At 40.2% G+C, this 128,226-nt stretch overlaps 4 protein-coding genes across 9 annotated transcripts; 2 read left to right on the plus strand and 2 right to left on the minus strand.

Annotated features, from left to right (window-relative positions):
• Positions 1-3,503: 3,503 nt before the first annotated feature.
• On the minus strand, positions 3,504-10,818 carry LOC136676047 (galanin receptor type 1-like). The gene is made up of 3 exons (XM_066652900.1): positions 10,186-10,818; positions 9,161-9,226; positions 3,504-3,824 (listed from the first exon to the last, which is right to left on the minus strand). The coding sequence occupies exons 1-3, from the start codon at positions 10,816-10,818 to the stop codon at positions 3,504-3,506; spliced, it is 1,020 nt and encodes a 339-aa protein (XP_066508997.1).
• An 11,805-nt stretch (positions 10,819-22,623) lies between these two features.
• Positions 22,624-53,674, plus strand: LOC136675741 (myelin basic protein-like). Of its 3 annotated transcripts, none has more exons than XM_066652476.1 (5): positions 22,625-22,716; positions 35,008-35,066; positions 40,285-40,348; positions 48,872-48,889; positions 53,442-53,674. In XM_066652476.1, the coding sequence occupies exons 2-5, from the start codon at positions 35,022-35,024 to the stop codon at positions 53,672-53,674; spliced, it is 360 nt and encodes a 119-aa protein (XP_066508573.1). In that variant the 5' UTR covers positions 22,625-22,716; positions 35,008-35,021. The 3 variants fall into 3 exon arrangements, with proteins under 3 accessions (XP_066508576.1, XP_066508573.1, XP_066508575.1); XM_066652478.1 differs by lacking the exon at positions 22,625-22,716 and adding an exon at positions 22,997-23,190; XM_066652479.1 differs by lacking the exon at positions 48,872-48,889 and having other exon boundaries at positions 22,624-22,716.
• LOC136675739 (myelin basic protein-like) lies at positions 53,661-70,838 on the plus strand. Of its 4 annotated transcripts, XM_066652474.1 has the most exons (7): positions 53,661-53,915; positions 64,307-64,411; positions 64,791-64,817; positions 65,326-65,355; positions 67,108-67,194; positions 67,779-67,801; positions 69,837-70,837. In XM_066652474.1, the coding sequence occupies exons 1-6, from the start codon at positions 53,796-53,798 to the stop codon at positions 67,779-67,781; spliced, it is 372 nt and encodes a 123-aa protein (XP_066508571.1). In that variant the 5' UTR covers positions 53,661-53,795; the 3' UTR covers positions 67,782-67,801; positions 69,837-70,837. The 4 variants fall into 4 exon arrangements, with proteins under 4 accessions (XP_066508571.1, XP_066508569.1, XP_066508572.1 ...); XM_066652472.1 differs by lacking the exon at positions 67,779-67,801 and having other exon boundaries at positions 53,782-53,915; positions 69,837-70,838; XM_066652475.1 differs by lacking the exon at positions 65,326-65,355 and having other exon boundaries at positions 53,782-53,915; positions 69,837-70,838.
• Positions 70,839-72,425: 1,587 nt separating this feature from the next.
• LOC136675333 (zinc finger protein 236-like) lies at positions 72,426-118,903 on the minus strand. Its single transcript, XM_066651820.1, has 32 exons — positions 118,849-118,903; positions 115,434-115,561; positions 114,955-115,119; positions 114,381-114,559; positions 114,044-114,174; positions 111,780-111,952; positions 109,774-109,902; positions 109,029-109,199; positions 106,551-106,743; positions 105,857-106,129; positions 104,864-105,067; positions 103,894-104,026; positions 102,985-103,245; positions 101,910-102,247; positions 100,406-100,492; positions 98,717-98,847; positions 95,956-96,053; positions 94,084-94,235; positions 93,690-93,872; positions 92,910-93,201; positions 92,715-92,818; positions 91,917-92,330; positions 90,726-90,871; positions 90,399-90,621; positions 89,484-89,651; positions 87,752-87,886; positions 86,891-87,030; positions 86,662-86,730; positions 86,171-86,356; positions 78,431-78,560; positions 77,956-78,129; positions 72,426-74,798 (listed from the first exon to the last, which is right to left on the minus strand). The coding sequence occupies exons 1-32, from the start codon at positions 118,898-118,900 to the stop codon at positions 74,656-74,658; spliced, it is 5,505 nt and encodes a 1,834-aa protein (XP_066507917.1). The 5' UTR covers positions 118,901-118,903; the 3' UTR covers positions 72,426-74,655.
• Positions 118,904-128,226: the final 9,323 nt, after the last annotated feature.

The raw sequence follows: 128,226 nt of genomic DNA on the forward strand, positions 1-128,226 counted from the left end.
ATAATATAAATACAGAGTAATATAACCTCAGCATTAAAAGGTTAATAGGTTAAAAGGTCTAATCTAGTCCTAGTTTGTTAGCATAACTACGTTATAGATGACATTTAGGGTTCTTTGATGAGAGCTTTGCTCCGAGTTAAGTTGGAGCTGAGATCTCTAAAAAGTGTCATCTATTCATTTTTGTATTAATGCCATATTTAAATATATATATCATATAGTGTGTCCACTAATTTCATGCTTCATTATATTTCACTTACGGTTTCATAACTGCTCAATGTTGTGAATGCTGACTTAATGGGTTTCTAAATTACACTTTCTTCACCACTTGGGGTTCAATAAAAACCCACATGCTCAAAATAACCCAAATGATAAATTATTTAAATTTATATACGAGACGTACTACATTCACCAAGTAGAATCAATTAGAACTCATTCATAAGAGATCATGTTTTGAAAAAAAAACATGAAAAATGAAACAGCTAATCTCCAATATTTGTTGTTTAATAGAATAAATAAAGTGGTACCAACATGAAAATTTTGGGTTGCTACAATCACCAATAATAACCTCTTTCTGGAACAATTTGCTTTTTCATCTGGATTAAAAATGCTGATAGAAAAGCCATGTTCAAACAGTGAAATAAATCAGAGTAGAATCAGAGTTTTCTGTGTGCGACCAGATCGCTCACCACAGTAGAAATGATGCACAAAGCTTTCTGTACTATTGGAAGGTCTGTGTTTTTATTTTCTGAGTGAGTGCAAGAGTTTAGATTAGTAAGAGCTTATACCTGTTTTGTTAAATCTGAATAATAATGATGTTCTGCTTTGTTACACCACATTAATTACATATCAGATACATGCACAACACCAGTGACACTTAATTTACACCGAAACATAGATGAAACAGCAGAAATGTTTCTCAGGCCACTGCAGAAAGGGTTAAACACTTATTGAGATAAATACATATATCAACAAGCAATGTTCTATTTACTATTTTTTACACAGCTGAAATTCATTCTAATTCCTAAGCAAAGACATTTTCAACAGTATGTGTAGGAAACATTAGGGATCTTGAAAGGGGGACTTTTATTTTAGTAATCTGCTGCCAAATGACTATGGATATGCGTTGCATATACAGTTATCCCTCTGTATCCACAGGGAATTGTTTCCAGGACCCCCTTCAGATACCGAATTATACAGATGCTCAAGTCCCACACATGCTCCTGTAAAGTGTAAATCATCTGTAGATTACTTAAAATCCCTAATACCATGGAGTTTCTACGGAAATAGTGCGCACAACACAAAGAGTGAAAAAATGTGCGAAATTGCGGGAGGCAGCAGGGATTCCACATTATTTTTTGGGCCAAAAATTCAAGTTTTTTATTCCCCTTTTTGTATTTTTTTAAATGAGATTGAATCTGTCGTTGTGGAACCGGCAGACAGTAGACAGTAGGATCAACTCTACCATCGCTGGTATGTTTGCCTGCTTGGTTGATTAACTGAACAACAATATCTCCACAAATTAGTTAAAATAACCAGCATAAATATTTGTAACATTTCTACCAAGACAACTTTACTTCTTTTATGAACTTTAACTGAGATCTTGTGAGATCCTGGGACTGTTTCACAAAATCCACACAAGCTCTCTGTTTTGTACCCAGTGAAATGTTAAAGAAACTGTAAACTTTATACAGAAGGATGGCAAAAGAAAATCCAGTGGATTACAACCTTTTGAAGCCTAGATTTAGGTTTAGGTTTAGGTTTAGATTTAAGGTCATGGTTATTTTGATTATTTAGGCCATTGTTGCACTGGTTTAGGTGACTTTATTCATATGTATGGAATAGCACACTTTCCCACTGGATAAATCTTAAAGCACTTAAATAAAAAAGCAAATACAGAAAAAAAAAGGTCTAAAACAAATGTTTAGTAACAGGTAACAATCTCATATTCTTATAACAATCTCAGAAAAATAATGATTTTTTATGGACTATCAAAAGATATTTTACTTCACAAGATGTAATTTTTTGAAGTCAAGAATAATCAAAAGTTATTTGTCTTCATAACAAAGGAAAGGCAGTCAGTAGCCAGCAAAATTAAATCATAATGGAAAAAAAATACAACAAAATAAAAATAAAGCAGCTTATCTGTAAATACAGTGGCTCAATGAACATGTTTTAATCAGGCACATAATTAGCATGTCTTTATAATTTTCCTCTAATGAAACCTGTAATAAATAAATAAGGCACAAAAAACACCATTCATGCACAGTGTCATCTGCATTCAAATAAATACACACTGTCACTGGGGCAAAACCTCCAAACCTCAGCTTTCCGCGAGAGGTTATAGTAAAAGATTTTATTCCAAGTTAATTCTTTTGGGACATTTTTTATTGATCTATTTCTCATAACATTTCAAAACAATGTAACTGCTGATTTCAATTTGATACGTCAAAAATTGAGAGGTTTTGTGTCCTACAGAGACAACATGCAGTAAGTGATAAATTTGAATGCAATTTACATTTTACAACCACACACACACACACACAAAAAAGCTACAAAAAGTGCAAACATATGTTCAAATGTTTATGGAGGGGCTTCCAGACCTTGCTCTAGTGCATTACATCTCGAATATATCGCCGCTGTCCAATTAAAAACCTGTATCTCCCAAAATAGCAAGGGAGAAACCATCTTAACTTTCAATGGGAGTCAATGTAAAACGATTTCATTACAAGTAATTTTGGAGCATTTCTATTGGCCCATTCATTATGACAGCTGCTGTGTTCAAATGATGTAGTAAATTAAAAATTCACAAAAATGGACATGCGTGTTTTTAATCGCACAGCGGTGATATGTAGGGTTTTATCCAGGTTTACTGCAATAATTAAAGAGGAATAAACTATATTTAAAATTTCTCACAAATATTACATTTGATATAAGGGGAGTTATACCAAATTTTTAAATATTCTTCCAAATTAAAGAACAGATCTAATCACAGACATTCAGAGTCAGGTGTAAAGCTAAATGCTGCATTCCAGTGGCACTCTGTGGTGTCAGAACTGCTTTCAGTAACTAGACATTTGAAGCAATATATACCTTTAAAAGACCTTTTTTTTTCAGAGGGTTCTTACAGAAACTCAGAAGAACTGTCAAAATCAACTGTTTCCGATTACTGCATATGTCTGTGAGCCATGATTCTTATACCATCCAAATCATTGTAGATCATTCTGACTTGATTTACAACTACATTCATGAACATAGAAATCTGTAATAATACTGTGATTTCCCCTCAAGGTGCTTTGTGATGAAATGTCTTGGGAAAATTGTGAAAATTGTGTAAGTGCATTTATTTTTTTTATCATAACCACAATATAATCTTTTTAAAAATCCCAAATAAAATGAAAGAAAAAGAAGGACATGTTTTTTTGGGGAAAAGACAGTAGCATCATGATGGGATTATTTCAGTTTAATCTCCAGGTTTATTCGTGTCCTATTCTTCCAGAAATAAGTCAGACATTAGTGCAGTTAGTGGAGGGTGGGGTCTCGGCTTTACTGCGCACCTCTTTGATGTCATTAAGCGGTGAGTCGCTGTTGCTTATCTGGCACTTGAACACCTGCTTGTAGGCCTTCCGAAAGTTCTCAGACAGGAAGGCATAGATGATGGGATTGACGGAGGAATTGCTGTAGGCGAGGCAGTGGGCCACCACCCGAAAAATAAACGAGGCTTGGTTTAAAGGGAAAGAACCGAACTCCACCCAGAGATGAACCACATGGTGAGGGAGCCAGGAGAGACAGAACACCACCACCACCACCAACACTGTCTGAGCTGTCTGTGGGAAAACACGGTGGGACACAGTTAGAGAAATGCACTGTACGCACACCTTATCACAGATCATTCTGATATGAATGGTATTTATTGTGAGTTTGTTCCTCTATCTTGCAGTAACTGCTTCATCATGGCTGAAAAGGCTTTAGACGATATTTTGGAACAGTATTCTGTGGATTTGATGGCAGCCACGAGAGCGTTAGTTAGATGAGTTCTTGATTTTATGATTAGTTCTGGATCCAGAAGACACTTGGTGGAGCTTCTTCACTTTAGAGAAAAGAATTGTCAAATGCAAGGGGAATATATTTCTCTCACACACACACTTGCAGACAGTTGGCATGGTGAATTAGGCTCATGTGCAATTGCATCCAATTCTATTGGCAACACCTTATTATAAGGATTATAACAAGTCTGTATATAGGTGCAGCTTAAATTAACTGATCAACTCATGGTCTCGGTTATAGTGTTTGTTGTTTCAAAATGAAGCAGTTGTTTTCAGTAGGTCAGAGATCTGAACCGGACTCTTTTTCTAATGAGTTGTGCTGTTGTAATCCATGCGGAATATGAATTGGTCTTGTCCCAATTCATATATACCCCTTTATACCCATAATTCTTTGTAGTAAGACAAGACCATATATAAACTAATATAATCTAATACATACTCTAAGCATTTTTCCTGAGCTTATAGTCACCAAGTTCAATGCCAAGCATGGGCTAAAGAGATAAAAAGCTCTCCATTTTGAGCTGTGGACCAGTAGAACTGTGTTCGCTGGACTGATGGAGCACCTTGGGATTTAGAGTGCCATAACTAATCATCCAACATCAGTAATTGACTTCACTAATGAGCCTGTGAAGTCTGAACACCATTAAACCTTCACAGAAATGTTCACAGCAATATAACATCTGTTGTAAAGCCTTCCCAGAAGGTTAGATACTGTTACTGCAGCAAAGAGGAGCAAACTCTTGATTAATACCCTTCATTTGTAGAACAGATGTATAAGAGAGTTGAAAAATGGATGATGGACTACAATTGGAAATGTGTAAATTGGATTTCAGCTGCTTTAACAGGTCGTAAGAGTGAGTGATAACGAGCGTGTGAGGACTGTGTGTTTGTCTTGGAGGATTTAACTGGATTGATTTAGTTCAAATGACATGAGGCTGAGCTGAGCTGAACTATGCTCAAGGCAAAGAGACTGTTCTCTGTGTGATTAATGAGGGATCAGGGTAAGTGTGGTGAAGTGGATGAGAAAAAAATAGAAGAGTACACAATAAAAAACGGAACTCCACTGAGAACAAACCTGTTCAAATCAGCTGTGAACATCAGCTCATGAATGGCTTCAACTACACACAGCCACACAACTCAACTACACACAGCTAAACTACAGACCACTCAACTGCACACAGCCACACAACTCAACTGCACACAGCTAAACTACACACCACTCAACTACACACAGCCACACAACTCAACTGCACACAGCTAAACTACAGACCACTCAACTACACACAGCCACACAACTCAACTGCACACAGCTAAACTACACACCACTCAACTACACACAGCCACACAACTCAACTGCACACAGCTAAACTACAGACCACTCAACTGCACACAGCCACACAACTCAACTGCACACAGCTAAACTACACACCACTCAACTACACACAGCCACACAACTCAACTACACACAGCTTAACTACAGACCACTCAACTGCACACAGCCACACAACTCAACTGCACACAGCTAAACTACACACCACTCAACTACACACAGCCACACAACTCAACTACACACAGCTAAACTACAGACCACTCAACTACACACAGCCACACAACTCAACTGCACACAGCTAAACTACACACCACTCAACTACACACAGCCACACAACTCAACTACACACAGCTAAACTACACACCACTCAACTACACACAGCCACACAACTCAACTACACACAGCTAAACTACAGACCACTCAACTGCACACAGCCACACAACTCAACTGCACACAGCTAAACTACACACCACTCAACTACACACAGCCACACAACTCAACTACACACAGCTAAACTACAGACCACTCAACTGCACACAGCCACACAACTCAACTGCACACAGCTAAACTACACACCACTCAACTACACACAGCCACACAACTCAACTACACACAACTCAAATACACAACTCAACTACACACTGCCACACAACTCAACTACACACAGCCACATAACTCAACTATACACACAGTCACACAACTCAACTACACACAGCCACACCATTCATCTACACACAATTCAACTACACAGCCACACCACTCAACTAAACAAAACTCAACTACACACAGTCACACAACTCAACTACACACAACTCAACTACACACAGTCACACAACTCAACTACACACTGCCACACCACTCAACTACACACAACTACACACAATTCAACTACACACAGCCACACAACTCAACTACACACAGCTACACAACTCAACTACACACTGCCACACAACTCAAAAACACACAGCCACACAACTCAACTACACACAGTCACACAACTCAACTACAAACAGCCACACAACTCAACTACACACAATTCAACTACACACAGCCACACAACTCAACTACACACAGTCACACAACTCAACTACAAACAGCCACACAACTCAACTACACACAATTCAACTACACACAGCCACACAACACACAATTCAACTACACACAGCCACACAATTCAACTACACAAAACTCAACTACACACAGCCACACAACTCAACTACACCAAACTCAACTAAACACAACTATGGCATAATGTGAATGATTGTCTGCCAGTGAAGTAATCCTTTTTCTCTAGGAACAGATTTAATAGTCATAGTAATCACTCAGAAATCTAATTATGATAAATATATTGACTATATTTAAGATGATTTCACTTAATAAGAGAGAGAGAAAACTCAAGCATGGTTTCAGTTATGATAATGGAAGGATAAAAAGGCAGGAGTTTAAGATCTCTCTCTCTCTCTCTCTCCTCGGTTCATCATATTCGCTAAATATAAACCCTCTAAAAACTGATATACTCAGTGTTCACACCTTCTCCCAATTAAGGGCAAAAGTTTGTGGACACTTGTTCATTCAATAATGCTTAATAATAATAATAATAATAATTATAATAAGCACTGATCAGGAGTTTGTTCTTTTTTACTACACTAAGAGTCTCTACTCTTCTATGAAGTCTTTAAGGCTTTACAATAGGAATATTGCTGCAAGGATTTTTTGGCATTCAGCCACAAAAATTAGTGAGGTCAGGTGCTGATGTTGGAGAATTAGATCTTTATAAGAAACACCACTCCAGCTGCAGTCCAAAAAGTATTTGTAGGAGCTCTGTCACTCAAGCCGTGTTTGTGTGTGTGTGTGTCTTTCAGAACATTAACGCTTAGGTAAGTGTTTTTGCTGCAGGATTTTGTTTGACACATTATAAATTCCACAGAAGCTCAGCAACTATTGTTTACACATTCTTACAAACACATCCTTCTGAAACCTTGTAAGTTATTTGGCTCTTTTGTGCATTTTTATGTATTCCTTATATATTTAGTTAAAATCCCTTCTTTTTTCTTTGAGATTTTACACAGAGCTAAACTGCTGATGGAGCTGATAAACACAGCCAAAATCAAGTGTCCAATCATCTCTAGCTGAATTGTTATTAAAATAAATCCTGGAACATGCTCCTAATAATGGGTTAAATCTAATTGTACTAATCCCAAGCAAACTGTGCCCATGTAAATTGATGAATCACTTGTGATTTAATCAAATGCCAAGCCAAAAACGGCTTGTGTTGGCAATAAATATGTTAAATCATATATTAAAATGTAATTCTGCTCAGAAAATTAGACACAGTTTCAGTGAAAAGTGTTGAATAATATCTTACTGAAGTCATTATTTTAAAAATGGCCTTCAGTGATAACTAAGTACCTACTAAAAGTGTCAAACAGTTCTGATGAATGTATTGGATGGAGCTCCATCACTTCAGAGAACACAGTTGCACTGAACCACAACCATATACTGGTGGGCTTTATCCACCTCTAGCCAATGCTTTGTATTCAGCATGGTGTAATTACACTTTTAAAACTAAAGGTGCTACAAAGGCCCTGTGAAGGACTGGCGTCCCCTCCAGGGCGTATTCCCGCCTTGCGCCCGATGATTCCAGGTAGGCTCTGGACCCTCCGCGACCCTAAATTGGATAAGGGTTACAGATAATGGATGGATGGATGGTGCTACAAAGTGTTCTTTTGTATCTGTTGGTTTCATGAAGAACCATGTTTGTTTAAGAGATGTGTGAGCATGAAGAACAATTTTTATATGATTTAAAAGAAATACATTGCTTGATGTAAATGTTCTTTACCAATATAAAATTTGTTGACAAATCTGGTTCATTATGGGATCAAAAGTGGTTCTTCTGTGGCATCGCTCAAGAACCCTTTGTAGCACCTGTATTTTTAAAAGTGTGTGAGGTCATGGGCAGTTATTCCAGACCACTGCATACATTTTTTTTCTCCCTGTGTCCACAATGCAAGCAGTTTGAAGCAGCTGAATTCCATGTCTGTCAGTATCAACTCTCCTGCTATTCCCAGTATTTCCCTTTCTCCCCTTATTTTACACTTCTCTTCTGCTGTCTTCCTGTTTAACCTTTCCCCATAAATCTCCTGTATTTTAAAGCTTCCTAAAAATGTTTTTATATTCCCCTCTGGTAAAGCAGGTGGCAATATGTAGAAAATTAGCTGTAATAAACCAGTTTGTAAATTCTATGTAGCAGGTTAGCAGCATGAGTAAATGTGGGATTTGTGAAAATACACATTAATTAAATACACATTAACACAGTGTTTACAACGGTCCTGTTTCTGCAGAGTTACATGCAGCTGTACATGAGCCTAAGGTCAGCATTCCCAATGAGGCTCGGTGGAAATGTGATCTCTGGAGCAATGGAGGGCTGTACCTTTGAGATGATGCTGATTTTGAGAGGACCCAGAACTAATAATGTAACACCAGTAACAGGCCCCACTGAATATTATGTGGCTCAGTGCAATCAAATCACCAGAGCCATGTTCCAACATCTAGTGTAAAGTCTTCCCCAGTAAACAGAAAGTGTTTGGGAATAAAAATCTTTATTAATGCTGTGCATTGCATAAAAAAATGTTGGCTGATATATTGGACAGTGTGTCCACAGACGTCTGCCATATTTGCAGATTTCAGACAGCTTGCAGTGCTATAATACCCATAAACAAAGAGCATTTCTCTTTGAATAATTAAAAGATGAATCACATTTGACATGATTGTTGGGTTGGAGACATACCTTCCTTTTAGAAGCCTCAGATTTTTTTGACATGTTTTTGAGCTTTTTGCGCAAATGATTTAAGACCTGCAAAACAGGGAAAGAAATCACATTTTAAGCTTGAAACAGCCTGTATAATGTGATAATGCTGAATTCACACACACACACACACACACACACACACACACACACACACACACACACATGCATGCACACACAGTGGCCACTATTTTTAGAAACCCCTGCAAACCACACAGTACATGATACATACCCACATGTATATGTCGGTACTGGTACGTTTTACAATAATTAAGACAGATTTGCTTACGCAGTGTGTGGACACCTATTATTTTCCTTTTTTTGTGCACTGCATTTGAGCCACCATTTGGAAATGTGTACACACTGTCCCTCTTTCATCAAAGGTCACCAGATCTGATTGTAAATTGAGAGCATGCAATTTTCACCGTCCAATTTGATATTCATCAGCTTCATTGTTGGTGTATCTTTGTGAGCTGACATCAGTCTGGGATGAGTGCAAGTAAATTTGAATGAAACAGTTAGAAATGCGAAAAAGTTTGATTTGAATTAAGTTAAAAATATCAACATAATGGCAATCTAATATTATATTTATAGGTACACCGGAATAAAAATAACATCATATAATCGCATGACAAAATCAAATCATACTACCATTGAAAATCAGTAAGCAGACAGTGCAGTCTTTGCTCAGTGTCAAACTCCGTCTACAAGTACAACCATTGGCTCATGAGCCTCTGAATTCTATTGTTTTATTGGGCTACTACCCAGTCTTCTTCATGTGCTTAGTGAAGATGGTATGCAAAATTGTTCATTCAAACTGAGCTTGAGTTCATGCACAAAACTAATACATCAGCTGTGTCATGTTAAAATGTTTTCATGGGCACCGAGGCAGTGTCATATAGGTGATTTCAGGTGCATGTGAGATGCATGTAAATGTAACTATATCATATTAAAGACTGATTTTATGTGATACATGCAAGGTACATATCCATCTGTGTGGCACTCACCCTGGCATAACAGAAGGAGATGAGCAGCAGCGGCAGTACGTATCCAAACACGAACGTACACACCACGTACGCCTTCCTGTGATGCGCCTGTGGCCAGTACTCCCAGCAGTAGGTGGCATTGTCCTCGCGCTCAATGATGCGCTGGTGGTAGGCAACGGGCGAGGCCATAGCGAGGGACAGCAGCCAAATAAGGAGGACTGCCAGAACGGCGTTCCGGGCCACACGGACAGATGAGGAGCTCCTGGCTCGCACGATAGCCACGTAGCGGTCCACGGACATGGCAGAGAGGGTAAAGATGCTGACGAGCATGGACACAGTGAAGAAGTAGTGTACAAACTTGCAGGCAAACCCACCCAGGACCCAGGTGGGCAGCACATACACAGTGGCTTGGAAGGGCACGCAGAAGAGCAAGTAAGACAGGTCTGCCACGCTCAAGTTCAGGATGAAGATGTTGGTGGTGCTCCGGGCTCGGCCCGGGCGGGTCCGGGCTAGGACTGTGATCACCACCGCATTCCCCAGCACACCCAGCATGAAGATCAGTGCAAACACCAACAGCGTTGCCACATTCTCAGCACCCATCTCAAGAGACAGCTGAGCATCTGGTGCATTAGACTCATTTACAGAAGAGTTCATCATTACCAGGGATTAGTTCTCAACAATAAGACTCAATCTATGGTCTGATCTATGAATGTGTGAAGAATGTGCTTTCATAAAAGTGCCGGCAATGTGTTTGAAATGAACACTGGGTTTACTGATGCTGTGTGTAACCCCGCCCTAACTGTGTGTAGCCCTGCCCTTTAATTGCACAAAGCCCCACCCTCAAGCCATCAAGCTTCTGCCTCATTTACAGCAATGGAGTCCATTGTGGTAAAAGCTAACTGCACACTGTTGGACCACTAGCTGTTGACAGCCACACCTTCTAACCACATGTAGTCTGCCCTCTAATGCACACAGCCTTTATTATTAATTCCATAAAGTCCTGTCAGTTAACAGCACGCAGTCTCACCCACTAAATGCTCCCCACTCCCCTCCAAGACACCATTAAATAACGGTGTACAAGTTCAAGACAAACCTCACTTTCAAAATTCACTTTTAATTTGCTAAGGCTGCAGCTTGTTAAGCAAAAACGTACACAGTATCAGTACATAGCCCTGCCACTAACTTCTCATAATTCCTTGTCAAAATTAGCACTCAGAGGAACATACTTATTTGATTAACTAATGCTGCAATTATCTGTGTGGTCCCCACCCTCTAACTGAACAGAAACCCTCTCACTAACTGAATAATGGAAACAACTGAGCCGTCAACAGGTAAAACACAAAGGAAAATGAAGGCTAAATAACTGATCATAAATAATAATAATAAAAAGAAAATCTTTCCAACAGAAATATATAAACGAGTCTGTTTCCTCTGGTTTAAATGAAGATATTTAAGCACAGACTGAAGGTTCTGTCTAGTTTCTGTGTCTGTGTTAAAGGAAGTCTCTCGGAAACATGTCTGTAAACCTGTTCCATAAAGAGGCCACTCTGAGCTGCTCAAGAATTTGTAAATAGAGCAGAACATCTACTCAGCTGCTGGTCTAGTAAACCTTAATGTTTATGCATAAGGAAAATAAGCTGCACTCGCATTGCTCCATGCACACACCCCTTCACTCAGGACAAAATGAGTAAATGTGTCTTTCCAAAACAGCCATCCTTAAAGTACAGTGGTAGCAGCTCAATAGCTACAACTACTGAGGATGTAGTACTAGGAAAAGTAGCTGAAACAGCTGCCATCATGGAGATGTGAAAATGTGAAAGCAGAATGTGATTAAATGCTATTCCAAGTAAAATGGAACTGAGTTAAAATATGTTCCTTTACTCATTAATAACAATAAAACATTTACAAATCCTCATAGTTTGTTAACTGTTAATTTAGTGGTGTATGCATACTCGGGTCAGTTGTAAATAGTCACTACCCACCTCTATAGCCCACAAACTGCACCTTTAATCTCGTGCACCAGTTTCAAAAAGAGCAAGGGAGCAGAAAGCGTCCGGTTTACGCGTAAAAAAATAAATAAAACCTTTTCACAACCTCGTGCTGCTCATTTCATCATCCTGCTGGACGCACGCGCTCCTTTTGTGACTTTCAGTCACGAGCATACTCCCGCTTGTGTGTTTGTGTGGTGTGGAACGGTCCTCGCGCGTCCGTGGTGATCCAGGGTCTCTGTGTGCGCGCGTCCGATCAGTCCGCACCCTACTTATAGTCCCACCAATGCGACACGTCACCACACACACACACACACACACACACACGCATGGTGGGGGCTTAAGCTTACCTTAAAATGTAATGTTGTGGGAACCATCTTCTTGTCCTCACAGGGAAGACACGTCCCCACAATGTGAGTAATGTTAGTGTATACACAGGTTTTATCTTCATTATATATCCACACACACACACACACACACACACTCAGAGGGAGAGAGAGAATTGTTTTTATAGACATGTGGATGATTTAAGTGAAACAGGATGGAGCCTGGGTGGAAAGATGGTGCTACAGCTAATGTTGATGCTGTTGGATGAGAGTATGTGAGGAGTGTGGTGTGTTTCTCTTACGTCAGAACAGTGAAATTGCGCTCTGTAAAACATGTTTTTGTAAAGATACATGTTTTGTATCTCCATATCTCTTATGATATGAAAATCCAGATAAAAGAAGCAGGGAAATTCATTGTTTTTCTTGTTAATGATCTGAAATTAACTGAAAGTCTAACAGCAGATTCTTTAAAAATACAAATAAAAAGTGTCCGTCTTTTTCCTTTTTCTGAAACATGGATGTTTACTTGCTGTTTAGGCTCTTATACTTATACCTTTTGTCTCTTGTTCTCACTTTTAACAGAGCTGCTGGGCAGCAGGATGGATTTGGAACCTCACTTTGGAATAATTTGAGACATGACTCTGAGGAAGACCCTTTTGGCCACAAGGAGATTTCGTGCTAAAACATTTGTGGGGTTTTGTGCTGCTCTCTTATTATCACCACATGCTGGTGCTCTAAGCATTCGTGTTTTGCTGCCTCTGATATTCCAACCAAGACTGTGTGAGCTAGGTGTTGCTGGATCGGTGCTAGACTGGTTTAAGTCATATTTAACAGATTGTAAGCGATTTGTCGGTCTCTCTTTGCATCATTTCTCCTCCACTGTCACCGAAGGGGTACCACAGATGTCAGTGCTTGGCCCTAATATGTTTCATTATTTACATGCTCCTGTGTGGTCAGATCATACCCTCATTTAATCTGGTCTTGTCTGACCAAATCTGTCATTAACCCCCCTCTTAGTAATCTTGAATTGTGTCTCTCAGAAATTACATACTGTATGAATTACAACATAAATCTAAACAGTGGCAAGACTGAACTAATCATCACTGGCTATAAATCTGTACCATTTCAGTTGTTGATATCTCTGACACTACTTTAAAACTTTATTCACACGTCAGCTCACTTGTTAAAACGGTTTTCTTTCACCTCCACAGGAGAGCTCAGATGTGAACATCTCTCTCTCAGTGTGCTGATGAGACTCTTACGCACTAGCTCTCTTTATTACTGCAACTGCCTTCGAGCAGGCATGAGCTCCTCTATTTTACATAAATGGCAAATGATTCAAAACTCATTTCTAAGTTCAGTCTTCACTCACACCTGCTCACATCATGACATTATAGCTGTTCTCCAAAGTCTTCATCGGCAGCTTATAAATGACCACGTTCCATACAAAATTACTCAGCTCTGATACGAAGCTCTTAATCATGCAGGTGGATGTGTATGAGTTGTGAGGTAAATAAATAAAAAAATAAATATTCTGACCCTGTGTTGTTTCTCTTATTAATCTATTTGAAGTGTTTTTATGAAAATAAATTGTCAAAATGATATCAGGTGAGAAATGCAACATCATGGTTTAGGATAAACATCTGGATGAGGAAAGACAGCCCCCACAGAGCAGGACATTGGGTTCTGTTCGTGAGCAGAGAAGAGGAAAAGCCATTATTTTGGTGCTGTTTTTATTTCATTATATTTTATTATATCTTATTTAGTTAAAAATACACCACAACAAAAATTCTAGAAAATATTGGATGATTTGATGTGATATTTTATTTAAATATGCTACAGTAGTTTGCTAGAGAGCTTTGTTTCAGTGTGTGTGTGTGTGTGTGCGTGAAAATACATATCCAATCCGATATTTTAATGAGAACCATTGACTGGATTTAAGATTATTACGCTTGCTAAAAGACCACTTTCTACACTGTGATCATACCTTTCACCTGGGCTCACCTGTCCAGGTACAAACAGGTCAGATTTGTGTCTCTTTGCCTTCACCTGTTTTACCCAGAGTCCACTCGAATGACCCCAGGCTTCACTCAACTTAATGAGCACCTGTGTGATTGGCATCACGGAGCTGATGGAACAGATAAGCAGGTAATGTCATCTCCTTGCAGCAGCAGGAGCTGGGGATTCAGCTCAGAACACAGTGAAGCGTATATGTGTTTGGACAGTACTATGTTTTTCTGGTTTTGTCTTGATTCCTTCAGTTCATCTCAATTGTTTTTTATAATGTTTATCCAAAAATGTTGCTGAATTTTCTCCCCAATAATGAATCATAACCAGTTCCTCCCATCAGTAAATACTCTTTGATCGCACTGTGCCACCGTCCTCAGGAGGATGGGGGCTAGCATGTGCTTCCTAAAACACAAGGCAAACCCACCACTTATTTTTGAATACAATGCCACTGAACAGCTTAAGGCACCAGAGGAGAATGCAAACTGCCTACATCTTTCACACCAGCTGAGCACCATGAGCACAGAGACAGGGAAAGGGAGGGCTATCTGATCCATCCGTATTGGAAGGCCAAACGTACATTGCTGAAAGTACATTATGAGACTGAAAGAAAATGTTCCACAGCTCTTGGTTCTCTACAACTGTAATTTACATTTACCTTCACTCTAACTAAGGGGTCCTTTCCCAAACCATGAATACACATCTCCAGACATTTATTCCTCTTACATTAAGACTATTATCCCTTTAGTCCAAACACATTCATTCAGACAAGACACGATTGATGTCTAAAGTTTGCTTCAGTTCAGCAGAAGAGCAAGATAGTAAACACAAAAACATAATTAGGAATTAAAAATGAAGGACTAAGGGCAAGTTGATAACAAAGCAGATTATTCACTGAGAACTGGAAGTGGAATTAGTATTAAACAAGACATGATACTCTCTGCTGTCCATGAGCCTAAAATCACATTGTCCAAAGCCTAAAATCCACCAGAACCCCCCGCTCTTCACCTGTTAATGCCATCAAATCCTCACAGCAAATGTTCCAACATTTTTTGTTATGTCTTCCCAGAAGAGCAGAGAGTGTTTCTGCAGCACAGAAGAGCAAAGTCTTGATTAATGCCATCAATTTGAAAAGCTAGACGAGCATGTGTCCAAATATATTTGGCCATATAGTGTTTTAATAGGTTTAGAATTTGTAAACCTAATTTCAACTACCCACAAAGCCTTGGGGGCACTCTGGGCGCCATAGCAACCAGGGAGTTTGAAACTGTATCATCTGCTTATCAGAGAGAGAGAGAGAGAGAGAGATCAGGGTTTTTCTCTTTGTCATGTTCCATAATTGATGTTTTTGTTCCTGCTTACAATGCCCTTCTGTCACATTTAGATTTATAAGCACCCAAACACAGCCTCTGGTTTTATAATGCTTCATTGCTTTATAATATTTTATAATGTGCTCTAACAATGTAATGCTTTATAGAGCTCCAATAATGGGGTTTCACTCGCAGAAGGGTTTCTTTCTCATTAAAGTGAATGGAGACTGTCCTAAAATAATTATTTTCACATATAAATTCACAAGGACCGAGGTGTGCATTAAAGGTGATTGTAAGAAAAAAAACAACACTTTTTATAAAATTTAGATGCTGCTCTCCAGTCAGTTTTCCCTCGAAACCAGTCTGATGTGTTTACGAAGCACCAGTATCTGTAAATCAGTCAAAAGTCAAAGTCTCTCTCTCTAGACAAAGCACAAACAAACCAAGATGAGAATGTTGCTCTATTCCTGGTCCACAGGTGGATAATATTGACATTTTTGCTGTTTCGGTGGAAATGTCTCCAAACTCTGAAGACGGCTAACTTCATTAGCGACAGTGCTACAAAACTAAACAACTCGAGTTACAAAAGAGTTTCTGTGGTAATAAAACTTCAGTTAAACTTCAGCCATGTACGAACGGTTGTAATTTTCCCCTCAAATACACGGTTCCACCTTAAAAGACAATTAGCTTCTGAGTGTAAACAGCCAGCGAGAACTGTGATTACCCACAAATATAGACATTCCCTTTAAATTGGCTATCACTCATTTCATACAGTTGTTTTCATAGATCCCATATCTTATGTTTGTTCTTCACTCATTCATTCATTCATCTTCTTTAACCACTTCATCATGATGAGGGCCACAGTGCATCCTGGGTGCAAGGCAAAAACACACACTGGATAGGGCACTATTTTTCTTGCAGAACATAGTGATTATGTGAGATCAATCTTTAGAGAAGCTCTTGATTAACTTGAAATAAAGACACTTAAAGGTGCAATGTGTAAGTTTTAGTGACATCTAGTGACGATGTTGCATATTGCAACCAAATTAGTAGCCCTCCCTCACCTCTTGCTTTCCAAGCTGCCACTGCAACATAAAAACATCAAAGGCTCTATCCAGAGCCATTGTTTTGTTTGGTCGTTCTGGACTATAGAATCATGAGGCACGACATGGGCACCCATCTCTGTTGGAAGAGGACCCGGTCCCTATGTAGAAATGACAGGCTTGTTCTTGTTCATAGTCACAGCTTATTTTACACAAATGAAAGCAGTTTTGTATACTCTATTCACTTTCTGCTAATCAATACCCCACTAATGTTTAAACACCTTTAAAGCCAAACTCAGGATTACAACAAGCTTTATCATGACGTTACACACCACTCTCTATCTCCTGTAACTGAACAGATTGTCTTCTCTTTAACTTTTTCAACACAGACTTTCAGAACAGGTTTAAAAAGAAGTATGAGAAACTATTTTTCTTCCTTAACCGTTATTTAAAACACATACTAAACTCAGGCACTGCCCCTAACAATACAAAAGCATTTCATTTTATTTATATTTGTCTTACAAGTCTCCACAGCAAAGTTTTAACCAAACACAGACCTTCATGTTTTCTCTGTAAGGCAAAAACCTCAACGTGTACCTAGAAAAATAAGTACATTTGTATAAAAAAAATATATTTTTTGTGAAGGTTTTGTTGTGAAAAAATCATCAGCAGTAGACACCAGAAAAAATACACTACTACTATTGTCTGTTTATTAGGTTTCCACAGGGTGACTGTCTGTGAGGAGTGTGGTGTGTTCTCCCTGTGTCTGCGTGGGTTTCCTCCGGGTGACTGTCTGTGAGGAGTGTGGTGTGTTCTCCCTGTGTCTGCGTGGGATTCCTCCGGGTGACTGTCTGTGAGGAGTGTGGTGTGTTCTCCCTGTGTCTGTGTGGGTTTCGTCCGGGTGACTGTCTGTGAGGAGTGTGGTGTGTTCTCCCTGTGTCTGCGTGGGTTTCCTCCGGGTGACTGTCTGTGAGGAGTGTGGTGTGTTCTCCCTGTGTCTGCGTAGGTTTCCTCCGGGTGACTGTCTGTGAGGAGTGTGGTGTGTTCTCCCTGTGTCTGCGTAGGTTTCCTCCGGGTGACTGTCTGTGAGGAGTGTGGTGTGTTCTCCCTGTGTCTGCGTAGGTTTCCTCCGGGTGACTGTCTGTGAGGAGTGTGGTGTGTTCTCCCTGTGTCTGCGTAGGTTTCCTCCAGGTGACTGTCTGTGAGGAGTGTGGTGTGTTCTCCCTGTGTCTGCGTGGGTTTCTCTCACGCTCCAAAAACACATGTTGGTAGGTGGATTGGAGACTCAAAAGTGTCCATAGGTGTGAGTGTGTGAGTGAATGTGTGAGTGTGTGTCGCCCTGTGAAGGACTGGTGCCGTCAACAAGGTGGGTACCCGCCTTGCACCCAGTGATTCCGGGTAAGCTCCAGACCCACCGCGACCCTCAACTTGATAAGGTTTACAGACAATAAATGAATGAATATATCTTGTTTTGCTTGTAGTGTCCAGTAGGATGGTGACCAAAGTCAAGAAAAAAAGTGCCTTAAATATCTGAAATGTGAGTGCTGACATCACATCATGTAATAACCCCTGGGTTCTCATTCCATACCCAAAATGATCTCACCATTAATATGGTCACAATATTTATAATACCGATATTGTATTCCTCTACTGTTTAGTACCTCAGAGACTGTGTGGAGCTGTTTTTTCATATGAATAAAACATTGTTATTCTTTTAAAAGCATTGTTAAAAGCGTGTATGTTCCTGTTCTGCTCCATTATCCTTGATCTCTGCAGCAGAAAATCATTACCACAGTTCCCCCATGCCACTTCAGCCCACCGCTGCTTTGTTAATGTCCATAGTGTGTGTATATGTGTGTGTGTTTAAAATTTTATTATCTAGAGTTTCAACACAGTACATTATTCTTTAGTTCAGAGTTCAGTTAAATTTGTCACTGATAAATTGTTATTTACTAACAGTACCAATCTGACCGGTCCAGGCATGACCTCCATAAGACCTCTGAAGATGTCCTGCGGTGCCTGGAACCAATTCGCTAGCAGCAGTTACTTCAAGTCCTATAAATTGCGAGGTGGAACCTCCTTGGATCTGACTTGTTGTTCCAGCACATCCTATAGATGCTGCACTGGATTGAGATCTAGGGATTTTGGAGCTAAATCAGTAAATCAACTTCTTCACGTTGTCATTGACCTCAAAATATTCCTGAATGATCTTTTGCCAGGGCATTATTTTATTAAATAATATTGCCGTTAGGGGGTGACAGGGTGGTGCTGCAGGTAGTGTACCTGTCACACCGTTCCAGTGTCTTGGGGTTGTGGGCTCGAGCCCTGCTTCGGGTGACTGTCTGTGAGGAGGTTTTTTTTGGTGTGTTCTCCCTGTGTCGCCGTGGGTTTCCTCCGGTGCTGTTCCTCTGGACTGGTGCCCCCTCCAGGGTGTGTTCCCATCTTGCGCCCTGTGACTTCGGGTAGGCTCCGGACCCTAATTTGAATAAGCGCTTGTGAATAAATGAATGAATATATTTGCAGAGTAAGTCCTCTGGGTTTACATTTACACTACATTTGACTGTCTTTTCTTTTCTTTTTTTTTTTTTTTTGATAATTCCACAATCATTTTTTCACACAATTTGCACATTACCTGCATGAAACAATATTCAATATTGTTGAATATTCTAACAATATTCTTACAGACATTTATAGAGCAGATATGTATGTGTAACAACAACAGGATTTACTGAACATTACGTAGAGTTGTGTGTGTGTTTAAGAGATATGTGAGATAAGAGAGAGAGAGAGAGAGAGAGAGAGAGAGAGAGAGAGAGAGAGAGAGAGAGAGAGAGATTTGAGTGTGTAGGTCAGATAATTTCACAACTATTTCTTCCTGGATTCCTGGATTTTGTTTCAGCACGACTTCAGTTTTTATTACTTCATTTATGTCTGTGTTGAAATGCAGCTGTAGGGGGTTTAGGTGTGTAATGTTTGCTGATTCACTTTTGTATGCACCACTTTGTCTCGTTGTGCTTTTGACTCTGAGAGTCACTGTCTCTTACTGCGTCACTGACTTGACTCATTGGTAAAAATGCATATGGGGTACATAGGACATTAATGCATTCACAGACTCTGCTCTTCTGTGAAGGGTTTACAACAGCTGTTGGAACATTGTTTTCAGGATTTGATGGCATGAAATTAACTGAGGTCTGGTACTGATCTTCCCTCCAGAGTGTCCCTTTCTTCATGAACTAAATACAGTTTTCTTGTGAAAATTATACTGGATTTCAGATTTAAAAAGCTTTGATTTAAGGTGATGTACTATACCCCTTTTTCTACAAATGAACACAGTTCTCAGGGGTCTTAAAGGTTCAAGCACCACTGCACTGTTCTCCCCTTTTAAAACAGCCCTGTTCGGAAAGCCCTGATCCTTTAATTGGTAATGAGCCACTCCTCTGCATCCACCTACCCACCAAGTGCACATTGAGTTTTTCATCATAAGTGCCTTGCTGTAAATTCTACCTCTTACTACACATGCATTATTCACACAACGGAAAGTCACAGATTCTATAATTAGTGTTTTCTCCATCTAGAGGACACTAGTTTTCCTGCTGAGCTGAGAGATTGAATTGCTCATGGTGGGCAGTAAGGCCTGGTTTTCTGGGCTCTGTTGCCATTGTTATATAATGACTTCAATCATTATTATGTTTAGAGATTTACAGTACCAATATAATTTACAATAAAATTATATAAAATATACTAATATATACTAATATAACGGTGGCACAGCAGGAAGTGTCTCTGTCACACAGCTCCAGGGTGACTGTCTGTGATGAATGTGGTGTTTTCTCACTGTGTCTGCGTGGGTTTCCTCCGGGTGACTGTCTGTGGGGAGTGTGGTGTGTTCTCACTGTGTCTGCGTGGGTTTCCTCCGGGTGACTGTCTGTGGGGAATGTGGTGTGTTCTCACTGTGTCTGCGTGGGTTTCCTCCGGGTGACTGTCTGTGGGGAGTGTGGTGTGTTCTCACTGTGTCTGCGTGGGTTTCCTCCGGGTGACTGTCTGTGGGGAATGTGGTGTGTTCTCACTGTGTCTGCGTGGGTTTCCTCCGGGTGACTGTCTGTGATGAATGTGGTGTGTTCTCCCTGTGTCTGCGTGGGTTTCCTCCAGGTGACTGTCTGTGAGGAATGTGGTGTGTTCTCACTGTGTCTGCGTGGGTTTCCTCCGGGTGACTGTCTGTGAGGAATGTGGTGTGTTCTCACTGTGTCTGCGTGGGTTTCCTCCGGGTGACTGTCTGTGAGGAGTGTGGTGTGTTCTCCCTGTGTCTGTGTGGGTTTCCTCCAGGTGACTGCCTGTGAGGAGTGTGGTGTGTTCTCTCTATTTCTGTGTGGGTTTCCTCCAGGTGACTGTCTGTGAGGAGTGTGGTGTGTTCTCCCTGTGTCTGTGTGGGTTTCCTCCAGGTGACTGCCTGTGAGGAGTGTGGTGTGTTCTCTCTATTTCTGTGTGGGTTTCCTCCAGGTGACTGTCTGTGAGGAGTGTGGTGTGTTCTCCCTGTGTCTGTGTGGGTTTCCTCCAGGTGACTGCCTGTGAGGAGTGTGGTGTGTTCTCTCTATTTCTGTGTGGGTTTCCTCCAGGTGACTGTCTGTGAGGAGTGTGGTGTCTTCTCCCTGTGTGGGTTTCCTGCGGGTGCTCCGGTTTCCTCCCACAGTCAAAAAACACACATTGGTAGGAGGATTGGAGACTCAAAAGGGCCCAGAGCAGGGTTCTACATCTTTTAAGGTGGACTGGTATGTTTCATTAATATGCTGTTTAGTTCTGAAGCACTTTCACTCAGCGATTTCTTTCTCTCAAATTTGGAATCAGTTCCTCCTTAAGTAACAGCAAAGATAAGTCAAGAAGGTTTTCTCCAGTGACTTTATCCAAACAGAGGTTTGTGCTAGAGTTTCAACGTCACCACAATCCATAGGGCGCCTTTTTTGGGAAGTGGAATGATGTGAGAAGTTTTCCAGACTGTAGGGACAGTATGTGTGTCTAATGACTGCTGGAAAATGGGCTGCTACACTGGGGCCGTTTACTCTCCGTATGTATGTATGTCTTTACAATAAATTATCTTGTCAGGACCAGCAGCTTTGTGTGCAGTTGTCTGAAGATCTTTAGCTACCGGTCCCACTGAGATACCACCCCATACTCAGGCATCTCTCTGTCTTCAGCTCCTCTCTGCATCTAGCGGAGCTCCTTACGAATCCAAACCTGGGGGAAAAACAGGCGTTTCATTTATTTACAGATGCCAACTCATGACTAGTCACTGTCCCAGCTGTCTCCTGTGATCCTATATGTGCTTCTGATTTTACCTCTCAGTTCTGTCTTTTCTCTGCAGCTTCACTTCATCCTTTTTTTTTTTTTTGTTCCTTTAGGTTCCTTCAGTTTGTTTCGTGATGATTAAAGTCAGGATTGGGGTAAGATAAAGACCAGGGTGAGAATTAGGATCAGGTTTAAGTGTCGTGGTAATGGTTAAAGTAATAAAGATTAGGATTAGGGTAAGTGTTAGGATTTGGGTTTAGAGGATGGTCTCGATGGTTTAGAGTGTGTTGTGTTTCTCAGATGTTCTTTACCTGTTTACCATGTTTATGTAGAACGTCTCGTGCACGTCACAGGGCACACTCTCTCTCTCTCTCTCACAGACACACACACACACACACACACACACACACAGACACAGTGCTGATAACGACGGCGCGTGTTCTGACTCGCGCTCGAGAGCCCCACCCCTCAAAAACATCTACTACCTAAAGCAGGAAGCAAAACACATATTTCACACAGACGTCGTACACACACACACACACACACGCACGCACGAGACGGTGAGAAGGATCAGGAGCGGAACGTCCGCGCGCTCACGGTACGTATAAACAACGACAACAATAATACTTCATCACTAATATATCACTGTTTACTGACACGTAGAGCAAAGAGCGCGCTCAGAACGATGCACGTGAACATAGTGGTAATAATAATACTAATAACAATAATAATAACACACGGTCTGCGCTGTAGAGTGCTGCTGGGGTCTATCCCGAGCACTGTGTTTTTCTCTTGCTCTTATTTCTTGTTTCTCACAACCATTTATCGGTTATATCCACGGTATCGATCGGATTGGTTGGTGCATGCAGCTGATTGGCTCGTGGCCGGAACAAACAAGCTCGAGACCAGCCTCGAGCCCGTGCTTGGCATTAAGTCCTAGTTTAGATGATTTTTTAGGTCGTGCTGTGGTTGTGTTTTGCTGGAGATGCTTCGGGATCCTTCTGCTTTTCACCGAGAACAAAAACAGTGCAGCAGCAGTGTCTCAACTTCCGGCTGCTGCAAGGCCTTTGGGGTTCGACCACATCCACACAGTTCTCTCTATCTGTGTGTGTGTGTGTGTGTGTATGTATGTGTGTGTGTATGTGTATGTGTGTGTGTTTGGGAAGCGCACATGGGTGATACTGAGAGTTAAAACAGCAGGTTGATGTGAAAATACTCAGGAAAGTAGAACTATTTGACTTGAGTAAATCTCTCTCTCTCTCTCTCTCTTTCAAGATGTAGAGTAGCTTTATTGGCATGATTGTTATAAGAACAAAATATTGCCAAAGCATTCCAGCAAGAAAAATATAACAAATAGTGAATGAAGGTAATTATTTAAACAAAATCTTTTTGGCAGAATTTGCAAAAAAAACATATATACATATGCTTTATCTCTCTCTCTCTCTCTCTGTGTGTGTGTGTGTGTGTGTGTTGTTGTGTGTAATGGTGGCAGACAAGTTTCCACAGTGCTATATCAAGCTGTGCATAGAACCCCATGCTTCAATAACATCACTTTATTGTGGTAAAACACTGACTGCAATAAAAGACTGCGTATGGTGAGGTCAGTGGAACTTCTCAAAACATCCAGCTTCTATCATCTATCGATCACCGAACTAAAATAAGAAGCTAGCTAATGCTCCAAAGTGAGTGGTGTGACACAGTCATGGAGCAACAACACACCATCTCATCTCTCTCACACACACACACACACACACACACAAAGAAAAGAATAGTAAACATCACATAAACAAAATAAAAAGGGTCCAGGACAAGAGCTGTAAGCCACAGCAAAAAAGAAAAAAAAAATCAAACTCAAAAAGGATAGTTTTGAGCCAAATTAAAAAAGAAGTGAGCAGCTACTTACGTCTGATTTTTTTTTTTGCCTTTTAATAGTAAAATAAGCCAGCTTTTATAATGTGAAAAAAAACATTGTTATTGTTATCAGCACCTCCCTCAGTTTCGACTCTGCTATGAGCGCAGATGACATCACTCCATACCAGAGTATGACAGCAAGTTACTGTATACAAATCAACGAGCCAGTGCTGCACTCATACCAGAGGATAGTGTCTACTAGCAATTTTTGATGCATTGGTCGCTGCACTGTGGTTATTGGAGATAAACCCCTCACCAGAGCCCCACCCCTCATCTAAATTTCCCCCTGTAACACCATCCTACGTCATAGCAAAGTTCAGTCAGAGGTGGGATAGTTGAATCTCAGGGCTGTAGTTGCCCATTGAAAATACAAAACAGTAGGCGATGAGTACAATATCGTATATAGACACAATGTTTACATAAAAATGTAACACTTTCTATTTAAATAAAATAGAACCAGTGTGTCCTTGAATCAATTGTCTGCATTTATATTAATGCAAATGTTATAAACCCTATGACTGCTTTCAAAACATGTTTCAGAAAACGTGGTAAATAGAAAACTGTTGCAAGAAAATTGAAAAATCTGGCCACCTTTGGACTAATGCCAAAGGTCTTTTCTATTTATCTCCCTCTTGTTAAGTCAGCACTCACTTAAAAAAACTTTAACTGTTTGAGCCAGAAGTGTTTAAAAAAATCAATAAATTGGAAAAGAGAATGGATTGAATTACTGAATTAGCTGAAGCTACAAACCCTGTTCGCCCAAGAAGCCGAGCTTGTTTTTAGTAAAATGGCATAACAATTTTTTTTGTCATTCTCTTGAGCATATATTTAAATGAAACACGTGCAGAAAATGTTTCCAACGGCTGTCACTCACCAACGTGATTTTATTTTGTAAATATAAACAAACTTGTATGTTTTGGACAGAGGCATGTATAATTGTGTGCTTCATTTTCCTTTTAAATTCCAAGCTGTAATCTTTTGGGAACTGAGAAAACACACGTTTGAAGTTTCTTTTTGAAGAGAAGTGTTATTTCTTTGCCAATTCTTACCTGGTACAAGACTTCAGGTGTTCAACAGTCTGTGTAGCTAGTGTTTCATTCTCCTCTTTGTGATTCAGTACAGGAGACAGATCTGAACAGCAAGCAGGCCAGTAAATCACATGCATGTGTCTTTGAAACCAGTCTGTTGTAGCATGTACAGAATGAGGCTGGGCTTTTTCTTGCTGAAATAACCATGGACTTCCCAGAAAGAGTGGTCGTCTTGATGACAGCATTTAGCCATTTCACATATGTCCTGACGTTTTCGTGGCATTTTCATAACCAATTTATACCTCCACATCAGTGGTGCACACACATAATGCAAGTCACCTATGCAGTGTGAAACGATGTACGTCATACATCATGAGAGATGTTGGTTCTGCTCCTTTCGATGATAGCTCTGGTATTGTCTCTTTCATGTATGGCACACATAACTAGATGTCTGTCTATGCAGAATAAAAGCTGACGTGTACTCTGATCACAGCACATTTTTCAGATATGTTTCAGACCACCTGAGATAAAATGTGGCCCAGCAACAGAGAATGGGTAAATGTTGCCCAAACCTGTGAAAAGCTGTGTGAAGCTAATTTAGATTTGGAATGAGGTTGGCTTTTATTAGAAAGGAAATTCATCCTGAAGCATGGCTCCAAATAACAAACAAATAACAATAACAAGTAATAAACTATCAAGTTGTAAAGAAAAGAAATACAAACCACCCAAATAATGCACTCAACTAAGCTGGCAGTAAGAATGAGGACCTGCAACAGAAGCTTGATTGGAATTACAAACAGGATTTTGAATTGCTTTTTAATAATACAATATATTTTATATTAATTTGTTATTAGGTTTTATGTGTAATTATATTTTACAATTAATTCCAACATGTGATTAGAGTGGTGCTTCTACAGCTAAACAGGAGCTCTGAGGTTTACTTTGAGTTGTGTTTGCATGTCTGGGTTGGGCTTTTGTAATCTTTCTCTCTATGTTTGTGTGTGTGTGTTGAGTGTGTGAGTGAAAAAGCCTGTAATCATTAATCAGGGACGATAGCATAGGCTAGGCTAATTCACACCTGTGCAGGTACACTTCCTGATGTGGTATGACTAAGCATGTGTGTGTAAGAATGTGTGTTGAGAAGGGTGTGGTTGACAAATGAGGAGAAATCTCCCTTCTCCTGGAATTATTAATGTAGTGGTCTACTGCTTTAATGATATACATTATACATTCACCAGTCAGCCAGAGGAAGTACACCACTGACAGATGAAGTGGATAATGTAGATTGTTTGGTTGCAGCAGTATCTTCCAGGGGGAGGGATAATAGGCAGCAAACGAACAGTCAGCTCTTAAATTAGTAGCTGTGTCCCAATTGCACGCTTACTAGTAATTCTAATAAATAGTGCACTTCACAGATAATAAAACTAATAACATTTAGGGTTGGTTTCCCAGACAGGGGTTAAGCCTAGTCCTGGACTACACAGCTTTTTTTATTGTGATTTTTACATTGAAAGAAGGATTTATTCAAGGGGTCTATTCCACAAAGAAGGATTTCTCAGTTAGCCAGCTAACTTAAGCCCAAAGTCAAGCCTGTCTGATAGGACCATAGCTGAGGGCGATACCTGTTGGATAGTCCTCAACTTTGGGCTTAAGTTAGCTGGCTAACTGAGAAATCCTGCTTGGTGGAATACCTCCCAGGACCCGCTTAATCCCTGTCTGGGAAACCACGCCTAAATGTCGTGTTGCGTGAAGAACCTAAGGCTTGTTTTAGCCAGTCCAAAAAATGAATGCTGGCTTTGACAGCAAGGTATATGAACAAAGAATGCATTGCAGGTTGCTGCATATAACGCTGCACTGCCACAAACCTCTCCCAGTGATATAGCTCCATCTAGTACCTTTGGGATGAGGTTTGTTTTTGGGGGGGTGAGGGTTTTCCTATGTACAAAAGGTTTATAGCTGATTTTATGTATGAACTCCAGACAAAAAAAAAAAATGAGAATCAGGTCTGGAGATATTCCAGAGCTGTCATTTCACACTTGTAGCAAACAGTGTGAGCTGCATGTTCTGCATGCTTTAGGAATGGGGTGGAGCTTGTGCAGCATGTGCAGTAGATACAGCATGATACTGTGAAACATTAGTGGCTCTATTCACAGATACGCAGTTTATACTAGGGGCAAGCAGGATAAAGTCAGGGTAAAGTCCAGGACAAATGTTACGGGTGCTTGTATTCACACTTAAAGCTCCTCTGAGTAAAGTCTGGAGAATGTCTGTGTGACCATTCATATGTGAAAGTGGCTCATGTATAATCCTTATAGAAAAGCATCAAATTAAATGGGATGCTCTGCAGCAGCTACATTCACCCCAGCCTGAGGCCTTGGGCTGAGGAACAGCAGAACTGTGTTCTCTGCCCTGATGCATCTAAATCAAGTGCATTTAAGGTGACATAAATCTGTCCCAAAACCTAGTGAGCTGCCAACATTGCCAGCTGTTTAAGTCGGCAGCGTTCTAACATATGTCTGTCCTCATGAGGCAGATTATTGAGCTGATGTAGCGCCAATACTACAGATTTTTGTCTTCTGTTTTTTTTTAGTGATTTTAATTATTTTTCCTCTGGGCGAAGAGGGAAATAGATGGGAATTGTGCTTGCCTTGCATCCTGGAATTGCCTTCGTGCCTGAGGAAGGGTTCAGTGCTGCCTTATGGTATCTCAGTAGGCAGAGTATTTAAGATGTCTTCAAATTGGGACAGCCCACGTGTCGGGAGCACACACCATGGCGTAAAATGCTCTCTATGTAGACAGCTCATTAAGTTTTGGGACAGACCTGATATTAATGAGTCCAGCTGCCATAAAATCCTCACAGAAATGTTTCAGAATGTCTCATATTAATGCCCGAGACGATAACACAAAACCACTCCGATCCTGACACTGTCTGAGATGGTGTGTAATGATACCTGGGTTTTTATGAATCTGATAAACAGGAAACTAAGAGGCAGATGTGAAAGCTTGGTGCGTGAGAAGTCGGGAAACTGCACACCATAACAACTATTTAAAACTTCATCTCACATGCACACACTTGTAAATACCAGGTGTTGTATGTATATAAGCAAAAAAAAAAACACCAATATTTTACAATCAGTTCAACTTACCTTATTTGTGCTTTAATACCATTACAGACTGTAGTGCATCTGTTAGTCTGCATCCTATATTTCCAGACATATTATTAACTAACAAAAATATATATATATATATATATCACATTCTAAAATTTGACATAAGATGTAACACAAAATCATTCATTCATTCATTCATTTGCTGTAACCGCTTTTCCAATTCAGGGTCTGGGGCCCAACCGGAATCAATGGGACGCAAGGCAGGAACACACCCTGGAGGGGGCGCCAGTCCTTCACAGGGCTCACATTCACGCACACACACCTACAGACACTTTTGAGTCACCAATTCACCTACCAACATGTGTTTTTGGAGCGTGGGAGGAAACCCACGCAGACACAGAGAAAACACACCACACTCCTCACAGACAGTCACCCGGAAGAAACACACGCAGACACAGGGAGAACACACCACACTCCTCACAGACAGTCACCCGGAGGAAACCCACGCGGACACTGGGAGAACACACCAGCACAAAATCAAAATGGCCGATTTTATTCCATGTTCACTGATGTAGGCAGACCACATAAACAGACAGAGTAGGTTGTAGGATTTTGCAATGTGTGGGTTGTTAGGCTCCAGATCCCCAAATTAACGTGCTAAAGTCCTGAAAAATGAAATATAGTCTTGTTTTATAAGTCATGGTCTTTTTCTATATAGTATTTTATTATGGGACAGCAGCATGGAGGTGTATAAACATAACAGCTATACCATTTAAGGGGGAATGGAGAGTTCATATAAGTTTGCGAGACACCAGCTTTAGATTTAACTTATTTTGTAATAAGTACACCAGACTAGCAAAGTATTCACTACAGTGAGTTTTCCTTTCAGTTTCAGTTCTGATTCCTTTTTTATATTTTAAGCTTTCTCATCTATCTTTAAAAGATTAAGTAGTTTTAAGATGATTATTAGAAAAAGACTCATGTCAGCACATAAGGAGAATATTAATTATTTCCATTTGCTGTGCATTTTAAGATTAAAACAGGAGAAGAAAAACTTTCTCAGTGATGGTAATCTCAAGGGAAATGCTTGTATGAGAATTTAGCTCCTTTCAAAGTTTCAATGAGCTAGTCAGTGTGGACACACATTCCCCTGGCATTTCTTCTGAAATGAATGGTTAATAATAATGAATCTTTTCCCCTGAGCAGTGTTAAAGCTCCTGCTTTTCTGGAAAGATGTGGGAACATGGCTGTGAGGATTTGATGGTGTTTAGCCACGTAAATACGGGTGGATGTTTAATTCTGTATCACCAGTACCACTCAGAGTAATCCCAGTCTCTAGAGAACAGTGTTCTACTGCTCCACATTCCAATGCTGTGGCATTTATTCCCATCAAACCCAAGCTTGGCATTGGCCGTGGTGCTCCAGGCCAGAGTGCCCCATTTTGTAAAATGCTTTTCTGTGGAGATTATACAAATTGGATGTATACTATAATGTGGTCATATTACAGTAGCTGAATTCATGTATGTGAAGGAGGGGTGTCCTCCTTGCTGAACATATAAAGCATGTTTTGAAATCTGTGTGTATAGTCTATAGATTATTATGCAATGGCTGTAGATCAGAGGGATTACGTTTATAAAAAAAAAAAAAAGGAAAAAAAAAAGTTAAATCTGTTCCTAGAAAAGCACACATCAAATGGCTTAGAACAGAAAGTTTCTCTCAGCTTTAATCCCCATATAGAGAAACAGAGAATTAATCCCCACTGGATTTGATGTATATTTGATCTGGGTTTGATTAATTTTTGGATGTGGAGTTTGGCAGTGGACACAGCGCTCTGAAGGAAATGTTCAACACGTTTCTGCGTGTGAGACATGCCCTGGACGCTTTTGTTTTATGAGAAAGCAAGGAAGTAAAAGGCTTTCTGAAGCATTTTGTCCTCTGTTATTAAAGAAAGGACAGATAACATGCTGCTGTAAATATCCTTGTCCTTCCTTTTTGTGTTTGTTTGAAGCTTGTAATGTTCAATTTTTAAGGGGTGTTACATTTCCTTTGTTTGAACATGTGACTTCCAGTTTACTTTTATGCCTAAAAATGTATAGACATCCCATATAAAGAATGAATTCAGCTACTTTAAGGTGTGCTGTATAATCTGCAAAGTCACCATACACAATGCCAAAGGGTTTCGTACAATACGCTTTCCAAACCGTATAGAAATATTAAAGTAATAGAATAGAAAGCAGGTAAAATATAAAAGACACATAAAACTGTGCAATAAAAGAAAGGACAAGATTTAACTGAAAAATGTTCCTGTGATCTAGTGCCTTTTTGCATAAATAGTTAGAATTAATTAAATATTACGATTATAAAACGAACAAAAGGGTGATAGTAAGTTGCCCAGTTGACCCTAGAACAAATTAGAAATGTAAAAGATATAAATGTAGGTTTGAAGATTGCTTTATTTGCAATAATGTTCCTCTACACTGAGTCTAAAGCCTAGAGGAGACTGAAGACTAGAGGATGTTATTGGAACAGAATCTTAATTAATGCTCGTCATTTCTGAAGAAATGCTGGTTGAGCAGGTGATAAAACTTTTGGTGCACTCAGAGCTGTCAGAAAGAGTGTAGTTTATGGGATTTAGCAGCACTTTACAGCTCTGTGCTGTGAACTTCTCCTTATCTCTTCAGCAGAATGTGGAGATTAGCGTTCTACTCAATGACGCGGCAAGAACAGGGAATGGAGTGGAATACTAAAAACAGCTGAATATTTTGATGCGTTAAAGATTGAATTTAGAACATATCAATTTTTAGACAAACTTAAAACACTTTTTCTGGACGGGCGACCTGTGTTCCAGTCCTGCGACAGTGATTCCTCATGGGTTTAGGACCCACCGTGATCCTGAACAAGATGAAGTAGTTACTGTAGATGAATGAATGGATGTATAGATTAGTAATTAATTAATCAAACCTTGCTTTAACTCCATGTATTCTACACTCTCAGAAATAAAGTATTGTAGATGTACATTGCCACTAAAGGGTGTGTGTGTGTGTGTGTGTGTGTTTAAAAAAAACAATATAATTATACTGAATACAATTATGTTAAAAGATCCCATGACATGCAGAATTTCCACACAATCACAGAAGACATAACAGAGCTAATACTAAAAATGTGTTTTATAGTAATACATCATCGCTGTCCACTTATAAACATGTATCTCTGTGTTTGTGGATGTTGAGTTTTCTACATCATTTGAACACAGCAGCCATCCTTCACACTGTGTTAAAATTTGATGATGAACGAACCAATAGAAATGCTGGAAAATTACTATTACTTCAATTGAACGTTAAGAAGGTTTTCTCCACCTCCTGTAAAGTTACTATTTTGGGACATGCATGTTTTTAATTGGACAGTGATGATATAGGGATCTATTATAAAAAAAAAAAAATGTAGTAACATCCCCAGTGGTGGATGAAGTACACAAACCACGTACTTGTGTCATCATTTATTTCATTCTTCTTTTGTATCACCATCACTCATTCAGACTCCTCCTTTATCCTCACGTCACATTTCTTAGCCTTTCTCTACCTGTAGTACACAACTGTGGGGGATGATATTATTATTATTATTATTATCCTTATTGTTAAAGCTAGTTATTCTTTCCAGCCAGTGTCTATATTACTTTTCAATGCACGCATCTGATATAAAAAGCACATTTCAAAATGTTAAATTGCAGTTTAAATCAAAAGTTTGATCCTCTTCACTCTTGTAACAGTCCCTACTTTTCTGGGAGGCCTTGCAGTAGGTGTTGGGACATTGTTGTGAGGATTTGATGGCATTCAGCTATATTACTATTAGTGAGTTTATACCGAAGCTATTGGATGGAGCTCTGTCACTCCAAACTACACAGTTCCACTGCTCCTAAGGACAATGATAGGGTGCTTTATACTCATCTGGTGATACACATCTCTTTTCAGTGGGCATGTGGACCTTAGCTCATGTGCAGTGTTTCTTTTCCTTAGATACCGTACTATGGACATTTTACATGCAAGAGTTGGTGTGTCTCTTGAAGGGCCTTTAAAATCTCTGTTAAAACATTAAGAAGAGTTTATTTTCTACGATCCACACTATGTCCATGTTGTACAGGTCAGGGAATGTTAGCTTTTCCTTAGAAGAAAAATCTGCTGGAGGCTAAGAGAGCTTTATTCCTTCAATCTGTTCAACAAAGTCATTTCCCAGACAGTCTCTTTCACTCACTCACTCACTCACTCTCTCTCTCACACACACTGATATTGCACAATAGCCCAGTGGAACATGCCAAGACATGTAAGACACAAACATTGCATAATAGTAAAAGAGAGAAAATCGTGTGTGTGTGTGTGTGTGTGTGTGTGTGTGTGTGTGTGTGTGTGTGTGTGTGTGTGTGTGTGTGTGTGTGTGTGTGTGTGTGTGTGTGTGTGTGTGTGTGTGTGTGTGTGTGTGTGTGTGTGTGTGTGTGTGTGTGTGTGAGAGAGAGAGAGGCAGTATTTCAACTTGAAACTTTATCTCTAGCATTAAAAAATTCTCACTTTTCCCTTCACTTTCTATTAAATAAAATGGCACCACTACAACATATGGACACAATAGTCCTAGAGTATTTACTGCTTTTCCTCTGAATATTTCAGTGAGAATTTGATTGCATATAAACCTTTGTGAATGAAGCTCCTGAAGTTGGATGTTAGATGACTCCAAACAGTCCCAAAAGGAATAGATGATGCCTCACACTCCAGTGGCTTTGAGGTGATTGTGATCTGATGTGATGCTGCTCCAGAACATGCTCTTCCTTGCTGCTTGTTAACAACATTACTCTGGAACCACCGTTCCAAAACAGAAAGTGGCAAACATCACACGCAGTACAAGTCTTAACTGACAGGTTTGGGTTTAAGGTGGAATTTCAGAAATGCTGATTATTTCCACATGCTTTTCCAGTGATTTTTTTTCAGAAAGGGCCTCAGCTGTATCTTCTATGATTCATTGTTTAAAATCAAGGGAGAATGCAGATATCAAAAGCTGACATTAAATAAGAGTGGTTTAAAATAAGAGTGAAAACACACCTGGATACACTCAGGTCAGGGTCCATTACATAAACTGGTCCATTACGGGACTATGAAACAGTGTGGTTCTTCATTTTTTTTTTGTGATTTACAGTTTGTAGAAATATGTAAAGATAGTAAATCTTTTATGATTTTTGATGACTTTTTGATTAAATATTAGGGTGGCACCAGATAGTATCTCTGTCACAGCTCCAGTGTCCTGGAGGTAGGAGGTTCGAGTCCTGCTCTGGGTGACTGTCTGTGAGGAGTGTGGTGTGTTCTCTCTGTGTCTGCGTGAGTTTCCTCCGGGTGACTGTCTGTGAGGAGTGTGGTGTGTTCTCTCTGTGTCTGCGTGAGTTTCCTCCGGGTGACTGTCTGTGAGGAGTTGGTGTGTTCTCCCTGTGTCTGTGTAGGTTTCCTCCGGGTGACTGTCTGTGAGGAGTGTGGTGTGTTCTCCTTGTGTCTGCGTGGGTTTCCTCCAGGTGACTGTATGTGAGGAGTGTGGTGTGTTCTCTCTGTGTCTGCGTGGGTTTCCTCCAGGTGACTGTCTGTGAGGAGTGTGGTGTGTTCTCCCTGTGTCTGTGTAGGTTTCCTCCGGGTGACTGTCTGTGAGGAGTGTGGTGTGTTCTCTCTGTGTCTGCGTGGGTTTCCTCCAGGTGACTGTCTGTGAGGAGTGTGGTGTGTTCTCCCTGTGTCTGTGTGGGTTTCCTCCGGGTAACTGTCTGTGAGGAGTGTGGTGTGTTCTCTCTGTGTCTGTGTGGGTTTCCTCCGGGTGACTGTCTGTGAGGAGTGTGGTGTGTTCTCTCTGTGTCTGTGTGGGTTTCCTCCGGGTGACTGTCTGTGAGGAGTGTGGTGTGTTCTCCCTGTGTCTGCATGAGTTTCCTCCGGGTGACTGTCTGTGAGGAGTGTGGTGTGTTCTCCCTGTGTCTGTGTGGGTTTCCTTCGGGTGCTCCGGTTTCCTCCCACGCTCCAAAAACACACGTTGGTAGGTGGATTGGAGACTCAAAGTGTCCGTAGGTGTGAGTGTGTGAGCGAATTTGTGAGTGTGTGTCAACCTGTGAATGACTGGTGCCCCCTCAAGGGAGTGTTCCTGCCTTGTGCCCAATAATTCCGGGTCGGCTCTGGACTCACCGCCGCCCTGAACTGGATAAGGGTTACAGACAATGAATGAATGAATAAATCTCCCAGGTACTTTAGATTTTTTCCTAATTACAGAGACATGGCTGAATATGAAACACCAGAGTTTTTCAGAGCCAGTGAATTGTAAGGAAACATTTTCTGCATTTTACAAATTGTGTATTGGTTTACAGTGCCTTTAATGTCACACTGAGCAACTGGTGATACCTTATCATAAAAATAAATACAACAGCTCAATTTCTGCCCTTTTTCGCTCATGTTTTTAATCTTGGTGCAACGCCAGGTCTTGGGCTGGTTTTGAGTTCCCACATTCTCTCAGACATTTAATCTTTTAAACTATGGTTTTAGATGCTTCTGCTGATTAACTTGTCTCTTTCTCAAGAAAATTGATTATGTCAGATTTCCTAAGTGGTTTGTGTGTGTGTGTGTGCACGTGTGTGTGAATGAGTGTTTTGTCTGTGTGTGGTAATGTGGTTGTTGTACTTTGTTAAAACTTTGCTTTTGACTACACTTCCGCTGCCAGCACACCCCCCACACACACACACACACACACCTCTCTTCCTGTTCACATCTTGAACTGTCCTGATTTTTTTTTTTTAGCATGTTTCCTATGACTTGTTTTTGTGTGTGTTTATTACAGTTGCTGTTGGCAGCATGGGACAGCACCTGGGGAAACGAGAACCTGTGTCTGAGACCAAGGTACACATCCACACGCACACAGTCTAGAAATCTTTTAGACGATTCTAATCAGTAAGACATGAGTTTAACAATCAAACACGAGTCAAAAAACACCCAGCACAATGCCACGAGTCCCCAGGAGGGGATATAAATCACCCAGAGCTGGTCTGTGGAGCCGCGTGTAACTGTTTTCTTAGATCGGTGGTCTGCAATTGGCTTGATTTATATTACCTGAACCCGTATACTTTAACCACACATGACCACTAGGGCCACGCTATTATCGCATCGTTCGCTATAACATTGCAATCCTTTTTAAAATGATTAAATAAAAATTTTATATTGTGATAATAGTGGTCTTTTGACTTGTGACATCATACAGTTACCTGTAATATGGCGTATGTTACGTGAGTCATTTAAGCAGAGTGACAGGAAAGTGGAAAGTGCAAGAATTTTCTTAGAAAGGGGAACAAGATATGATTAATTGAGGTATGAGATGAAACAGGAGTTGAGTGAGTGAATCATATACATTCTGAACTCAATGGTAGCAACATCCATCCATTATCTGTAAGCGCTTATCCAATTTAGGGTCGCGGGGGGTCCAGAGCCTACCTGGAATCATCGGGCGCAAGGCGGGAATACACCCTGGAGGGGACGCCAGTCCTTCACAGGGCAACACAGACACACACACATTCACTCACACCTACGGACACTTTCGAGTCGCCAATCCACCTGCAACGTGTGTTTTTGGACTGTGGGAGGAAACCGGAGCACCCGGAGGAAACCCACGCGGACAACCCACTCCTCACAGACAGTCACCCGGAGCTGGAATCGAACCCACAACCTCCAGGCCCCTGGAGCTGTGTGACTGCGACACTACCTGCTGCGCCACCGTGCCGCCATGGTAGCAACAATCAATAGATAAAACTGCTTCTCTCTCTCCTTCATACCTCCCATTTCCTCTTTGTTGTTTTCTCTGTGCATACATTGTACATTGCTCTCTTTCTCTATTTCACTTATTTTCTCTTTGTTCCTGCTCCCTCTCTCCTTCTCCCTCTCTGTCAGTCTCTCTGTCTCTTTCTCTGTCTGTCTTATGTTTTATCATTTGAACTGATTCAATGTCAGGTTTTGTTCATTTACTCTTTTCTCTTTCCCTTTTCATTTCTTTCTCTCTCTCCTGCACTTTTCCTCTCGTTCTCGGGAGTTTTATCACTTGAACTGATTCTTTGTCAGGTTTTCTCAGTTCTCTCGGGGGTCTTATCGACGCAGCTGTTCACTGAGCCCCTGGGTTGCCAGGTGTTTTGTTATTAAGCTGGGAGTGAGGGGGAGAAAGACACTCAACAATCTCTCTCTCTCCTCTCTCTCTCTCTCTCCTCTCTATCTTGTTTCTGAGAAGGTTGTCCTGCTCAATTGCCCTCAGCCTCTGCTCACTCTTCTCCAGCTGAACCTCATTGAAAGTGAACATGAAAGCACATTAAAACACACTGCAACACCTCCATCAGCTTTAGCTGCAAAGAACAGCATTAATCGACAGAACAGCATTAATACATTGTACAAAAAATCACTTCAAAATCCAAAGGGACTTGAAATGGCTTGGCCATGAATTAAGACATGCATACACACACTGCTAATTTCTTACTTAAAATAGATTGTTTTTCTTCCTCCGCCACACACTGCATTAAAACTGCAGCACAGATGGAGTTGGATGTCTCTGTAAGGTCCTATTCCATTTGCCTCATTACCATGGAAACCCAGGATGCTTTATGAGGCTTTTGTGTGTCTGTCTCTCTCTCTCTCTCTCTCTCTCTCTCTCACATACACACTCACACACAAACAAACAAACAACCCACATTGCATAATCATAATACAGAGGAAAATGAGCTGCTTATGATTCACTTCATCAAACATCACACAGTCAGACAGCCTGAGACTTTGTGTGTGTGTGTGTGTGCGCATGTGCGTGTATGTCTGTGCCACACTAATCCTAATAACATGTTCAGCGTCCCCAGACACACACACACACACGTATGCAGGAATAATTCTGCTCGATTACATACATGACCATTTTTTCCATTGCTTTTTCTTTATCTATTTTTAAGCAGGGTCTTTTTTAACCCTTTTTCTTCCCCAAGGCCCATAGTCAGTATCTCATTGTACTTTCCAAAATAAAATCTACAAAGTATTAATCGTTCTGAGTGGTTTAACTTGAGAATGTTGTCTTTCCTGTTCTCCACAGTTAAAGACACAAAGAGTAACAAAAAAGCAGACATTTTGATGATGAACGGATGTGATGAAAACTGGGTTACAATGATTTAAAAGCATGTGAATTTTGATCTGCTTGATCTGACTGTGGAGAGATTTTGGTTTTCAGTGATACATTATAAATGACAACTTTTTTTACCCAGTTTAGTCATCACCACTTCCCCCTACTGTGTGCATAATAGCACTCCATTACCGGTTCTGAAGAATCATTTGCTTAATGCTGTCCCAGTTACAGATGCCATAAGCCTGGGTGTATGTAGAAGAAAATGCCTCCTTCGAGGAAAAATAACAAAACATGAAGCTCCATTGCTATTTTTTTTTTCTTTTACACTTCTGCAAACACAGAACCATTGTTGTGCTCTCAAAAATAAAGGTTCAGTACAGGAACGTTACTGTCACTAAAGCTACAAACAGTGGAGTGTGTCTTTAAAGGTACAGCAGTGGTGTTAGAGTCCAGTTGTGTTCCCTAAAGGTTCCTTACATTCTCTTCTCCAGAAGGAGAGGGGGATCTCTGTAATCTTTCATTATACCACTGTGGAGAATAAAAGAACACAATAAAAGACCTGGAGATGAAATTGGGGCGAATGAAATCAACACGATTTTAAATGTTCAGTTACGGTACAAAAATGTTCCCTTGATGGTACCACCACAGTGAGAATTTTCTAATAGTGTGTGTACTCCACACACTCGCAGGAGAACACTAACTGCCTGCAACTGTCAGGTCAGCTAACAGACACCTGCACAGGCCGACCTTACGTTTGTGTTAAAAGGAAGGTCATCCTACCAACGTACAGGACAACATTTATCTGCAGTGTGAACTTTATGATTGATGATGTTTGATGAAAAAGTCTTGCGTCTGTCGTCTTGAAAGATTAAGATGAATGACATATTTAACTCAGACAGTTAAGGGTTAATTCTTTTTTTAAAGCTGCAGAGGAGGTTTGTGGAGGTTTTTGAATGTCACTGAGCTGGAGTGGGAGGGATTTTTTTTTTCCTTTTCTTCATGTGTTATTTTTTGACTCCGCTGTTAAACACAGTGGGATGTGGGTTGCTTTTAGTCAAACGGGTAATTCACCTCTTACTCAGAGACTCCCTGAGACTCTCAGTGGGTGAGAGATTCTTGAAGATGGTGGTTTCTTCGGTGTTTTAAAGGTTAAGATGCTAGTGACCTCTGTAAGAACTGCTGATAAACACTTGTCCTTATGTGTCAAAGGTTTCAGGAGGTTCGCTGTCGTTAAAATAATATAATCTGTATAACTTCAAGAGGTTTCCTCTGTGCTTAGAAAGGAACATTTATTGAAGCCAGTGGACAGTTACACGTAGATCGGTTTGTTTTTTTGGCCAAATGTTCTTATCCAAGTATTTTTGCAGTAACAGGCCTGCACTCTCATGGAAAGACTATTAACTACATGTTGGAACATTGCTGAAAGGCTCTGATGGCATTATTTATATCAGGCTGATGTTGAATTATTAATTCTGTATCCCAGATCATCCCGTAGGTACTGGACATAGCCCAATTGCTCCAGAGAACCCATTGCTCCACTGCTCAACACTGTGGGCTTAATACACCTCTGGTCAATGCTTGGCATTGAGTGTTGTGATCTACATCTACAGATGCTCATTGGTGGAGATTATATGATCTGCTTCTACACACTGGGAGCACATTTTATTAGCTAAATTCACACATTATTAGGAATACCCACAGATGCATGGATATGTAGTGTATCACCAGGACTGTAAGGCACCAGATGTCTGAGTTGAAAACTGTTTGTTTTAAATCTGACACGGGGGAAATTAACTTTCACTTCCAGACAAGTTAATCACTCGCTTCATTTTAAATTGAAATGTCAAAATTAACAGCAACACATCTTCATGTTCAATCAGCTCCATACACATCTCAAGACACCGCTTCTGCCCAGTGTAACTGTCTACTGTGTGCATGTGTGTGTGTGTGTGTAAGATGTCCAAAGTTTTGTAGATGTCACTTACAATGGATTAATTCAAGTTAATTTAAAGCCGTACACTAATGGTATGTAGAAAAAGAATGAAATAAAATGGCATGTTGTAGATCAGCTGTGCGGCTAGAGTCCAACAAGACTGAAGTCCTTCAGCACAGGGCTGTTTCTCAAGGGACATGTGTTCTGGGCCTCCTTTGGTCAAACAAAGATGCTTTAATTTAAAACTGCAGGGAGGAGCAGCCTTGGAGTCTGTATGAGTTGTGGAGGTCTTTAGTTAATGCAAAGTCCAGCAGCCTTTAACTGCTCAATTATTAGTAAATCAAGTGTAAAATACGATCAACTACAGGTGTTATATCTCCACTATATTTTAGTACAGTATTTGTGTACATGATGTCTCAGAATAACTGTCACTGGGGTGGTATTCTCTGGGGAACATATTCAGTAGTTCAAATAAAGAACGTAATTGTACCTTATTCTATATTAAATGGAGATTTTGTAGGGTTTTTTAAGTGTTGTTTTCATATGCTCCGTTTCATCCTCAGGACTTTTATTTTGTTGTTTCATTTGACACAGTTCCATAATAAAACCTTACAAATATTTACCTCTCCTTCTGGAAAGGACAATGTATTAGAGACATTTATTACAGAACATAAAGATTCAGTCATTGCTCCTCCAGGCTCAGCACTGCAGAAACTGCACTATTTAACCTCTGGAGGATGATAGGAAACAGCCCGTTCAGTCCTGGCTCCTCCTTGACTCCCCCTTTTATTTCAGGAGTGTGCTGGAATTGTGAATTACATTTTGAAAACGTAGGGGGACCCAGGATCCAAAAAACCAACTCTTACTTATGTTCCTTTAAGGCACTCAAACATAACACAAAGGGAAAATGCATCTTGGTATATTTACCCCTGTGTGTAACCTGTGTGTACAATGTTCCTAATGGGATTTCCCTCTTTGAGGACAATTAAAAACAGGACTAACTTTTTAAATAATTTTGTGTTTTGTTTTTGTTTCTCCTTCAGGACGCCTCGGACCCAGCCACGAGAACCATGGCAGAGTCTCAGGAGTCTCAGGACGATGTGTTTGGTAAAGAGCTCTTGGCAGTTGTTTTGTATATTTATTCATATATTTCTTTATTTCTGTGCCATTTGGTGGTATCCATTGCCTATGAAGCTGCGAGTTGTTGAAAAGTGCATGTGTAATGGCAGCGTTTCATCTGAAAGCCTTCTTCACTCTCAACTCGGAGAACAAAGTGAAGCTGATGCCTAGCAACTGCTTTAAAAGCTTTTACACTGCATCCTTCACTCAGCACTAAAACTGGTCAGATTCTGAAGATGGGAGGAAAGCTCAGGGCTCTCAGTTGGCCTTAGACAGGAGACTTATATCCTGGAGGGGAGGGTTTTGGTGTTGGATTAGTAACATCTGATCCAACTGATTAGTGTGGCATTAGTAATAATTAGCTTCATGTTTATGAATATGTATGAACATACTAAAGCCAGTATGTTTTTATGCTGCATTAATCACATTTCCTGTGGGAGTATCCCCACTCAAAGCTGCAGGAAAAGAAACATTACCTTCCCAAAATGTACTTGAAGATACAATCAAAGATTGCAGGGAAAAATGGTGTGGTAAATGTAGTGTTTAATAGAATTACACACAAAAATGTATTAGGAACTATATACGAGTAAAGATTAGATCCCTTCCTCACTGTAAAAGCCAAAATATTACCATATTGCAAATTAAAACCAGTCAGTTATCTACTGATGTTGGTTTTCATAATATTATAATATTTTTAAATATTATTACACAACTTCTAGTCACTGCACGCTCCAATATAAAGACATTGAAGGCATACAAAGACGTTGTAGACTGATGTTGCAGGTCCAAGAGTGTGCAGATGAGGGCGCTATGCTGCCCTTCTGAGGCCCAGGCCTGAAGTAATGACAGTGAATAATACAGGAGCAAAATTTTGGACACACTTTGGAGAGTTACTTTTCCGTAATTTAAAGTCCATGGTTTGTTATCTGCGTTTTGATTGGCTCCTTCATTAAATGTGACAAAGCTGAGACTGAGCTTGGGTTTGCGAACAATGTCTGAGTAACCTGCAGGGGGATTTCTAATGGTTTCTGTGCTACACGTGGACACTGAGGTGATGGGAACTTTGTAGTCGACCCTAGTGATGTCAACCAGCTGAACCAAGTTTTGCGTTAGATGTTTATAAAAAAAAAAGATGTTGAGTAGCTTGAGCCACAGAGACACCTACTTGTCCAACATCTACTTTTTCTGAAAGGCTTTACACACAAGATGCTGGAACATTTATAAGTGAGTGCTTTGTCCATTTGACGTACAGTTTGTACATTAGATGTTGTTTTATATTGTCCTTTAAAATGTAATTTTCTTACACAGTATTTTGGTATATTGTGCTTTATAAATAAATGCTTACTTCCTTACTTACAAATAAAATGCATTATTATTCACTGTAATAATTAGAAGTTAATCAGCCTCATACATATTAGAGAAGTGTGGTGCTGATGATGGATGATAAGTTCTCAGGCACAAATCAACCAATGCCATCACTCCAGTTTTGTTGCTCCACTGTCATTTCTGGGAGCTCTATGCCTCTCTAACCCACATTTGTTATTGAGCATTGTGACCTAGGGTTCATGTGCATGTCTTATTTAATGTGGTGCCCCTCTGTGGGGATCATAAACACTGCATTGTGTGCTTCACCCTGACGTAGCTGAAAGGTGATTTTAATTGGTGGAATATAGGCTTGCGTTAATGGAAGTGGGGCTTTGTGCTAGTGTCCGGTTTGTTTGATTTGTCTTAAAAAGCCCAGGCCCTCTTCATTTTACCTGCAGTTTTTTTTCTGTTTTGGAAGCTCAGAGCAAACACAGACGTCAGGTAGGCTGATTTCAAACATTATTAAAAGCCCATTAGAGGGGGGGGGGGCAGAGGTGGGGGGAGGTGTGGGTTGCAGCAAGCAGCTCCACACCGCTGTCCATCTAATAACCCTTAACTGAACCTTCTCTCAGACTGGGGGCAGTTATACAGCTGTACTCCAGTTTAACCCTCAACAGTGTTGTACATGAAGGAAATGAATGAGCAGGTGTCTGTAAGAAGTCTCTGTAAAATTTAGGTTACGCACATCGTAAAGTGAGAGTGAGTTTTGCTGCTGTGTGATGTGTGTGAAGTTTAGTCTTGTTTCTGGTGTTTCATTGTATCCTCTTTTCTCTTGTTTGTCTCAGTGAGAGTGTGTGTGTGTGTTCATGCTCTGCTGATGAGTGAGAGGTGGGTGAGCTTTAGAGAAACACACACTTTGTTCCCTCTCCTCGTTTGCGTCAGGAGCTGAGAGAGTGTGTTTTATACAATTACAAACCTGTCTCTGGGCACAGAGAATAGGGAAGCGTTTAAACTGCTTTAAATTGGTGTAACAAGCACGTACCTAGTGGAGGTTTCATCAGGAAAACGCTGACTGTGTAACTGTTAATGCATTTCATCTCTGTATTTATTCAAATACATGTACTCTCACCCTTCGTTTACTTCATCTCCACTCAGACCTGTTAGTGCAGTACATTCCTTTGTCGGTTTAGATGAGAGATTTTAAGATAAAGTGGAAAATCAAAGGAAGAACGTCAAACAGAAATGTGGGATCCATAACTGGTGTGAGGTTTCATACCAAAACAGCACTTTCATTTTAGAGAAGAACCTCGTTCAAATATTGAAATGCTAGAATACTTGATATTATGTTCAGTTTTTGTTTTGTTTGTATATTAATCCTGTCTTTCCAATTTTTCAGTTTTTAACAAAATTAAAAACAGCACGTGCTCTTTAGATTGCTGTGTGATTTTCTGATAAATGCAACCAATAGAAATGGTTCCAAATAACTTGGAAAAACCTCAGGAATGCTCCATAAATATTCAATTATCTCCCAAAACATTAAGAAGTAAATACATGCATATTCAATAAATACATACGCTGCAATAATATTTACAAAATAGGAAAGTGCCTTCTTTACACTTGTTGTTTTTAGGCAAAACATTTAATACAGTTCAAATTACCCTTAATTACTTTGTTTTAAATTTAGAAAACAAACACGAGATGCCGAGACTCAGTTTTGTAACTGAATAACAGTTAAAATTTCAGAAATAAATAAAAATTAATCCCTTTCCGAAGACGGTTAAACTGGGCCAACATTAGGGGGCGCTTTTACACTCCACAGTTCCCTTGTCCATCTCCTAGAATGTCCTTTTTCTGCTGTTTGTGGATAAACTTCAGCAGATAAGAGCTGAGTGGAGAGATGAAGGTAAAGTCTGAGTGTGTAATGCAGCAAGCTCCTCTGGGTTTGAACAGTAAACACTGGAAATGCTTTTAAACAGTGGAAAAAGTGGTAAAGTGATTCTGAATGGATCAGAGTTCATTTAGTGCTCGACGAAAGTAAACAAAGCACAGCTCTAGTTCAGAGTTAATCGGGGGGGTTATCTCTCTTTGACTGCAGTAACAGATTCTACACTTGTGGGAATGTGTGGTATTCTAGAGGTGGGAACGTTGTAGTGGGGCTTGATGGCATTCAGCCAGAATATTAGAGAGGTCAGGTAATGATGGATGATTAGTTCCCGATCCCAGATCTTCCTAAATGTTTTATAACCTTTTAAAAGGTTTTATAAAACTCTTATTAACACTCGGCATGGAGCAGTTTTTAGAACTAGACTCTCCCTCTGAGTTTAAACTCCTTTGTTGGTAGTTAATTAAACATCACTGTTGTTTGTATATGCAAGTTGACATTTTTGGACTCCTTTATAGATAGAAAGATCATTTTATAGATCACAGAGGGATAAAATCACGTGTTCATTCATTCAATCATTCATTCATTGTTGTTTAACCCTCATCCAGTTCAGGGCGGTGGTGGGTCCGGAGTCACTAGGCACAAGGCAGGAACACACCCTGGAGGGGGCGCCAGTCCTTCACAGGGCGACACACACTCACACATTCACTCACACACTCACACCTATGCCACTTTTCCACTGCATGGAACCTACATGACTCTACTCAACTCAGCACGGCTAGTTTACTTTTCCACTGGCCAAATCTGGTCCTGTTCCCTGGAACCGGGTAGGTTTTCAGTCCCAGCACACTCGGGGTTCCAATCGTGTTGAGTAGGCAATAAATGATGATCTCTAAAACCCTGCAGAGCACTGACTGGCCAGAGAGACACGTCAATAGAGTTGTGCCAGGGGGCCCTGCCAATGGAAAAGCACCAAGCATTAAGCGAGCCGAGTCGAGTGGTGTAGAGCAGGACACATACAGTGGAAAAGCGACATTTGAGTCACCAGTCCCCCTACCAACGTGTGTTTTTGGACCATGGGAGGAAACTGGAGCACCCGGAGGAAACCCACGCAGACACAGGGAGAACACACCACACTCCTCACAGACAGTCACCCGGAGGAAACCCACACAGACACAGGGAGAACACACCACACTCCTCACAGACAGTCACCCGGAGGAAACCCACACAGACACAGGGAGAACACACCACACTCCTCACAGACAGTCACCCGGAGGAAACCCACGCAGACACAGAGAGAACACACCACACTCCTCACAGACAGTCACCCGGAGGAAACCCACACAGACACAGAGGGAACACACCACACTCCTCACAGACAGTCACCCGGAGGAAACCCACACAGACACAGGGAGAACACACCACACTCCTCACAGACAGTCACCCGGAGGAAACCCACACAGACACAGGGAGAACACACCACACTCCTCACAGACAGTCACCTTGAGCGGGACTCGAACCCACAACCTCCAGGACCCTGGAGCTGTGACAGAGACACTATGGTTACAGCAGCACAGATAATAATATAAAATAACCTGCATCAATACACATGTTTAAGGGAGGTTGAGTATAAGTAAATACAAAGCTACATAGGAACTAATTCCAATAATAAAAATAGATTATTCAGTAGTTTGGTGGGAGCAGAAAATAGCTATACATTGTCAACAATGTTATAAGCCTGTTACAATATGTGTGCAAATGTATAAGAGTCAATTTAAAGTGGCAGTGCATATTGAGGTGGCTATATCCAGCAGGTGCTCAGTGGGCCGGTAGTGGTTCATTGCAAAATAATATCCCAAAATATTGGAGAGGAGTTGTACCGTGTGATCGTCTTTGGAAGAAAAAGTCTCCTGCTCTCCCTGAAAAAATTAAAAATCTGGTTTGTGAGGATTTGCTTTGCACTAGATGTTGGATTTGATGACACTCGGCCGCATAAATATTAGAGAGGTCAGGTACTGATGTTGGAAAGTTAGTTCTGGGTTGTGAACATCACTCCAACTCATTGCAAATGTATTTTTTGGAGCTCAAGCTCCATCACTCTAGAGGACACACTTTCACTGCTAGAGGACTTTATAACCCTCTGTCAGCCCCTTGGAAAGGTGATGACCTTAGGCTAATGTGCTGCTGCTCTAGAGCATTTCATGTCATGTTTAACAGCTTTGGGAGGAGCTTTGGTCAAGAAATGATCATCCAACATCAGTAACTGTCCTCAGTTACAGCGTGTTGGAAGAGTGGAGGAGCTTTGAAGCGCCTTAAAATTCACTCATAATAAGGAGGTGTCATGTGTTGTGTGTGTGTGTGTGTTGGACTGGCTCTAGCTGGTACAGAGCCTTTTATAGCCTCCCTCATGTAAAGCTCCCATTGTTGATGTAAACCCATCTATTCTCCTCCTTCCCACACTATTGTTCTCTCTCTCTCTCTCTCTCTCTGGAGGTGGTTGTGGACATTATAATAAAATCTGTGAAGTGTACTGAGATGTTTCTTGGTTAGTGTTCTCCGCTAAGATCTAGAAGTACTATCAGTTAAAGGAACACTAGGTAAGATTTGGTCTTTCTGCTCCTGGGCTTCCCCTTTAGTTGCAGAGTGTAATTCATTTTTACAGAACTCACCTGAAGTCTAAGTGGAAGGAGAAGGAGGTGGTGTGTGGTTTCCTACCCACCTCCAAAAGTTACATATTAGAGTTTCTGAAGTGCTGACCCATAAATTACCATTACAGGTGATTGAAGCATTAAAATGATGTTGAAGCTGAAACTTTAAGTTGTAAAATACTGTTGCTTTAAATGTTCACCTCTAAGCGCAGTGTCCAGTTGATTAAATCCAACTAGTAGTGTATATGTTGTCCTCTGTGTGTGTGTGTGTGTGTGTGTGTGTGTGTGTGTGTTCATTAAGTGCTGCATGTGTCGTGGTTTCTGCACTGAAAGCTTACAAATGTGAATGAGGTCCAGTACGCGTCATGGACTCATTTGTTCAGAGACAGAAATAGTGTGTGTGTGTGTGTGCTTGTTTGTGTGTGTTTAGGAGGTTACTGAATATTTAGGCTCACGTCACTGGTGTTGACCATCTGGCAGGACAATCAGAGTATGTGCACGTTTGTGGGTGTGTGTGTGTATGTGTGTGTGTGTGTGTGTCATCACTGTGTATTAGCTCATGCACACACTCCTCACACACAGGGTTTGCTAACACATAGACACTAAAAATGCTACACTCATTCTCTCAGAGGAAAAGGAAATAAAAGCAGCAGAGTGCACTTCATTTCTTCACAGAGAATTCAGTTTCCCTGCTTCACAGCCCAGTGCTGGGGGCTTAAGGACCCTCTGCCTGACTCTTGGAATCAGGGCACTGTGAACTTAGGATGATATGCAGCTGTTCTGGAGCAAGGCATTTGTTTTATTTTGTACTAGGCTTTTGTTTCATGTGAAATACAAATGTCAGTTTTGAAAGTAGATGAATGTAGAAATTTTAAAGTGTGAGTATATTTCAACAAATACTCTGTATCTTTTTATTAATAGGCATTCATCAAGTGCTGTGCAATATGTTTTTTTAAAATGGCTTCCCAAGCAACCGTGTGTGTGTGTGTGTGTATCTACCCTTTTCAGATGTTTCTTAAAGCTCCAACATTTTTTCAATATTTTATCTGAAACTTATTGAACAAAACTGGACATTAAAAGACATGAAGTAAACTGAACTTTTATTTAAAGCATAGATGAATGTGATTTAATAAAGTGGACCATGCAGTTCAGTCAGCAGAGGCATGAATTGTGTTTACAGTAGAAAGAAGCACAGGGTCATGGGCGTCCGAGGCCCATTGATGTGCGAGGCAATCTAAGGCTAACTCATTCCACAGAAGAGCTACTGTAGCACAAACTGTGACTGTGGCACCAACTGTGATTGTTCTGATACAGCTGCTAGCATCAGTGCAAGCATTCTGTGGGTTCTGACACAACGTGCAAACTCTTGTTCCCTCGATGAGCCTCGTATCAGCGTTGTGTATTGCGATAGTTATCTTTACTAATTTTAATAAACGGTCTTGATAACACTCAAGGGGTGGGGGTGAGATGCTGCACCAATGATGACATTTTTTATCAAATATACTTGATATACATTTTTTTTATAAAATATTGGCTAATCATGTATTTATGCCAAAAAATAAAATGTCAGATCAATAGTGGGTATCGTCATGTGACTCTGACTGCGGTTCAATTCCCAGCTTAGGCAATCACACCATACTATATCAGTAGGAGTCCTTGGGCAAGACTCTTAACACTACATGTACTTTCATCTGTAACAGGATGAGGCTATCTCTGGTAGAAGCTCTGGTCTTGAGGCTGTGACCCATTACAGCATTTTTACAGTCCCATTTTCACAAATGTTTTTTTAAAATGCAGTAAATCAAAAATTCTCTTGAAGCATCAAGTAACTGAAAAATGAAAAAAGGAAAGATTTCCAATGGTTTCCTCCACAAACTTGATTGTATTTTGTAAAACAATATGCAAATTCGTAGATGTATAGAATGTTTGAGCTCCACCAATTTAAAAAACCAACTACCAGTGAAGCCCCCTCCACGGTGTGTTCCTGTCTTGCGCCCAATGATTCCGGATAGGCCCTGGACCCACCGCCACCCTGAACCGGATAAGTGCTTACAGATAGTGAATAAATAAATGAAATAGCGAATGTCGAAATATATCAAAGGGGGATCCACGACCAGCTCAGTGTTTCCAAGCAAGAAAGGGCCATAGCTCACTACTTTGTGTTAAACTGAATCATCAATAAGTAAAAAAAGAGTTTAGTTCTTTCTCAACTTCTGTACATAATATTAAAGAAAGTTTAAGGGACTGTGAAAAAATCACGGTCCATGCAGATCAAAAACCTGAAACTACTGTTGAATATGTGACCTTCCAGACCTCAGATGGCATTGCATGAGAAACTGACTTGTCTGCCTGCACTCCAGATCAGACTTCTCTTCATGGTGTGCCATTTTGCACCATAGAAGTATCAGACCAAGCTGAAGTGCTGGGCACATAGGTTTTCTATCAAGAAAACTTTAAAAAGTGTAATTAGAACGGATAATGGAACAAGTGAATTAACAAATTCCAGATTCTTGGATTTAATGTATTTTGCACATTGTACAAAATGTTTGAAATAGGGTTGTAATAATGTAAAGAATGTAAAATGCAGATGCGATGGTTATTAGATATTTGTTTTATTGAAAAAAAATGTTTTATTTGTATTTTTTATGGTGGATACTGATGGATGCATGTCCCAAGGCGAGCGAAAAATATTAGGTAAGTTTTAAAGCGCTTTTTTTCATATATACTTTAATTGAATAATGACAATTGTAATTACATTTTATTAATTACTTTAAACATAAGTATTAACGTTCATGATCATTAACATCGAAATCCCCATCTTTAAATCCTCCAAACCAAAACTATCATATACTTTTGGATACAATATTATCCCCAAGAACTGAACAAATCTATGCACATGTTTCTGCAGCACTTTTTCCTTCATTCACTCTTCATTTTTAGGTAAATTTTTGTTGAATGCAATAACAATTGTCATGTTTATTACACAACTGTCACCATAAAATGACAGAGGAGAATTAAAATATTAGAAATTTGTATTATACATTATATAAAAACATTTTAAACCATACATACACCTAATGTAAATCACTAAATATAGTCCATGTCTTTCAGAGTCAGTTTGCTAAGCCTGGTTTGTGCTGGATATTGATGGATAGGAGGTTATTAGTGTTTTTTGTTGGAGGGGTGTGGGGGCAATGCAATATTTAATGCAGTATAAGACTACACACACATACAGGTGTACACAATTAAATAAAAAAAGCATTATGTTTATATTCTATGGCAGGGGTGAAAATAAAACTCTCAGAATTTGGGTTAAGCCTCGTTTGTATTGGGTATTGATTGAAGTGGGGTTGCAGGGGTGTGGTGGTGGAGGGGGGGGGGGTTATTATCAGGGGGTTGTTTGCTGAATGCAACTGAGGGCAGATGAACAGAGAAGAACTGTGCTCTGAACTGTGGGAGCTGCTGAAGGCTTTACCTGGTGGGAGGCTTTGGGGGGAGGAGGGGGGTCAAATATCTGCAGGCCTTTCAAACACATGCCTGCAATACCTACTGCCCACCACCCTCCAAACTGACCAGCATTGTTACTGCAGAATGAGAGAAAAGGAAAGAGAGAGAGCGAGCGAGATGCTGGAGCCCACTCTCTGAATTCCCTCCTAGTTGTTGCTCCATTGCTGTGGGCATCTTGCAAATATCTCCACTTTTCAACTTCCTCTAGTCGAAGAGATGCAGTTAACGGCTGCTGTTTTTCTGTATGTGATCTGGAATAAATAGCTTTATTGAGAGGAACTGTGATGTCCTATAGTTAGGATTAAAAGTAATGTTTCATATTGTCCCTGAAAAGTAATTTCATGGTTTGCCGCAGTGTCAAATTCACAATAGATTTCAACAAATAACCTTTTACTGTAACCTTTGGAAACATTTAATTTGATGGAGATTTACTATTCAATAAACAGCCAGTGGGGAAAAAAAATCTGGAGTCCTACCAACCCCCACACTATGAAACAAGACCATCCGGTCTGTTCATGGGCTCCCTAAGTCAGAAAACATGGGAAAAAACAGTTGTTCTAAGTTAGAGCTGTCCCACCTCCTCCTCAGAGTATCTCCACTCACAGCACTGAACCTGACTTCACGTGAAAGGTTAAACAGAGCAAAATAAACACACGCATGGAAACGTATCACTGATCATAAATGACAATAACAAAGTACAGAGTAGAAAGACAACAAAGTGAAAATGACTAAAAACCAGAGCTTCTGCTCCTCGCGCCTCACTCCTGGGCACTCGCGCTGATTGGAGCTGTGGCTCCTTCGCATTTAAAGGAACAGGCGAAGGAACCAGTCACTCTGAACTGGGCTGGGGATGGGAGAGGACAGGACTGTGGGTCTTTTGGTATTTTGAGGAAAGCATGTCACAGATATTTCATTAAGTTAATGTGTGGAAATGAGATTTAAAGACATGAATTTCATAAAAAAAAAAAATCTAGGCAGAGCACTTATCCAGTATTAGAGACTAGTATCGGTACTACTTTGTAAGACTTATAAATCTGTTTATTACATGTTTATTAATTAGGTTGTAAATGCCTTTAAAGCTGTTAATAATAACTTATTTACACAGATAGAAGGGGCAACAGTGACCTTTTTTTGTTTACTACTGAAAGCTTCAGAACTTACTGAAATATCAGAGGTAAAACATGACCTGGGAATGTGAATCTACTCGTAGAGTCATGTGTTAAGGTGCAGAACATCATCATCAGTGTCGAAACAAACATTTTATAATTAAACCTTTGTAAAATATTAAACGTATTAACAAATATGTGCTGGAGCTGACGGGGTTCATTTCAACTGATGGAAAAGATAAAGTAATGTGAGTATTTGGCGAGATCTGAGGTTTAACTGTGCAAAAGAATGTGGGTTCACTATTTGGCAAATAACAGGTCACTGTTATCTTCCTATCTGTGTGTTATAAATTATTATTATTGATTTTTAATGTGTTTACAACTTGATTAATAAAAATGAATAAAGATCAAGTCACACCCAAGAGTCTGGCCTCATGTTCCCACCTCTCAGTCTCTTAGAGGTTTAGCTCAAACTTACCTCAGTGTTGTGAATCAGAATTAAATCTGATGTCCGAGTCCAGTCAAACCTGCACTTCAGGGATTTGAGATCTGACTCTTTATGTCTACTTTGTGTTTGTCGGAGTAAAGTCTGCCTAATTGTTGAAGTTCAGAAGAGCTGTCAAGTCATAAAAAGAGAGACCAAAGATGGTCCCTAATTAAAGAAGTTTTTCTTTAGGACTGACCTCTCTCTCCTGAGTGAGACGAGTAAGTGAATTAAAGCAGCTGGCCTTTACTTTTAAAGCTCATTGTTGCTTCTCTGTTAATGAATCTGACCAGCGTTTATTAGACAGAGATTAACAAAGTGCCCTTTTTTTGAACTGGATTCAGTCACTTACCTGTAGCAAGCCTAAAAAGACCTGAAATTACTCAGACTGTCTTCTACAGATCCAATATGAAGCTCAGATCTTGCCGAGAGGTGTCCACACAAATGTGATTATTCATAGTTCATAGATATGGAACAAATCATTGAATATTGTTGTGAATTTGTAGCGAGAGCCACAGCTTTAAGGCTGTGATCATTTAGTTGTGATGTCCTCTTTATACATCCTCTTTATATTTAGGGGTGTGTGAGGATGAAGAAAGCTGAGCATTCTTTATGGGAACAGCCTACACCTGTGACTTATTAAATTCTCCCTCAGCTGCTTGTGGTTTTCAGTCTGAATTTTTCCATAATATTCTGAATTAGACGTGTTATAAATGTAACAGTCATTGATCTGAATGCAGTTGCAGCCACACCCATTTTTCCGTGGACACCACATCAGATAAGTGGCACGATAGAAGGAGTTGAAAATCCAAATGTGTCCGAGTTATTCTGGCCACACTGGGCTCTTTGTCCAGCTGGAATAACGCTGCACTCCAGACAATGCGGCTCTGTGGAGAAATTATTAGCATGCAGATTCTCTGGTGTTCTGCTGCACCATTCCTCCCTGGACACTGCATCTTTTGTGTTTTTGGACGAGTCCGTGTCACCGAGAGCAAACCCAGTGGCCTTGGTGGACACACTGTAGAAAATTAAATCTTATTAAGTCTAATCATGCTAATTCTAGTTGATGTAGCTGATAGTTCTACTTATGCATCGTCAGAAAATCTGTCACTGTGGTGGCACCCATGAGGGCACATTCTGTACCTTTGGGGAACATGAACCGTATTCTATTCTAAATGTTGATGTCATTCGCTTCATTTCATCTCCAGGACTTTTATTGTGTTATTTTATTCTTCACAGTTGTATAATGAAAGATTACAGAGATCCCCCTCTCCTTCTGGAGAAGAGAATGTAATGAACCTTTAGGAACACAACTGGACTCTAACACCACTGCTGTACCTTTTTAAATATACTCTACACTGTTTGTAGCTTCAGTGACCTTTAGTAATGTACCTTTAATATATCTTTATTTCTGAGAGCGTGGGATTGTTATAACAACACTATAGGATTATTCAGGTGATATCTAGGCTTTTTCTGTTGTTGTTTAAAGTGATTTTTAACCAGAGAATGTGTCTGATGAAGTGGCTTTAAAGAAATGATGCTTAAAACAAGAGGATTGATCTGCCAATGGAATAAAACACTTTCTCCTGATAAAGTCAATTACAGTAAGGGTGAATAAGGTGAATGATTTAATGTAGTCATCTAACATCATATATATATATGTATATAATTAATCTGATTCTTCTAAACACACATTGAAGGATGGATATCATTGATGTTTAAGACTTACAGATACAATTGTGGTAACCATGGATACTAGGGGTTCTTAACACTGCTGCTTCTCCACAAAGTCAAAAAAAAAATAAATAAAAAAATTAAGGAACCTGCAGAAATCAGTTAAACGTATCCAAAACTGCAGAAAGGCCTCAGTTAATGTGCCATTAGTGATCCGACACCCGTTATTATCTAGTAATGAGGGGGTTGTAGTAATGTGACTAACACAGGCCTGCTGCAATCAACTGTACCGTACATGTGAAAGGCCTAAGTTAGTGTGCATTAGTGTGGATGCTGCAGTAGGAGGCTCAGAGCTGCTGACAAAGAGGGCTTGTTGAGGGTTTTGTGAGCTGGGTTTAGAGGGATGAACAGTGTGTGTGTGTGTGTGTGTGTATTGACAAGTGTGGGGTGTGTAACTCTCCTTGTTTCTGTACAGGCGACGTGAACCAGAACAAAGACAGCAAGAAGTCAGGAGACCACGCCCCCTCGGACACACCCGACATGGATTTGGCCAATGAGGCAGACCCCTCAGGGCCACGCCGACATCTAGCCCGCCTCTTCTCCCGAGATGCTCCAGGACGAGAGGACAACACCTTCAAAGAGCGGCCTTCAGAATCAGACGAACTGCACACAATCCCTGAGTGTGGAGCCGGACTGGACACAGAGTAGATCCACCGCTGCGTATTTCCCACAATCCCTTGCCCTCCTGCCGGTCTCAGCCGCGAGACACCAGTTCTAGACCCTCTCAGAGAAACCTTGCACCGAGAAAACCAGAGAGAAACCACACAGGATGGCGTCAGGAAGCTCCTCGGGTCAGTCTGGCTTCCGGCTCGGTCGCAGCAAGAAAAACCCTGGCGTCCTCGACCAGATCGGCCGGCTCTTTTCTGCTGACAAGAAGAGGAAGGGCAAGGTGAGGAGAGATGGGCTTTAAAAGATTTTAAAAAGAGATAAAGACTCATTTAGAGACACTTTTTTCTGAACTTCTGTGTCTCTGAGATGTTTCTTGTAAGAATCTTTCCGTTTCTTCATTTTCATCTGTTTGCTGGTGGTTTTGTTTATTATAATTTTGGTTTGTTTTTGGGTTTTTTTTGAGAGGATAGTTAAATTATCACTTGATATATTTAGTAAAAGCAAGTAAAACATGTCTAGAAAAGAATCAAATTATCATATAATACTCTTCCCATGTCCTCAGAACTACAGATCAAATTTAAGATGAATCACTTGCCAAGACGTAGGTACGTGTCTCAGACAAGGGGCTTGTTCTTGTTTTTGTTGCAAAAAAGTTTCAGTTTCTTGATTTTGTTTCTTTACTGTTTTTAATTTTTGTTCTGCTGTATTTTATTTTTTGAACCGTGATAATATATATTTAAAAACAAACAAATCTGGAGCGATAACTCCAAAGAATGTGTGTCTAGGGCAGCTTTATCCACACTTTTGAAAGGATGAAATAGCTTCAGTATAAAAGTAAAACGCTGTTAAATTCAGAAAGTGTTACTGTGTTGTAAAGAATTTACCTTTTTCTGTGAGCGCTTTTATAGCGTTGCTACTTTACACTTTCACAGTTTTTCTAAAGCTGCCATAGACATGAGAAAGATGGGAGGTATTGCATTGATCTCTGCAGTTTGACAGCGAGAAAACATACCTGTAGATCTAGGGACGGAATGGGTTTAAGGATCGGGTTTAAAGACATATTGCCGTTTTTGGGAGGGCAGGGTGAGCAGAGATGGGCTTTAAAAGATTTAAAACAGACATAAAGTCCAGAGAGACATCTGAGTTTCTCTGTTCTGTCACAAAGCTGTGGTTAGTTCCTGTTCTGTTCTTATTTATGTGACTGAGGATAAAGTTTTAGTTCAAATGCATTAAGTTTTAATCAAACACATGTTGCCACTGTCCAAATAAGATTAGATGTTAGAAAGCCAAAATATTCTTAACTTTTTAAGGAAAGTCTATTTCATACTTTTTATTCCAAGTCGTTTTTTGGAACATTTCTCTTGTTCTGCCTGCTGTGAAGTGCACAGTGTGTAGATTATTCACACGCCTCTTAACAGCTTTACTTTTTTAGGGATGTTATCTTTACAGAAGATGTCTTTCAATCGATTGACATTATTTCTTTGACCTTGTAAAATTAGAGTCCAATTTAATAAGATATAAAAGTCACTTAAAATTAGTCAAAAACTGAAAGGTGAAAAATCTTATAATAATCTTGCAATGAACTCATAATGAGAAATGTTAGATATGTATTCACTAGATTTAAAATAATCTTGGTTAATAAGAGATTATGTTTGGAGTGTGACAATAAAAACATGATTTTCTCTGGACAGTGATGATGTGTGACGCTGTAAAACATTTATGATTAAAAATATTCTTCAGAGACACAATGAGCCTCACAGACAGTGTGTTATACCTTTAAAAGAGAAAGGCTTTATCACTTTAAACTCATTCTGAAGATGCAGAAGAGAGTTTTAGACCCCTTTTTAATTTTAAACATTGCACCAACTCAATATTAAAAGCCAAGATCAAATTAATTTCTAAAACTTCAAGATTTAGCAGTTTAATCTGTAAATCTGTATCCACACTGAGTATTAAAAGGTCTGGACATGTGTTTAGGTTTCAAGAGAGTTTCTTATTTTTTATTTTATTTTTTTTTTTTAGTATTCCTGATACATGTTTTTCTTGATAAATATGCAACTTCCTCGCCTTACTCGTCCGTCCGAGCAGAAAGCTAAGGTTAGCATTGGCTTTTACTGTGACTTTTGGGAAAGATTGTGTATTAATCCGAAAATAAAAAAGAATAGTGGATTGAATTAAACTGATTCAAATGTGAACACAACTAAAATATCACATAGAAAACATATAGGGAACACTTTACTACGCACCTCACTACCTCTCATAACACTGACCTAAGCCTTATTTCCATCTCAGTTGTCAGAAAACTGTGTATCAGCTGATGTGATGCTTTTTGGAAAATTTTTTATACATTCTTTAAAAAGAGGGTTCTTCTATGGTTCTTTAACTAAGGCAGTGATTCTAGTTAGAACCACGTGTTTTACATAGAGCTATTTCTATTATGAAATGGTTCCATTCCTGTTGAAATGGTTCTTCAGAGTAAGGAAAAAAGTGTTAATATGGTTCTAAGTAGCACTTTTTGAAAATAGTTCTGTTTAGCACCAAAAAGAGTTCTACTCTTGTTACAAAGTTCGGTTAAAGATGTAAAGAACCTTATGACTCTGAAGAACCATTTCACCATGCAGCAGGTTCTATAAGGAGCTTGTGTTTCTAAGTAGAACCATTGTCTTTAGTAAAGAACCCTTAAAAAAGCCTCTTTTTAAAGAGTGTGGATGTTTATGAAGGTCTACAGCAGTCTTATTCATAAAGCTACATAACACCTGCAAACACAGGTCTTTGCGGGTGTTTGGTTTATGTTTCTATCCAATGTGATAAAATATTAATGGGTGTGTTATGTAGAGTTATGAAGGTTATACGTATATTTTATCATTTGCGTTTTGCTTAATTTTGAAAATTACTTTTATATAATTGTGTTATACACTTTTACAAATGCATTTATAAAATTATAATAATATTATTCATGTACTAATCGAAAAATCACTTGAATTAATTTAATTTAATCCACTATACAAAGTACAAAGAAAAAGGTACCGTATACAAACAGCTTTTAAATACAGAAGCGCTGTAGTACAGAGTGGGGGAATATATATATATTCTGCACTAAATCACTGTTTATCGTTTACACTTTAATGAATATCAGCATGTGATTACCAAACGTATGCCTTCAGGTTTATCAGAGATGTCTGCGTTATTGAAGAGTTTATTGCAGATTCTAACCTTTTATCACAAGTGTGCTATTAGTTTATGGCAGTAGAAATATGAGCTGATATTTGAATCCTTCATTTTATTCTCCTTGAAATTAAACAGCTTTGCTTCTATTACAGAATAAAAGAAATATATCAGAAATAAGCATTTAAAAAGAATGGGAAGTATGATTTATGTTCCAGGACAGACCAGATTTGTACTCATTATTATATGTAATATTTGTAATTTTATCCCATTTTCTGTTCTCGGGAGAAATTAAAACACAGAAGAATTCTACACAACTCATTATTTGCTTCACATTTTCCACTGGTCTCATTACAGAACAGCTGTATTACTGAATACTATTGATAGATCAGCTGCTAAATGCTTTTAGAACTGACAGTGGATGTGTAATCTGGTGTATTTGTATTATATGGACACATTTATCTAACTGGACACTGTTCTATTCTTTCTAAGTGCTAAAACAATTGAAAAGATTGAAAAACCAAAACCTCAGGAACTGTACTCACTCATAGATGCCTCTAAGATAAAGGAATATTTTTTTGTTCAAAGGGAATTTGGTGCCAAGCGTGTTTATTTTTCACCCTGTTTACATGTATTCCATTTGTCCATTTCTTTTGCATCATATCATTGCAGTCTTTAAACCTCATAACTCCTTTTTTTACCTTACATTTGATTATATATGAAAATTGTTCTTAGATGTTCATGAGTCTATTAAGCACCTACATAAGCCTTTAATAATAATTGATATAAACTTATATATCATATATAAACTCATAAATAAATACATTTTTCAATTACTATCAGTTTTCATAAGACTTTTCCAGGGTGAAAGAGATTAAAGCAGGGTTATGACTAACTGAGCTTAGCTGGAATAAAGCAGGTTTATGTCGGTTTAGTAAAAGGCTTATATAGGTGTAATGTAGCCCCCCCCCAAAGTTTTTCCCCGCAAAGTTGCCATTCTGGAGATAGGAGGTTTCATTATGACAACAATGACACAAGAATGTAAAAAAAGCGAGATTAGCATGGGATGTGAATGTGGGAAATATATTAATAAAGTGGCATAAATGTTTTCTGCGTTTATTTTGTTTTAATAACCCTTTAATGCAAGTTTTATGTTTGTATTCCTTGTACATTACATGTACAAAAGTATCTGGACACACCTCCTGAGCTCACCACAGGGATATAAAGCCTTTCTAGAAGAACAGAGACAGTTACTGCAGTAAAGTACAAAATCCTCCTGATTAAGACCTTTCATTTAATAAGGCGTCCAAATACATTTGGCCATGTTGTGTGCTGTGTTGTTAAGCATTATTTCATATTTACTATTGATTTAAATAGTAGTCCAAAGTAGAATCTAATTCATATGCTGTTTTCAAAATGTGTGATTAAAAGACAACTCCAGCATTTTTTACTCTCGTATTTTTCTGAAATTAATGTGAATTTTCCAATGGAGTAAAAACATTAGCTCTAAATAAAGAAAGACCCAAAAATGTAGACTGAATGTAGCTGACTCAGGCCAAAAGTCATCATTTTCTCACAGCGATTATTATTTAAAAAACAAAAAAAAAGCTGAAAATATTTATTGTACATTATTTTTATTCGTATATTTATTGTAGATTTTTCACTTGGCAAATTACACTGGGAGCAGACTGCCTCAGGTCTTACCTTTCTGTGTTTAACATGATTCAAATACCCAACTTGCAGCTTTGTTTACATTTGTATTTCTGATTTTCCTGGACTGATGGAATTTACCAGCTTCGCTGGCTTCCGTGATGTGCTCGGTTTAATTGGACATATATTTAGTATCTTAAAACAAACTGCTGTAATTGAACATAATGATCCAGTAGCAACACAGAGCTGAAAAATGCTGGTGTTTTCCTTTAATTCATTGCAGAGTCAAGCTCCTCAGGTCTTTGAGAGAAATTTAAGGCCGGGACCGCGGAAAGAAATTATGTGAAATATTAATGCAGAGCTTTGTCTTTTTGTCTGACTAAAATTGCTCTAAAACACTCAGCCTTTGATTATGTTGCTTGATTAAAAATGCATAATGAGATTCTGACACCTGTGTGTGGCTTTTTATCTTTGATTTTTGTTTCGAAATGCACTGTCTTATTTAAATGTTCAGACAAGAAGAAATGGGATTTTACACCAAACAGGTGCTTTATTATAGATGTTCATCAGCAGGTACAATGCAGGTACAGTATTATAAATCTACAGGTAAATGTGGGTGCAGTAGTGTAGACCTAAACAGACAGAGGCATGTACAGTAGATCAAAATCAACAGGTAAAATGTGAGTACAGTAATGTAGGCCTATATCAACATAAAAAAGAGTATAGAGGCGACTGTGTAAGAAAACCTAAAGGTAAATCAAAGGTTCAATAAGACAGAGATACATTTAGAAGTAAATAATATATTAATATGTATGTCAGTCATTTGTGGCCATTAGGAAGTTGTCCTAAGGATATTTAATACTCTGTATATTTATAGTGAGAGCTAGAGTCCCTGGACACACCTTTAATAATGTACTTATTTATTCAGCCAAACAAAAGTTGATTGTTTAATACGACCGTTAGAAAATGTATGAAAGATATGGTCCTCAAAGAAGAATTTCCACTGAGCGTTTCTACATAAAGTGAACAAGCGTGGAGAAGTTGACTGTCGAGATTCTGTTTTTTTCCAGTGGTTGTGAATGGAACCAGGTGTCTTCTCACAATTCTGAGTTTGTGCGCTTCACAGCCAACAGTGACCTCCACCATTCCACAGAGTCTCATATGGAACAGACAATGTAAACCTCTTGCCTCAAAGCCTTTGTTAGACAGTGTGTCAGATATGAGCAGTGTGTTTACAAACATTCACTGTAATAATCTGAGGCGCATTTACAGGAAGACGTCTGGTTCCCTACATCACCGCTCTACTGTTCTGGCTCTCTAAACTCTTTAGAACCAGAACACTCTCAGTCAGTTGGTTCACATCTGTAACATTTCATTTCCATTTAATCTGAACCAATGGGGCGTATACGTAGTGTCTCAGTCACACAGCTTCAGGGTGACTGTCTGTGAGGAGTGTGGTGTGTTCTCCCTGTGTCTGCATGGGTTTCCTCCAGCTGACTGTGAGGAGTGTGGTGTGTTCTCCCTGTGTCTGCGTGGGTTTCCTCTGGCTGACTGTCTATGAGGAGTGTGGTGTGTTCTCCCTGTGTCTGTGTGGGTTTCCTCCGGGTGACTGTCTGTGAGAGTGTGGTATGTTCTCCATGTGTCTGTGTGGGTTTCCTCCGGGTGACTGTCTGTGAGGAGTGTGGTGTGTTCTCCCTGTGTCTGTGTGGGTTTCCTCCGGGTGACTGTCTGTGAGGAGTGTGGTGTGTTCTCCCTGTGTCTGCGTGGGTTTCCTCCGGGTGACTGTCTGTGAGGAGTGTGGTGTGTTCTCCCTGTGTCTGCGTGGGTTTCCTCCGACTGACTGTCTGTGAGGAGTGTGGTGTGTTCTCCCTGTGTCTGCATGGGTTTCCTCCGGGTGACTGTCTGTGAGGAGTGTGGTGTGTTCTCCCTGTGTCTGCGTGGGTTTCCTCTGGCTGACTGTCTATGAGGAGTGTGGTGTGTTCTCCCTGTGTCTGCGTGGGTTTCCTCCGACTGACTGTCTGTGAGGAGTGTGGTGTGTTCTCCCTGTGTCTGCATGGGTTTCCTCCGGGTGACTGTCTATGAGGAGTGTGGTGTGTTCTCCCTGTGTCTGCGTGGGTTTCCTCCGACTGACTGTCTGTGAGGAGTGTGGTGTGTTCTCCCTGTGTCTGCATGGGTTTTCTCCAGGTGACTGTGAGGAGTGTGGTGTGTTCTCCCGGTGTCTGTGTGGGTTTCCTCTGGGTGCTCTGGTTTCCTCCCACGCTCCAAAAACACACATTGGCAGGTGGATTGGAGACTCAAAAGTGTCCGTGGGTGTGAATGTGTGAGTGTGTTGCCCTGTGAAGGACTGGCGCCCCCTCCAGTGTGTGTTCCCGGGTAGGCTCTGGACCCACCGCCACCCTGAACTAGATAAGGGTTACAGAATGAATGAATGAATGAATGATTATTCTGAACCAATGCAGACAATGCTCTTTAACAAAACTAACAGCAGAGAACACTATTTTCCTGTTCATTTGAAGCTGGTTGGATGTTTAGGATTTGTCCATCATTTTTGGACACCCCTTTATGACGAGTGAACTCTGCCACTAACTTAAGCAGCAGTGGACACAGATATGGGCTGAGTATATTCTATAGAAAAGCATAAAAATGAAATGGGACACTCTGGAATATCCTAAAGCACCATGCCCAGAGGATGTAGCTCCAGCCAAAACCTGAAGGCTGAGTTGGTTTGGTGTTTCTGATCCTGATCTAAATATCCAATATAAATATTACTAAGCCCAGGTGCTTATGTGGCTCAGTGCCATCACATTTCCACAGCAACAATCTTATATTTACTGCAAATCTTTATATTTCTTTGAAAAAGAGAATCATTTACATTCAGCATTTGCATATCATTAATATCACTGCAAGTAGTAGATGGAAAACAGAGAGAGAAAAAAGCAGTACAAATTACTTTGTAAAGACTTTCCAAAGAGTTATGTGCAATCAGATTTCTCTAGAGTTTATTTGTGAATACTGAGTCACTGCACTGATTGCCAGAGCAAGTGTTATTGCTTATTTCGTCCATTATTTCACAAACTGAACATTTCAGAGGGAATTGGCAGTGAGTGATTGAGCTTTCGCTGATTCAGAGTTAACTCAGTTTCTGATTCACTTTGTGTTGAATGCACTCAGAGATGTTCTTAATTAATTTATGTATTTATTCATTTTATTTTGCTGTGTCGCTCTCTGGGATTAATTCATGGTGGCCTTGGCCACCCCCTAGATCCGCCACTGCACCCAGCGTGAGGCTGTGAAACAATGGAACAGTGGAAACTCGTTCTCTGGAGTGATGGAGAGGTGACACATTTGTGACTGCCATCAAATCCTCAAAGCAATGTTCTAAAATCTTATATAAAGCCTTTCTATTGGAGCAGAGACTTACTGCAGCAAAGAAGAAGAATTCTTTGATTAATGCCCTCCTTTTCAGAAGAACCTCTGGTTAGATTATTATACAAGATTGTCTTGTTGGATAAAGGGGAGTTTACAGAGATTGAGTGACCGTCTGGGAGTCTATATCTGGCAAACTTTAATATATGTTAATAAACAAATAAACAGTCAGATGATGGCAGAAACACACAGCTATACTTTCACAGTAAACAAGATCATCTGTTAGAAACTTCCACCAGCTTCAGGATAAATTAGTGTAGAATGGAGAGCGGTGTTTTGTACAGAGCTGAAGCATCATTCACTGCAAAAAAAAGGGCACTATATGGTCACAAGATGGTGGAGAGTTGTTAATCCAACATTTCTACTGAACTGAAGGGTATTCACCAGTAGGTTGTTGACCTTTGCTGCAGTAGGAGTCTCTAGTCCTCGGCCAAGGCTTTTCTCTGCACAGAAAAAAATGTCTTTTTTGAATTGACTTGATTTTTTATGTCAAACGGTTGCATGAAGCAAAGTCATCTACATCCAGAAACGTAAACGGAGCAAGCTGTACTCATTCTCAGATTTGATATCTGAATGTAAAATAATTAATTTCATGCAACCCTTTCACATCAAAAATAAAGTCCATATTTACAGTGTAGTTGTTGGAACATCTGTGAGGGTTTGAAGGAACACTATGTAACACTTGGGTTTTTGGCTCTTGGGGCTCCCCCTAGTGGAGAAGCAGTGGTGTCCTGCCCTCCTCCAAAGGTTACATAGCGCAATTTCAGCAGTGCTGAGTCTAGAGTAGAAAAAACAGCAGATTTATTCTCTCTATTACAGGTCAGTGAAGCATCACAATGACTTTGAAGATGTAATTTAAATGTAAAAATATTAGAGTTCCTTTAAGGCATTCTGCCATATAAACATTAGTAATATCAGGCACTGATTTGGGGTTTTTAGTTCTGAATCTGGAATAATACAAATGGATTGAATAAAGCTCCACAGTTCCAAAGCTCACAGTATGTTTGTACCTCTCTAGCCCCCTCTAGGCATTGGGCATGGGGTGAGGTAAAAAGGAATTAAACTGTTCTTTGGAGTCATTGAGCTCTGTCAAATATCAAAACCAATGCTAATAGATCCTCTCTTCTCACTCTTCACTCGTAAAGCCCCTAGTCCTCTTACTGATTGTGGTGATGGCGGTCGGGCTCACGGGCAGCTTATTCAGAGCTCCACAGAGTGAACTATTCAGTACATGATTAAAGTGTTAAATACTATGAACTATTAGCATTTCCATAATAGTAACTTTACAGGAGAAGGAAAATACTTCTTAACCTTCAATGAAATTAATTGTAAAAAGATTTTATTCCGAGTAACTTTGGAACATTTCTATTGGTCAGTTCATCATGACATTTACACACAGTGTGAAGGAAAGCTGCTGGATTTAAACAATGTAGTTTAAATGATGTCTTGTTCACATTTAAAAATAAGGTTTCACATATATTTTGGCCAAAACTGAATGTATATTAATGGAATTTAAATACTACCTAATAATAAGTGAGTAGAATTGATTATTTTTAGAAATTTATACAAATGTATTCGTAAACTTTTTTCTTATGTAGCAAAATATTATTCATTCATTCATTGTCTGTAACCCTTATCCAGTTCAGGGTCGCGGGTGGGTCCGGAGCCTACCCAGAATCACTGGGTGCAAGGTGGAAACACACCCTGGAGGGGGCGCCAGTCCTTCAAAGGGCAACATACACTCACACATTCACTCACACACTCACACCTACGGACACTTTTGAGTCTCCAATCCACCTACCAACGTGTGTTTTTGGAGCGTGGGAGGAAACCGGAGCACATTATATATACAGTGAGGAAAATAAGGTTCTGAAAACCCTCTGGATTCACACACACACACACACAGTGAAATTTATGCATTTCCCTGAAGTGAAATTGCTTTGGCACAGCTTTCTTCAGCGTTCCAAGAATCCACTTCTGATTAAGGCTTAATGTGTGTTATTGTGGAGTCTGATAATTATGGTGATTCAGTGTGTATGTGAATGTCTGTGTGTGTGTGTGTGTGTGTGTGTGCGTGCGTGCATGTATGCGTGTGTGTGTGCGTGTGTGTGTGTGTGTGTGTGGTTCCCCCATCTCACACTAATAACACTCATATTAAAGTATACATTTCTTTGTCTTAGCAACTATAGCAGCCATTCTAATGATGTCATTAGTTATCACTGCAATGAACATAATTTGCATAAAGTCCCAGGGAACACTGGGTGAAATATTCAACTTTAATGTTTGATGTATTAAAGCCTGTGGCTCTTAGACTCACCTGGCTTCAGACTCCAGTTTATGATATAATTTGATTTAGTGTGTGTTTCACTGGTTTGTGTGTGTGTGTGTGTGTGTGTGTGTGTGTGTGTGTGTGTGTGTGTGTTTTCTTAGGGTTCCTTCCGTGGCGCCCTGTCTGCCTCTCCCCAGCGGCCCACACACTCCTCACCTCGCCGCAAAGGAGACCAGAATGCTGTGGTCCACTTCTTCAGGTCCATCGTGAGTATATCTCTCTCTCTCTCTCTCTCTCTCTCTCTCTCTCTCTCTCTCTCTCTCTCTCTCTCTCTCTCGTCCATCTGTCTTTTTTGTCTTCTGCCTATTCTTTCACTGTTTCAGTGCCCTCATTTTCCCTCCTCTTCCTTCCCTTCTCACTTTCTTTCACATTCTCTCTCATCTTAAGAACCTTTATCTCTTTCTCTCTCTGCCTCTCCATCTCCCACCCCTCTCTCTTTCTCATCCTTTCTCATATTCTCTCTGTTCTCCAGGATGCACACACTGTAAACAGTCAGAATGGACTGTAAACGCTGTATATGTCAATCCCCACAGAGCTGAAAACAATCCACACATACGTTTAATTCTCGTATCTGTTTCCCTCCAGGTGTCTCCTGCTCCGCCCAAGTCTAGGGTAAGTGCAACTTAAGCTGAATGTATGTATTAATTAAACATAAAGCTCCCAGCAGTGGGAACTATCCAGAACTATTTAGATACACAACTATATCCAATTTCATCTATGCCCGACATCACTAATATTTATGTGGCTGATTGCCATCAGTTCCTCACAGAAATCTTCCAGAATTTTGTTGGTTGTTGTTGTTTAACTCTGAGCTGCTCCAATAAGGGGTTGCCAAAGTGCATCAATCAGTAACACAAAGTCAAACTGGCACAGGGTTTTTTTTTTCCTGAAGCCCTTCCTGACGTGGCCCTCCCAATCCACCCGGGCTTCTAAAGTCGTTCATTAAAATAATTTTCATTATTAATTAAAAGGATGCATTTGTCCTGATATAGAGTGTGCACTGTGTGTTTGTCCGTGACTTTCACATCTCTCCCTACCACATGCCTTACTCATCCTCCACTTTTCTCTCTCTCTTACTTTATCTCTCTGTCTCCCTCTTTCTGTCTGTCTCTCTGTACAGTGGCATTCTCTCACAGCAAAGTTAGGCCTGGTAGGTGCTGATAGTGAAATGTACAAAAAGGAATGGAAAGCTCAAATTAACTTATATTTATTTATTTATTTATTTATTTTTTATCATTTTGCATTTATTGGTTTAGAAACCTGCTGCTGATCTGGGGTCAGATTCAATTTACTCTTTTAATCAGGATAAAAGTGATGACATAAATCATATTACGTTAAAGCAAGTACACCAGTCCTTGGTTCTACAACAAAAAAAGGTCTCAGAAGATATGCTTTATATCCAAAAGTTTGGAGACACTTAATCAGTTTGTAACATCTCCAAAGAAAAGCAGGAACTTTAAGGCCCTGTTCCACTTTAACTAATTTGTTTTATTAAGCAATATGGGGCTTAGATTATAACAAACTATTTTGAGGGAACTATTTACATTTTTTCTGCACGTTTGTAAATTAAGAAAACATTTTTTAGTGCTAGACTGGATCTGTTTTCTTTCACAGGGTCTAAATACTTATTTTTCAGGGATTTTGTCTTCATCGTCACAGAATATAGAAGAACAATAATAAGAGTGTTATTTTTCACAATAATACACATTGCCAGTGTCTTGTCAGGTATAGCGCCCCCTCTGTTCTGTTGGTAAAGGTTGGTGCAAGCGGATCTGCTGTCTTTAGTTTTGAAGCTGATCCCAGACCGGTTTTCAATTCTGCTCTTCTGCTGCTTGTTTTCAGGGCCTTTAATCCATGGCCGTTCTTTTGTTGTTAGTGTATTTTCAGTTTAAATCTGTGTTTATTTGTTCATTTGTTTCCTGTGGTTTTAATTGAAACTCCCTCCTCTTCCTCCTCCTCCTATACTCTCCCTCCTTTGTTTCTTCACTCCATTATAAAATATTTAAATTAAACCATTAAAAAAGAAGTGAGGAGCCTGGGGAACGAAGAGTGTGCAGAAAAAGCTAATGTTCTCCTCAGAAACTCCTAGGAAACAGATACATTTTCACATCATTATCTCTTGGATTGAACTCAACTTCATGAATGATTCATCTGGAGATTTTAAGTCATTTTTATCCCTCAAAAAATGACAGAACTCAATCCTAAATGCTTACAGTGTGAGATGAATACTGAATAATGTGTCCTCATCCCTCACATTATTCCTCTAACTATGTTCCAAAAAGGAACTTTTGTCTCTTTGCTGACAGAGTTGCACTTTGCTGAGAAATGAAGCGGATATTTATTCCCTGATCATTAATCACTGTGGATTTCTGTAGCCAATTTGTCATCATTGCACTTAAAGTTTTAAAAAATCAATTAAACTTCTGTAACCGCAATGATTTTAATCTTGGAAAGTGCAGATCAGTTTCTGAACAAAGTTTAAGCTAAATCCTGTAAGGATCAAGATCAACTGAAGCTGCCTAAACTTTGGCTCTTCTCAGTCACTCATAACAGAGCTAGCCTGTAGGGGTCATGTAACTGGAAATTAGGGTTCACCTCCATGCACTTGGAGCTGTTGTGCCAGCATTATTAGTTAGCATTCTCCTACAAGCAACTATATCTAATTAGGCTAACTTAGCAATTGTTTTCTAGCTAATGCTTAAGCACCAGCTTTGAGGCAAATCTCATTATGTTGCGTTTTATAATTTTTTTTTATTTCAACTTCAATTATTAACTGCTTATATTTAGTATTTTGTATTTAAATGTAAGTTAATACATTTTCAATTCCACAGAGCAAATATTACAGGCTACAAAAATGCTCTGGATGCTAATGCTAATGTTAAAGTTGTCTTCTGGTCTGCAGGGAGATCATAAGGCTCATGGCTCTGCAAAGGGTCAAAAAGGACGTGCAGCAGATGGCCAGGGAACCCTCACCAAAATCTTCAAAATGGTAACCACACACTTATTATACAAACAGTGTACGACTGACTTGAGCTGATTTTAATTGATTCCTTAGGAAATGATTCAGTGAATCATGAAACATCATGGCAGTGAATCAATTTATAACACAATCTCACAATCTCACTGCTCATGTAAGTGCACATTATAATTCTACTACAGTGCTGCTGAAGTTTAAACACTTTAGTGTGACCACCGGACTCAGAGTAGACCAGCTACACATCTGCAAATTGTGTCTAATAAAGTGGCTAATGATTGGGCCCAGTGTTTAAAAACGAGTGTGTCTGATCCACTCGTACTTGTGTCGCTGTAGTGCAGAAAATGATCCACCACTCCTGCTCTGCATCAGATACAGGATTGAAGTGTGTAACTGTAGGAACTACCGAGTGCACATGCATAATAATCAGAGCAAATAAAATGGATAAAGAATATAGAAAAAAAAGAAACCATTTATTTTATAGCACTACAAAAAGGGTGCAGCTGAGTCATTATCTTGGTTGATACATGTTTATAGTGTTTGAGTGGTTTATGGAGTGTGTAGAATGTGTAGAAACTCTTCTTCCTGCTTTTCTTCAGTGATATGCATCATCTCCTGTTCAGTGAGTAATTTTATATTGCTTAGCTGTATTAGCAGGATGCTAGCAGCAGTAGCAAGAATTTCTAACAGCTTTTTGCTGGTTTGCTATTTATTGCCCACAGAATCATGTAGAAGGGAATTGTTTTGCTTTTATTATTATTATTATTATTATTATTATTATTATTTAGAATCACATCAACCCAGTGTAAACCCCCATTCACAACCTGAATCTCTGTGGAGCCACATCGAGGCTAAACGTATTGTTCTTTAAATAAAAGAATAGTAACGGAAGACCTCAATTTGAAACTTAATGTTTTCCATTTAAATATACTTTTGATTATAATCTGGAGTTTTAAATAACGACTTTTTCATTTCTCACTTTAATACATCTTTTGATAATGAAGATGATTTTCTTTATTTTTGCTTCATTTTCAGATACAAATATTTTTTTTTATTTAAATCTTTCTACTGGGTTGGTTCAAATAATTTTTTTTCAGTTTCAGACTTCTGAGCTGCATCTGGCACCGTGGCATTGCTCCATCTGAGGGGTGCCAGAGAAGCTTGTGTGCAAAATCATAACTCAAAAGGGTTCTGGAAAACTTTTGTCCCTGATTTGGCTCCATGGTCACAGACATTATGTTTATCGCCGAAAACGCTCTTACTTTTTTTTGTGCATTCAGTCACTACCTCACAGTTAAGTTTTCTGCTCTTTTCGAAGAAAAAGAAGAAACGTATTTATGTAGAACACACTTTTTTGTGCTCAGTTGTAAATCCCACATTGAAACACTTCTCAGTTTCTTCCCAGTAATAAGAAGTGGAAATTCAGTAAGATTAAAGCCTAAATGTGAACAATCTAAAGACATATTTGTGTGTAACAGGGCACAGCCTACATGAGGGGGTACTGCCCCCATAAAATACCCACCCACACACACACACACACACAAAACCAAAACTCCCATTTAATGCAAGCCATGCTAAACAGTTAAGCAACTTCTCAGTTAATTAACAAACCAATGATATTAATGATATTTAACATTATTTTTGATCCTGGAAGCTGTTAAATGATATGTACTGGGTGGAATCATGAAAAACCTTAATTACGATCTGAAGCATTAATTCTAATACTACCACTGATAATAATATAATTAGTTATTACTACTACCATTATATGATAATCTGAGACATTACTTCATGCTTCACAGTAATGCTGACATTAATTAGTGTACCCTTGTGGCAAAGTGGCACCGGAACATAACTCTTGAGCAGATATTAGTAGAAGTTCCCAGGCAGTAGACTTCATTATGATGAAAAATGGAAACTCAACCAAGGAACTGTTTTTCATTTCTGTGTCTTTCTCCTGAAGTGGTTTTATGTTACACAGAGTAAATCTCCTCCATTGTTCAAGAGCTAATCAGCTTTTAGTCTGAGCTGTTGTTTTTTTTTTTCATCTTCCTTCTCTCTGCTGCAGTTTCATCTGAATTTTGATTAGTTTTCATCAAGCTCAGTCACGGGAGTTGCTCTAACGGCTGCTTTTCTTTCTTTGTGTAAAAACGAAAAGCTTTGGGTGTCAAGGATTATCCAATGTCCCGAATTCTAGCTCACATTTAAACAGACATTTTGCTTTCTTTTCTGCACAACTCACAGTGGGAGCTTCTGTCCAAAAGCTTGTGGGCACCAGCTCCTTTAACATTTCTTTCTGAAATGATGAGTGTTAATCAGGACCTTCTTCCTGTTTATTGCAGTAACAATCTCTACTCTTCTAAGACAGCTTTACACTGATGTTTGATCACTGATGTGAGGATTTGATCCTAAAGATTAAACAAACAGTGTGAACACTGGGTGAATTATATATATATATATATATCATTATAAATTATACAATTATAAGGAGTGTCTACAATCTTTTGGACATAGGATATGTTTTCGTTTTTCTTTTTTTCATTTCATTTCTCTATTGTTTTATTCTCATTTCATTTGTTATTTCTCTCCTCATTTTCTAACTTCTTCTCCTTCTTCTACTACTCTCTCTCTCTCTTGCCCAACCCTGTCTCTCTCAGGGAGGAAGCCGGACTGCTTCACCGGCCAAGCGCTGATCATCCACTTTATCCTCCCATTTTTCCTCATTTGAAGAGTTAAAGAAGTGAAGGTGTAAGAGAGTAAGAAGAAAAGAAAACAAGAAAGAATGGACAAGCTTTTTTCTTTTGTGTGTGTCTTCGAAGTCTACTGCACTAATGGAAACGTACATGTTGGCTTTGTGTAAAACAGATAGTTTGGCCAGAATGGTGAAATCTCTTAACCTCTACCCCTCTTGTGTCTCAGTCCACGTGTTTTAACTAAAATAACTCAGCAGTAACTCTCCTAGACTTAAGAGGGAAGTGCCCCCCAAAGCGTCTGAAGGTTTTGGTGCAGTCTGGGACGCCTAGGTCCTGTGGTGGTCTGCGTATTTGTGTCTGTTTTTATTAACAGTAGTTATAATGCACAAGCATTTAACAGTAAACCTGCATAAACAGCTATAAATGATTACTCCAATGAGCATCACTTGCCATAACACTGTGTAAGTTGCGAAAAAATACATAAAAGCTGCCTTCATGCAATGAAGCTGTATCGATATATATGTTTTTTTTAATCATTCAAAAACACTGTCGTTCTTACAATGATTTGTATGACACAATGCAAACCCAGATTTAGAAATGTTGCTACAGAGGATCATCAGACATTTTTCACTGTCTCCTTCTAAGCTAAATATGTTATTATCCCATGAAATGTTATTTACTGTACACCTCTGTTGTTATTGTAATCAGCCTTTATACACACACACACACATACACACACACAAGATTCTTCCTTATTGCACATGGTAATCAATGATAATACATGTTATCAGACATTACTTTAATACTTCTCCCCAAAAACTGTATTGTGGTCTTTGTTTTGTGTGAAATATGCTTTTTCCCCCCAATGTTTTAATGCATTTCAAATGTTTCACCACTGGCTGTAAACTTTACTGTGTTTGCTTTATAAAAGACATGTATTACCTCCCAAAACTGACTGAGATGTGTCCTGTCCATTAAAACATCTTATAACTCCTTATAAATCATCATAAGACACTCATAACGTAGGAAAGTTACAATATGTAAATTAACTGAATGTTTCTGGATGACACTGAAACATCTTTTTAAATATAATAAATTCAAATGTGGGCGATGGATCTAATATTTCTCATGAGACTTGAGAAACATCGAGTTGATCAGTGTGTGTGTTTGAGAATATGTGAATTAACGAGTTACAAGCAATTTTCATAAGGTGCTTTGTATCTAAAACTGTCTAGAAATGGGTAAATAATTATAATATATAAATATAATAATAATAATAATAATAATAATAATGAGAAAAATCCGATACAGGGGCTAGAGTTACAATGATTTTTTGCAGTGAAGCCTTTCTGAAACAGAATAATAATAGTAATAAAGCCCTATACTGAACTTGAGATTAAAAGTGTACACCTCTAGCAAACGCAAAGATGTTCAAGTCTCTATTGTGTGTGTGTGTGTGTGTGTGTGTGTGTCTGAGTAAGACCACTACTGGAACGATAGGAATCATTAAAAATGTCAAAAAAAATAAAATAAATAAAATAAATAAAATCACCAAAACAAAAGAGAAGTCTTCACTGTAAAAAATGTTATGTAATTTTACAGGAAAACTTACAGTACTTGTACTGAAAAGCATAATGGACATCTTTGCTATAATTATATCATTCCCATGTGAGCATTTCCTGAGTGCAGTATAGCAAAGGATGCTGGGATACTGGCTGTTCAGCAGGAAACAGTTGTAGCATGAGGAGTATGACTTGTGTTTGCTTAAAATTAAAATTGAAAACCAAATATCTACCCAGCAAAAGAATAGCCAAATATTCAGGTCCAGCCCAAAATCAATTTACAGTTAACTGTTGTAAAAATTACAGTAATGCAATGTGCTGTAATTATTAATACAGTATAAGTAAAGTTTAAAACAATACGGCACAATACCGGCAAAAATGCTGCCAATAAATTACTGTAAATTTACAGGAAGAATTTTAACAGCGTTTGTCATATTCATTCAATTATACACTGATGCTAAAGGACAAAATGGGACAAGGTGAGGACACCAGAAATGTCCAACAAAACAGAGATAATGTCCCTACTCACAGCATTAGGTGGACTACAGCAACACCCTGATGGTTTATTCTCTTCTGGGTGGCCTTAATATAGATATCTGACCATTGTTGTGAGGTTCTAGTTCCATCTCTCCAGAGAACATGGTTCCATAGCTTGCTCAATAGCTCAAAACGTGGAGGGGCGGGTGGTGTCTATTAGTGATTAGTGTCTTTGTTGGACTGAGAAACATGGCTCATGCAGGAGGAATCTGGTAAAGATTTCAAAATGTAGGATTCAGTTTTTTTATTTTAGATTCGATATAGGCTTTTAATGCAGAAACTTATAAGTGAGGAATTAGTTAACGATTTATTAATTAGGGATTAGCACACAAGTGTTAAGAAGATTTCCCTTTCACTCTGTAGATGAAAGCCGTGAAATCAAATGAAAAAATATATATAAACATCTTTATACAAAAAGGACCAAATTTATTCTTAAATAATTCTGAACATTACAAAATACATGTGCCACAAAAGCATAAAGCTTTAACTTTTTACACCTCAGAGCAACTTATATTTCCAGAAAGTATTTACATTCCAATAAAACACTTTATACAAATATAACACAATTACATCAAGTTCTCAGAAAACTCTTCCTGGTATGACACATTTCCACATTCCACATACAGAATCCATTAAAAAAAAGTCATAATGTGTACATTTTGTAAACAGAATACTGTATCTTAAAACCTGTCAGCCATTTCCTTCACTGAATCTCCTTCATGTTATACTGACACCTAGAGGCCTGGAGGTATGAGTTTCTGTACTAAACCTGTGTGGGGCCCACTACATGGAGCATAAAGTGGTGCATTCAGGGACTACAAAAATGTGGTGTATAATCTGAAGTGGACATTCCAAGTGTAAAAATATGTTTCTGAGACATTGTACCTCCATGCGGGAAAGTACAGGACAAAACTAATGTAAAAAAGTGCAACAAAAGATCTCTTATTAAGTGATAGCATCATAAATCTAGTCTTAAACTTATTTTAAAGTGATTTCATCTAGAAAGTAAGTGTCTTATTCCACAGGCAGATCATTCTGATTTCTTGAACAAAATATCCATTGCTTTTTATAAACCAATGATCGTCCTGTTGAATAAAGTCACTTAAAATAAGAAATATGCTTAAAATCTTTATAACATTCCATCCATCCATCCATTATCTGTAACCCTTATCCAATTTTAGGGTTGCGGTGGGTCCAGAGCCTACCTGGAATCATTGGGCGCAAGGCGGGAATACACCCTGGAGGGGGCGCCAGTCCTTCACAGGGCAACACAGACACACACACATTCACACCTACGGACACTTTCGAGTCGCCAATCCACCTATCAACGTGTGTTTTTGGACTGTGGGAGGAAACCGGAGCACCCGGAGGAAACCCACGCGGACACGGGGAGAACACACCACACTCCCCACAGACAGTCACCCGGAGCGGGAATCGAACCCACAACCTCCAGGCCCCTGGAGCTGTGTGACTGCGACACTACCTGCTGCTCCACCGTGCTGCCCTTTATAACATTCTCAACATAATAAAGACGGAGAAACGTATTGACTAGATTTAGGATGATTTCACTTAATAAGAGACCATTTCATGCCCTGGAACTGCTGCATCTGTAGAGATCTGTCCTTGAGTTTACAGTGAACTTTGTTCAGTCTGTAACTGACACAGATTTCGTTTTTTTTCTCTGAGGGAAGTGTTAGCTTCATGTCAGGAGGTTAATTTAAAGCCAGAAGCTCCAGAGAGTTCTCAGTGACTTACAAACCAAAGGTGGGCGACCTGTTCTCAGTGTTTGTGAGACTTTAACGAGTTCCCAGTGATGGCAAGAAACATCGATCAGAAACTCGTGTAAAGAAACTGAGAATGTGGAAGAGGAATAGCCAGTTTCTGAACTAAATGTCCTGCTCAAACACACAGTATTTATTTACCAGGTTCAGTTAATGTGCTACAGCTGTAAAACCATCAAACTGTGTTCCACTATAGTTTAGTCGATCGCCGAACAGTTGCAACTTAGAAAACAAATGTGTCGGGTCCTAAGAATTGTGTCTTAAGGTTTAGGAGATGAATCTGGAGGATGTAGAGAATGTGGGTGCATGGTTTATTGGAGAAGTGAGTGGGGTTATGTGGTATGGGTCTCTTAAGAGTTAGCGGATGTGTGTGTAGGGTGTAGGGAATGAGGGTGCATGGCTTAGGGAGAAGAGTGCATGGTTCTGGGAATGAGTCTGTAATGCCTGTGTAGGGATGTAATGTTTAGGCTTTGACTAAGGAGTCTGTAGCATTTAGAGAAATGCGTTGGGTGTGGAGTTTTGTAAAATCTGTAGAGTTCAAGGAAAAAGTTTTACTTGAAACAAGTTTTATGGACAAGTATGTAGCGTTTAGTGCAAAATTTACTGAAGGTAGGGCACTTGAGGTTAAGAGACTACAGATATGAGACAGTGCTATAGGGCTAAATCATGAGTTTGTAGCCTTTGAGTTTAGAGGATTTAGTGGGCGAGCCTGCAGTATTTAGGGGCTGTAGGGTCTAGTGAATGAACGTGTAGGGTTTATGGTTCGTGTGTGTCAGTATTAAGTGAAGAAAAGATAGGGTTTAAGGGATTGCTGTAGAGTGTTTACAGAGTGAGTGAGCAGTATTTAGGGAATTCATCTATAGGGCTTTTGAGGAACAGAACATTCAGGAGTGTGTGCGAGGTTCAAGTGAACACATTAGGAATGGAACAATGCCAGTCTCCAGCTTGTTCCAGTTCAGCTGGGGTTTCTTCTCTAGATGACGAAGCTGGTGTTGGCTCAGAAACACAGTCCTGCTCCCGCCCGACCTCTTTCTCCACCTGCTTACCTGAGACAGACACACACACACACACACAAACACACATAATTATGTTTTTTTTTTCAGTAAAGCACATTTGCAATGAGTTAAGGGACTACATTGCTTTAAAATCCCTAAATGTATCTGTTTATGCTGGAGGTGTTTATTTGATAGAGAATCCCTAATACATCCAGGTACAAACATTGGTTTTAGTTATAACATATTTATCAGATTGGGTGAGGCAAGCTTCCCCATCTGTGCCACGCAGCACTGGTTTCCTGTGGATTTCCTTTGGAAGCACTCAGCTTTATTAAATATATTTATGCAGGTGCCATGCACAGGGTCCATTAAAATCCACAACAAAAGCAATCCCATTCATAATAAGTTTATTATTGCTCTCAAATGACCTGGAGTGGCCTCTTAATAAAAACTGCGGAGCTTACTGAGGAGGAAAAACAGCTCAAAAACACAGAACACCCCTGAGAAACAGGAAAGACAAATTACACAAACACGTTTTTTTTTTTTCTGCTTCATAAACCCACCACCTGCTGATGACTTCATTTTCATCTGAGTGAGTTCAGAATAATCAAGTATTCTCCAGGTTTAATGAAACAGAATCAGTGCAGAACATTATCTTAACAACCTCCCACTAATGAGGGTAATCACCTGTTACTAATGACCATTAATATCTATGATCTGATTACTCTAATATTCACCCACTCATTACAGTTATACGCATTAATATACCATCCACCCAAATGTGAACTATACTGTCAGAAATATTGGGTTGGAGTGGATGTGTGTGTGTGTGTGTGTGTGTGTGTGTGTGTGTGTGTGTGTGTGATCTCTTAACCAACAACAACAACAACAACAAAAAACAATATTCTTCTTGAATAATGAAAACTTGCCTCAGGCAAAGAGGACACACACACACACACACTCACGGAAAGCAGAAATTCACCCCATGATCTCAGAGTTAGTTCCACAACTAATTGAAGAGCTGAGGGTGGTTAAGTGCTGAGGCAAAATGTGTTTGGTTTTAGATCTAAAATAACAGCAGTGATTAAACGAGTTTGGCCACAAATTTCTCCATCAATCAGGCTTCTCTGAAAATGGAAAACCTTTGAAAAATGAAGTAGGATTCACTTGTGGAAAGTGCTGCATGATGGTGCTATTTCAAAGTGCAGCAGTAAAGAATTTTACATTGAAGGAAAGAAAGAAAGTTAGTGGTCATTACTGATGCTATTCATTTCCCAGAGCCACTGAAAAACATTAAGAAGAAAAACTAGTGGAAAATATGGGCTCTGTGACTTTCCAATACTTTAAAACTTTATTTTAAAAGGTTCTGGTGAGAGCCAACAGGCTTTGAATCTTGACACATTTCATCAAGTATATAAATATTTTATGAAGGTTGTATTGTGGACTCTTTTCTAATAGAATCCTGTTCTGTCTCTGGAGAGCAGAAAACTCTCTGGGAGGCCTAACAACAGCTCGGAAAATAAAAAGTGAATATACTTTAGACAACATGAATTATTAAGAGATGTTCTGAACTTTGGTGAAATTTTGTTCACTCACTGAAAACTACAGAAAAGGTCCCACTTGCGTATTTACGGGCGCTTTCACACATACCTTGTTTGGTTCAGACCTTCAGTGTGGTCCTAACCAATGTGGCAGGTTTGAGAAGTGCCTAAGACAACGTTGCAGACCAATGGACCAAAATATGTTGAGTGTAACTTCAGCAAACTTAAAAGACATCTAAATTCTAAACAACCGTGATTCCCATTGTATTATTTCTGCTTTGTTCCAAACCACACACTAGCTCACCACATAGGGCATAAAACTACTGCATCGTTATGAGAAAGGCACAGTGCAATGAGTTCAATCGTTTAAAGTAGAACAGAAAAAGTGAACAAGGAGCTGGTTCCAAACAAGATCATCATAATTTTGTGTTTATTTTTCAACTTAATGTCAGTGCTCTGATTTGCTTTTACCTGTAAGGAGCTGGTAAATAAATAGGCTATGTAAGGAATGTGTGTATTTGTGCCTTACATAAGATATAAGCTTGATTTGAACCTCAAATGCATGTTGCTCCTCTACAAACTAATCAGCATCAAGTATGGGGAGGTGTAGCCCATGTATCTGATGACGATAGGATGTAGGAATATCACAGAAAGTTCCTTAGTCCACACATGGAACTGCAGTGTGAAACCAAAACATAGCGGACTAAATATATACGACATAACACATGAATGATGGTTCAGACATTGGTCTGGTCTTTGATATGAGAAAATGGTGGGTTTATTTAGCATGTCGGGGCCATAGAAATTATATTGGAGCCACAAAATAATATATTGAGGCCAGAAAATAGTAATTTGAGGGCACAAAATAATATATTGAGGCCACCAAATAATATATTGAGGCCAAAAAATAGCAAACTGAGGCCATGAAATGACTACGCACACTGACAAAACTTGTACAAACCTACATTGTCTTCCACCATTTTTGCTATTTGATTCTCCTCCATAAATCTCTCCTGGAGAAAGTTCTCTAATTCACACTGCTTTTCCTCGTCCGTGAACCTCAAGGCAGTGTGCATTAACGTTAACCAACTGCAGTCCAGTGTTAGACTTAATCTCAAAGGTTAGATGTGTGGTTGTTCAGCTGCTACGCCGATTAAACTTGTGTGCGTTGCAAATGCAGGTCCCTTAGTCCAAGCTTCAAAATACTATTTTGTGGCCTCAATATATTATTTTGTGGCCTCAAAATACTATATAGTGCCAATATATAATATAATATAATATATAAACTGCCAACTAGCTTGCTGGTCTATTGCAATCAAGACAGTACAAACTATTTTCAGAGATTACCTGTGATTCCAAGCATGTTTTTGAAACGTTACCAATGTTTTCATTTGAAAGTGTCTAAAAAAGTGTGAAAGTGTCTCTCTCCATTCAAAGAGATACAAGCCTTTTTTGCCTCCCACCAGCACCCCAACCCCTTCTACTTTATTTTTATAGACTTGTATAGTCATACTGAGAGTATATAGATTAAATAAATAAAACGTCTATCTATCTATCTATCTATCTATCTATCTATTGTCAATTTTCAATATTGTCAATTTGAAGGACATGGATATTAGACTCTCCATGTATGTGTGTGTGTGTGTGTGTGTGTGTTATGTACTTACCATAGCCATGTGACCTCTTCATGTGCAGCTTCATGTTGCTTTTCTGTGTGAAGCTGATGGTACACACTTCACATTTGTACGGTTTCTCGCCGGTGTGTTTAACAGTGTGAACCTGCAGCGCACTCTTCTGGTTAAATGCCTTCTCACACTGTGTACACTTGAAGGGTCGCTCACCTGTGCATGCACACACACAAACACACACACAATTGTATACATAAAATAATGAGATGCTTTGGAGTGACTACACACAAGTTTAAATTCACCATGTTAAACCCCCTCAGCACTGTGTGGGTGGAGCAACAGAACCGCATTTTCTGGAGCGATGCATACATTTTGGATGAGCTGGAATTGCTAGAACTACTCATCGAACATCATTAATACAATCAAATCCTCAAAGCAATCCACCATCTAATGAGTCTCTCCGGCTGACTGGTTTTGTGTGTGTGTGTGTGTGTGTGTGTGTGTGTGTGTGTACCTGTATGGGTGCGCATGTGTCTCTCCAGTTGACTAGGTTTGGCAAAAGCTTTATCACAGTTAGAGCATTTAAACACTCGTGGCTTCTGAGAACTCAAGGTGGGGCCATTCTGGTGAACAAACTCGTGCTCCTGAAAACAGACACACACACAAACACAATCAGAGGTTTTAACAACATACAAATCATGGATCCCAATTTTCAAAGTAGAGTTCATAGCCCAATTTAATCATGTCATCATTCTTTAGTGGACATCGTACCCATATATGAACTACACAGAAGTCTAAGCTGCCTCTACCACGCTACCATCTTTCATTCTTCTTTCCACAGTGCATCCTGATGCAATCTCTTCCTCTTCTAGGTGAGCGACAGACATGCACTCAGCCGTCCAGAAGACGTTTAAAAGGATACATGTTATTCGTTTATTATTTTCCACACCACAACATGGTCCTGTTCTGATTCTCAAATGCCCAATATAGGCACTTTCAGCAGTGTACAGAGGTCAGAATAAGCACCCTGACCAGTCTGTAGGCTTCACAGCCCCATAGGCAGCAAACTGTGATGCACTATGTGATGCCCTTTAGCGATGTACTACTGGACACTCCTGTACAAAACTGAGGCTAATGCAGATATTCAATTGGACACAGATTGTAGAATGTCTATAGAAATGCCTTAAATGAAGGTAGGCAGTCCAAGGGGTTTAAAGCCTCCCAGCACTGGGGTGTTGTTTCCCTGAAATGATGGAACTCAAATACCTCTGTGATGCAGAAATTAATATTCAAGATCAGTACCTGACATTGATATCATTCACGTGGCAGAATGCCATCAAATTGTCACAGCAATGTTCCATCACCTTGTGCCAGAAGTAGAGGGGGAATAAACTTATTATTAATACCCTTCACTTCAGGAGAAATGGAGGATGAGCAGTTGTCAAAACATCATACAGTTTTTTCCAAGCTCCAGTTAATTGTTCCAAAACTTCCTTCTGAACTAAAGACAGTTAATTTCAGGCAGCGAGACATAGGAAATTGTGTTCATCAGGAGCGTGAACGTGTGGTTTACAAGCTGAGATGCCAGGGAGCTTGTCCAATCAGAAACAGTTACTATAGCGATTAAGAGCCAAGGGAATTTTATTCACGTTAAAGAGATTATCAGAAAGAATGCAGTGGAACATAAACACTTCAAGTCTCTTAAATCCTCTTAATTCTGTGCCATGATCAAGCTCCTCTCTGATCAGATCCCTATCCCAGTCTCCATCTGCTCTCCATTTATTCATCCATCCATCAGTGTCTGCACATTTATGAGCTTTTTCATCCATCGTAGAGCATTTAACATGAAACGTCAATAAATGTTCATATCAGAATTTACGTGTTCCTGTTTCTTCTGATATGAAGGCTGTTAATCAGGAGGTTGTATCTATTTCTTAAAGTAAAGTCCACATCAAACTGGTGGCACTGAGCATGCATTAACGGTGCCAGTGGGGCTCAGCACAGCCTTAGCCACCAGGGAGGCCAGTGTGGATTTACGGTTGTTGGGTATGTTAGGGCTGTAAAGTGAAATTGGAGTGGAGTGGGTCTGGGATGCCAGACTCCACTGTTGAGACTTCTGGAGGTGTCTTGGGCTTAATTCAGCAAAACACTGACGAGGGGAGGTGCCTACCTGATGACCCCTGTGAAGTACTAGCAATGCATTGGCTGAGGTGGGTACACATGGGCTAGGCTTCTGTGTTTGGTATAGTTGGTTGCTGGTCGGATCAAATATGGCCACAACAACCCTGTTGTTTGGGATAGGAATTAATTGGCCAAAGGTAGATGATTACAGGCATGCTTTGGTCACAGGTAGGAAGTGAGAAGGGTGGGCTCTAGGGCTGTGCCATATAGTATTGTGTGCAATAATATCGCAAAATGTTTTTAAACTATTTAAAAAAAATAATTTCATGATTAGGGCGGCACGGTGGCGCAGCAGGTAGTGTCGCAGTCACACAGCTCCAGGGACCTGGAGGTTGTGGGTTCGATTCCCGCTCCGGGTGACTGTCTGTGAGGAGTGTGGTGTGTTCTCCCTGTGTCTGCGTGGGTTTCCTCCGGGTGACTGTCTGTGAGGAGTGTGGTGTGTTCTCCCTGTGTCTGCGTGGGTTTCCTCCGGGTGCTCCGGTTTCCTCCCACAGTCGAAAAACACACGTTGCAGGTGGATTGGCGACTCGTAGGTGTGAATGTGTGTGTGTCTGTGTTGCCCTGTGAAGGACTGGCGTCCCCTCCAGGGTGTATTCCCGCCTTGCGCCCAATGATTCCAGGTAGGCTCTGGACCCCCCGCGACCCTAAATTGGATAAGCGGTTACAGATAATGGATGGATGGAATTTCATGATTATTGTGATATTCTGATATGCAGTTACACGTAATTTGGCGTACATTCATTACGTGAGTCATTTAGTCACAGTGAGAGGTGGAAATTTGCTGATTTCAAAAATTCCCTCCAAAAGACAAGTGACTTCAGTCGTGTGGAGGTGGTTTGGAAATAAAATATCAATATTCCAAATATTTTTTATGCAATGTCAGAATCTTGGTAAGTTAAAATAAGCAAATGTTTACACATTTATTTGTTGTTTCTTATGAATGTTTGAAATTGTTAGATTTGTACTAAGGAAAATGAACTTAACTATAATTTAAATAAGTAATTAAATATGGTATTAACATAATATAAAATTAACTTTGTTGCAATAGTGTATTCTTGAAATTAATATAATTATTTTAAGTGTTTTTCATATCGCAATATTATTTTAGAGCCATATCGCCCACCCCTTGTGGGCCCTAGGTTAAGCTGTAATGGATGTGCATAGGGTATTTTACATCTTATCCTGTGTATGTTTACAGTTGTGACAGTAAATCTCTACTCTTTATTGCAAAGTCTTTATTTTAGATGATAGAAGACTTTTGTGAAGATTTAATGGCACATAAACATTAGTAAGTGTAGGTTCTCATTATGGATGTTTAGTTCAGGGACACAAACTTATCCCATAGGCATTGGATGGAGCTCCATCTCTCCAGAGAGCACAGTAACAAGGCTCCACACATCAATGCTAGAAGGCATGAGACCCATCAAACTGGCACATGTCTTTGGGCATGGTGACCTTAAGTACACTTCAGAGTGTCCCATTACAATGTGCTCTTCCTATAGAGATTGTCCTCAATGGGTGTGTAATTAAACTAGTGAATATCACTAATTATAAGGAGTTTCTACAAACCTTTGAACAAAAAGTGTTTACTTGTTTCCCCTCACTGTATTTTTGCTGTTAGATCACGTCTGGCCCAAGGGACTGTGTGATGGATGCTGTGCCTTTGCTTACAGTTCTACAGCTCGAATGCAAATGAAATCCAAAAGCTAAACAAAAGGAGAAAGATCAAGCCACGGCCTTCATCTTCCTTTCACTTAGCACACACACACAGAGAGAGTGAGAGAGAGAGAGAGCACTATTCCAACATCTACTACAGCCTTCCTAGGAGTGTAGAGGGGACACATTTCTGATTAATACGCTTCATTTCAGAAGAAATTGGATGTGCAGAAGTTCACAAACTTTGTATACTGCCGAATCAAAGCCGCATACCTCCATTTTTGACATTTTCATTTTTCAGTATAGGCACAGAGTTCAATCAACTTAGTGCACCATTTTTTCTTCAAAATACCTGAACAATAAAGAACACATACTAAAGATGCAGTGTGCAGCTCTAGTTGAATCTCACAAAAATTTACATGATAAAAGATCCAACCCTCTTCTTTACATCAGTCTCTAAACCCAAAAGCAGGCGGTTCTCGAGCTCCCCCTGGGTCATTACTGTCAGAGTGTTGAGAGGTTGTCTCCACTCCTACGACATTATCCTCAACCAAAGACATGGCCAACAGAACAGCTCCCTCAGTTGACAGAAAACAAATCGCTCCTCTCTTCTGTTTGCAGATTAGAATTTAAACAGAACCCATCCATCATCAGTATCTTCTTCGTCAGCTTCACTACAGATGTCCAAACCCAGGAGGTCACCACTTTGAATCAGTGACTTCAGTTCCCATTTTGAGGTGTATAAATGGTGGACAATGCTCAATAAAGCATGAAATGAAATGAGACGCTCTAAAGCAGCTGCACATGACCCTAAACTTCCTAAAGTCTCAGATGCAGTGGAAGGCTGTGGAAATGTGTTCTCTGGAGCAATGGAGCTTCATCCAACACGTTTGAGAAGTTCTGAGATACAGGACTACTTTTCAAAAATCAATATCTGACCACATGTTCATGTGGCTGAATGCCATCAAATTCTCTAGTCTAAGGCCTCCCCAGAAGAGTAGAAGCTCTTAATGCAGCAAAGAGGAAGCAGGAAATGTTGGATGGGCAGATGTCCACAAATTTATTTTGGATCAAATGTCATCATCGGATGAAAGAACACATTTTCTTATAAAGCAAACAAAACACACAAAGCGAGGTTTAAAGGCTAAGAACCAGCGATATGAAAGTGTCAAACAAATAAACACAGTGGAGTTTGAGTTCCTAACTTGTGTTTATTGAGAGTCAGAAAACGTTATTTCTTACTAATTGAAGGAATAAGGTTTAAAAGACCGTTGGTTCCCGCCCCCCCCAACGGTGTTGGGAAACTCTAATAGGCGTCTTGTTTGTGACGTAGATGGTGGACAACACTCTAGAAGCTGCACTTAATTTAATGCAAAATGAGGAAAAGGTGTGTTGTTTTTGGCTGCAATCATTCAATGTACAGTGGGACATCTGTGAACAAATGGCCCAAAGATCCAAAAATATCCAGAAAATGGACTAAATTTGTCCACTTTAAACGGGCACTTTGGAAAGGACCCTCCGCTCACTCCGTTATCTGTAGCTCATTTCACTGGCGCTTTTCCAACAATATGGGCATGTAAGGACCCCAACGAAAGGTGTTCAAGAGCCTCTGTAACATGGAGGTAAACAGGGTAAGGACACTCACTTCGCCTGTTTTAGTTGGTGTTAGTTAGCGTTAGCTTGACTCGCTAAACTCGGTGCTCAGATTATACTCGGCTACGTAGCTGCATTACGGAGGTTTATAGTGTCGGAGGAATTCGAGTTCGACTTCGATCACATTTACAAGAATAACGGTACCTCTACATTTGAGTTTAGCTTATTGCTAGGCTATTGTCATGAATAATGTTGGTTATTTAGCTAGATACTGTCATAACAGTCAGTCATAACGGTGTTTTACCGCGGCGTTGTTCGGCTGTTGTCCACCAGTGACGTCACGGTCGCGTTCAAGAATTTCCGTAGAGAGCTCGGGTTTTTCCGTCAATTTAATAAAATTGTCAGTTTTAAAGCAAATTAAGCTGCTATTTTCATTTTAATTCATACTTATATCTGTCAGTAACTACAATAATGTGGAATATTCATGGAGCTCCATTAAGTGGTGCTTAGCCTTTAAAGAAGGAGGAAATAATGAGAAATGAGCATGAAGCAAAAGGATTTGTCCTTTTGAGAAGCTGAGGAAAGGACAGAAATAAGGTTTATCACCAAAGGAGAAAAACCCAGCATCCTGAAAGAAGACTGACTTATCACATTCTCTGCAACTGAGACTGTATCAAAGAGAACTGTATTATAATCAAAGTGGCTTTAGAGGGGGGAGATGGGTCCTTTGGCCCCAGAGTGGTTGGTTGTACAAATATCCTGTCTTTATAAGGCATGAGAATCTCTCTGAGATGAGGTCTGTCTCAAAACCTAGTGCTCCTTCTACTCATCTTTTTTTTGATATACAGAAGTAATGGCTCTTATTTATTTATTTATTTGTTGGTGTGAGACTTCCTGTTTGCTGCTTTAGTTGCAATGGCCTGAGATAAAAGCAATATTAGCATTAATATTCATGATTACTGCCAATACACCGGAATAAACCTGATTTAAATATAATTATGGGGAGGAAGCATGGGATATTTTCTCATGCACTGAAGCAACACGGCAAGACTTTTATTTTACTGACTGGTGAAACTATGTATCCTTCATTTCCCCTGAGTGTTTAGAGGAATATTTATTTCAGAAAAGCTCTTATTTAATTTTAGCATCTGACCACAGTGCGTCCAAACCCCTGTAAAGCTCCCTGTTCCTCACAGACCATTAAGCTTAACATACCAATAAAACACAGGAAAACGCTGGATGTGGAGGCTGACTTCATAGAGAGATGCCTTTATAGAAAGTGGACAGTAAGGCAGGTGACTAGAAAATGAGAAACACTCAATATGGCTTAGATTTTCTGTAAGCACTCATCCTGAGCTAGAGTAAGAATTATGCTTGCTATCAAACAAAACCTCATTTATTCATTCATTGCCTGTAACCCTTATCCATTTCAGGGCGGCGGTGATTCTGGAGCCTAGCCGGAATCACAGGGCACAAGGAGGGATCACACCCTGGACGAGGCGGCACACAGCGACACACTCACATATTCACTCACTCACTCACACCTACGGACACTTTTGAGTCTCCAATCCACCTACCAACATGTGTTTTTGGACTGTGGGAGGAAACCGGAGCACCCGGAGGAAACCCACGCAGACACAGAGAGAACACACCACACTCCTCACAGACAGTCACCTGGAGGAAACCCACGCAGACACAGGGAAAACACACCACACTGCTCACAGACAGTCACCCGGAGGAAACCCACGCAGACACAGAGAGAACACACCACACTCCTCACAGACAGTCACCCAGAGGAAACCCACGAAGACACAGGGAGATCACACCACACTCCTCAGAGACAGTCACCTGGAGGACACCCACACAGACACATAGAGAACACACCACACTCCTCACAGACAGTCACCCGGAGGAAACCCACGCAGACACAGGGAGAACACACCAAACTCCTCACAGATAGTCACCCAGAGGAAACCCACGCAGACACAGAGAGATCACACCACACTCCTCACAGACAGTCACCCAGAGGAAACCCACGCAGACACAGGGAGAACACACCACACTCCTCACAAACAGTCATCCGGAGGAAACCCACGCAGACACAGGGAGAACACACCACACTCCTCACAGACAGTCACCCAGAGGAAACCCACGCAGACACAGGGAGAACACACCACACTCCTCACAGACAGTCACCCGGAGGAAACCCACGCAGACACAGGGAGAACACACCACACTCCTCACAGACAGTCACCCGGAGGAAACTCACGCAGACACAGGGAGAACACACCACACTCCTCACAGACAGTCACCCGGAGGAAACCCACGCAGACACAGGGAGAACACACCACACTCCTCACAGACAGTCACCCGGAGGAAACTCACGCAGACACAGGGAGATCACACCACACTCCTCAGAGACAGTCACCCAGAGGAAACCCACACAGACACAGGGAGATCACACCACACTCCTCACAGACAGTCACCCAGAGGAAACCCATGCAGACACAGTGTCATACTGTGACAGAGACACTACCTGCTGCTCCACCGTGTCGCCCGTCATTCAACTTATCACATATTTTAAAAAGAAAGTTGTCAAGATAAAGGTAACAAGATAAACGCTCCAAAACTGTTTGGGAAGAATGGTTTATTACTTTAGTTTTACTGCAAATCAGTGTATCTCCTGTAAGGTTACCATTTTGGAGGGAAATTGTTTCACTTTGACAGTAAATATTCTTTCAATTCCAACTTTACACAATACATTTATACCCCAGAGTTGTGATGATGATTAATAAAGTAAATATCATGAATTATATAAGTTTACCTTGAGGTGGGTTGCACGCTTGAAAGCTTTGTTGCACACGCGGCACACATGACAGCGTTCTTTCCCGTGCGTGACTTTGCAGTGGCGCCGCAGAGCATTGGCTGTGGGCAGTGTCTCACTGCAGTAAAAACACCGATTCAGATGGACTGCTTCTGAGCCCTTCACTTCAGAATGACCTTCAACCACCTAAGTACACACACAAAATAAATTATACACTATCCCAAGTGGAGCAATTGTCCAAGTGGTGGCCTGTCATTGCAGGGGGGTGAGATTGTGAGCTTGGTCTGTGAGCTAATATAACAGAATTCAGCACTGAGTGTTCCCCTCCAAATAAGACGAGCTGATGTGTGAATGGAAGGGACTTGGATAACAGGCAGAACTGACCATAGCTAAAGAGGCTGATTCAGAATAAATTAGACACACACACACACACAGACCGTGAGCCCTTCCTCGTGAGTTGTGCTGCATGATAGGCGGCTGACCTGACTGACCTGTTGCTGTGTGTTGGTAGTTGCCTGCACCGCTGTCCCCTGGTCATTCACAGGTGGGAACTGCTGACCCTACACACACACACATTCAAATATCTGAAAGACTGGTGTGAAAGTCCTGATTCTACTTCACATTTTTGTAAATATTTACAAAATAGTTAAAGAACACATTTTGATTTTGTAAATATTTTATATTATATTTATATATATATGTGTGTGTGTGTGTGTGTACCTGTGTATTCAGGTTTAGAGTGACGGCATCCAGCATGTTTGTGTCTGCGAGAGTGAGTGTCACGCTGCCATCACTGGCAATGCCCCCTGAAGACATCACAAGGTTCTGGGAGAGAGAGGTGCTGGGAGCCAATGTGGTAACTATGGTAACACACCAAAAAGAAAAAAATCACCATAATAACAATAACATCAGCAGGGCTTTATCTTCATTATTTCTATAACTGATTGTTATACTGGATTTCTAGCTCAAATATCTCAACTTTTCCCCACAATCTGCAAATCAGTAATAAGCTCTGATTTAAAAAAAAGTCTAATAGGTTTTTTGTTATTACTAAAGCCATACTGCCCCCTGCACTTCCTGGGGTGTACTACAATTTATCAGAAAATTAGTTAGTCATTTAAAGTTAGTATTTTAAAGTTCATGATTTTAATTTAAAAAAAATATATTTTTTATGAAATCCTGAGGATGTTTCCTCACCATTTCATAGCTCTCCAGTCTGTCTGCCTGCTCAAAACCGGTGAAAAATGTCTACAAAGTCCCACAGTAAAATATCCAAGGGTCTCTGTGTATTTCTACTCCTTAGGTGGGTAACATTAACTTATTTTCCTGGAGATGTGACTGACTCTAAATTTGGGAGAGTGTTAACGGCATGTAAATAAACACATACTGAAAGTGCTACAAAACTAAACTCAAACATAAGGCTACAAATGTTTTTCTGTGGTAATTCAAACAATGAATAAAAACTTAGAGAATTTACACTTCAGCCGCATGTTTCCCCCAAACACACAATTCCACCTTAAAAGATTCAGACTTTTAACCGAATCACTATACTATGTAAATAAGGTGGGAGTGGCCTCTGACCTGACATGCCTGTAGTGGCGGGGCTATGTGCCAGGAGCTGCTCAGAGCTTAGACCGGAATGGGCTGTGGCCAGTCTCAAAGCTCCTCCCACTTCTCCTCCAGCATTCCCACAGGACTGGGTCAAGAGATCCTGACCTAGAGAGAGAGAGAGAGAGAGAGATCGTTATATTTTTTAAGGTTAGAGAATGCACAGCAGGGAATCTGAGCTTGATTTTTGAGTTCAGTAAACTGTTTTTGTGTCGATCTGGACAATTGCCCTGCTGGGAGAGCCAATGGTGATCCATTTTTAGTTTCTTGGCAGAAGCAGAAATATTTTGATTTAAAATGTCCTGGTTCCCAGACTTTTGTAGGAAAACAACCCCACAATATTACAGACCCTCTGCCATAGATAACAGAGGGAATCAGGCTCCTTAGTCATCCTTCTTTTTACTCCAAAGCTAACTTGAGTGTTGAGATGCTACTTTTTTCAGCGATGAAGTTAGTAAAAGATCCAAAATAAATAAATAAATAAAATCCCTAAGGATTACTGTTGGAGATGTTGTTTGTCTAGGCAAGTTTGTCACAGTTCCAGTGGTTTGGAACTTTTTAATTGCCCTAACTGTAGATTTCCAGATATATGAATATGAATAGCTATTTTTATAGATTTCTTTGACTTAGGAAGATCAGTATATCATTTTTTAAATAGTTTGTCCTGCATTTCCCATTCTGAAAAATGACTAAGGAAACTTGATTATAAACTTTTTACTCATATTTTCAAGGAGGTGCCAATAATATTGCTTTGAATTATCAAGAGAAAGAAAACACATTTACATACAACTCATTACTGCACAACATTAGGGTTTATCTAAAAACTATATCAATAATATAAACACATATTTCATATTTCAAAGGGGCAAAAAGTCTTTAACCAGAGCTCCCAAACATTAGCATATGACTGTGTATTATGTTCATATTTATACACAATATATTGTTCTGTACTAATTAGCACTGAAGGTCTGTTTGGCTAATTGTCAGTAATCTTCCTTCCAGAACACATCCAAGCAAAACACACACCCACACACACAAACAAACAAACACAAACATGTGATGCATAATGCATAAAACATAACATAATTATGCAAATCTCTAGGTGAAAGGTGGGAAGGTGCTCTAAATGCAAACCAATTAAAAACTGGAAAATGTTCTGAGCATGCATGTGAAACTTTGTGCATAACATCAAAGTTTAATATTAACTTTAATCAGCAAACCATTGTTTATTTTGAATTAAAGTTAATGGATATTTGGCAGGATGTGGTGTGCACAGCTTCTATGTTCCCTACAGAAGAGCCGACTTAAATGGGGCATTCTGGACCCACATTTTCAATGCCAACTGTGGACTAGAACAGATTTTCTGGAGTCCAGGAGGCCCTCTGCCCTGCACATATTATTTTGTTTTCTGCTTTAACATAAACACGTTCTCTGTATCACAATAATAGGCCGTTATTGAGATAAAAGGTGCAGGGCAGTGTGCCTCCTGCTGAGAAATCCTGGACTAGAATGTGCGAAGCTCTGTCGTAGAGCAGTGAACTGCATTCTTTGGATTGACTGTGCTCCATAAAAGGCCTTTGAAATGATTTCTGATCTAATAATTGAACATAAGTTCCTGCCCTCACTGCCATCAAAAGCCTTCTCAGAAGAGTGCAGATTATTACAGCTGTAAGAGGAACACCCGGGGTGTGTGTGTGTTCTGTACCTGATATCGTGAGCGTGATCTCCTGGTTGCTGCTGGGCGGTGTGTTGGCAGTGTGTGTGTGTTGGGCTGTGTGACCGAGGGCCTGTGTGAGGCTGGAGTTGCTGATGGTGAGAGTGATCTCTGGACCATTAGCTCCAGCTCCAACAACCTGTGCCAGCTGTTCTGAACCTGCAGACAAAACACAGACACTTACAGAGCTTATCTATAAGAAAGACTACTGCTGCTGTCTAAAAGATACCACACACCAGATGAATAAACCTGTACAGTCTGATATAGATTTATTATTCTAAAATCAAAATAGCAGTTAATGAATTATAATTGGAATAAAGCTGCTGCCTCAGTTGTGCGCTCTAACGACATCAGGCTTCTCTTATTAGGCATCTGAGCACAAATCTATTTATTATTCGAAGGGAATGTATTATACCCCTTTTCCACAGATTAGCACAGTTCCTTGGGGTCTTAATGAAATATTTGTGACTTGCTTTGGTCAAAATACCACAAGGATCCAACAACCCAGCACAATAAACACATTTCTTGTGCTTGTTCTGTTTCTTTGCTCTATTTAACCTCATCTTTGCACTCTCACACAACAAGGGTCTCACACTGTGATTAGAGATTGGAGACAGTGGGACAATTCTAAAGTCTCTGAACTCTGTGTAAAAAGCAGCACAAAACCAGAAAGGATCGTTGTGTCCCATGTTTTCTGATTAAGGCATCCTATAAAATAAGTTTTTTTGCAGGTCGATAGACTCCAGATCCCCATATTAATGTGCAAATGTACTGAAAAGGTGATTTCTTTCTCATAATATACCCCCTTTAAGTTGAAAAATAAAATGCAAGCACTTTCAGACTTTTGGTTCCATTATGTGTGAATATTTTCACTTGTGTCAAAAGACTTCGGTTTATGTGTCACACCTGCATTGTCCTGCTCTGTGAGGTTGCCGATGGTGACGCCGGCAGGAGTGGGTGGAGCCTGGAGAGGCAAGCTGCTGATTGGCTGGATGACTACATTGGCAGGAACTGAAGCTTCCCCAGTGGTGGCCAGCAGGTGTGTGGAGTGTGTGTGAGAATCTCCGCTCAGAGTGTGTGAGAGTAAACCACTCTGCTGAAGGGTCTGCTGGAGAATACTGGAGTCGATCTGAACACACACAACATTAATAAACAATAATATAACTTTACAACATAGAACTGCAACAGTTTTCAGCATGCTGTATGCTACTGGCCATAGAGAGAGAGAACTACCTGCAGTGTGATGTTGTTGATGTTGGTGGTGTCTATGCCAGAGATCTGGACATTTGGACAGAGGAGACTGGCGGGAGCAAGCTGTAGTTGAATTCCTTCAAGAGTCGCCAAACCCTCAGTAAGGGACACAGTGAGATCTCCCCCAGCTATAGAACACACACAAACACACACCAAAATCAGACAACTTAAAACCACTATTATATAGCAATTCTAGAAATACTGAGCCATAAAGTGATTTAATTCTACTGATTTATTTCTCAATTATCTTGCTGAGTGCTAAATACATATTTTAACTTAAAGTTTTAAAGATCTAGTGCATGCATTCTGGTGGTCCATAACGGTGGTCCAAATATATATAAACAAAAAAAATTCTTTTAAAATTAAAATTAAACCTCTGGCTGTTTTGTTTCTTGTTTCTAATTTAATAAATGTGTTCTTGTCAGAATGGCCAGTAATACACATAAAATATCTCAAAAAGATCACTGAAGACAAACAAGTGAGTGTGTGTGTTGGTGGGGGATGAAAAAAGCAGCAGTGCACAACATTAGTTTGTGTGTGTGTCTGTGAGAGAGAGAGAGAGAGAGAGCAGTAGAGAAAGTGAGATAAGAGACAAAGAAAGTAAGAATGCACTTGCAGACAGTAAATAAAACCAGAAAAGACCCAATGTCTTTCATCTTCTGTGAAAATGGAGTTAAAACACATCTGTGCCAACGCATCTCAGACCAATTCTAATAGATCAATACTCTTTATACAGTCACTATCTCTCTCTCTCTCTCTCTCTCTCTCTCTCTCTCTCTCTCTCTCACGCACACAGAGTGAAATAAAATCTCTTCAGAAGGAAAACATGTTCCTTATTTAAAGCAGCATTCAGTCATTTTTATGACATTTTATCACAAGTAGCCAACATTTTGAAGGAGCTAATTATTGTTTTTACATGTTTTCTATAAAGCACAGCACCACGAGATGAAGCATGAAACTGGTTTATAATCCCTTAGCAAACTAATTTATGAAGTGGGTGATATTTAAAAATAAATACAGAATCTCTGACACCTTTACTTTCTAAACTTGAAGTAGCAGCCATAGAGAAAATAGCTGACCGCTCCTCTGAGTTCCAGGAGTACATTTTGTGTGTTTGTGTGTATATTATACATGTAAATGTGTTTCTTTTATTTACGCGCATATGACATTTACCTGACATGGTAGCAGGCAGTCCCACAATGCCTTGCTGCAGCAGTGTGTGTTCGTAGTGTGTGGTGAGGCTGGAGTTGTTGGGGAGGAATATGCTGGGATCTGTGGAAGCAGAGTGCATCAGTGTTTCTGTCGTCCCCTGATGGCCCGGAGGACCAGGAACTGGGACTGAGGGCTGGTTCTGGGGGCCCGGAGATGAGGGTCTCTCGCCAATACTCCTCCTCAGCCTTCTGCCCTCCACACCCTGCCGCAGGTGGCACTGGATGTGGGTTTTACGATGGCCAGACGTCCGGAAACGTAAGTCACAGTATGGACATTTAAACGGTTTGGATCCAGTATGGAGCCTCATGTGAACCTTTAAACTTCCTTTGGTCGAGAAGGACGTGTTGCACATGTGACAGTTAAATAGTTTCTGACCTGAGGAGACAAGAGGAATTTTAGGTTTCATGGAACAGCTTTGTAAAGTAAAGTAAACCCCCAACTGCTCCCCACTCCGGTGTGTGTGCTCACTGCCCCCTAGTGTTCACTAGTGTGTGTGTGTAAATGTGTGTTTCACTGCACGGATTGGGCTAAATGTGGAGAACAAATTCCTCTGTGTGCGAGCACAGTCGCCAATAAAGTGATTCTAATTCTAACGGCTCAGTTTTATTTCATGATTCTATGAAGGTTATAAAAGTGCATATGGGTCATATTTAAATTGAGAAGTTTCCACAAACTTGTTCTGTGTCAGCTTTTCATTTAGTATTTTTGATGATTAACAAAAAAAGAACAAGAGTTCTGAACCTCAGCTCCGCCACTCACCTGTGTGTGTTTTCACATGACAATCCAGCGTGGACTTCACCGTGAAATTCTTCCCACACTGATCACATTTATACGGCTTCTCTCCGGTGTGGATCCGGACGTGTCTGGATGACAGAGAGAAACACGGTTCTTTCACATTGACCACTGAGGATGTGTTGTTATTGTCATGCCCATATTAGGTCTGAGAGGCATTACCTGACCAGGTCGCTGGGTTTTTTGAAGCTCTTTGGACAGTACTGGCAGCGGTTGGGGAATTTTGGCTCCAGGTCCATAACAACAGCTTTGTCCTTCATCTCACTTATCCGGTCTCTCTCTGCAGCGGATTGAACCAGAACCTTCTCTGATACAGAGGCATCGAGGCCGGGGTCTCTCTTGGCGAGCTCGGCCGCCTGCTCCTCTGTGAAGGTGATGATTCCAGCTCTGTTTCTCTTCGCTGCAGAGGGATCTGCTCCGGAGTCTTCCTCACATGGCTCTTCTCCATCCAGAACTGTAACAAGCAGATAATCGCTGAGAATCAACATAACACTGCAAAATAACATATCTGACTAAGTGAAACTGTCTTAAAATAGAGTCTGCGTATAATATTCCTCATTGAAAGATCGTTGTATGATAAAATTATATAAATTGCTTTTATCCAGTCTTAATGTATTTGCAGACAAACTGTTTTAAATTTATTTGGCTATTTTGGTCGTTGGTCAAGCAATGACACTTGAAATAAACAAAATAACCAGCCAATGGAATCTCTGGATAAAAACTCCTACAAATATGACTTGAATGCAGTTGAACAATTCAGATTTAATGTGGCTCTTTTTTGGGAATTGTGACAGAGATCTGCCTGTATGCAAAAAGGGCAAAGTACTGACTTTGGACCTCATATCTTTGGTTATTGGTCGCAGTTCTGTGCGTTGTTTGAAGAGAGTGCCTTCTTTAAGTGCCTTTTTACAGTTATGTCTATTCAGTGCTGTGTCTGCGTACCTCTGGGTCCAATGGCGTGGAAAAGCTTCATGTGTTTCCTGCGTAATATGTGTGTCCGAAAACTTTCATCGCAATGAGAGCACTTAAACGGTTTGGTGTTGAGGTGGATGATCATGTGTCTGTTCAGGCTGCCGTTGGTTGTGAAAGATGAGTCACACACATTACATCTGAAAGCTTTCACACCTGGAGAGAGAGTGAAACATTTATGAAAGTAATTATTTTCACATTTTCTCGAATGAGATGCAGAATAAAGTGGTTTCATAGTCCCTGAATAAATGAGATTATGCTCCACACGGGGAATCCATTCATCATCCAGTCCACTAGGTGTCAGTATGAAGGAGGTTTCATAACATGAGGAAGAATCTCTGAATGTTTTTCCCAGCGTGCTCCTCACCTGTGTGTGTGTTGAGGTGTGATTTTAGTACACCTGCAGAGACAAAGCTCCGCCCACACAGATTACACCTGTACGGCTTCTCTCCTGTGTGGGAGCGAATGTGCTGCTTCAGGTGACTGGACTTTTTAAAGCCTTTATCACACACACTGCACCTGGAGAACGAAAACACACAATGGTACAAGTGAGGCATACCGTAACGATCCAACAGACCTAATCCACCCAACATCACTAATGTTTATGAGGCTGAATGCCATCAAATCCTCACAGCAATGTTCCAACATCTAGTGAACAATCTTTCCAGGACAGAAATGAAAAGAAGCTCTCTACTTTTCAGAAAAGCACAAACATAGGACCACCATGTACATTTCAGTGTGATACATGTGCACGGTTTGTTTGGTTCTATACCTGTTTATGCTTGTATTATCTCCACTATCTCTATTGTTCTTTGAACCATTCTCAACCTGGCCCTGTGTCGACTCCTGTGCATGAGGCGGCCCATTACTCTTATCTTTAGCCACACAGGAAGGAAGAGTCAAATGAGAAGAGAAGTAAAATCTTACAACCACACTACTCACAAAGCCAGGGAGCTGCTCTACACACACATACACATAAAAAACACACTGTTCAATGGTGTGTTGTGAAACAAAATGTCTCTAGTGAAATAATAACGTTTACTTTTTTATTTTAAGTTAATTAATTTACCTTTATTTTGATCATGTTTTGGCTCTTGGGGCTCCCCCTCGTGTAAATAATTTTTACAGCACCGTCCTTAATATCAATGTATAAGCAGTGGTTTCCTGCCCTCCTCCAAAGGTTACATAGTGCAGTTTCAGCAGTGCTGAGACTAAAGTAGAAAAATCAGCAGACCTATTCTTTCTATTACAGGTCAGTGAAGCCTTATTATGACTTTGAAGATGTAATTTAAAGGTAAAAATATTACATAGTGTTCCCGTAACTGTGATTATAACTAGTAGTAGCACTGCCATTTTTAGTTTTAGCATCATTTGCCTGGCCTCCACCCCCGACCTGAAATGTTCAACTGGACTTCTTTTATATCTTTTTTTTGGGAAAATTGTCCATTTTTATATCAACTCGTCTCCATAATATTAGAGAGCAGCCATTTTGCTTGTAACATTCCTCTCTCAATTTTATTCACCCCCACTCAATGTCAAATCTCTTCTGCTTTAAAATCAGAGGATAAACGCTGGCTACTAAAATGGCTAAAATAAGAAATGTTTAAAGAAATAGTACAATAACTGAATGTCCTTGTTCTGGAGGATGATCACGCAGAGAAATGAAGCTGTGTGGTTTAGGTTTGGAAAAGAATGTGAGCAGGGGAAGGCTAATTCATCGATACACACTGAACATTTGTTCACAGTCTAATTTAGATAACTACATTGAGATTACACTGAATGCCAAGTGTTGGCTGGCAGTGTCTAAAGCCACCTACATTTGACTAATATTTACATCTAGAAAAATGTTGGATGAGGAACTGTCCACAAATGTTTGGTCTTATGGGGTATATTCCACAGATTTGTTTAGCTTTTCCTTCAGATCAGTGTCTGATAGTCACCATTTTCACTCTCTCTGATCTCAAGAAATCACGTTTCTCTTTCTTACACACACACACATACACCAAAAAGGGCATTTACACATCCACTGAACATCAGACGTGTAAAGTAAAAACTAAGATGAAAGCACATCACAGGCTTTTGTGTGTGTGCTGTAAACAGGAAGCAGGGGAAGAGTGCCACTGTGTCACAAACACTTTTACACACTCACAGATATGGTGCTCTGCTGGTACTTTCAGGATACAAACCAGAATTGATGATCGAGCAACAATGTGTGTGTGTGTGTGTGTGTGTTTCCCACCTGTAGGCTCTCCTGTTGCTCTCCTCTTCATCCTGGTAATGATCAGTCTGTGTCAACTGCAGCTGACCATCAGCAGATTCCTGCAGCAAACCAGCCGCCTACAAACACAAACACACACACTGTGTCAGAAATAGGGAACAATACCCTCAATACAAAATACAGTACGTCCATGAATCTTGCCAATAAAATAAAGCCCTGTGTATTTCTCTGTGACCTAAAGGAAGGTTCTGTTAAAGCACTTGTTTCATCTAAAAGGTAAAATCTTGATGTGATTATTCATTCAGTCATCTTCTGTCACCACTTCATCATGGTCACGTGAGTCCAGAGCCTACACAGACTCATTGGACACAAGGCAGGAAGCAGCCTGGATTGGGACTCTCCATCTCTGAGAATGTGAGTAGAATGTCAAAATTAACCGGTGCATTATGTTTCAAACAGAAGGTCTGGTTTAAATATGTGGGTATACTTCCATGCGCTCATTCAGAGTTATCCTAGCTCAAATATGTCTTCCCGCCTATGCTGATAGCCTTAACCCATAAGAGCCCACACCCAGTTCACCATAAAGCCAAATTATAAGAAAAATAAAAAACAGGCCAAAGACTTAAAAAAAAAACACAAAAACTTTGGAACACAGCTTTTACAAACACAAATATGCTTTAACTAAGCGTCTCTACTGTATGTAGGTCCTCACCAAGCACACAATCATTCTGTAAATGAAGCGAAACCTTCACAAAACATGTGACTGCATTCGGGAAGTTCAGTAAATGTCTCTTAGGGACGTCATGGTGTAAAGTGAAAGGTAAAGCTCTGTAGGCACGGTGGGTCCGGAGCCTACCCGGAATCACTTGGCACAAGGCAGGAACACATCCTGGAGGGGGTGCCAGTCCTTCACAGGGCGACACACACTCACACACTCACTCGCACACTCACACCTATGGACACTTTTGAGTGGCCAATCCACCTACCAACGTGTGTTTTTGGAGCGTAGGAGGAAACCGGAGCACCCGGAGGAAACCCACGCAGACACAGGGAGAACACACCACACTCCTCAAAGACAGTCACCCGGAGGAAACCCACGCAGACACAGGGACAACACACCACACTCCTCACAGACAGTCACCCGGAGGAAACCCACGCAGACACAGGGAGAACACACCACACTCCTCACAGACAGTCACCCGGAGGAAACCCACGCAGACACAGGGACAACACTCCTCACAGACTGTCACCCGGAGGAAACCCACGCAGACACAGAGAGAACACACCACACTCCTCACAGACAGTCACCCAGAGGAAACCCACGCAGACACAGGGAGAACACACCACACTCCTCACAGACAGTCACCCGGAGGAAACCCACGCAGACACAGGGAGAACACACCACACTCCTCACAGACAGTCACCCAGAGGAAACCCACGCAGACACAGGGAGAACACACCACACTCCTCACAGACAGTCACCCGGAGGAAACCCACGCAGACACAGGGACAACACACTACACTCTTCACAGACAGTCACCCAGAGGAAACCCACGCAGACACAGGGAGAACACACCACACTCCTCACAGACAGTCATCCGGAGGAAACCCACGTGGACACAGGGAGAACACACCACACTCCTTACAGACAGTCATCCGGAGGAAACCCACGTGGACACAGGGAGAACACACCTAACAGGCAGTGGGGCTTGAACCCACAACCCCAGGACTCTGAGCTGTGTGACTGCGACACTACCTGCTGTGCCATTGTGCCTCCCTCTAATGGACTAATATCCAGCAAAAATATTTTCTTGAAAATCATAAAAAAAGAACTTATTTTTGAAGCTGTAGAAACACTTTACACTTGCTGAAAACCACAGTTCCAGTCCCAGAATATTTGGCCAAAATCAACTAAACACAAATAAACCCTTGTCCTTCAGAGCACTGTCCTATCTGTGCCCCTGCGGGAGACTGGCTGTGTGTAAATTGTGTTTTTCACACATCGCTGAACCTTTAACCGGAAAAGAGTCTGTTTATTCAATCTTAGAAGGGGTTCACATTATTCTCTTTTCTACAGACCCACGTAGATGCTTCAGAAATGTTTGGTATTCACAGAAGTGTTTCACAGTTTTGGATGTTATGTTTTTACATGAAGTGAATGACACAGTCAACAGGAAAAGTTCAGTTTAAAGCCTACGCAGCAGGTGTTTATGGCCAACAATTAAAAAGAAGGCTTTTGAGCTGTAGTAGAAACCCCTGCCCACATGCAATACTCAGATGACTGACAGGTCCAGTGCTCCTGTTGCTTGGAAACAGAGAGAAAGAAGAAACTTCATCAAAAGCAGAGTTCAGAAAAACACCGTGTGAATCTCCCTTTGCTCAGAAACACTTCAGCCTCTGGAACACAGGTAAAGCCTCTGAAGTTTCTCTGGAGATTTGGATGACTGTAAATTAATCATAAAGCCTGCACTTTTGATGATATTTTGCACAGCAATTGCAATTTTTCAGATGAACAAAGTTCAACAATATTTTATTCTCTTTGATTTTTGCAACAAAAAATAACTGTCCCAGCATCTTCATCTGTGGCATAAGCACAGCAGCCAACAGTGGATTGGCATAATGTTTCTGATAGAACTGAATACACCGCTCTACACTGGGTCCAAAAATATATGGACACCCTTTATTGCAAAAGTATATGTGGAAAATAGCTGGTTATAAAGGTTCAGCTTATGTATGGGACTGTGAAGCCCACTGTGTTTCATTGTGTTCTGTGTGTGTGTACCTCAGTGGTCAGTATGCTCTGTGTGTGGTACGTTGAGGTTAGAGCCTGTGACTCCAATGTGCTTGAGTCCTGGAGCTGCTGAACTGCAGAGAGAGGAGGCTGCTGGGAAAATCCTTCAGAGATTGAGAAACCTGCACACACACAGAGACACACACAAAACAATGAATTGCATTTTATTCAGAACAACTTACAATTCTTAGTCATGTTTCAAGCTAAAGCAGTGTTGGGGGTCCTGCCCCAGATCTCTTATTGTGTGTGTGGGGTATTCCTACCCAGGCTGGGATTCTAAGCTATGAGACCAGTGGGACTAAAGGGCTGAGAATAAAAAGCATATCCTGCAGCTCATGTCCAACACAAGGCTTTCTTCAATTTCTAACAATTTCAGCTTCTTCCAAGAGGGGATGCCACAGACCTGATGTTTTTAAGCAGGATTCTCCTCCTGACACAACCTTCCTATTGCACACGGGCTTGGAATCTACCTTACAGCGCACTGACCAGTGCATCCCTCATCGGCCAGGCAGCAAGCACAACCGACTGAACTTCACAGGCCAGGACCAAGACCCAGAATCCCAGGCCCTGGAGCTGTGAGGCAGACATCATCTTAATATCTGTCTTCCAATTTATACTTTTCTGTTTATCACTAACCATTCAAAACACAATAGCACAAAATAACAGGGTAAAGATCCTGGATCCAAACAGATGGAAACTAATTTATTTTTAAGTCCAATCAGCAAACTCAGATACACTGCCATTTGTTACAGTTCTGCTGGAAAGCTGCCATTGTTGTTTATACCCTATCGCCTTGCTACTCAGTATTATAATTCCATTATGAGAGATCTATTACTGTCTGCCATAATTCAACAGAGCAAATAAACAAAATCTTTATTCTTGTACCAAAAAAAGGGTAAATGAAAGGATACTTCATTTTGAGTCTGTTATTTGAGCAGTTACCTGTTGGAAATCTTAATTTTCTTCTTCATTTTACTTGTGTCCTGTGGGTGTGTGGATTTGTGAGTGCTTTCATAAACGATGACAAATATAAGTGAGTTTAATTCAAGCTCATCGGAGATGAAAAATCTAATGATATATTAGAATAATCAGTGACCAATGTACCATCGCTGATTTGTCTGAAAGATCTAGAGTAATAAAATAGTTCTGGACCTTTCTATAAGCTTCCAACATCTGTGCGTTTTAGAAATTTCTTAGTTGACCCAAATTCACTAAGGTCAGTAAAACAGAAAGAAACTTTCACTGACTCCCTTGTCCTCTAAACCGAAGGGTACAAATCAGGAGTGGGTTCCACTCCTGTACCCTTCTGAGAAGACTTTACACTACATGCCGAAACACTGCTGTGAGGATCTGATGGTCTCCAGCCTAAAATAAACTTAAGAAAGGTACCAATGTTGGGTGGTTAGATCTGGTAATCCATATTTTCCCACATCTAAATCACTCCAGAGAACACAGCTCCACTGCTTCATGTGCCAATGCTGGGGAGCTTTATACACCTCTAGCTCACATTTGGCACTGGACTTGGTGCCTCCAGAAAGTCCATTTTTATTTCATGAATTGTAGAGAGGTTGTACAAACTTTGTTCACAACTGTCCACAATGGCTAGCTGAATTCACTATTTATAAGAGAGAATGTACTTACTTTTCTTTCTGTGTGTGTGTGTGTGTGTGCGTGTGTTACCTTGAGAAAGTGAAGGCTGGTCGTACGCAGGCTGTGGAAGTGTTGTAGTTTCATATTGATCAATGTGCTGAGCGCTCACATATGAGTCTGCAGAAATGAAAATAAACATAAACACAAATAAAAGCTGACAATGTTTCTGATAAAGGTCAAGATTCCAATGATTTTTGGACCCAGTAAACACTCAAAATGTTGTTGATGCTTAGAATATGTTTTATGCTTTTTCCCCTAATGCTGAATAATGAAAAGCGTGTACTTAATGACAGCTTTGACAGGGAGATCAAAGGTGTTCACAGTAATATAACTGTGTTTATTAACCTCATTGACTCTACCTATATAGGATTTTACTATTCTGTTTTTTTCAGTGATTCTTTCAGTTGCATTTAAATGGCAATAAAAGTCTATTATAATGCAGGGTCTCAGGGTCCTGGGTCACTGTCTATGTGAAGTTTAGTATGATGTCCTAGTGTCTGTCCTCCAACAGTTAAAAAAAACACTTGCTGGTATTTGAAACATTTTCCACAGCCAGTCCCAGTCCCAAGAACGGGCGAGTACGACGGATCAGTCAGGAAAGTCATCAGCAGTAAAACCTTTCACACATTTATGGTCACAGTATGTCTAAAACGTTCCAAGAATAAGAAAGTCGGTTGGTATACACGTTATCACCTAACACCTATTATATAGACTCTAGAGATCCCATGAAGCCTCTCAGATCCTCTCATGTTTTAAGTGTTTTTGTCTCTCCCCTGGGTTAGGAAGATCACATGGAACCCTACAGCTATTCAGGGGCTCTCCATTCAGTGTGAATAACACACACTCCACTAAGGCGTGGCAGCAATAAAGCCTGAAGAACATGACCTTGTCTCTGAGAGAGAGCAATCCGAGGCCCTTAAAATCCAGCTTCAGCTGCTCAGCCTTCAGGAGGAAGCTATGATGATTGTGAAAAGCTCATTATCTTCATCCTCTTGTCCATAGAGTTTTATAGAGTGGTAGTGAAGGAACAGCCCTGTCCTCCCTCCATTGCTGAGGTTACCTTGAGCAGCCACTGGTGCACTAGGGGCTGTGAACACAGTTGGGCTTCACATGCCTAGCCCAAGGGCACCTCAGCCATGGACTGAGTAAGGAACACTTCCACGGCATTAATTTTCCTGCCAGTTGTGTGGATTGAATCAGCGACCTTCTGGTCACAAACACGTTCCTCTAACCATTATGGCTGCTAAATACGGGGTCCTGGTTTCGATCCTCACCTCAGGTCAATGTCTATCAACCTAACAGCTATTTGCTGATGTCACATCATCCAAGTGGATGCTGCACATTGCTGGTGGTTGAGGGAGTCACCCTAATCTCATAAAGATTGTTATGTTTCAGGGGTCTAGAAAAATATTAGCTATGTAATACGTTTATAAACACTAAATACTAAAACTGTTTTATGTTTTTAAACAACATTTAACGTTTGAAGGTTTGCAGCATTTGCAGACTTGTGTGTGTGTGTGTGTGTCTGTCTCACCTGTGTCCTGCACAAGACTACTCTCTCCCAGTTGTGTCTGTAGCGTCACCTGCTGGCCACCACCCACCACCTGCAGCATGGCCTGAGAGTCTGGCCCCAGCGCCGAAGTGGTTGTAGCTAGTTCAGTAGGGCCCACCTGCATCTCCACCTGCAGGTCATGCGCTACTGCCCCGCTTGTACTCATTGGGTCCTCCACAGAGTTAGCCCTGCCTATCGTGTCCTCCACAGAGTTAGCCCCACCCATCTGGTCCTCCACAGAGTTAGCCCCGCCCATTGGGTCCTCCAGGTGCGGACCCTCAGCTGAACCCTGCTGTCGAAGCTGCTGAGCCAGTTCATACCTGTACAGACAAAATAAGACCATATGAGAAAGTTGATACTCGTTTAGAGATAACAGCAGGCACTCCTTATCCCATCACCCATTTTTATTACACTCTCTGGGTGTCTGTTTGTAAATTAGGCAGTTAGTGTTCTCCTCCAAGGATGCTGCCCAGTAAACAAGGTACGTCCCTGGACGTTCAAAATAGGTCTAAAAGTAGTCTGTCCGTCAAGGACATATTTTAAACGTCAATGGACGTCCAAAATCCATCTTAATAAGTTAGTTAAGTGGTGACCAATCGATAACGTCAGTGTACGTCCAAAACGCATTTTATACAAGTAATTTATTTTGGGACCAAGTAATAACATCAATGGACGTCCAAAATAAGTCTAATAGTCGTCTTTTCAATGTCTGTGTTTGGACGTCTTTTCAACTTTCATTTTCAACCTTAAGAGAACGTTGATTAGACGGCAGTCATTACGTTATTTCAACGTTGAATCAACGGCTAAATGTTTACTGGGTGAGCTTTCAAATGATGTTGCATTTGTAATGATTTGAAAAGAAGAGGCATTGCTTCATACAATAGAAGAAAAGAAAAATCATTATTTGCATTGCTCAGGTCAGTAATTTTTGAGAGGAGCGGTGATCTTTTTTGGAGACGACAAAACAAAACAAATCCCCCAAAATTTGGCAAATCAGACACAGATAGGACAATATTACAGGACTGATTAATGATGTAATGTGTGTGTGTTTTCTGACCTGTGTGTTTTCATGTGTTTCCTGCAGTTGGGGGAGGATTTGAAGGTTTTCTGGCAGTAGGGACACATGTACGGCCGGATATCACTGTGTGTGGTCATGTGACGCCGTAGACTGCCATTGGTGGTGAATGTTGTATCACAGAGAAGGCACTTATATGCCTTTAGACCTGAGTGTGTTCGAATGTGAGCTTTCAGCACACCGGAAGAGGCAAAGCCTTTACTGCACTGCAAACACTTATATGGACGCTCTCCAGTGTGGGACCTAGGGAAACAAACACACACACACACACACATACACGGCATAATTGTTAATTGTTACATTGAATAATCATGGATTATTCAACGAAAACAAGAACCTGGGGCCTGAAACCATCCATGTAATAAATAACAATAAAAGGATGTGAACTAAGCACCTCTGCTTTGTTTTCCATCACCAAAATGAATATATAACCAGCTCAGACACACACACACACACACACACACACACACACACACACACACACACACACACACACATTTACAATTTACAAACACACACATACAAATACCTTCCTGCTTTCTTGGTGTAAAAAGTCTCCAGTCTTAGTCTTTTCTCTACATTTCTGTAAGGATTTGATGGTATTTGGCCACAAGAGCATTAGTAAAGTCAGTTAATGATGCTGGATACTGGATGAAGCTCCATCACTTCAGAGAACCACATAAATAATTCAGTAACTATTACTTAACTTTGAATGAATAAAAGTAACTTTTTCAAATAATTATACAGAATGTATCTATAAAATATGTACTTTACTATTATCAAAATTAAGTTCAGTCGTTTAGAGAGTGCATAACCAGAGTGAAGACCTATGTAGAGACTCTTACAGACCCCACTGTTGTAGTCGTGATGTCTGTTGCAGTGAAATCCCACCTGACATGCTGTTTGAGGTGGCTGGATTTTTTGTAAGCTTTGCTGCAGAAAGTGCACTTGTACGGCCGGTCGTTATCTACCATTTCCAGGTACTGCTGAAGAGCAGCTCTCGGGTTCTGGCTTTGCATCAAACCTGCAGTGAAAAAGATATGAGATTCGTAATTGCACCAGAGAAACACACAAGCCTCTTGTTAAATTAAATTAAAAACTGAGGGAGTTTTTCCTTGCCACTGTCGCCCCTGTGAAGCCCCTTCAATTCTGTGAAGCTGCTTTGTGACAACATCAGTTGTATAAAGCACTATACAAATAAATTTGATTTGATTTGATTTAAATTGAATCAGACAACACTGCGTCTTACGCCCACCCACTCTTCCAAAATTTCCTGCAGTTGGGGGAGGATATGGGAGGTTTTCTGGGAGTGGGGACACATGTACGGCCAGATATCGCTGTGAGGTCATGTGATACTGCAGGCTGCCAGTGGTGATGAATGTCGTATCACACAGAAGGCACATATATGCCATGTTTGTTCCTCTTTAAAGCAGTAACAGCTTCTACTCTTCTAGAAAAGCTTTACGCAAGTGGTTGGAACATATCTAGGAGGACCTAATGGTATTCAGCTGCATTGATATCTGCAAGGCCTGGTACTGATGCTGGACTTTAAGTCCTGAATCACAAATCATTTTAAAAATACTGGATGGGGCTAAATCCTTTCAATGAAGGGTTTTATAACCCTTTTATCCACACTTGGCATTGGGGATGGTGAATGTAGGTTAATGTGTAGGTGCTCCAGAGGCTTCTGTTTAATCTGCAATGCTTTTCTATAGAGATTATACATACTTAACAGTTTGGCCTTTTGAATATATAGTGTATATAATACACCAAAGACATTGAAGGAGCTAAGAGAGAGAGAGCGTGTGTGTGTGTGTGTGTGAGAGAGTGTGTGTGTGTGTGTGTGTGTGTGTCTACATACCCAGGTCAGTGATTAGTATTGGTTCCTGTAGTGGTATATCTGGCAGCGGGAGGCTGCTTTTAGCCGCTCGAGCTCGGTGAGGTTTTCGAGGAAATTTATGTTTCTTCTGCTGGATATTTTTGAAGTGTGATGCGATGTGTGTTTTCCTGTGGCCAGATGTTCGAAAAATCTTATCACAGTGAGGACACGGAAAAGGGCGCACACCTGCAGAAACAGAGCAACACAAATGTTAAAAAAATGACTTCCAAATGAGAAATGACTGAGAACCACAGAGTATTGAATGAGTATGAATATTAAGGAAAAAGCTCACATCATTAATATGCAAACTTCCTTCATACAGGAAGGTTGACTCACAAACACATACATCACTCTACATATCTCTCTCTCTCTCTCTCTCTCTCTCTCTCACACCTGAAATGAAAGGTGTTATTGAAAAATAAGTTCATCTTTTGTGCAGTAGCAGTCTGCTTTACTGGGAAGCTTTTGTGCGTTAGATTTCTGTGGGAAGCTGATGGCATCTAGCAAAATGAACATTACTGAGGCGTATACTGATGTTGTATGACTAGTTATGGATCATAAATAATCCCAAAAGCATCGAATGAGCTCCATAACACCAGAGCAGCTGCACATAAGCCTTTTGGTCACATGTCAAGTGTCAAGCATGAGCTGAAGGTTATTAAGCCCTCAGCATTAGGTTATGGATAAAGAGATACTGTGTTCTCATAAACTATCTTTAGAATATTTAGGATCCACAACTAATAATGCAACTGAAGTACAGGACATATCTGGTGCTCTTGTGCCATCAAATCCTAACAGCAATGTTCTAACATCCCCATTACCACAGAAGAAACTGTTAGTGCAGTACAGAAGAACACAGTCCATATTAATACCCTGCATTTATAAACACATGTTAGATAAACGTTTGACTGTATATTATAAATGGCAAGTGTGATTACGGTTGGCCGTGTGTGTGTGTGTGTGTATTTTATTCACCTGTGTGCAGCCTCAAGTGGACCTTCATGCTGCCAGATGTGGAGAAACACTTCATGCAGTACTGACACTGAAAGGCTTTGATCCCAGTGTGTATCTTCATGTGTGCTGTGAGAGTGCTTTTCACAGCGAAGGCTCTGAAACACTGCTTACACTTGTATGGTTTCTCGTGTGTGTGGATACGGATGTGCCGGACCAAATCACTGGGCTTTTTAAACTCTTTAGAGCAGTATGGACAGCCGTGCCAACGAACACCTCGCTCTTCTCGGATGGTGCCTGCAAATACATTCAACCAGTCAATCAACAATTCATCAATACACAATATCTATCAATATATGCACACACTTCAAGTTCTTCTCTCTTGACCTGCAGGACAAATGTAAAAAAATCTGTAAATATACAGTCAATTAATATCTCTATAATGTACCTATAGAAATGACAAGACCAAGAAATCAATCAAACCGTCAGTGAGTACAGAGGATATTAATCTATCTACACACAACATTAATCAATTAACCAAGCTATGACACCACACACAAGGCTCCTATCTACTTCCAGATTCCTTCAGGCACAATCAACGTATCGGATAATGAATCAATGACATAAAAATTAATAACAATGTAAAAATGAAAATTTCAATCAATCAATCAATCAATCAATCAGTCATATTGATAATGATTAATTGTGAAGATCATACCAGGCATCTGTATGGGCTTTTTGAAGATGCTCCTCTTCTCTTTCTTGAACACTCTGTGAGTTATGGTAGGTTTTTGGCTGGGGGCATTAGTGTCCTGGGCAGCAGGAGTTTCAGGGTCCGGCCTGGAACCGGCGCTGTTCTGAGAGTCCGACTGGACTGGGATGGCACTGAGCCCACTGTTCTCCAGGGCTTGCTGTGAAAAACACACATGCACACAGACACACACATAATACCAGAATATTTATTAGTAAAAATTCTAGAGAAATAATTCTTGATACATCATAAAAAACTAATTCCACACACTCAACAAAAAAAAAAATGATGTAAATACATACGTACATATTGAGACTAAACTGGATATTAGCTGTTAAAAATGTTAAAATATGCAAAGAAACATTAGTTGATTAATGCTGTGTTCTGTAAACTTGGGGGATTTTATTACTTCATCACAACTTCCCAGAAGATGTGAAAAAACATTTTGTAACATAGATTGTGGTCAGTTATGAAGACTGTCTTCATTCATTCATTATCTGTGACCCTTATCCAGTTCAGGGTCGCGGTGGGTCCAGAGCCTACCTGGAATCATTGGGCGCAAGGCGGGAATACACCCTGGAGGGGGCACCAGTCCTTCACAGGGCAACACAGACACACACACATTCACTCACACACACACATCTAAGGACATCTTTGAGTCTCCAATCCACCAACGTTTTTGGACTGTGGGAGGAAACCAGAGCACCCAGAGGAAAGACTGCCTTCTAATGTCTTAATTACATCCTAAACTACAAATAAACTTTTTTATTTTGTTTACAATATTTTTTCAGATATTTGTTGCTTTGTTAAAAAGGTTTATTTGCTGAAAAACTTAAATGATGAAGCTATCCTCTACCATCCCTCAAATCCCTGAAATGAAAAATTGTCCTAAAGGAGCAATAGGTCACCTTTAAAAAAAAAATAAAAATAAATAAATAATAATAATAATAATAATACATTATTCGTATGGTGCATCCACCAAACAGCTCAGAGCACTAAAAATGAATGAATCAATGAATTGTCTGTAATCCTTATGCAGTTCAGGGCAGCCTACCCGGAATCACTGGGCGCAAGGTGGGAACACACCCTGGAGGGGGCCGCAGTCCTCCACACGGCGAAACACACTCACACATTCACTCACACATTTCTGATATTAAACAGAATGAATAATTACTGACATATTTACGTTGTGATTATGAAAATCAGAGGACAGAGGGAATAGAATAGAGAAACCATGAAACATGAAAAATGGGATTAAGAGAGACAGAGTGAGCAAGATGTAGAGTTAAATTTATGAAAATGCGAAGCCTCAGAAACAGAAACATTTTCAGGAAATTACAGTTTCATAACAGAAAAGTGAGTCTATTATCCCACATTAGATCACTGCACAGAGGAGAGCAGAAAGCAATCTGAGAACATTGCTGAAAAAATAAAACCTAAGTTCACCCTATTGCACATGATGTGGAGGGAAATAATTGCTTTATGATCATCTCTTACGTCTCTTACGAAAGATATATAACTCCTCCTTTTCTCCAGCTCGATGAGAGAAAGCTGAGCAGGTAAAAATGTTGATGAACTGTGTTTGTTTTGCAATGCTGAATCCATTGTTATTTACATTATATATGCACAAAATACACTCATTTCTTGACAAGCAAAAAGTCTGAGACAGAGTTATTAATGTATGCCACAACCTGAGATGACCACCTTGGTTTTATTTTATTTTCATTCTTTGTAATTAAATCTTAATGACTCTATAGATTATTTTGCTTTTTATATTGTCTGAATTTATTTTAAATATATGTAGTTCTGTTTACTTTTATTAAATTCCATTTTAACTACTTTTCAAAACCTTCACATTGTAAAATGCTCAGCTGCATTGAAAATGAGGGTTACCCTCAATGTAGTTCTGAGTGAAAATAAAAGTTGACGAATTGATTGATTGATGAAAAAAGTCTAATACGAATGCTGTAAGATGGGAATAATTTAAGCTTAAAACCATCTAATTTAAGTGTGAGAGTGCTTCAGCCTGTGATAGCATCACTGAAGTCGATGTTCATGATTTTGATCAGAATTCTGAGGATGTATTTACAAAGTATTTACAAAACTCCAGTGTCAGTAAAAGGGTAAAAACAAAACAAAACAAAGCGTCTCAGTCCGGTATGCTAGGCTTTCTCTCTTTCTGAAACAGTGTATAAAAACAACAAACAACAGTAGTTTTTTCTTCAAACACACCACTCCACCTTAAAAGATGTAGCTCTTCTGAACGTAAACAAACCAGAGAGAGCCGCAGTTCCCCAGAATTGCAGACGATGCCTTTAATACTGAGATAGTCAAAATCTCAAGAAAATCTCTTTAAACTAAAACGATTCATGTCTGTCTGAGATGGTTTACACCCAAGACATTCTGTAATGGTCTTGCTAAAGACAAACAAATAAAAACCCACACCTGTAAAATGTCCTGGTTGATGGCGGTCTCCATTGCGATGGTGGGTCCAGGGGGTGGAGCTTGTGTGTTTTCACTTGTCACATGTTCAGAAAGTTCCAGAAGCTGCTGGATGACATCAGTCACTCCCTCTGGCCCCTCTGCAGCACCGCCCTGCCCAGGCTCCACCCCCTCCTACACAAAACAGGACATACACGTGTCTCCATGAGGCATTTATTTCATTCTCACATGGTCCATTTTGCAGACTAGCAAACTAACAACACAGACTATTGTTTCAACCAGCAACTAATTAACCAATTATTTGCTTTAGCTTGGCTTCATTGTAATAACCTTCTCGCTGAACATTACTGACTTGAGTAACTATAGCAGATGGTAGGAACTATTGTTGATTTGATCACTGTTTATCTGCAGCAACTCAAGCAGAACTTTGGTTAATGTAGGGGATAGGGAGTAGGGAGTCAGGAGCAAGGGAGCACATTAAGATATTGAGACACACTCTGTAGGCCCTCATATTTATAGTTAAATCATTGTGGACATGAGCTGGATTGAGATAGTGTGGTGTTTGTGAAATTATCACCCGACATCAGTACCAGACTTCACTAATATTTGTGTGATTGAAGGCAATCAACTCCTCAGAGCAATGTTCCAGGTTTTCCCAGAAGATAGAGACTGTTATTGCAGCAAAGAAGAGCAAGCTCCTGACTAACTGGCTTAATTATGTGTGTGCAGGTGTGTGTGTGTTTGAGACCTGTGTTGTAGCTGGCTCCTCCACCTCCATGATGGAAATGTGCATCTTACTGATATGAGCGTTTAAACTTCCCAATTTCTTATAAACACAACTGCAGTCCATACAGGGATACACAGGGCCAGCTGAACTCTAGAGAGAGAGAGAGAGAGAGAGAGAGAGAGAGAGAGAGAGAGAGAGAGAGAGAGAGAGAGAGAGAGAGACTTTAAAACGTGTATACCAGAAACTGGAAAATAAATAAAACCATGAATTTTACTAAGACGTTTATACTGTAATGAAATAATCTGGCAAAAAATGTAATCTGAAGCAGCTGCACATGAGCCTAAATTGACCATGCTAAATGCTAAGTGTTAACTAAAGAAGAATTGGGCTGGGATGCAGCGGTAAATGTGTTCTCTGGAGTAACGGATAGATAAAGCTTTTTGACGAGTTGTGATCCAAAATTAATCATTCTACATTAGCACCTAACTTCACTAACGTTTCTGACTGAATACAGTCAAATCCTCACCTCAATGTTGTAAAGTGTGAGAGTAAAATATTTGCAGAAGAGCTGAGACTTTTAGATGTTACAAAAAGGAACAACATCCTGATTGACTATGAAAAAAAGACAGAGGGAGTGGGGAAGGAAAGAGAGAGACAGAAATATATGAGTGAGGAAGAAAAAGAAGTGAAAATAGAAAACAGAAGGACAATGGAAGATCGAGAAAGAAGGAGAAAGTCAGAGACGCTGAGAGCTAGAGAGTGGAACAGAGAAAGTGTGAGATGGACGGAAAGAGAAAGAGTGACAGAGAGGGAAAGTGAGAGAGGGAAGGAGAAAGCAATAAAACAAGAGAGAGAGAGACAGAGACAGCAAGAGAAAATGATAAAGCTTTAAAAGTGAAAGAACACGAGGGTGAGGGGGACAGAGAAAAAGAGAGAGAAAGAAGGACAGATACAGATAGATGGATAGAGTGAAAGAGGTGTTCAGCTTTAGACTGACAGAGTGGAGGAATTAAAATGAGATCAGATTAACCACGCAGTTCTGTTCGTGCCCCACCAGCTGCACCTGAAACATTGTTTATTGTTTTTACTTCATTAGTTTTATTCCCTCAGCAGCTGTTTCTCTTGTAGTTTCACTCTCACAGAGGGAGGTAAGTACGGCCTGTTGTGTTTTACTGCCGCTCTAGTCAAGGACACTGCTTTCTGAGCTGATATTTTTAGTTCTGTAATTAGAATTCAAAGGCAATATCTTTAGAAGAGCAATAGTAAGTCATTTTTACATCAAAAGAAGTAGTAAAATTTTTATGAAAATGACCAACTCAAAGTAAAGAAGAATTCAATTATATGTGGCCCTTCAGCAAATGTTTCTGATTTACTTGACCATAGGTTCGGCTCCAAGCTACTCCTTGTGGTTGGAAGTAGTTACAGGGCACAGTCAACGGTGAGGCTTTAGTGAACCCCCATTGTCTAGTCTCCAGTGGCTTCGGACAGAGCGACACTCCCACATTATGTCAGACAGCTTTTAAAAAAGGTTTAGTTCAGAATCTCATAACCATTTCTGGCACATAACATGATATGAAATGGGATGTCCTGGAGCAGCTGTACATGACCCTAAGCCTACCTTGCTAAACGTCAAGTGTCAGCCAGGGAGGTGTAAAGCCCCCAAGCATTGGTCTTTGGAAGGTGGGACTGTGCTCTGGAGCGCTACATATTTGGGACGATTTGAAGTAATCATCCAAAATCAGGACCTAATTTCATTAATCTTTATGTGGCTGAATGCCATAAGATGCTCACAACAATGCTATAATATGAAGTGTAAAGCCGTCTCAGTGGAGCTGACTATGAGCTGTTATGGAAGTAAAAAGTTGAATAAACCTTCATTTGAATGAGTACGTGTCCAAGATTGTTCAAACTGAGCAAATAATATCTCAACAAAATATCATTTTAAAGCTTTACTAAAGTAACTGTTGTTTAGAAATACAGTTTAAAAATCATTAGATGAAGAGTAACAAATTTAAATGTGTGTTAACCTCAGAGTGTACCCTCTGGACGTGCGAGTGCAGATTCCCTTTCTGAGAGAAGGATGCTGGACAGAGCATACACAGATGAGGTTTCTCTCCGGTGTGTCGCACCATGTGGGTCTGCAGCACCACCTTCTGGTTAAAAGCTTTTCCACAGTGAGAGCACTTATACGGACGCTCCCCTGCACACACACACACACACACACACACACACACAGTGAAAATACACACAAAATATTATTAATCTGGTTAATAATCCAATAACACAGGCCTACTACTGGGAACTGAATAGGTCAATGAAGAGGAAGTGTTCTTGAGGATAAAATGTATAATAATAAATTAATAATAATTTTAAAATATATTAAAATATCTAAATGATTTAGTCAATTTTCCCTAACCAGAAGTAGTTATAAAAGTAGTAGATAAGTAGATATAAGCAGATATAAATGATCATTACTTGGTGCCATGGTGGCTACACACACTCACACATTCTCTCACACCTACGGACACTTTTGAGTCTTCAATCCACCTACCAACATGCTTTTGGAGCGTGGGAGGAAACTGGAGCACCCAGAGGAAACCCACGCAGACACAGGGAGAACAAACCACACTCCTCACAGACAGTCACCCGGAGGAAACCCACGCAGACACAGAGAGAACACACAACACTCCTCACAGACAGTCACCCGGAGGAAACCCACGCAGACACAGAGAGAACACACCACACTCCTCACAGACAGTCACCCGGAGGAAACCCACGCAGACACAGAGAGAACACACCACACTCCTCACAGACAGACACCCAGAAGAAACCCACGCAGACACAGGGAGAACACACCACACTCCTCACAGACAGTCACCCGGAAGAAACCCACGCAGACACAGAGAGAACACACCACACTCCTCACAGACAGTCACCCGGAGGAAACCCACGCAGACACAGGGAGAACACACCACACTCCTCACAGTCACCCAGAAGAAACCCACGCAGACACAGTGAGAACACACCACACTCCTCACAGACAGTCACCCGGAGGAAACCCACGCAGACACGGAGAACACACCACACTCCTCACGGACAGTCACCCGGAGGAAACCCACGCAGACACAGGGAGAACACACCACACTCCTCACAGACAGTCACCCAGAAGAAACCCACGCAGACACAGAGAGAACACACCACACTCCTCACAGACAGTCACCCGGAGGAAACCCACGCAGACACAGGGAGAACACACCACACTCCTCACAGACAGTCACCCGGAGGAAACCCACGCAGACACAGGGAGAACACACCACACTCCTCACAGTCACCCAGAAGAAACCCACGCAGACACAGTGAGAACACACCACACTCCTCACAGACAGTCACCCGGAGGAAACCCACGCAGACACAGGGAGAACACACCACACTCCTCACGGACAGTCACCCGGAGGAAACCCACGCAGACACAGGGAGAACACACCACACTCCTCACAGACAGTCACCCGGAGGAAACCCACGCAGACACAGGGAGAACACACCACACTCCTCACAGTCACCCAGAAGAAACCCACGCAGACACAGTGAGAACACACCACACTCCTCACAGACAGTCACCCGGAGGAAACCCACGCAGACACAGGGAGAACACACCACACTCCTCACGGACAGTCACCCGGAGGAAACCCACGCAGACACAGGGAGAACACACCACACTCCTCACAGACAGTCACCCGGAGGAAACCCACGCAGACACAGGGAGAACACACCACACTCCTCACAGTCACCCAGAAGAAACCCACGCAGACACAGTGAGAACACACCACACTCCTCACAGACAGTCACCCGGAGGAAACCCACGCAGACACAGGGAGAACACACCACACTCCTCACGGACAGTCACCCGGAGGAAACCCACGCAGACACAGGGAGAACACACCACACTCCTCACAGACAGTCACCCGGAGGAAACCCACGCAGACACAGTGAGAACACACCACACTCCTCACAGACAGTCACCCGGAGGAAACCCACGCAGACACAGGGAGAACACACCACACTCCTCACGGACAGTCACCCGGAGGAAACCCACGCAGACACAGGGAGAACACACCACACTCCTCACGCAGCCCAACATATTACATAAAAATTAAATATCCTAGTGACTGTAGACAATAATTTCAAAAAATGTATCCCACTGTGCTCCCACAGATGTTTAATAACAAGCAAATCCTCTCAGAAACGGTACAGTACCTGTTATACAGAGCCTTACTATTTGTGGGAAGAGTACCTGTGTGAATGCGAATGTGCCGGACAAGCTGGCTTGGCTTTTTAAACGTTTTTCCGCAGTGATGGCAAGTATTCGTGAAGCTGCTCCGATCAATGTTTTTCTTGTAATTTCTTGAACTGAGCACAATGGGTCTGAAAAGACAAGATTAAAAAGTACTCAAACATTCCATAAAAACAAAACTCCAGTAAAATAAAAACCATCAACACTTCTTACTAGAATCATATGAGCACTGTAAAAAGCAGCACTACGTAACTTATTGTGATTTTATAATATGAAATTGCAGAATCACACGGGAAGAAGATCTGGAACTGCTGAGTGTGGATAAATCTGATCTCACCGGATTTTAACGTGCATCTTCATGTGCTCCTTCAGCAAAATGCCGGAACTAAACTCTTTGCTGCAAGTTTTGCAGGAGAATACTTTGGGTCCATTAAGTTCTTTACGATGTTCCTCCAGGTGCAGAGAGAGCTGGCTTTGGAGGATAAACTCATCTCCACACTCTGAACACAGAAAATTCTGGAAAATCAACAAAGAAGAGATAAAGATTTAAGTACAGATGGATTTTTTTAAATGTATGTAGAACTCGAAAGCTATAACTCACACAACATTCCTATATGAATAACATTGTATATTCATATTTGGGAATTTTCTTTTTACAGAATCTGAAAATGCCTGCTGTTTTTTCAGTGTTCAGCTCTCACAGGAATATTACTAGACTGTAGTGCCAACACACAGGAGTCACGCACTCCTATTAATATTAAATAATAATATTACAAATATATATTTTTTTCATAATACATGACCAGTATAGCCCTTAACCTAAGATCAGATTTAATACATATCCACGAGCCTTGCCCGAATCAGTTTTGTGATTGGCAGGTTAGCGGCTATATTAGTCCCTGATTCCTGACCTCCTCCTTCTCGTGGACCATAATGTGGGACTTGAGGCTGGCGACTCTGGAGAATTTTTTGTCACACACAGGGCAGGTGGGGTCTGAGGAGTTGTGTGTGGACTTATGGAGACGCAGATTAAACTCCACGTTAAAGGACTGAGGGCAGACATCACAGCGATGAGGCTATAACACAAACACAAAATAAGAAAAACACAATCAAAATGATGGTCACAATAAACAGATAAATGTTCATGGCGCAAAACTTACAGAAGGACTTCCACTTTCCAAACTTAATTTATAAATATTAATCCATCACTCAAAACTTTAAGTACCTGAGTAAATATAAACTTGGAATCTTGATCATATTTAGGAAAACTGGCAATTTTCGCCAACCTGAAGTGAGTATGTGCATCTCATGAAGAAGCAAATTTCTAAATAGTTCCTGAATGAACCAAAGTCAGTATAATGGCTGTTTTAAAATGACTGACTTAGCTTGCCTTGTCATTAGCTTCATGATCTTTGAGGTGTCTCTGTAGCTGATTTTCTGTCCCATAGATGTGAGAACAGATGCTACATCTGTACTCCACGCCACTTAGAGTCTCATCTTTCAGCCCCGCTCCTCCATCTGTGGAGAGAAAAAGGAAAACGAGTGTCAATAACGACAAATTATGTGTAAAAATAAATCCTTTAAAACTGTTATGAACATTTATATCGTTCCAAATTCCATGCTGTTAAGGTGCCATCTGTGAAAGACTGTGCGAGCAAATACTGCAACAATTCAAATATAACATTTTGCAACTTGAAACAGTAAAGAACCTGAGGATTTCTTCATCTATGGTACATAATATCATTAAAATAATCAGAGGATCCAGAGACATATCTTTACCCAAGGTACACAGTCCAAAACCAGCATTGACTGAAATTCCTGGCACTGAATTAAAAACAATCAGGTTTCTGTAGTGGACATAAAAAAAACCTCTCAAATCTACTCCCTGTGAACACAGTTTCACAAATGCAAAGAAGGACCCATAGATTAGGAGGACGCAGAAAGGCTGCCACATTCTCAGGGCCCAAGCTCATTTAAGATGGACTGAGACAAAGTGGAAAAGTGTCCTGAGGTCTGACAAATCAAAAGTTTAAATTCTTGGATCATCCTCTGGGCTAAAGATGTGGGGCACCATTCAGCTTGTTATAAGTACACAGTTCAAAAGCCAGCACCTGTGATGGCTTGGGTGACTTGCACATCTGTGTATGCACTAATATATATATATATATATATATATATATATATATATATATATATATATATATATAATACTGAATGATATATACAGGTTTTGGAGCAACATACTGTCATCCAGACAATGTCTTATATTGCGACATCCTTGCTTGTCTGGGTGATAAATTAGCACAGAACTGTACCCCACTGAAAACAACAGGTGCATTATGAAACGACAAACACTGTAAAGGAGAACATTTCACATTCAAATCTAGAATTGTTTTTCTCATTTCCAGTAAATGTTGATGCACCAAAATGTTGGAACACCTTGCTGGTATCACATGCAAAAATGGGCAAATACTGTCCCAGTATCAGAAGAAATACTGTCTCTGTATCAACATTTAAAATGTCATCTTTAAATGCACTTTTTTGGATGCAGAAGCCGTTATTGCATGACCCACATACTGCATCTCTAAAGAATTGTATTTTAGTTATTTAGACTTTTTATAGGATTTAATTCAATGTTACTCCCAAAATTAATGAATTAATTAAAATAAATACATAATACTGCGCATTTCAAAGTTTATTGATGCACCACAGTTTTACTGTAAATAGTTCTTTTTATTTAAAAAAGCCCTTTTGTTTACAAGTGCAAAATATTTTCTTTGATCTCATTATGGTGACTCCAAATCAGTTATATCTTCGATCAAAATCAATCAAATTATTTGAAATCTTTCAGTGATTCAAAACCTGGGTGTCACAAGTGACAGGAAGTCAAACACAGTAGGGGGAATATTCAGACACCACGAGCAAACTGAATGATCAAATAAAAGAATACTGCACTCATTTATAGAATTAATGTACAAGTAAGAAAGAAGCTGCAGTAAATTAAATGCTCCAATATTATAATTCATTCATTGTCTGTAACCCTTATACAGTTTAGGGTCACGGTGGGTCCAGAGCCTACCTGGAATCATTGGGCGCAAAGCCAATATTATAATCAATTTAACAAATATTTTCTATAAATGAATAAAACACTGAACTACAGCACAAAAGAATATTGTTAGAAAGTGCAGCCTTTCTGTCCTCAGGCACTCAATGCAACGTCATCTATATTACATAGATGGATTCCATTTATGATTATTTTCATAATTATTATGCGGACGATTGTTTCTCTATGTTGTCTGTGTGATATTATGATCCTGGAAATGGATGGTGCCGACAGAGCTGCCTCATTAAATGATGCACTTTCCTTAGCTGAAAGCATTTTTACAGTACCACAAATCTGCTCACAGATGTCACACTTCACCTTGTACTCATGACTGAATAATGACGATGTTTCTGATACAAAACCAAGCTGTTTCATAGTCAGGGTTCAATAAACAAATCAAAATTAACTGGCTAAAAAGTCATAATTATTAATACATTTAAAAATTCTCTATCACAAACACATTAATGCTCTCCCAAGGTATCGGCTGCACATCTGGAAATCCTATTTTTTAAAGATTTAATCTCATGGACATCGACACAACTTCATAATGTTTGACAGGTGAATCAAGTATATCAAAATCAATATATCAGTAATCAATATATCCAAACGATATATGTATTTTTGGAGTCTGTCATCCTTTATTGCAAATGGTGTAGATGGTATCCATCTACTGTGATATGACAGAAATTGAATCCACAGGCAGCGTAAGTGCATACACATGAGTGGATCTTTCTCTGTGATCATTCATATTTCACAACCACCGATTTGAACTGAGAGATTCAAGTTGCCTTGGAGAGTTTTGTTCAGTGTTCCTACTGTCTTTTCAACCCCCTAAAAAGCTACATTGGGGTCAAAAGTGAGAGGCAGCCAACTGACAGAATGAGATTCAGGGCACAACTACGTCACTTAAACGCTAAGGTTATATTAATCATAAGTATTGACGGTTCTATTCAAAGTGAAAATAGACAAGGGAAATTTTAATAGAATATAGAATTTTCTACAAATATTTCTGCATAAATTATTTGATTACTTGATTATTTGAAGACATTTACATAACTTTGAAATAGACCAAATTTTATTTTTAAATGATCAAAAATGACAAGTCTATTAAATGTATGGAAGGCGTGTCTGATTGTGAGTCTATTTTCACTGTTAATTTTAAAAAGTGTCTATTTTTCCGAACTTCCGAAATCTTTAAAACTGTATTGACTGCATTTTCCAGAGAAGACGGTTTTGGGGGTTAGCTTTAGCTTTTGGGGTCGCTTGTGCTTGATGTAGATTAGCTGTATGTTCATTTTGCGTTAGTTTTCGGTTAGCCTGGCGCTAGCTTCCCGTTAGCTTGTTGCTATCCTTTGTGTTGGGGAAGATAATTAAAGCTCCGCACGGCTTAGAAAAAAAAAATAAAACCGGGACATAAACTAAACCGAGTGCGAGACTCCTCCAGTACTTCGCTCCTTCTCACCGCCACGAAACCGAATGACTACATTAGTGCTACGCGAGTCGAATTGAGGCAAGGCGGGCGGACTCACTGGTATCATTCCGCCGCAGTCAGTCCAACACAAAGGCGGCGCATCCGGGGACTATATCCCCCCGTTCTCTAGCGCCTTTCTGTACAGTCCATCGGATTCTCCGCCTGCGGTGGGGCTCTGTTGGGAGCTAAAACCATCTACTTTTTTATCGGCTTTAGCGTGGCGTCTGTTACCTGCATCCCCGGTGCCGTTGGCTCCATGTTTTCGCGGACGGCCCCGCGGCATAGTTCCCCCTCAGCAGCGAAACAGGCTGTGAACGGGCTGTGTTCCAAAATGGCGTCCGCAGCTCGTCACTGCTACAGTGGAGATCACACACAGATTATTACTTCAAAAACGCGACTATTTTAATAAAGATTATGGAGCTATGTTGTAAATACTACACCTTATAATGTTCGTTTTTAGTTATTGAGTTGGCTATGTTAAAAAACGAGGTAGATCCGTGTACATTTGTCATTCACCAGGTGATATAAGGGAACGGGGTCCGACTGAAGTCTGTTTTTTATGATTAACTCTTGACAATTAATATTCTGACTACACAAAACTTTCCAGAGTAAACGCAGGAGATGGGCCCAATTTTATGGTCTAAACAAAGACCAAATGATCTACTTCCAAGAGCAACTCGATGGCCTAAGGCCTACAATTGGCTTAACGCCAAAAGCATTTTGACATATATTTTCTTAAATGAATTAATTAATCAGGACTTTGAGAAACCTTGACCAAAGTAACACACTTGTGAACATCACTGTAAGGATTTAAGACGAAATTGGGAATGTGCCTAGTACAAGACCTTTGGGCTTGTTTGTACGTTCCCCGCACAACTTTTTATTGTGTTTTCATTTTCTGTTCTCCAAAATGTGTGGTCATATTGATATTGGATAAGGTTCATCTATTTAAATGCTAATTTCTCCAGAGAATACCTCGGGGTGCTTTATCCTTCTTGCCAACATATGCCATTGAGTGTAGTCTCCCTAACTTAAGTTCAAGTTCACGTAATTTTCTGAAGGTTCCACCTTTAAGATGCAGGTAGTGTTTCTGAATTGAAATAATCTTCACTCTAAAAGCTACTGCAAAAACCGTTGGAGATAAGATTATAAACAAAGGCTAAATTAATGGTTGTTTCCCTGCAAACCCTGATCCAGTAAACCTGAAGTAACACATCTTCACCACCAGGGGTCGACAAAGTACGATGAATGGGGCGGCACGCTGTCGCAACAGGTAGTGTTGATACCGGTTCTATGTTTCTGGGGTTGTAATTTCAAACCCTGAATCGGGTCACTGTCTATGAGGAGATCGGTGTGTTTTCTCTCTGTCTGTGTGGGTTTCCTCCAGGTGCTCCAGCTTTCTCCCACAGTCCAAAACTCGTGTTGTTAAGTTGGATTTTCAAAAAGTATCTATAGTGAGTGAGTGATTCCCTGTGATGGACTGGCACCTCAGCCACGGTGTGTTAGTGCCTTGCACCCAGGGAATCCAGGTCAGCTTCAGGCTCGCTTTGACCCTAAACAGGATGAAGCAGCTACAGAAAACAAATATATGATGAGCTGGTGTCCACATGTATTTTTGATTTATGGTTTATCCCGTGGAACTGCTGCAGGTGTGTGTGTGTGTGTTTAATGAAGCTTGAAGTGGTGATGATGATGCTGTCACACCATCGTACACTTTTAAAGACCTTTAAGTCAGAGGCATTAATGTGACCTTTCTCTCTCTCTCTCTCTCTCTCTCTCTCTCTCTCTCTCTCTCTCTCTCTCCCTCTCTCTCTCTCTGTCTTCAGGCCTCACTCCAGCTGCCAGATATCCCTCTAGTTTTGCTGAGTTAAAGGGCATTTTTCCCTCACTCTCCTCCCCCTGCAGAAATGGTGCAGTGATTTGAGGATATTAATGTGTCTGTGACAACATTCTCAATGGGTAACGGTTGCGATGAGATGGTGAGAAAAAGTCAAACAAAGAAATATTTTATGATTGGAGAATACCACATTTATTCCAACAACAATACATCAATCAAATTTTATTTATACAGCGCTTTTCACAACAAAAAGTCGCCACAAAGCAGCTTTACAGGGATCCGGGTCTAAGCCTCCGATGAGCGAGCCAGGGGCAACAGTGGCAAGGAAAACTCCCTCAGCACACGAGGAAGAAACCTTGGAAGGAACCAAGACTCATACGGGGAACCCATCCTCCTCGGGTCGACACCTGAGACACGACAGAGAATGTCAAGACCATTTTCTTTAAAATCTAAATAACCTAATTTCCCCAACCTATATTACATCACCAGCCAATTAAAACAGGACACTCCAGAGCAGCTGCACATGAGTCTAAGGTCACAATGCTCCATGCTCTAGGCTCTGATTCTGACAGTGAGGTATAATGCCCCCCTTACATTGGGCTGTGGGCTGATGGAGCTCATTTCACTACAATGGGACCTCAAGTAGAGTTTGTAAATCAGAACAGCTTTCAGAAGAGGACGTGGCCACATAGTGGTATTATTTATTTTTCATCTTTTAAGGACACACTTTTTACACACTGTATGTTTCAGAGTGTAGTTACCGTTATTTAGTTTTCGTTCCAGGGATTTAGTGATGTATGATAACACACCTTTGTTGGTTTCCTCTTGTTTGTTTTCCTTTGTCTTTAGCTTCCATTTATCAAAATGATAATTAGGCTCAATTAAATGGCAATCTCATTTGTTTTGCTCAGGAGTGTGGTGCTTATTTATGTGTGCAGTTGGATATTGTAGGTCACTGCATCTGTGAGTGTGTGTGTGTGTGTGTGTGTGTGTGAGAGAGAGAGAGAGAGAGAGAGAGAACACACTGAACATGGGGTGTAAAATAAATGATCCATATAGGTCCCTTATTTCTTGCAGTAACAGCCTCTACTCTTTTGGAACAACTTTACATTAGATTTTATGATGAACATTGCTGTGAGGATTTGATGAGTCAATCACAGCTGCTCCCAGTGATATTGGATAAAGCTCCATCACTTTAGAGACCACTGAGCCACTGGTCCACTGCTCAAACCCGGGGGGTTTATATAAAGTGTAGTATTTTACATATTTACTCCTTGCATCTCATGTCCAAAGAAAGTGAGAGAATTTCAGGACCGAGCAGCAGAGGGCGCTGTAGCTTTGGGGAAACTTACTTTGTGGCTGGAGGGAAAAAATACACCAGCACAGCTTCAGCTCAGTTCCCTTTATTATATCGTTTTAAAATATTAATAAGTGAACCTCAACGATACTTCAGTTTTAAACACAAAATTATTCATCTATCTTACTGAATATAACACAACAGTTTTCCTTAGAGTGTATCCGTGTAGTAAAGATGTTCATTCTGTCACTGAACAAAACAAGTGAGATATTCTCGACAGAGAAGACACTTTTACACGATTTAAGGCACAATTACTGTTATTTAGTGTGTAACATTTAAAAAAACAAAACATAAAATGTCGTTTGTGCAAAATTCACACCGTATTTATTAACTGAATTATTGTTATTTTTTAAAATCTATTGTTAATCCACACTACGGTTTGTTTAAACTTTACACAAATACATTTCTAATTGTTCTAATGATTTATAGAGTTTCTTACTGGAAAAACACACAAATCAGACTGAGAAGAATAGATCAGACTATTGCTGTTTAAGACATTTGCAGAGTGCTGTGAGGGAGAGTAAATAGAAATCCTCGTTCACCCAAGAGGAAAAACTACTACTACTACTACTAATAATAATATATAATTATTGGATTATTATTTGACACTGTGTACAGACACTTTTTAATTATACAATTTGGGAATTATATTTCTGCTGTGCTATAGAATTGTAAACTTAATTTTCCATTTTAGATGATAAAATAACCTTTAATTTTTGTTATTTATTTTAATGGACGTGACAGAGAATGTTGTTTACTTTTTAAAAACAGAAGTCCTTTAAAGCCCCACTGTTGCAATACGATTTTGGCTTTCATCTAATGCAAGGGCACAATTATTTTGCTGCTTCAATGCTTCTGTTACCAGTGCCATTTCACAAAAATAAACAAAATCCTTTTTAACTTTAAACGATGCATGTTTATGTCAGAGCTGTGAAAACAAAATTTTAAAAATGCTTTGAAGTCGGGGAAAAAAATCTGGTTTTTATAATAATAAGTTTGTGACACAACAGATTTTTTCATTACAGTCCTCTCCTTCAACAAAACAAACCACAAGTCCAGAAGCTTTCTTCGTTTTTTGTTTTCTAAAAACAGCAGTCATCTCCAGAACGTTTGATGGGAAACTTATGAAAGTGGAGGCAGATTTCAGGACGTTGGGGAATGTGTTCGGAGGTGAGATCGTTTTGAATGGTGTTTACACATCGTAACTGGAAAATATTATTCACAAATATAGCTCTTACTGTCCTCTCATTTAATATAGACCTGCATTTATTTATTTATTTATTTATTTATTTATTTATTTGTTTGTTTATTGTTTTTCTGTAACTGCTTCATTCTGTTCAGGGTCACGGTGGGTCCAGAGCCATCCCAGAATCATTGGCAGCAAGGAACACACCCTGGATGGGGAGCTAGTCCATCACGGGGCAACACACACACACACACAGACACACACAAGCACACACAAGCACACGCACACATACACACACACTTTTTAAATAGATACAAATATAAATATAATAAATGAGATAATGACAACAAAAATAGAAAAATAAAACTAAATATAGAATATAACATAAAAGTTTGAGCATAAATGCCAAATTAAATAGAAAAATGAAAAAAATCTCACAGTGTGTACGGTGGGTGTAAGTGATGGTGCAAATACACAGTTATAAAATCGGCTGTGCAAATATGCAAAATATACAGAGGGCTGTGTCTATTCACTTGTCCGGTGTATAGCAGAGTCACAGGTTTATTTTTTGCTGTGCTGGGATGAGTTAAACAGTCTAATGACCTAAGGGACAGTGTGGGGAAGCTGGGAGGAGACCCATGCAGACACAGGAAGAACACACCAAAATCCGCAGTGACAGTGACACGAGGTGTGCTTTGACCTCACAACCCGAGAACCCTGGAGGTGTGTGACATGACCAGATGAGCACCATGCCCTCCTTCTACAATACAATACAGTTCAGTGCAATACAATATAATATACACAGATCAGCCATTAGATTATGACCACCTCCTTGCTTCTACACTCATTTTCCATGCTCTCAGCTCCACTGTACACAGGAGCATTTTTGTTGCTCTGCATATTTTTGTTTGCTTCTTTCTCCCTGTTCCTCAGCACTCAGGACCTCCACAGAGCAGGTGTGATGTGGTGGTGGATCATTCTCAGCGCTGCAGTGACACTGACGTGGTGGTGGTGTGTTAGTGTGTGTTGTGCTGGTGTAGAGTGGATCAGACACAGCAGTGCTGCTGGAGTTTTTAAACCCTGTGTCCGCTCTCTGTCCACTCTGTGAGACACTCCTCCCTCGTTGGTCCACCTTGTAGATGTAGAGTCAGAGACAGTAGCTCATCTGTCGCTGCACAGTGTGTGTCGCTCGTCCTCTAGTCCTTCATCAGTGACACAGGACGCTGTCGGCTGGATGTTTTTGGTCGGTGGACTGTTCTCAGTCCAGCAGTTACACTGAGTATAAAAACACCACATGGACATGTTAAGAAATTTTTCAATTGAAGGCGTCTTTAAGAATGTTCATTTTGATTTCTGGCAAAACTCTTGCTGAAATGACGCTCAGAGTGGGAGATGAGCAGCTTTAGCTCCACAAACAGACATACACACACACACACACGTGTGACAGACAGCTGGAAGGTGTGTGTGAGTGACAGTGAGTGAGAGTGTGTCAGTCTCTCCGCCCGCAGGCCTCACACACACTCCTGGCGTGTGTCATGTCGCTGGCAGAGAGCTGTCATTCAAATCTAAATTCACTCACACACACACTTTCACACATCTTTACTCAATTACCTCTTGAGGACTCTGAGTTTTAAACTGTGCATTAAAACATCTGCCGTATTGCTGTGAGGATCTGATGGCTTTAAGAGCAAAAAGAAACATTATTTTTATTTCTTTGTTCTATAATTATTACTTAATGGTTATTGTGACATTACGTAACCATTTAGTAAAGCTTTTTACTGTCTTAAGTATCGTAATTTAATTTAGTGTAATGCAGTACCATTTTAAGTTCACTGGGCGCAAGGCAGGAACACACCCTGCAGGGGGTGCCAGTCCTTCACATGGAAACGCACACTCACACATTCACTCACACGCTTACACCTACGGACAGTTTTGAGTTGCCAATCGACCTACCAAAGTGTGGGACGAAACCGGAGCACCCGGAGGAAACCCACGCAGACACAGGAAGAACACACCACACTCCTCACAGACAGTCACCCGGAGGAAACCCACACAGACACAGGGAGAACACACCACACTCCTCACAGACAGTCACCCGGAGGAAACCCACGCAGACACAGGGAGAACACACCACACTCCTCACAGACAGTCACCTGGAACGGGACTCAAACCCACAACAGTATATATCTCATTCATTATCTGTAACCCTTATCCAGTTCAGGGTTGCGGTGGGTCCAGAGCCTACCTGGAATCCTTGGGCGCAAGGCAGGAATACAACCTGGAGGGGGCGCCAGTCCTTCACAGGGCAACATAGACTCTCACACACATTCACTCACACACCCACACCTATGGACAGTTTTGAGTCACCAATCCACCTACCAACATGTGTTTTTGAACTGTGGGAGGAAACCGGAGCACCCGGAGGAAACCCACATGGACACAGGGAGAACACACCACACTCCTCACAGACAGTCACCCGGAGGAAACCCACGCAGACACAGGGAGAACACACCACACTCCTCACAGACAGTCACCCAGAGGAAATCCACGCAGACACAGGGAGAACACACCACACTCCTCACAGACAGTCACCCGGAGGAAACCCACACAGACACAGGGAGAACACACCACACTCCTCACAGACAGTCACCTGGAACGGGACTCAAACCCACAACAGTATATATAAACTCTCTATATATAATGAGGCCAGATAAAAATGCATTAACCCATTATAAGGGGCATCCACAAATATGTAAACATTTCTTACAGGGATGCGAAGAACTTAACAGCTGCAAAATGATGAAAAAACACCAAAAAAAATGGAGGCGCAAATGTAATTTGCATCATAGTCACAGGAAAGTGGTTCACAAGGCAGGGGTTGTGTGTGCATGGGTGTGTGTGTGCGTGTAGCAGATGTTGCAGATTTCTAGATGTTTACTTCCCAGGTGTTTAGCAGTAGACGAAGTTAATTTACATTTTTTGGGAATGGTATTATCTGTGTAAATTCTGGGTTTATAACTTTTAATCTGAATTAATCTTGTAACTCCAATAGAAAGTTAAGAAGTCTTTGCTGATCAGCCACATTATACGGCAGAACTTTTGTGGACACCTGCTCATCCATGGAAATTAATCAGGGGGTTGTTTGCTACAGGTATAAACTCTAATATTCAGGAAAGAGTATTGATGGCACTATATGGATTATTTATTTAATACATAATGGATGGACAACTCTCTGCAATTGTAAAATGACAGGGTGCACCTATAGGGTCAGTGGAGCTGATAAAATGGACAATACACGTAGAAATAAGGAGGTGTGTTTACTGTTTTCTGTCAGTGTGTGTAGAGTGCCCATTTAGAGGAGACTTATTTATTTGTGATATCATTTCTGGGTATACTTTTTATAATGTCAGTCTCAGCAGCTCCAGACATAATTTAAAAACAATTTCACCTTTAGTTTTCACACGTTCTGTTTCCAGTGTGTGATCTAATGCCATGTTTAATCTAAGGGCAGTTTTTTGGACTACACTAAGAAGTGAAACAAAGACTAAACGGAGAAACATCAATGTGCTAAACTCATTCAAATGCAAGGCTCTGTCAGGACCTCACTGGCCTGGAAATGAATATTAATTAAGGGAATTTAATTAGAATTTTTGTCTTTGAGACATAAACAAGTCACTGGGTTTTCATGCCTCCAGCTCATCATATCATTTCCTTGAATATTCTTTTATCAAAGCATATGAAAATTTAAAGAATATAAAACAGCTTTAAAAACAGTGGGAGCAGAAGAGATTTATTGAGTCTGATAAGGAATTAACCCATAGCTTCCACATTGAATCATTTCACATTTTTGAACTATTTAATACTGAAACACCATTATCATATCAAACATGGTACTGAAAAGAACTATGCTTCTACAAGTTATACAATAGATAAATAATGTACTGAAACATCATAATAAACAATAACAGATAGTGTACTGAAATACAAGCATAAACAATTAAAAATAATGTACTGAATGTACTTAATTCTATTATAAAAGTGCGGTGAGAAATTGGATTCGGGTTTTTAATTGTCTGTGGTCATCGTGTGTGTGTGTGTGTGTGTGTGTGTACGCGCATGTGCAGCATCTGTTTTTCCTCCTACGACACTGCTGTTTCTCCGTAAATGTAAAACACTTTCTCCTGAAACACAGATGTAAACCTCCGCTGCAGATGTTGCCGAACACACGACTCAATTACTAAAGGCCAACAGGGGGCCGGCAGGAACAATAAGTTTGTAAAACTGTTTTTACACTGAGTGTGGAGTCAAGTGGAAAACTAAAAACAATGGCAATCGGGAAACTCTTAAGTAAATGACAACTTGGTGAATCAATATCTTTATAGGATTTACACACAGCTACGTTATTGGGCCAAAAGTCTCACTAATACCCCACAGAATCATTAACTCATTTATTCATTTATAAGAACTGTATCCTCATCCAGATCAGGGCTGTGGAGGGCCCACAGCTCACACCTGTATACAGTCACTTTATAGTGCATCAGCAAGAGGGCATTTTCCAATAGAAAAGAATGTTCTGGAGCAGCTGAATGAGTCTAAGGTCACAATGTCCAGTCCCAAGCAGAACCAGAGGCGTATGAAGCTCTCCAGCATTGGGCTCTTTCACAGCAGAAAATGCAGGTTTAATTTTGAAGGTCACACCAAGCAGGGGATTCCGTAAACACGTTATGAACAAGTGAGACATATCTGGGTGCTTATGGACGGTATTTAACTTTTCTGATTAAGAAATAAGAGCTAATGTTGATGTCATCCAAACTAATGCTTATTGTATATTACAGTACATTAGAACACACACACACACACACACACACACACCTTTCAGGAGGCAGATTTACACAGGAATATTTTTGACCCATCAGCTGTGAAGCATTATGGGTAATGATGATAATGATGATGCGATGCCATCTGGAGCGGCTGTCAGAGCGGCTGATTGAGAAGTAAAACTACAGCTGATTACACACTCACACACACACACACACAGTCTGCCTGCACCTGGTCTAATGATATACACATTCTCAAGTTCAATATAATAATCCATTCATTGAGAATCATTGGGCGCAAGGCAAGAACACACCTGTGACAGAGACACATCTCCAGGGTCCTGGAGGTTGTGGGTTCGATTCCCGATCTGGGTGACTATCTGTGAGGACCGTGGTGTGTTCTCCCTGTGTC

The sequence above is a fragment of the Hoplias malabaricus genome, chromosome X1 (genome assembly GCF_029633855.1).
Source record: "Hoplias malabaricus isolate fHopMal1 chromosome X1, fHopMal1.hap1, whole genome shotgun sequence".
Lineage (NCBI taxonomy): Eukaryota > Metazoa > Chordata > Actinopteri > Characiformes > Erythrinidae > Hoplias > Hoplias malabaricus.

Coding starts and splice junctions, on each gene's coding strand:
- LOC136676047 (XM_066652900.1), bottom strand. CDS start 10,818: ATGAACTCTTCTGTAAATGAGTCTAATGCACCAGATGCTCAGCTGTCT. Junction 9,227..10,185: donor TCTCCTTCTGTTATGCCAGG/GTGAGTGCCACA, acceptor CCTGTTTTGCAG/GTCTTAAATCATTTGCGCAA. Junction 3,825..9,160: donor CTGAGGCTTCTAAAAGGAAG/GTATGTCTCCAA, acceptor GTTTTCCCACAG/ACAGCTCAGACAGTGTTGGT.
- LOC136675741 (XM_066652476.1), top strand. CDS start 35,022: ATGGGACAGCACCTGGGGAAACGAGAACCTGTGTCTGAGACCAAG. Junction 35,067..40,284: donor AACCTGTGTCTGAGACCAAG/GTACACATCCAC, acceptor TTTCTCCTTCAG/GACGCCTCGGACCCAGCCAC.
- LOC136675739 (XM_066652472.1), top strand. CDS start 53,796: ATGGCGTCAGGAAGCTCCTCGGGTCAGTCTGGCTTCCGGCTCGGTCGC. Junction 64,818..65,325: donor CTGCTCCGCCCAAGTCTAGG/GTAAGTGCAACT, acceptor CTCTCTGTACAG/TGGCATTCTCTCACAGCAAA. Junction 65,356..67,107: donor TCACAGCAAAGTTAGGCCTG/GTAGGTGCTGAT, acceptor TCTGGTCTGCAG/GGAGATCATAAGGCTCATGG.
- LOC136675333 (XM_066651820.1), bottom strand. CDS start 118,900: ATGCCGCGGGGCCGTCCGCGAAAACATGGAGCCAACGGCACCGGGGAT. Junction 106,130..106,550: donor AAAGCCCATACAGATGCCTG/GTATGATCTTCA, acceptor ATGTATTTGCAG/GCACCATCCGAGAAGAGCGA. Junction 87,887..89,483: donor GATCACGCTCACGATATCAG/GTACAGAACACA, acceptor CTCTCTCTCTAG/GTCAGGATCTCTTGACCCAG.